Source organism: Pseudorca crassidens, chromosome 1 (assembly GCF_039906515.1).
Source record: "Pseudorca crassidens isolate mPseCra1 chromosome 1, mPseCra1.hap1, whole genome shotgun sequence".
In the NCBI taxonomy this organism is placed as follows: Eukaryota; Metazoa; Chordata; class Mammalia; order Artiodactyla; family Delphinidae; genus Pseudorca; species Pseudorca crassidens.
In genome coordinates this window covers 173,294,829-173,438,002 of record NC_090296.1, presented here as the reverse complement: position 1 = coordinate 173,438,002, position 143,174 = coordinate 173,294,829, and the positions used below count along the sequence as shown (strand labels likewise).

At 46.3% G+C, this 143,174-nt stretch overlaps 3 protein-coding genes and 2 long non-coding RNA genes across 22 annotated transcripts; 3 read left to right on the top strand and 2 right to left on the bottom strand.

Annotated features, from left to right (window-relative positions):
• Positions 1-14,454: 14,454 nt before the first annotated feature.
• IL15RA (interleukin 15 receptor subunit alpha) lies at positions 14,455-43,532 on the top strand. 9 transcript variants are annotated; one of them, XM_067700546.1, is made up of 8 exons: positions 14,460-14,971; positions 31,046-31,240; positions 32,985-33,077; positions 35,156-35,350; positions 35,926-35,958; positions 39,847-39,931; positions 41,797-42,010; positions 42,654-43,532. In XM_067700546.1, exons 1-8 carry the CDS (start codon positions 14,890-14,892, stop codon positions 42,678-42,680), a joined length of 924 nt encoding a protein of 307 aa, XP_067556647.1. In that variant the 5' UTR covers positions 14,460-14,889; the 3' UTR covers positions 42,681-43,532. The 9 variants fall into 9 exon arrangements, with proteins under 9 accessions (XP_067556632.1, XP_067556643.1, XP_067556622.1 ...); XM_067700521.1 differs by having other exon boundaries at positions 14,459-14,971; positions 41,797-42,797; XM_067700565.1 differs by lacking the exons at positions 41,797-42,010; positions 42,654-43,532 and adding an exon at positions 40,143-41,782 and having other exon boundaries at positions 14,462-14,971.
• An 11,506-nt stretch (positions 43,533-55,038) lies between these two features.
• On the bottom strand, positions 55,039-100,148 carry FBH1 (F-box DNA helicase 1). The gene is made up of 21 exons (XM_067700511.1): positions 100,004-100,148; positions 88,755-88,910; positions 86,869-87,452; positions 82,989-83,119; positions 82,747-82,882; positions 81,011-81,201; positions 80,409-80,501; positions 79,961-80,055; positions 78,025-78,193; positions 77,108-77,330; positions 76,398-76,485; positions 76,233-76,319; positions 75,411-75,547; positions 71,460-71,559; positions 71,249-71,370; positions 69,460-69,535; positions 68,676-68,873; positions 68,019-68,144; positions 66,381-66,487; positions 56,013-56,144; positions 55,039-55,529 (listed from the first exon to the last, which is right to left on the bottom strand). Coding segments are annotated over exons 1-21 (3,123 nt in total). The 5' UTR covers positions 100,005-100,148; the 3' UTR covers positions 55,039-55,358.
• A 236-nt stretch (positions 100,149-100,384) lies between these two features.
• On the top strand, positions 100,385-121,745 carry ANKRD16 (ankyrin repeat domain 16). 8 transcript variants are annotated; one of them, XM_067700423.1, is made up of 8 exons: positions 100,385-101,062; positions 102,945-103,165; positions 104,952-105,081; positions 105,453-105,578; positions 107,734-107,842; positions 108,336-108,497; positions 109,603-109,681; positions 112,054-112,448. In XM_067700423.1, exons 1-8 carry the CDS (start codon positions 100,743-100,745, stop codon positions 112,446-112,448), a joined length of 1,542 nt encoding a protein of 513 aa, XP_067556524.1. In that variant the 5' UTR covers positions 100,385-100,742. The 8 variants fall into 8 exon arrangements, 7 of the variants coding, with proteins under 7 accessions (XP_067556524.1, XP_067556534.1, XP_067556561.1 ...); XM_067700433.1 differs by lacking the exon at positions 104,952-105,081 and adding an exon at positions 104,699-104,741 and having other exon boundaries at positions 100,394-101,062; XR_010933271.1 differs by lacking the exon at positions 112,054-112,448 and adding an exon at positions 110,716-110,786 and having other exon boundaries at positions 100,399-101,062; positions 109,576-109,681.
• On the bottom strand, positions 107,043-120,386 carry LOC137203749 (uncharacterized). Of its 3 annotated transcripts, XR_010933279.1 has the most exons (6): positions 119,974-120,386; positions 116,305-116,412; positions 115,329-115,469; positions 108,308-113,984; positions 107,577-107,827; positions 107,043-107,374 (listed from the first exon to the last, which is right to left on the bottom strand). It is a non-coding gene; the product is annotated as an uncharacterized lncRNA (long non-coding RNA). The 3 variants fall into 3 exon arrangements; XR_010933278.1 differs by lacking the exon at positions 119,974-120,386 and having other exon boundaries at positions 108,308-108,591; positions 116,305-116,545; XR_010933277.1 differs by lacking the exon at positions 119,974-120,386 and having other exon boundaries at positions 116,305-116,453.
• Positions 121,746-141,086: 19,341 nt separating the features above from the next.
• LOC137204124 (uncharacterized) lies at positions 141,087-142,909 on the top strand. Its single transcript, XR_010933443.1, has 3 exons — positions 141,087-141,275; positions 141,364-141,452; positions 142,692-142,909. It is a non-coding gene; the product is annotated as an uncharacterized lncRNA (long non-coding RNA).
• Positions 142,910-143,174: the final 265 nt, after the last annotated feature.

Sequence of the window (143,174 nt, the reverse complement as noted above, 5' to 3'; positions counted from 1 at the left end):
GGGGTAGGTTCTGATACAGGCACCCCATTAAATTGGGACACCCACGAACCTAGGGGCAACCGTAGAGTGACAAGAGACGTTTATTAGCGTGATCCTGGTGATATTTTCTTAATGTATACTTGTATCAAACATCAAGTTGTACATCCTAAGTGTATATAATTTCTATATGTCAAAGATATCTCAATAAAGCTGTTTAAAAAAAAAAAAAGAGCCTAGGGAAGGCTGGCTGTTTTGAGAGTAGGCAGGAACACAAATACTGCACCGTTAGAAGTGGGAAAAGCCAGAGAGAGCTTCCAGAGGTGGTCTAAGCTCTGAGCTCCCCTCGGGGCGAACGTGGCTGAACAGAATCCAAATGTCTCCAGGTGCCCATATGGGGACCAGAGGGGACTGCGGGCAAGGACCGCACACTCTCCAGGCCTCAGCGAGGAAGGAGCCTGGGTGCAGGGAGGGAGTTGAGGCCAAGAATGTCAGCGGATCTCCTGCCAGGACCTGATGGTACCCAAGGACCTGCAGGATGTCAGCCTCAGGGCCTGGAACAGGACACCTTCACTTACCACTTGGAGACATCGGGGTAGAAATGGAAGAGAGAACGTCCCCCCTCTGTAGAAGCGGGTAATGGAATCCTGGGGTAGAATTTAAAACAAAACTATGAGTTAATAATTGACCTGAGAGCTTACGGAAGTGGACAGAGGGAAAGCATGGAGTGGGCGAGACAGGATGGAATGTACCTGGCAGGTCAGAGGTTTAGAATCAGAAATTATTGTCTCTACTCTAAAATGCTGCTGCCACCCAGGTCCTGTGAGGGCAGCTGTCTGCTCACTCTACCTGGAGGAATCAGATGGCATCTTTGCTCCCCAAAAGTACATCTGTGGGGTTTGTGGGCTTTTCCTTTCCTCTTCTCCTGTAGTTCCCTCCCTAGAGATGTCTCAGTCATTTTAAATGGACAAACCATGTGCTGGGACCCTTAGAGACAAAAATATTAGAAAATAAATAAACTGCAAGTACAGTGGGTCACACTGTGCCTCTAATGGGTACAAGTGCTCACAAATATTCAGCGCTCCACCATGCAGGAAGTTCCCTCGACCACCCTCTTAAACTCAGGCACGGCTCTGTGACTTGCTTTGGCCAATAAATAAGAGAGGAGTTGTGGACTGAAGTTTTAAGAGACAGCTGTGTTATCTGAAGACTATTCAAAAATATGTAATTTGTTGTGTTTTATTTTCTCGTTATTTCATTTTTATACCTGAAGAAAGAGATAAAGGCTATGGCCCAATCTGCTCTCAATGACCCTTAAAACCAAATCTCCCCATGAAGTCATGTAGGATCTGATGCAAGTACAAACCCAAGCATGCTTTCTTTCATAAACTCAGGAGTCCCATAGTAACTAGCATGAAACTACCTTAAAATATGGCTCTGACCTTCCAGATTACGTCCAGGCTCAAGAAATCAGAGGTTAACGGCATGTTGCTGTGGATTAAAATGAAGGAAATAAGCATGAACCCTAACTGGGCACAGAAAATGTCCTATTTATAAGCTTTGCCCATGAAAACCCAAGTCAGCTAGACATCATTAAAATGCCGAATAATAATTACTACTATTATTACTAAGAGTAATAATGAGACTAATAGTAATAATAATGAGCTGCTGAAAGAGGTCAGACCCTAGGCTAGGACCCTACCTGGAATCTCACTGTACCCCAAACAACCCCACTCTGTTCCCACCTTGCAGATGAGAAAAGGGAGGCAGAGGGAGGTTCGTGTGCAGGAAAACTCAAACTCCAGCAGCCTGACTTCAAGCCCTATAGGCTCCGCAGAGCACCATAGCACTAGGGCATCTCAATACGACACCCAGCACTTCCCCTGGAGCAGAGCCCTAGCAGAACCATCATGGAGTCCACTTCAATAATAGGAGTGTTTCCTCAGGGCCCTAATGATTATTTCAGTTCCTATTCTTGCTATTTGGATTAAGTTTTCTGCAATTAATCTGGATCCTATGTGAATGAAAAGAGAAATATATTCTTGTTAGTTCTTCCAGGTGGTCTTGGAAACAATCTTTCTGATTTCACAGACTGATTTGAGGAATTGCAACCGAACATGCATCAGGAAAGAACACGCCTGGTTGAGAGTATATTTCTTTGCCCACTGCCAGAATCTGAGCCTTGTTCCCTCTACTTTCTCAGGTGGAAAGGAAGGTTAAATCTTGTTCTCCATGGCTCATAAGGAATCCAGGATTGCTCTTGCTTGCATGCATCCCTGGACCTCTCATCAAAGATGAAGGTGAAGTTTTTCAAAACTGCAAGAAAGTTCTATATTTCATGGACACCTATCAGTCATCACATTTTCTTTATCATTTCACCCCCAGTATAAATGTGTGTATATATTTATTTATTGACAAATGCATACACTTTGGCTTTTTCTTGTTTGGGATGACTTGAAATAAAGTCGGTGTTCATCTGAGTCACCCAGTATATTTCACCAGAGATGTTGTCCTTCTTGATCCCGTGGAGACACACCTTTCTTGGAAGAGTTTATTTATGGAGAGTTAAACTTGGGAATGATGAAGGAGGTAGCATGGCAGAGGGACTATTGAATAAACAAAGCTAGAAAAAGTGTGTTTTCCATATAAAAAAGAAATGAAATTAGATCTCTATTTCATAGCACGCAAATAAGTTAACTCCAGATGGATTAAGTAAGGACTTAGTGGTCAAAAGCTGAACTTTAAACTTTTTATAAGAAAATAAAGATTAATATCTTTCTGACTTTGAGGAAGGAATTTCTTATTTTTTTTATTTTTATTTTTTGGCCACACTGCAAAGCATGCGGAATCTTAGTTCCCTGACCAAGGATTGAACCCACGCCCCCTGCACTGGAAGCATGGAGTCTTAACCATTGGACCACCAGGTAAGTCCCCAAAGAATTTCTTTAAAAGAAATTCAAAAAAAAAAAAAACAAAAAAAAAAAAACAAAAAAACCCCCAAAAAACCCTCGTAACCATAAAGAAAAATAAATTTAATTGATAAATTTTATCATATTGAAATTCAAATCTTCATCTTTTCATCTCTTGTTCATCTGTTTTGATCTTCTACAAACAGTGACAGTTTTACTTTTTCCTTTCCAATTTGGATTCCTTTTCTTTCTTTATTTTGTCTGATTGCTGTGGCTAGGGCTTCCAATAGTATGTTTAATAAAAGTGGTGAGAGTGGGCATCCTTGTCTTGTTCCTGATCTTAGAGGAATGCTTTCAGCTTTTCACAGTTGAGTATGATGTTAGCTGTGTGTTTGTCGTATATGGCCTTTATTATGTTGAGGTATGTTCCCTCTACACTCATTTTGTTGAAAGTTTTTTGCAATGTCTTCTTTTTTTAATATAAATTTATTTATTTATTTTTGGCTGTGTTGGGTCTTTGTTGCTGCACGTGGGCTTTCTCTAGTTGCGGTGAGCGGGGGCTACTCTTCGTTGTGGTGCACGGGCTTCTCATTACGGTGGCTTCTCTTGTTGTGGTGCACGGGCTTTAGGCGCGCGGGCTTCAGTAGTTGTGGCTCACGGGCTCTAGAGCGCAGGCTCAGTAGTTGTGGCACACGAGCTTAGCTGCTCTGTGGCATGTGTGATCTTCCCGGACCAGGACTCAAACCCGTGTCCCCTGCATTGGCAGGCAGATTCTTAACCACTGCGCCACCAGAGAAACCCTGCAATGTCTTCTTGATTAATTTATCCTGTTAGTATATGATGTCCCTCTTTATCCTAGGATTATTCTTTATTTAATATTCTTTATCCCTGGTAATGTTCTTTGTCCAAAGTGTACTTTGAATTAATATAGCCCCAGTTTTCTTTTGATTAGTATTAACATAGCATATCTTTTTCCATTGTTTTACCCTATTTCTTTTTATATTTAAACTGGGTTTCTTTTTTTTTTTTTTTTTGCGGTATGCGGGCCTCTCACTGTGGTGGCCTCTCCCGTTGCGGAGCACAGGCTCCGAACGCGCAGGCTCAGCAGCCATGGCTCACGGGCCCAGCCGCTCCGCGGCATGTGGGATCTTCCCGGACCGGGGCCCGAACCCATGTCCCCTGCATCGGCAGGCGGACTCTCAACCACTGCACCACCAGGGAAGCCCTAAACTGGGTTTCTTATGGTATATAGTTGGTTTTGCTTTTTAAATCCAATCTGACAATCTCTCTAATTTATTGGGTTACTTAAACCATTTATATTTAATTGTTGATATGGTTGAGTTTAAATCTATCATCTTGCTATGTGTTTTCTATTTGTCCCGTTTATTCCTTGTTACTTTTTTTTCTCATTTCCTGGGTTTTTTTGATTATTTTTTTAATGATTCCATTCCATTCCACTATTGTTTATTATCTATACCTTTTGTGTGTGTGTGGTTGCTCTAAGGAATATACATTTTCTACTTGTCATAGTCTATCTTTAAATAATAATTTAGCACTTCACTTTAAGTGTAATAATCTTTCAGCAGTACATTTCCAATTCCTCTCTCCCATCCTTTTTGCTATTGTTGAAATGCATTTTACTTCTGCATATGTTATAATTCCCATAGTACATTGTTACTGTTTTTGCTTTAGAGAGTCGATTATCCATTTAAGAGATTAAAAATAAGAAAAAACTTTTCAATATTTGCCCACATTTTTACCATTTCCAGTACTCTTCATTCCTTTGTGTAGATACAGACTTCTTTCTAGTCTCATATTCTTTCTGCCTGAATAATTTACTTTAACATTTCCTGTAGTGAAAGTCTATGGGTGATACATTCTCTTGGCATCTACTTGCCGAAAACCCACTATTTTTCTTTCATTTGTGTGAGAGATTTTCACTGAGTTCTAGGTTGACTTTTTCTTCTTTCAGTTTTTTTTTTTTTTTTTTTTTTGACCATGACATGTGTCTTGTGGGATCTTAGTTCCCCCACCAGGGATTGAACCCATGCCCCCTGCAGTGGAAGCGCGGTGTCCTAACAACTGGACTGCCAGGGAATCCCTTCTTTCAGTTTCTTAATGATGTCACCCTATCATCTTCTGGTTTGCACAGTGCCTGATGTGAAGTCTACAGAATGTAATATCTTCCTTACGGATTATTTCATTATTTCATTCTGGCTGTCTTTAAGATTTTCCACCTTATCACTGATTTTCAGCAGTCTGATAATGATGTGCTAATTGTGTTCTTATTTGTATTTATCTTTACCAGGGTGCTTTGAAATTCCTGGATCTGGAATTTGTTGTTTTTCATGCACTTTGGGAAAATCTCAGCTTTTATCTCTTCTATCTTCCTGTCTCTCATCCTTCTAGGACTCAGTAACACATATGTTAGACCATTTCATATCATCCCAAAGTTCCTGGATGCTGGTATTTTTTGTCCTCCCTTTTCACTCATGTTTCAGTGTGGATAATTTCTATTGTCCTTTCCTCAAGTTAACTGATTCTTCCCTCTGCTAATAAGCCTGTTGAAGGAATTCTTCATGTCTGATATCATGGTCTTATTCGTCTGCTAGGGCAGGCCTTATCTCCAAATGCAGCCACATTGGGGGTTAGGGCTACAACATATGAATTTGGGGGGAAGGAGGGAAGGTCACAATTTAGTCCATAAAGAAATGGTGTTCATTTCCAGCATTTTTCTTTAACTCTTTTTTAGAGTATTCATCTATCTGGTCAAATTCCCCATCATGCATGTTGTCCACTTTTTCCACTATACACTCTTAATATATTAATTATAGTTATTTTAAAGTTTCTGATAGTTTCAACATCTGCACCATCTCTGTGTCTGGCTCTGTTGACTATTTTATCTCATTTCATTTTGTTTTGGGGGGATGTCATTTGGATTAAATGTTAAATTTTGTGTGTACAAGAATAACAGAGACTGAAGTAAACAATATTTATACCCAGAAATGAGCATGCATGTTCTTCTATCAGCTCTACAGGCAGACCTCAATTTATTGCACTTCATTTTATTGCATTTTGCAGATATCGTGTTTCTTACAAATTGAAGGTTTGTGGCAATCCTGCATCGAGCAAGTCTATTGGTGTCATTTTCCAACAATTTGCTCACTTCACATCTCTGTGTCACATTTTGGTAATTCTCACAATATTTCAATCTTTTCCTTATTATTATATTTGTTATGGTGATCTGTGATCAGTGATCTTTGATGTTACTACTACAACTTGTGGAAGGCTCAGATGATAAGAGAATAATTAGAATAATCTTACACGTCTTATAACCTTATCAATGTTCTTTTAGTTATATTATAAATTTGATTATTAAGTTAATGTATAATAATAACAGACGCTTTTTTCTTTAAAAATACAACATAATTTTATGTTTTTTATAAATGAAATATAATAAAATTTATTTTAAATCACAAAAGGGTAATGAAGATGTCAAAATAGGCTTAATAGTATCTCAAAATTGATGAAAATAAAGAGTATACTAAATGTTTTTCCTTGCATCAGGAAATGAAAATACCAGGGCTAATGAAAAGAAAATCTATAAGGGAAAAAACCCAAGCCTATCTGGAACATAGTTTCTCTTTTTAGGTGTATTGTTAGGATAAGTTCAGTTGTAAGAAAAAAATCAAAAGTAGAAATGACAAACAAGGTAGATGTCTATTTCTCTTTCAGGTTCAACAAATTCAAAGGGAGACAGTCCAAGCTGCTTTGGTCCTCCTGGTGTCAGGGACCCAGGTTCTTTCCATCTTAGCTCTACTCTATGGGTGGCTTGTGGCTCCTAGTTTTGAGAGTCCTCATGGCTCAATATGACTGCTGGAGCTCCAGTCATTATGTCTGCATTTCAGCCAGCAAGAAAGAGGAAGGGTGAAGAATGACACATTCCTTCCTTTTAAGGCCATTTAAATCAAGTGACAAGATATAAAGCACATCTCTGTTTTCAGTTTTTTGTTGTTTTTTTTTTTTTTTTGGCAACTAAATCAGCAAACAAAAAAAAATGTCTATTGGTTTTGGAATAGTGTGTAAAGAGACTATCTGGAAGAGATGAACTATCTTTTAGGGATGAATAATCTTGCCTAATTGAGCCTCTCTGGTCTACCAGAATGCCAGATTTTAAATCTCTTATTGGTTAGTTATTTTGGAAACATTCTCATTTTAGAAGCCTGTTTACTTCAGGATTCTTATTTAAAATGGCTACTTTATACTAGAAGTATACTATACTTTACACTAGAAGTATCCCTAATAAAATGGCCAAAGTAAACTTTCACTGGAAAGTATACCTGCAAAACCATATCAAAGCTGTTGGCTTGCCTTGTTTCAATTTCTTAATATTACCCATGAGCTAAAAATTCCTGTTTGAAAACAGGATGTTTAAGGTCGTCATGAGACTTTTTAAATTTAGTTTTTAGAATAAATAATATGGGTCTTCCCTGGTGGTCCAGTGGTCAAGAATCCGCCTTCCAATGCAGGGGACGCAGGTTCCACCCCTGGTCGGGGAACTAAGATCCCACATGTTGCGGGGCAACTAAGCCCATGCACCATAACTACTGAGCTCGTGCACCTCAACAAGAGAGCCTGCGTGCCACAAAATACAGAGCCCACGTGCTCTGCAGCCCACGCACCACAACTAGAGAGGAGCCTGTGCGTCGCAATGACAGATTCCGCATGCCCCAAAGAAGATCTCGCGTGCTGCAACTAAGACCCGACGCAGCCAATAAATTAATTAATTAATTTTTTTAAAAGAATAGATGTTTCAAAAATATGGAAAAAAGGGTAAAACTAAACGTATACATTGAAGCATCCCCCCTTCATCCCATGTCCCATTTATTCAGTTACCATCTCCATAGGAATGCACATTTATTGCTTTCTTGTGTGCTTTCCCAGGGTGTTATCAAATATGTGTGTTAATACTAGAAAATATAAATATATTCTTATTTTCTCCCTTCTGACATAAAAGGCAGCATACTATACATAGTTTTGCATATTGTTTGGTTATTTGTCTTCTAAACAATATATCTTGGAGATCTTTCCACATTCGTAGAAAGAGAACTTTTTTACAACTGCATTATATTCACTTGTATGTACTTTCCTGTTGATGGACATTCAGGTTATTTCCAATCTTTGCAACTATTAAGATGTTTCTTACATTTTTTTATAACGTATCTGGAGAAATCATTTTGCAAAAAAAAAAAGAAAGAGAGAAAGAAATGACACTAACAATAACTCTAACCCCAAAGAAATCAGTAAGAGTTTTAGGTTCATAAATACCTTATCTTTCAACTCAGAATCTATAAGTTCTTACATTAAAAAAATTACAATGTCTATAAAATATTATAACTTGTAGGTATTTTATTCTTAATATTTTAGGTCAAGGACCCTTTTGAAACAAACACTAATGAAAGTTATGGGTCTTTTCTGCAGAAAAGAGCATGCTCAAAAAACTTTTGCAAAATGTTCCAAGAGGTCATGGGTCACCTACTGTGATTGGTCATAGATCGAAGATTTTAAAATTCGTGAACCAAACTCATTCCAATAAATTAATATTTCTAATTTCTAGCATAGTGGAGGAATCAAAATACTTTGAGTAGTTGTCTGCATAAAAAGATTACTACATATTAGATGTTGCAAAGCGTACGAATGGGCTTTCTTGGGCTTGCATGGTGTTTTCATTTTTTTCTAAAGCAATAGTCACTATTTGCAAACCAGGAGATATCACACAAGGACCTATATTTCCAATGTTTCTTCAAAAATTAAAACTCTAGTGGCACTGGACACACACTAGTCCCGTAGTCTGCAAGAGCTTTCAGCTCACTTCCTCTCACGCCCACCAACCCGCCCTCGGGTCCTTAAGGGCATTTGGGTTTGAGATTCCAGGATAAATCATGGGTTTGCATTTTTAAAACCCTAAGGTTCTGTCACTTTCTTCCTTGGATTTATCCTGAGTTATTTATGGATGAACTAAAGAACAAAGGAGAAAGCAGGAGGCTCATGAAAGCTGTTCCTCTTCTTCAAGCCCTCCTCACCAGCGATGAGATAAGGGAGGAAGAAGAGGCCGGGCTGGGGGCAGGAGAGGAGGGGCAGATTTAAGGAAGAGCTCCCAGGGTGACAGGCCGAATTGGGATCTTGGGTGAACGAGGGTCAGTAGGGGATTCTCCTGGTGTAACTGAAAGTGGAACACAAAGCTGATTCAGCTTGGGGAGGTTTGCTTTACAAGTTTATCATCTTAGTTGGCTGTTGTCTTGCTGTAGGAAGTGACAGCACAAGTGGGAATATTGGTCCCAGCTGTTGGAACTTCCACCCAGGATGGAGTTTCTATCCTCACCATCTGTTCATGGGGCCTCCCTGTCTATCTCCTTCTTTTTGTTTTGTTTTGTCTTGTTTTTGCGGTACGCAGGCCTCTCACTGTTGTGGCCTCTCCCGTTGCGGAGCACAGGCTCCGGACGCGCAGGCTCAGAGGCCATGGCTCACAGGCCCAGCCGCTCCGCGGCATGTGGGATCCTCCCAGACCAGGGCACGAACCCGTGTCCCCTGCAGCGGCAGGCGGACTCTCAACCACTGCGCCACCAGGGAAGCCCTCCCTGTCTATCTTCTTGGTGCTTTGGTGCGATGAGGAGGGAGAAAGAAAAAAAAAAAACTATTGAGAAAAACAACTTTGTCTTCTGAGTTGCTGCTGAGGTATTTTACACTATGATAACCTTACTCACACCCAGAGTCTGGACATTTAGATAAAGACTTGAATTGAGGATGCCGCCATAAGTTCCCGCTTTGCTTTTCCTCGGGCACCTTTTAAAATAACGCCTTACAGTGAAGGCTGTGAAAAGTTAGTGACCTTCGCCCGAGCACCTTGTAAATAACAGGTGCTGGCTACCCTGCTCTCCATCTCCTGCTTGCCGCCACCTGGGACGGAGGACTGATTTTCCCCAGGGTCACTGCGCCCCCTCGCTTCTGCGATCCGTAAGTAATAATCAGTCTATGACTCTACTTCCTGTGTGGGTCTATTGAAACTTCACCTTCAATCAAAACGACCCCCGTGGGTTTCGCTTCCCCAAAGCGGGAGCTGGGATGCTGAGAAAGCTGCCTGCCGACACCCTGTGAGTGACTGCTGCTGCCTCGTTCAGCAGGTCATAACCTGCATATTCTTAATCCATTACATCAGCTCGGCTTCTCCACACGTCTGGTCCCCGCCTTGGCAGCTGGCTCGGCTTAGTATCAGATATAACGTTTCTCCTAGCCCTTTCTCCACCCCTAGCTTGTACTTAATATTTTTAGCTGATAACTTTCTCTACAATCATCTGAAGTAATTTACAAAGGACAATATATTATATATTACACATTGCGTACCATATATGTAACACTTATTGAGCATTTGTTATATGTGGGGCACTGTTCAAAATGCTTTTGTTAACTCCTCTGATTTTCACAACCACCCTGTGGTGTGGGTCCTGTTATTCCCATATATGCAGAACTGGAGAGAATGTGGTTTCAAAGTCAATTAAAAAGTAAAAGTTCCAAGCCAAATCAAACAAAAACAAACACATAGATACAGAGAACAGAATAGTGGCTACCACAGGGGAAGGGATGGGGGGAGGGTAAAATGGGTAGAGGGGATCAGCTATATGGTGACAGAGGGAAACTAAATGTTTGGTGGTGAGCACGCTGTACGGTAGACAGAAGTAGAAATAGAATGTTTTACAAATAAAACTTACGTTATAAATCATGTTACCTCAATTAAAAAAAGTTCCAAAACAACTTTGAGTTAAAAAATAAACTTTAAATAGTTGTTAAACACACACTACTCTGACATGTTTAAATCTTTAAGATTCAAAATCCATTTCATCGCTTAATTTTTCAACTAAACGTGATTAAATTATGACTATGAGGCTGCAAATGAATATAACTGAGTTATCAAGAAATGGATTGGGGGCTTCCCTGGTGGCGCAGTGGTTGAGAGTCCGCCTGCCAATGCAGGGGACACGGGTTCGTGCCTCAGTCCGGGAAGAGCCCACATGCTGTAGAGCAGCTGGACCCATGAGCCATGGCCACTGAGCCTGCGCATCCGGAGCCTGTGCTCCGCAACGGGAGAGGCCACAACAGTGAGAGGCCCGCGTACCGCAAAAAAAAAAAAAAAAAGAAAGAAATGGATTGGTCTCTTGGAGATTTTTGCTACTTATCACAGGGAAGAAAGTAAGGGGTGACTTTCCCCAAGAGCAGACAAGATTTTGTATTCTACAGTGTGGGGCTCTCCCACCCGAGGGATGCAGTTTACAGATTATGTATTTGTTTGGTGTTTGTTTATTTGATTGCAGAGTAACAGGGAGGTGGACCCAAATAGGCCTTTTCTGGACAAAGACCTTGGCTAATTGAAAGAATCTGCCTAGATTGTCTGTGAGGCTGTGCAAAAAAGGGGGTCAGGTAGGTCTGCTGAGACCAGAGGCCGGAGGGTGGGTTTGGACAACGACCACCCAGAAATAACCAAGAAGACAGAGGTGACAGAGGCCTCTCTCTATTTTTCCTGGCAAAATCCATGGGAAGGGAAGACAGCCATTTGCCTTTGGAGGATGGGGCGAGAGCGATATCGGATTTGTGTTGATCTTGGCAAGTGGAAGCTTGGAGCCAGATAGGAAGATTTACAAAAATAAGAAAATGTGGTATTTTTTATACTTTGAGGATTGAGAAGCAATTCCTTCCCCTTACAGTCAACATTTGTCTTTCTGCTCTTCAGCACAACTCCTCCTGTGAGTGGACTAGTTTTCTCTGGGTCCCTCTGTCTCGTTTTACTGCCTCGGTGCCCCCAGGTTGACAGCAGCAGCTAGGTGCCCACGAGCTGATGCCTACAGACTTATATTTCCTTAGCTCCTAAGTCAGCATCTCCCAAAGCCAAGGACACTATCCTTTGGTGAGCAGCGGAATGATCGCCCCCAGTCTGGGAACCAGCTGTGTCTGGTTCCTAAAAGGCTCCCCGAGTCTTCATGCTGTCCTTCAAGAATCTGAGAATTACCATGTGACCCAACAATCCCACTCCTAGGCATACACCCGAGAGAACTGAAAACATATGTTCACACAAAAGCCTGTACATGAATGTTCATAGCAGTATTATTCCTAACAGCTAAAAGTTGGAAACACCTCAAATATCCATGAACTGGTGAATGAATAAACAAAATGTGAAATATCTATTTAATGGAATATTATCCAGTCATAGAAAGGAATAAAGTACTGCTACACCCTACAACATGGATGAACCTTGAAAAAAGTTACACTGAGTGAAAGAAACCAGACACAGAAGGACATATCGTCTGATTCTATTCCTGTGAAATATTGAGAATAGTCAAATCCATGGGGAAAGAAAGTAGATTTGAAGTTACCAGCAACTAAGAAGGGGGGAAATTGGGAGGAACTCCTAACAGGCCCTGGGTTTCTTTTGGGGGTGATGGAATTATTCTGGAATTCGATAGTGGTGATAGTTATACAATGTCATGAATAAAAACCACTGAATTATACTCTATAAAGTGGTGAATTTACTGTTATAGGAATTATATCTTGCTTTAAAAAGTTAAGATTCTAAAGGAGGAGGAGGAGGAGAATGGGTTGGGGAATAATCCATTAGCCTTGATCCATAGCCTCCCCTTCTTGGTGGCCCAGTGTGACATGTTACCCTCCCATCCTGAGGGTTCACTGTCTGCTCCCCTCCAGAGGACAGCCGATGGCTGAAGACCCAGCTCCCAGGTATCATCTCTCCTGACCCCACAGCCCTGTCCTCAACTCCAGCTCTTCCCTGAGTGGTGGCTGCTGACCAAGCTCCCCAGCCCTGTAAGGGACCCTCTTATTTGACGGCCCCAAACAAGCTCCCATCTGAGTCACCCTTGAGGTGTGGACACTGTACCGCAGGGATCCAGATCCAACTGTTCTGCATCCAGGTCAGTTCCTTTGGCCTGAGAAAACAGGTCTCGGACTTTGTTCTCAGAAATAAATATACCATATTGTTACAGGTGGAAGTGTGTCACCCCAAAAAGATATGTTGAAGTCCTAACCCCCACTAACTCAGACTGTCACCTTATTGGAAATAGGGTCTCTAAGAGGTCACCACGTGAAAATGAGGTCATTAGGATTAGGGTGGGTCCTAATCCAATACGACTGGTGTCCATATAAAAAGGAGAAATTTAGACACAGAGGGAAGATGAGGTGAAGACACAGGGAGAAGCCAGCCACGTAACTGCAGTGACGCACCTACACACGCAGGAGCACCAAGAATTGCCGGCAAACACCAGAAGCTAGAAGAAGCAAGGATCTTCCCCTGGTGCCGTCCAAGAGAGCATGGCCCTGCAGACACCTGGATCTCGGACTCCTGGCCTCCAGAAGATCAGAGGACCAATTCCTGCTGTCATTAAGCCACCTAGTTCTTGGTACTTTGTTAAGGCAGCCCTAGCAAAATAATACACATACAAAAGCACAGGGCTGTTTGGGTGTGGATGGCAGAGATTCACATGTTTCTAAAAGAAGAAACCATCAGTACTGCTCATAAAAAGGAACAAACTACTGACACACAGCAACTTGAATGGATCTCGAGGGAATTATACTGAGTGAACAAAGCTGACCTCTACAGGTTACAAACTGTATGATTCCATTTACATAACATTATTCAAATGACAAGATTATAGAGATGGAGAAAAGATCAGTGGTTGCTAAGGCTTAGGGAGAAGGTGAGAGTGGAAGGTGGCTGTGACTAAAAGAGTAGTAGTGGGAGGGATGCTTTTGATAACTGTTCCCCGTCTTGACAGTGGTGGTCACAGACACCTACATATGTGATGTGTAGTGCCCAGAACTGAATACACACGCTCCATTGAGTGCACGGAAAGCGGACTAAAACTGAGTAAGGTCTGGGGGTTGCATCAATGACATTCCCTGCCTGTGCTGTTGTACTGGAGTTATTCAGGATGTTACCACTGGAGAACAGATGGAGACCCGAGCCCAGAGACGACCCATCCTGCTTAATTTCACTCCCAGAACTGGGGATTTCTGATTGTGCGTCCCGAGCTCTCTCACTGCACACTCGCTTCTCAATAATGTCAGGCTTAACTGGAGATCCCAAGAAAGAAAAAAAGCCACCTGCAAAGCAGCAGCTAGCCGAATCGTCTAAGGCACAGAGGTGAATAACTGTCGGTCCTCCCTCCCACGCCCGCTTCAAATAGTTTAAATGTTCTTGGGGAAGAAAGATGCAGCAGGAGTAAGAAAAGTGGCGGTGCCGGGAGCCAGGCAAGGTTCGGGACAGGCGGCCTGGGCTTCGTTCCCTGTCTGGGCCTGGGCGCACCGGTCAGGTGACCGGGCCAGCCGCGCCGCGGCGATATCCCCGCTGTCACTCAGCGTCACCGGCCCGGACCAGCGGGACGCGCGGCAACTCGTTCGCCAGCTCCTGGTCCAGGACCTTCGAAGTCGGAGCAACAGGCAGAGACAAGCGAGGCGAGGTGACCGAGTGGAGCCGAAGCCAGGTGTGACGCCCACCGGCCGTGTTTACGTGAACTAGTCTGCTTCCCGAAAGCTTCTCCCACTCGTCGCGGGGACACACGACGGAATGGACTGCTGGGGTCACCAGGGGCGAGAAGGGCAAAGCCGGGGAGGACCCCGGGCCTCCTCAGGGCACAGTCCGGGTCCCCGTCCCGCGCTGCCGGTGGCGTTGCGGGGACCGGGCGGCGGCGCGGAGGTCATAGGGTCTTTTTCCAGGGGAGGGGGTGGGGATGCTGAGTCACGGGTCTGTCACCGCTTCTCACCTCTCCAGCCCTCGGGGGCTAAAGCAAAAGCGAAAGCGAATGCGGCTCGCGGGGCGGCCGGTCTCGGAGCTGCGCCCGCCGCCTGCTCCCGGGCAGTGGACATCTGAACGCGCGAGCGGCGCGGCGTCGCGTCCGCGGCGAGCCCGGGAGGAGGCCGGCGGGGGCGCGGCCGAGGTCGGGCCATGTCGAGGCGGCTCCGGGGCTGCGGAGTCGGCGCCCTCCCCGCGCTGCTGCTGCTGCTGCTCGGACCGCCGGCGACGCCGGGTAGGGAGCGCGCGGGGAGCGGGAAGCCGGGCTGGGGTCGGCCCCCAGCACAAGGGTGTGCGCCCGCGCGCCGGGGACACGTGGAGGGACGCGGGGACCGTCGGCTCAGGGCCCCGCGCCCCGGCTCGCCTGGCCTCTCAAGGCAGGGAGCGAGTGGTCGGGCTTTTCATTCTACGTTTTCCCCAATTTCCGAGGCAAAGGGAAGAAGCCGGGGTTTGCAATGCGGGCTCGGAGTTGAGAGTTTTACAGCGATTTCGAGAAACGCATCAGCCCCGCGAGGAAAGCTGTGCGCGCGTTCATCCGCCGGCAGTCCCCCCGGGGGATGGGGCGGTCCGGGGAAAACGACTGGTCTCTACCCTCCGATCAAAGCAGGTTATATGGGGGGGGGGTTGGTGGTAGGACGGGGTACGGACTGCGTGCGTCCCGGAGGAGTGAAAACGTGTCGGGCAGGTTGCACACCTGGGGGACCTGGCAACAGCTCCAAATTCTTCCGCACTAGGAAACCGAGAGAGTGCGCGGGGTGGGGGGCGCGCCCCGGAGTACGCGGTCCCAGGCAAACGGGGAAGAACGAAGTTGAGGATGGCTGGGTGTGTTCGGGAAGAACTTTAGGTCGCACAGATGTCATTTCCCGGTTAGACTCGAACGAGTGTCCTATAGGTTGTAGATTTTCGTCCCGAGAGCTAGACAAGAGGGAGGAGAAAGGAGAGATGGGTCTGGCTTTATCCACGTTGGCGCGCCTTAATCTTGTTACAGTCACGGAGCTCTTTGAGGGTCTGATGAAAGCTACGAACTCTCTCCTCTGAAAAATACATGAATGCACATACTTCCAAAACTTCCATATAATTTTGGGGTTTGGGACCCCAAAGACCAACCATGGACTCTCCAGGAGATAGTAATCCCATGATCTGTGTGTGTGTGTATGTGTGTATGTTTAAGGCAACACTCCTAATAACTTACCGCCAGTCGGGCCAGTCTACCCATTACTCCATCAGAGGCGTCCATCCACAGTTGTGGCTGGCTGGCCTGCTGTGAACCCATAGCTCTGAAGGCTTTCCTAAAGTTTAATTTTCCTGAGACTATGTTTGCATTTCCCCCAACTTCTGAGAATCTGAGTTATGTTGGTGATGGAGTCAGTTGGCTAGCCAGTGTCCCACACGACCCCTGGGGAGATGTGGGACACAGCCAGAGCACTGGGGCAACTCGACTGGACAATGTGAAAGTGAAATTCAGCTTTAGTCAGAACCCGGCAAAGATGAGCCATCTGCTTACAAATGCAGATGACACTGCAGGCAAGCTCTCTAAAGCTCATCAACCAGCATAGCTCTCTGACCCCACAAAGGCATTGCTGCCATCTTTTGGCTCCCGGTGTTTCTTAGTTTTTCTTAAACAGTTCTCTCGGGGGTATAACTGACAGATAATAAACAGTATACATTTAAAGGCACAATTTGACAAGTTCAGAGGTAAATGTATAGTCACGAAACCATCACCACGGTCAAGAGAGTAAACATGACCATCACTATCAAAAGCTTCCTTACATTTTGCGTTTATCCTGACCTCCCAGCCCTGTCCCCCAGGCAACAAAGATCTGCTTTCTGTCACTATTGATTTGTTGCATTTTCTAGAATTTTATATAAACGGAATCATGCAGTTTGTACTCTTTCTTGTTTGGCTCCTTTCACTTATAGTAATTATTCAGAGAATTCTCCAGCCTTGTAACTTGTATCAACAGCCCATTCTTCTTTATTACTAGCACTGTTCTACTGCATGGATATTGCAGGGTTTTTTAATCCATTCACTTGATAGTGGACATTTTTGGGGTTGTCTCCGGTTTTTGACTATCACATATCAAGCTGTTATGAACATTCACATATAGGTTTTTATGTGGACAGAGGTTTTTGTTTCTCTTGGGCAGAGAAAATGGCTAGGAATGGAATGGCTGGATCACGTGACATGTGTATGTTTAATTTTTAAAGAAACAGCCAAATTATTTTCCAAAGTAATTGTACTCATTTACACTCCCACCAGCGGTGGGTGAGAGTTCCACTTCCTCCACATCCTTGTCAGTACTTGGTATGGCCAGTCTTTTTTTGTTGTTTAACTTCTAAAATTTTTAATTTTTTTACAGCTTTATTGAGATATATGTAATTGGTATATAATATTGTGTAAGTTTAAGGTGTACGACATGATGATTTGATATATGTGCATATTGTGAAATGATTACTACAATAAGATTAGTTAACACATTCATCATCATCTCACAGTTACCAAAAAAAACCTGTGTGTGTGTGTGTGTGTGTGTGTGTGTGTGTGTGTGTGTGTGTGTGGCCAGTCTGTCTTTTTAATCGTTCCATTCTAATAGATGTGTAGTGGTCTCTCATAGTTTTAATTTGCATTTTCCAAATAATGAATGATGTCGAGCGTCTCTTCTTGTGCTTATTTTCCATCAATATATCTTCTTTTGGTAAAGTGTCTAGTTAAATATTCTGCCCTTTTAAAAAAAATGAGTTATTGAATTGAGTTTTGAGAGTTCTTTCTATATTCTGGATACAAGTCCTTTATCAGATATATGATTTGCAAATATTTTTTCAGAGTCTGTGGCTTGTCTTTTCATTCTCATAAGCGTCTAACGAAGAGCAGAAATTTTTTTTATATAAATTTATTTATTTAATTTTGGCTGCGTTGGGTCTTCATTGCTGTGCATGGGTTTTCTCTAGCTGTGGCTCACGAGCTCTACCCTTCCTTGCAGTGCTCGGGCTTCTCACTGCAGTGGCTTCTCATTGCAGAGCACAGGCTCTAGGCACGTGGGCTTCAGTAGTTGTGGCACGTGGGCTCAGTAGCTGTGGCTCGTGGGCTCTAGAGCACAGGCTCAGTAGTTGTGGTGCACAGGCTTCATTGCTTCGTGGCACGTGGGATCTTCCCAGACCAGGGATTGAATGTCCCATGTCCCCTGCATTGGCAGGTGGATTCTTAACCACTGCACCACCAGGGAAACCCAGAAATTTTTAATTTGGATGAAGTTCAGCTTATTAATTTTTTCTTTTATATACTGTGCTTTCAGTGTCATATCTAAGAAACCTTTGCTTAAGTTAAGGTTACAAAGGTTTTCTTCTGTGTTTACTTCTAGAAGTTTTATAGCTTAGGTTTTACATTGATGTCTGTGATTCATTTTGAATTAAGTTTTCATATAATGTGAAGTATGGCTTGAAGGTTTTATATTGGTTTGGTTTTGGGTTTTATTGCATGTGGATATCCAGTCATTCTGGCACCATTTGTTGGAAAGATATCTCTGCTGAATTGCTCTTACACACCTATTTTGAGCATCAGCTGTTTATACATGTGCTGGCTGCTGTAGACAAAACATCCGTACGTGAAAATCAATTATATTACTAGACATTAGCACTGACCAATTGGAAACTGAAATTTTTTTAAAAAGCAATATCACTGGCAATAGCATCAAAAAGTATGAAATATGTAGGGATAAATCTGACAAAAATGAGGAAGACCTGTACACTGAAAACCACAAACCGCTGCTGAGAGAAATTAAAGGAGATCTAAATAAACGGAGGTATATCATGTTCATGCATTGGACAGATCAATATTGTTAAGCTGTCAATCCTCCCCAAATCAAAATCCCAGCAGGCTTTCTTATAGAAATTGACAAACTGGTTCCAAAATCCACACGGAGATGCAAAAGACCTAGTATAGCCAAAACAACTTTGAAACACAACTGAGTTGGAGGATCAACACTTCTGATATTGAGAGTTAGAAGGTTACAGTAATCAGGACAGTGTGGTATTGGTGTAAAGATGGACAAAAAGCTAACAGAACAGAGGGTGCCTGATGTTTTTAAGTGAGCTTAGAAGTGGATACGGATGATTAGATTTGCTACTTGGCAGTATGATCCTGGTCAGGAATTATACAGGGCAGCTCATTCCTTACAACTAGCTGGGTAAATAATAGTCTCAGATCTGTTCCTGTTAGTTTTCAGCGCTAACAGACACAGCAAGTTGAAACCCATCATCTCGGCTAGGAGGTCATTTGCTTCTTAAAGATCCTCGTAACCTGAAAGGCTGCAGATGATTTGCCCAAAGCAGCTGGAAAGGGCAATGATTTGTTTGAAGATGAATATCCCTGCTCATCAGTTTGGGTTTTGTTGTGCAGGGTGCTAGTGTAGTGCTTGGGGGTGGTTGTAAAACTTACGTCTTTAAACATTTTTTAAACCATTTTTCAGAATCTGGGAAGTTTTGCTAAAACCTTTTTTTTTTCCAAGTCATTTTTACCTCATTATTGCTTTGTGCTGCTACTGATAGCAAAAAAAGTGATAAAAACTTAAACGTACAAAATATGGGATTTGTTGAAATCAACCTAAATGTCCAACAGTGGAGGATTGCATAAATAAAATAGGGTTGCTTTCAAATATATGCATCATATGATTCCGTTTTTACTAGAAGATCTAGTAGTTGTCATTGAGTAGAAAAATTATAGGTTATGTCTGTGTGTATGTGTCTGTGTGTGTGTAGTTGTCCGCCTTTTCTTATTTTTCTGTCGTAATTTGAATTGCTTTTGTAATGAAAGGAAATAAATAAAACTACAAAAGAAATAATGCAAAAAAGATCTAGAATTTTGGAATTTTTTTCTAATTCATCTTCAATTAATTATAGCCGATCTTGTTTGCCAATGTTTTTGTGGCTTTATAAATGTTGCAAATTGCTCAAAATCAGGTTCTATAAAGTCACTGCATATAACATTTGTGCATTATATACATACATTTATAATCCTTTACAACTTGTTTAAACAATTCCTTATTGTTAGAGCTATTTGTAGGCTTCTGTTACCTTCCAATGGTTGGATATTTAGGTTGTTTCAAAATGTCTGATATTCTAAAAAGCACAGAGTAGGAATAACTGGATGAAAATTAGCTATAAAGAACAAAAAAGGCAAGGGGAAAGCCCTCAAAGTCTTTTTTAAATGGCAGAAATGTTTGAGGATATTCTTTTTCAATCAAATCATCACTTCAACTAACTTGTATTCAGCTAAATCACTTCTGCCAAATTGATTTTACCAAATAGTACGTAACTAAGTAAATTCATGTATAAAATCCCCTAGTATATACTCTTGGAGTCATATCCATGTTACTCGTTACACATGATTGATGTTGCCTGAATGTTTCCACTTGGAAAGACTTACTTTTCTTCTGTGCGGAAGGGACCTAATTAAGGGCTCTGGTGGGGGGATATTATTGGAGTTGCATGGTGGAAGGGGTTACTCTTATCAAGAGTGTGAATAACAAACTGTAGTCAAGAGGGTCTGGAGGCAGGAAGCTAAGTTGGAGGCTTTTGCAATAGTTCCAGTAAGTGGTGATGAAACCCTGAAGCAAGGCAGCGTCAGTAATGGAGAGGGGAGGGGGCAGATTTCCTTTTGAGTTCTACAAGTATAGAATGTATTTCACTCTTTCCCTTTTTTGTTTGCCCTTCAACCTATAGCCACTCAAGTCTTCCAAGCCTTCAAAAGTCATAATTTAAGGACTTGAACTGTGATGAATCCACCTACTACACAAAAGGTAGATTAAGAAGCTCAGTGAATGAGCCTGAGAGAGAAGAGAACTGATGAGTTAAGGGCATGACCTGGCTGTGGTTGGTACTTACACTGAGTGCCAATAGGAAAAAAATGTGTTGGCTTGGCTGGCGTTTCAGCCAGAAAAATAATGAGGAAAAATGGATTACTGTGAACACAGACAGGCTTTTATGCTTTTGAGACATCAGAGTCACAAAGAGCTTGAGGGCAGAAAGCATATCCTATACATCTTTGTATCCTACCGCAGTCAGCATTCTGTAGGCATTTAAATAATAGAATAAGAGAAAGAAAATACTCGAACGGATTCTGACTTTCCTTGAAGACTGGGAGGCGCCTGCTACCCTTGAACTCTGGATGCAAGACTAGGCCAGGGCTACTTACTCATACTAGACTGTGTAAACTGACTTGATAAAAAAGTCTGATTCACAGGTTCTGAGAAGTGAAAGAGGTGTGGCCCTACACAACTATTTTGGTGACTTCATTTAAATGATCAATAGGACTTGTTATGTATATTTTTTGCTACTTAAGAGCTTTGAAAATGCCAGAATCTTACATTTTCTCCCACTTCCATTACTTCATCCATTCCACTCTATAGATTCATAAGCTAGTAACTAACTTGAGAAAACACCCATCACATACTGGGCTTAGTTAGAGCTGTAAGAGCACCAGAGAAATATATTCCCCCCCTTCAGGAGCTTACAATATTGTAAACAAGGTGAGACTTGCTTACACTGATTATCGAAGGAACAATGTTATGAGAGAATATATAGAGAAATTATAATTGAAGTATCAAAAGATGTGATTAAGGCCTCTGAAATGAAAGGTTATTGATGCAATCAAATGTGTTATCCCCAATGCACTTGTGAGAGAGTCTAGCTTTGTAAAGTTAGTTACTGGCCAGTATGTGGCTGATTGGGTTGGCTGCAGTATACTAATACCCTGTGGATTCATGTATCAATTATTCATGGATTTATCTTTCTTTGAGGACTGTTCACAACAGAAAGTAGACTCCCTTTTTTAGCAAAATGATAGAGTAGGTATTCTGAAAAACTCTCCTGCTGAAAAAAATACCCAGAAATGATAAATAATACAGAGCAAACATCTATTAAAATCCATAGCCAATAAAATAGGTAAACAACTGTTTAAAGCAAAAATAATAATAATGTGTTGTGGTACTTATAAAATACGTAGAAGCAAAATGTATTACAAAATAGCACAAAGGCTGGGCAGAGAGAAATGAAAGTATATTGTTTAAGGCTCTTATACTATATATGTGAAGTAGTATAATTTCACCTGAGAGTAAGCTGTGATAAGGTAAAGACACATGCTATAAACCCGAAAGCAACCACTAAAATAATATAACCAAGAATCATGAAATTTCTATGGGACCATCTCCATAGAAAATCCTATGGAATCTACAAAAATGCTACTAGAATGTGTTTAGCAAAGTTGCAGAGTACACAATTAATTTACAAATATCAGTATACAAAATGCTAGCAACAATTAGAAATTAAAATAAGAATAATGCCATTTGTGTTGAAATAAAAATATGAAATACTTAGGAATACATCTGACAAAGTATGTACAAGATTAGTACTCTGAAAACTATAAAACACTTCTGATAAACTACTGAAGATATAAATAAATCAAGAAAGATATTGTGTTTATGGATACTGAGAAGACTCAATATTATTAAGATGTCAGTTCTTCACCAGCTTGATCTATAAATTTAATGCAATTCCAATCAAACTTTCAGCAGGCTTTTTTTTTCCAGTTAGAAATTGATATACTGAGAAATTGATATACTGACTCTATAACCCAGTGAAGAACCAAACTCACCTTTGAAAATAATTAACAAAGTTAGAGGATTTACACTACCTGACTTTAAGACTTATTATAAAGCTATAGTAATCAAGACAGCATGGTATTGGTGTCAAGATTAACAAATAGACAAATATATCAATGGAACAGAATATCAAGTCCATAAATAACCCCACATATACTTGGTCCTGTGTCAAGATCCTACACTAAATACCACTGGAGGTCCACTGCTGTGGCTGCTGGATGAGAGGAAGGAAGTTTTTTAATGCACAAAACCTGTCAAAGATACAAGGGAGAGGTTGGCTGCCATGAAAGGAAAAAGCAATGTAACTGAAAACTCCAACCCTGAGAGCCAAGCACACAGGGCCAGCCTAAGAGTGAGGCTGGATTAAGACCACAGAGAACTTCCCCTGATGCCACCACATCCAGGCAAGCAAGCACCAAGTAAAAAACACAGCAGTCAACTGCTCAAGGTGGGGTGGGCAAGAGTGTGGAGAGACAACCCCTGTGGTTTAGATAAATGGAAAAGGACAAAAGATGAGGGTGGAGCGGGAGCACTGAGAAGAATCTTCTGCCACTCTAGCCCCCACCCTAAGCACAAGATAAGACTAGAGGAGGGGCTTCCCCTCCTCTAGTGGTTGAGAGTCCGCCTGCCGATGCAGGGGACGTGGGTTCGTGCCCCGGTCCGGGAGGATCCCCCCCCACCCCAGTCCAGGAGGATCCCACCTGCCGCGGAACACCTGGGCCCGTGGGCCATGGCCGCTGGGCCTGCGCGTCCGGAGCCTGTGCTCCGCAGCGGGAGAGGCCGCAGCGGTGAGAGGCCCGTGTACCGCAAAAAAAAAAAAAAAGATAAGACTAGAGGAATTTGAAGCCAATGGTGTTCTGAAGGTAACCATAGCAACAACAAAATCCAAATCCAATTCAACAGCTGACTAGATTGACTCAATCCTCCCCACATCATCAGTTTAGCAGAAGTGTTCACATTTTCAGGCATAAATACTATTTATCTCAGTTCTACACACATAGTTCAGTGTTCAATCAAAAATTATGAGACATACCAAAAAGCAACAACAGCACAGTCCCACTATGAAGAGACAGAGCAGTAAACAAGACTCAGAGTTGACCCAGAAATTGGAACTATCAGACTGGAAGTTAAAGTAACTATCATTAATATGTTAAAGGCTCAAGTGAAAAAGATGGACAGGATTCACGAGTAAATGGGGAATTTCAGCCGAGAGATGGAAATCATAAGAAAGTATCAAATGGAAATGTTAGAAAATTTTTAAAAAACAAAATGAAGCAAGCCTTTGACAGGCTTATCAGAACACTTCACACAGCCAAGAAAAGAATCAGTAAACTTGCAGATAGGTCAGTACAAATTACTCTAACAGAAACATAAAGAGAAAAAATGAAAGAAAAAAAAAAACCCATAGAAGAGTATCCAAGAGCTGTGGTACAATAGAAAGTAGTCTAATATATGTGTAATCAGAATTCCAGAAACAGAAGAGAATGGAGCAGAAGAAATATTTGAAGAGATAATAGTTGAGAATTTCCACAAATTTATAAAAGATATTCAGTCACATATCCAGGAAACTCAGAGAACACCAAGAAGGATAAATGGCCCCCCGCGGAAAAAAAAAAACCAAAAACCTCATGCTAAACACATCATATTCAAACTGCTGAAAAGTAAAGAGATGATAAAAAGAATAAAGATACATTATACACAAGGAACAAAGATAAGAATCACAGTAGACCTCATCAGAAACTATGCGAGCCATAAGAAAATGGAGTGACATCTTTACAGTGCCAAAACAAAACAAAACTGTCAAGCCAGAATTCTAATAATCAGGAAAAGTATCTTTCAAAAATGAAACCAAGGGCTTCCCTGGTGGCGCAGTGGTTGAGAGTCCGCCTGCCGATGCAGGGGACACAGGTTCGTGCCCCGGTCCGGGAAGATCCCACATGCCGCGAAGCAGCTGGGCCCGTGAGCCATGGCTGCTGAGCCTGCGCGTCCGGAGCCTGTGCTCCGCAATGGGAGAGGCCACAACAGTGAGAGGCCCGCTACCGCAAAAAAATTAAATAAATAAATAAATAAAATAAAAGGTGTGGAGAGAGGAGAAAAGAGGGGAGGTCGGCACCATGAAAACCACAATTAGGGAAATAATTAAAATTTTCCTGACCAAAAGGTAATCTTGGTCTGAGTTGTCAAGGGCTCATAGAGTTTCCTTCAACAGGAAATCTCAAAGAAAGGGCCCAAGTGCCACTCATCAGGTGGTTTTTCTTTGGATACTTATTTTTTAACTTATTTATTCCAATACAACCTCAAACTTACCATGAAGTTGAAAAGATAGTACAAAGACCTTCGGAATATCCTTTACCCAGATTCGCCAGCTGTTTACATTTTTCCCCATTTACTTTACCATTCCCCCATCTCTCTAAATAAATCTACATTTATTATACACGTGCACGTTCTTCTGAAGCATTTAAAACTAAGTTGGCGACACTATGCTTCTTTATGCTTATATATTTCAGTATGTTTCCTAAGAACACATTCTCTTACATACTTTCCTAAAAAACAGCACTCTCACATAATCATAGTACAACTATCAAAATTAGGAAATTTAATTTTGACATAATATTATCTAATACTTAGTCAATATTCAAATTTTGTCAATTGTCCCATTAATGTCCTTTTTAGCTGTTTTCTTCCTAATTCTGGATCTAATCCAGGACCATGTATCACATTTAGTTGTCACATTTCTTTAGCCTCTTTCAGTCTGGAACATTCCCTTTGCCTTTCATTTTTTTTTCTTTTTTGGCTGCGTTGGGTCTTTGTTGCTGCGTGCGGGCTTTCTCTAGTTCCCGCGAGCGGGGGCTACTCTTCATTGCGGTGCACAGGCTTCTCACTGCAGTGGCTTCTCTTGTTGCAGAGCACGGGCTCTAGGCACGAGGGCCTCAGTAGTTGTGGCACTCGAGCTTAGCTGCTTCGCGGCATGTGGGATCTTCCCGTACCAGGGCTCGAACCCATGTCCCCTGCATTGGCAGGAGGATTCTTAACCACCATGCCACCAGGGAAGTCCCTCTTGATCTTTCTTGATCGTGAATACAGGCCAACTACTTTTCAGAATGTCCCTCAGTTTAGGTTCATCTGGTGTTTCCTCGTGGTTAAATTCCAGTTATGGATTTGGGGGAGAGAGACCACAGATGTGATGCTTGTGTTCTTGTCAATGAATCGGATCAGAAGGGATATGACAGCTATTTGTCCAAGTGTTGGTGATGTTACTTCTGATCACTTGGTTCAGGTGGTGTTTGTCAGCTTTCTCCAATATAGTTACCATTTTCCCCATTGTAACTAGTAACTAATTGTGGGAAGATTCTTTAGGACTCTATGTACCAGTCAGGATTGTGGTCCTAAGAATCTAAGAAGAGCAGAACCACCTTGTGCAGCTGTGGGAGCTGGTTACCATCTAGGTGAGCTGTTCCTTCTGTGTCTGGAGCCGGAGCCTCCAGGCCACGGTCTGAGTGGGAAGATGGTCATAAAGTGGGGGAAGCAAGAGCCACCTGGGAGCCGTGAGGCCAAGCTGGATCCCATGTTGGCCTTTCATCTTCCCTCCGAGACTCCAGCTTCCACGAGGAGCGTGTCCAGCAGAAGCTGGCACTCCTCATCATGGCAGAAGATACACACCTAAGGCCCAAAGGTGGAAGAAGCTGCAGCAAAGAGTCACGGGGCTGGAGGAGCTGTTTGGCCACCCAAGGGAGCCTGCAGATAAGCGACAGTGTGTGAGCAGCAGCGGCCCCTGTCTCCCAAGTGCAAAGGAACATGGATGCTCCTTCCCTCCTTCCAGATTGAACATAAAATCTTTGTTGTGTCACAGGCTAACTGGACACCGTGCAGGGAGGGGAATTTAGGGCGTGTGTGTCCAGCTCAGCTAAACTGACGCAGGGCAAATCTGCCACACTATGTATATACTATGTCCCTCATTTTTGCATCCATTGTCCCTTTTTCTTATTCCATCATCCTGTCTATATTTATTAGTTAGCATTATACTGAAGGCTTTCTCTTCTCCCCTATTTAGTTATTAGTCCTTTATTTATTTATATTAGCACAGACTTGAGTCTTGTTTTATTTTATTCCTTAATCTGTTATTATATTTGTTTTGACACTCAGATTGTCCCAGATTGGCCAGCAATAGCCAGTTCAACCTGGCCACTAAATCCTTTTGACATGTTGCCATCATTCTCTAAGCCCTTCCCTACTTTCTGGTACCAGATATTCCACACTCACCTTGTGCTTTCCCTCTCCCGGCCCCAGGTCAGCCTTTTCTCCAAGAAGCTGAGGTTCCTTTTAGTGGAGACAAAGATCTTGGTACTAAATGTGTTTTCTGCTTATATGTCATTGCTTCCAGGCACTGTCAGAGGACACAGGTAGCGTGTACGCACACACGTGTACACACAGAATCACGTATACACAGACGTGTACACACACACTATGATTGCATTCTGACACCTACAACCCCAATTCTATCCCAGCACCGCAGGGTGCATTCCAGTCGTCCCCTCCCCATTTCCATAGTTGTAACTTCTTCCTCCAACAGTGAGGACCCTGGGTTGAGTATGTCTTACTCACTGATGACTGGTTCCAGTAGAGAATCAGGAAGAAAAGGAGGGATGACAGTGACTTCAGACCTTTGCCCTCAGGTTTAACAGCAGAAATGGGCTTGGGAGGAAAATCTACGGATGCTACAAGAAGTCACTACTCATTCACTCAGGATCTGGCCCAGCGTGCTTTGCCTTGTAAAACAGAGGTCCTCAACTGTGTGCACAGCACATTTCCTGATCAGTGTGTAAAATTCACTGTTGCTCAAGTGAATATACCAGCAATGACAACGTTTGGCAGAAGGGGTGTCGAGCTGGGAGGGGTACTACCTGCTGTGAATCTAAGGTGAAGTCAAACCACCACAAAGAAGACTGCCTATTTACTGAAGGCTGTAAGAACTCTGAATTATTATATACACCATAAACTTAGGTGCTTTTATACGCAATAAACTATCCCACCCACATAGCAGCCAGCCCTGAAGGATGACCAAGTGAGTTACACATTAGCATGGATACCCTTACGCTGTGGCAGTGGCTCTTTATAACTTGCTGGCACGGTCGCCATTGTCTCAATGTTTTAAATCCCCTTGAGTGGGAAGGGCGCAAATGTTTGATTTCAGAGAATGCCACAGACACTCAAAGTTGAAAGCCACTGCCCTAAATGGAGGGGAGTATTTTAAGACTTAGAAGATGTAGAACAATTTGCTGACAAAAATCCCAAATCTGAAAACAACACAGAAAACAGGGAAGACTGAAAAAAGGTGGCCGAGGAAAGATCAATAGATTCAGAACATCATTTGAGGGACTTCCCTGGTGGCGCAGTGGATAAGACTCCACGCTCCCAATGCAGGGGGCCTGGGTTCGATCCCTGGTCAGGGAACTAGATCCCACGTGTATGCCGCAACTAAGAGTTCGCATGCTTCAACTAAGGAGACCACGTGCTGCAACTAAGAAGCTGGTGAGCCACAACTAAAGGAGCCCTGGAGCTGCAACTAAGGAGCCCTCCTGACGCACCTAAGACCTGGTGCAACCAAATAAATAAATAAGTATATTTTTTTAAAAGAACATCATTTGAAATTAGAATCAGTGGATTAAGCTGAACTTGAGGACTACACAGCGAATAAAAACATTTGGGAAGGGATTCAGGCGAAAGAGGTACAACCCAAAGACCAGATGGGAGAGAGAGGAAGATGAAGGAAGTAAACCTAAACAGCCAGATTTCTTCTCTTCACTATGAACTTTGTTCATACAAATTAGTAGGAAATTTTTCTTTTAGAAAACTGGTACATTGAAATAACGATTATCTTATGATCTCATTGAAAAGAAAATGAAAATGTTTGAGTCCACTATAGAAGCCCCGCAAGCGAAAAGAGAACGTTGTCACCATCAGGATGGAGTGATAAAGGACGGCAGGCTGTATGTTATAGTTTTAAAAATCTAATATTAGATGTCAATGGGGCTTTAAAAGAAGAGTCAGGGGTTGGATTAAGAACAAAAAGCAAACAATCCATTTTCCCTCTTGAGACTAGGGAGACCAAAGTAAAGCCTGGAGTGACTAACCCACCGAGCTCAGGTGGGCTCTGGCATGAGGATGCTGACACCTCAGTGACAGAGCCTGAAGCAGGAGGGGAGGGTCTGACAGCCGCCCCAGCAGTGGGCTGGCCTGTCTGCAGGCTGCTGGGCACTTGACCGTGGATTGTTCCAACCACACTCTGAATCTGGCTCCTTCTTTTTTTGTTGTTTAAGTTTTTTTTTTAATGTGGACCATTTTTAAAGTCTTTATTGAATTTGTTACAACATTGCTTCTGTTTTATGTTTTGGTTTTTTGGCTGCGAGGCAAGTGGGATCTTAGCTCCCCGACCAGGGATCGAACCCGCACCCCCTGCATTGGAAGGCGAAGTCTTAACCGCTGAACCGCCAGGGAAGTCCCTGGAGACGGCTCCTTGTGATTTTGATATCTAAAGAGGCCCACCTGGCCAGCAAGATGTGGCATAAGGGGTCCAGGTGGTGGTGACGCTGAGAGTCAGGTGAATAAGTGTCCTGGTGATTCTGGCAGTCATTCTCTGACATCCAAACCTAGGCCAGCAGCTGGGGAGTGTGGAAACCCAGGGGATGCCCTCTGGAGGAGAAGATGGACAAGACCTGGGCAGAGGGGCAGTCCCTAGTCCAGAAAGCTAGGGTCCTGGACAGAGGCAGCCCAGTCCACAGGGAGCAGGTGAGAAGGATGGTGAAAGCTGCTATTTGGGGGGCCCGTGGCTAGTCAAAGCTGACCCCAGATCCTGCCCGACCAGAGGAAGGTTCGGATTTCTAGGAAGCAGGCACAGGTTCTGGTGGGGTAAATCAAACAAGACTGGCTTATTCGAAGGCTGTAGAAGGAACTCAGCACCACCAGGACACACGGGTGAAGACAGAGACATTTTCCAAGGCAGATGAAGATTCATGTTCTGGAATCCAGCGTCCTCAGCACGTCATGCAAAACTGTAGAAGATGGTCACATTTTCCAGACTCTGTCCCCCTCCGGGCGTAGCACAGGCTCTAATCTGGATAGGACACTGTCCAATCCCAATAGGTGACTGAGCCCACCTCATCCATTTGGGAGTTGGGCTGTTCCTAGTACTCTCAGGTGGCTAAATCAGCAGATTTTCAGACTAGCACTGTCTGATCCTAGCCTGTTCCCAAACTCAGATATGAGAACAAAGGACTTCACTAGGTGTCATGCTAACAGCACTAGACGAACTATGGAGCTGATTGCTGATCTACTGAGCATCTGTCTACAGAGAGGTGCCTCGGGAATGAAATGAAGGTCCAGGACGGGGCAAACCCCAGGACACTGGTTTTAGCCATCAAGTTTCATACAAAGAAAATCGTAGGGTCTAAATCTTGCTCAAATCTTTCAACTTCCAACTAATTAGAAGGGGGCAATTATTAAGAAAACTTTAATTGTTCTAGTTCTGGCTCTTACCTTCTTTTGGTAACATTCTCTGATAAAACGTATCTTATTTTTCACTCCACATGCACTTGGTCACATCCACAGTCTGCTGGGAGTGACTTGTGTCTTGTCTCCCAAAAGCCTGTCCAGAATCCTCCCAAATGGCCTCACAAGTCTTCTCGGCTTCAATTTTACCCTAAGCTGCCCTAACTTGCCCAGAGGAAGGAGAAAATTCCTAATTCTAGGATCTCCTCCCTTTTTCACATTCATTTAGCAGCAAAAGCACTGAATACCCACCCTTGGCATGGTTTAGCCCTCTCTTGCCCTGTGGTCAGCCAAGGTTTCTGACTTCTTGTGGCAGGGTATTTTAAAATCCCCTCCCCCACTTTTTTATTGTGAAGTATTTCATATATTTAAAACAGTATATAATATATACACATGACTAATATTCTTCCAGTCCTCATCGGTGTAGCCTTTCATCTATGGCCAGTGGTTACTCTGCGGGGTCGTGGTTAATGCCAACAGCTATTCTGATTGTGGGGCTGAGGGAGGGCTTTCCTGAGGAAGCGATGTTGAACTAAGCTAAGAAGGGTGGCAGGAGATGGCCAGCCAAGAGTGGGCGGGGGAGGTGCATGGTGAGAGGCATGGGGGGACCAGAGGCCAGTGTGGCCAGAGGGAAGGGCAGCTGGAGAGGCAGACAGTGCCGGGTCCAGCAAAGCCTTGATTTTAGTTTTTATTCTAAGAGCAGTGGGCAACTGAGAAAGAGTGAAGTCATCAAACTTGAAGTCATCTGAAGATGATGCCGGCTGCCTTGTGGAAATGGATTAAAGGCTTGTAGGGATAGCAATCCAGAGGCTAAGAGATACTGAGGCTGGAGACTGATGGGAGTGGAGGGCAAGAGAGAGGGGTCTCTATTTATGACCCCTGGTATCTAGCTATGCTGAATGGCTGGTACTTGAGGCAAGATTCTGGACAGCTTCTAGACAGTGGGGGCCCTTCCTCAACATCTTCCACATGCTTGGAATCTGAGGTGTATCCCCAGGGGCCCCTACGATAATCCAGACCCCGACTATAAAGTTATTGACTACCACCCGTGTTCCCTCGGAGCAAGCTGAAATCTCTTCATCTCTCCCCTCTCATCTGCACTTCTGCAGGCATCACATGCCCAACTCCTACATCTGTGAAACATGCAGACATCTGGGTCAAGAGTTACAACCTCAACTCCAGGGAGCGGTATGTTTGTAACTCTGGCTTCAAGCGTAAAGCCGGGACCTCCAGCCTGACCGAGTGCGTGTTTAACAAGACTGTGAACATCGCCCACTGGACCACTCCCAATCTCAAGTGCATCAGTAAGTGCACTGTCCCTCCGCCCCTTTTGCCAAGGCCACGCAGAGAGCAGACTGCACTGTGGGCAGCAGAATGAGGTGGCCTTGACATCTGGGTTGAGGACTGAGACTAAATAAACAAATGGGCTTCTAAACACACCTCCGGGAGATGGAAATACATGGGCTTTGGGGTCACACAGTTCTGGGTTCAAGTCCTGGCTCTGCCACTTAACCATCTGTGAGACCTGGAGTGAGGGCCTCAATGTCTTGGATCTCTTTGTTCCTAATCTAGAAAATGGACCTGATGTCAACATTGTGGCTTGTAGGAGGATTAAGAGAAATCTGGTAAATATTAACTATTATTACCTCAGTGCTTTAAGATGATAGAAGCAAGAATTTGGCTACAGACAAAAGTGTGTGCTCACAGCATGCTTGTTTCCCAGAGAGCATTCCCGATTCCTCCCTAGGAGACAGCCTGCAAGGAAATCACTCCCCGTTCTCCTCCCCGGAGAGCAGCACGGAAACCCACAGAGCAGAGACCCCCTTGGCCCAGTTATCATGTCTGGGGTCCCGCCAGAGCTCAAGACTGGGTGTGAGGAAAGATCTCCAGAATCCCTTTTTTTTTAACCATCCACAGCTGGATAACCACACCAGAAGTCAAACAATCTTGGAGTGGAAGCCAGTAGTGCTATTTTCAGGAATACTAAGCCCCATACTCTAGAAAAGGAAAGGTTAATCTGTGATCTTCCAAGAGAATGATGATTTAACAAACATTTATTGCACACGTGGTGCATGTCCAGCCGTGATACTTTCTCACGTAGTATTTGTGAAAATTCGCCACTCCTCTCTGGGCAAAGCAGACAAGCGGGGCTGTTCTACAGCAAACTCACAGACTCCCTCTGGCTTTTTGAATCTGTATTGAATCTGTAGCGCTGAGATCGCCCTGTATCCCTTCCCCTCCCGCTGCGTGGCCACCATGCAGGCATCAGAGGCCGGGCAAGGAGGGAGCCTTCTGCTTGTTGCAGAGGAATAGCTGGGCTGGGAACATGGCGCCCACGGCATCCTGGGGCCATTGGAGGGATAAGCTGGGTGACGACGGGTCTGAGCAGTAACTTCTGGGAGAACACAGGTGTCTTCCTCGGTCTAGTCCGGGGACCCACTGGAACCATAGTCCAGGGGCAAAAATGAGGGCTTTCCACTGTAGGGAGAGTGACTGTTTCTGCAAAGTTCCAATTCCTCTGGGTGAATGAATCGAGGATGGCGAACTGAACAGGGCGGGTTGCAGGCGGGAGAGGAAAGAAGGGGGCGAGGCCTGGAATCGTAGACTTTTAGAACCCGAAGACTGGAGGAACCTTTAGGTCTCATCCCCAAAGCCCCCACCTTTTACCACTAACAGCTGCCTCCATTATTTTCCCCAACCTCTTGTGCCAAACACAATCCATCGCGTAATCATTTATTTTCCCACGCAAAAGCCAGCGTTATAAAGCTGAGTTGACATCGCTGCTATCATCCCAGCCAAAAATAAAACACACGTGATACTTAACTCATGCAGTCTTTCTGAAAGGCTAGAAAAAAATAGTGTGCAGTCTGTTTGCAATGGGAACTGCAGACTGATGCTTGTTTATCTCTTGTGCTTCTGGCCTAGCCTAGGGAGCCAGACGTGTCCACTTTAAATTTATATATTTATTTTTTATTTACATCCAGTTCTGAAGCCACACCAGGTTCCACCCTCAGGATCATAAATGCCATGTGGTTATCCTCTCTCTAGGAGACCCCTCCCTGACTCACCAAAGGCCACCCTCCACAGCAGCACCGACAGGGGTGACCCCAGAGCCAGACAGCCCCAACCCTTCTGGAAAAGGTAGGAATGTCACAGACTCTCTCCGGACTCTCATCCCCTGATGCCATCCGGTCCACAGAGAACCCTCAGATTCGTGGACCACTGCCAGGGTTCCACTGCAAACACCTCTTATTCACGTCAAGAATGAGGATTGACATTAGTTTCATTTTCCCTTTTAAACCAAAGTAGCTTGATAGCCAGGCTTCACAGGTACATAATTAATAAGAGTTTAAAATCCACTCTTAATAGGCCAGATCACACTTTGTGGGAGAAACGTAGCCTCAAGAATGGGGGAGGGTCTGAGGTTCTGAATGCCTTGCATGTCAGCCTTGCCAGGTCTCATGGGCGCTGGCAGAAAACCTGACCCTCCTGGGTCAGAGATGGAGGACTTTCCTACCCGGCACCACAGGCAACAGGACTGTCAGCAGGTTTCATCAAGTCCCTCGTCCCCACATGCCTTAAGCAGGCCTAAACAGATGACCGTACAGGCAGCCTACGTCACTGGAGGGGAAGCCTGAGCAGGAACCTGAGTGTTTCACTGCTGGCATGAACATGTCTGCCTTGTGTTCCAGGGGGAGGCACTGTCTCCACCTTCCAAGGCCATCTAAGCATCCTTGAAAAGACGGTGTCAAGAAAGGGCCGTCAGTGCCCTGCTAGCAAGGTGTGCAGAACCGGGAGAGACCCACGCAGAGCCGTCTCCCAATAACCTGTGATTGCTTTAGTACAGACACTTGCACGAAGCTGCCAGGGTTCTGCATTTCCACCGAGTCTTAGGTAAACTCTACCCCAATTTCCTCAGCACCGTCCTGATGTTAAGAAAATCCGAGCTCTTGGAGGCTGAACATCCTGGGACAACGTGCGCTGTATCCTCTAATGCCCTCTCTTGACTCCTGGTTTTCTGTCGCCCATTACCCACTGTGAGGCTTTTCCTGGTCCCCGTCTCCTCCCTTCCCTCCAGGCACAGCTATCCCACTGTGGTTGACCGTGCTGCTCGGGCTTCCTCCCTGGAGAGCCGGTTCTTAACCGTGGATGCTCGTTGAAATCTCCTTGGAACTCTGGGTGGTCTGGGGAGCATCTGGGAATTAGGGTTCTAGAAGCTCTCCTGGGGACCCTTACTTAGGTGCCCAAGGCTGAGAACCACTGCTGAAGGGAGGATGGAGAGGCGGGAGCAAGGTTTCCTCCCAGTTACTCAGCTGATGACAAATGGAAGGAAGGGGCTGGAGTACCCAGAATCCCTTTGGTCCAAGTCACACCTGGTTCGGGTGGCCTCTCAGAGCCTTGCCTTCATGCCCCAAACACTTGGCAGACGCTGCATAGTGAAACCTCAGACATGAGATTGATCTCCCAGGCAGGCACCATGGCCACGGGTGCCCACCCATGCTCTGCCCACGTGGCTGGGAGAGCGTGGGGAAGTGGCCCGACTGTATGGCCCGACAGCCCGGGATGCGGGGCTCACAGCCACCCTTGCACACCCTCTGCTCCAGGGCTGGGCTCCTAAGCACCGTACTGTCACAGTGGAAGACCCATTTTTCACAGAAAGAGAACAGCGGAGCTGTGCCACCACACTTTACACTTTGGGGCAGCCGTTGGCTAGCGAGGGATGGGGAGGTAAAGGACCTAAACATAAGTCAGGTGGCCCACCCTCCCCGAAATGGGGGCCAAGCCAGGACACATCCCTCAGGGCAAATCTCAGGTTCCCCTGATTTCAAATGTTTTGTGCAAACATGTAAAAAGTAAACTAAAATCAGCATCCCAATGTCTTTTGGCCAGTACAGTTCCACTGTTTATCTGAGCTGGGTCTCCTAGTAAACACTTCTCTAGTGCCTGGTTCTACCCAGATCTTTGGGATGGTTAGTTTATGTGCCCCATGATGAATAACCATAAATCCTCTAGCGTCCTCAAAAGCCCCTTGGCCATTCCAGATGGATGAAAATGTTACCCACTCAAGGGGTTTTCCCCCAGAGCCGTGGAGGAGTTTGCTGGGGGCGGGCTGGCTGGGGCAGGCTCACGAGAGCCGGTGTTAGTATACTCTCTTCCAAAGCCAAGAAAAGACACTGTTCTCAATATTTTCGTTGTCCATGTCTTGCACTTCCCTGCAGAGCCAGCTTTTACTTCCAGGTCAGACACCACAGTGGCCACAAGGCTGGCTACTGGACCATGCTCCAGGCTGATGCCATCCAAAGCTCCTTCTGCGGGGACCACAGGGGTAGTCAATAATGAGCCCTCCCAAGTCCCAGCTCAGACAACAGCCAAGGCTCCGGAACACACCCCCTCGGCCTTGCAGGACCCGCCCGGTTAGTGCTGGCTTTGCGTGCTGGAGGAGAGGGCAGCTCCCACAGGCTGCTTCTGAGTTGCAGATCCTGAGCGAGCCGATCGCATCACACCATCCAATCCAAAGTCAGGATGACTGAGCAACCCTCTGCCTCCTGCTCTCTGCCACAGCCTTGGTTCTCTGTGCTCCACCCTGGCTCAGCTCAGTGGGGAGAGAAAGCCTGTCTCCTACATGTGACAAGCCTCCCCGTATTAATTCACATGGCAGAGCCTTTGCCAAGAATCAGAACAAGATCTTCCTCCTCCCGACATGGGAGGCCAGAGGAAGCTTTCCTTGATCTGGGATCACAGTGTGTGGGATGGGAGAGCGCTCGGTAATCGGCATCTTCTCTAAGAGCGTATCTGATTCTTAAGCATGGCCCAGCATCAATCAAATCAATGACCCTGGTTCTGTGCTAAAGTGAGGCTGGTTGTGCTAGCCGTGACTCTCTCAAGGCTTTAAGATGGGAGCCAAATTGTCCAGGATTTGTCTTGCTTAGTGAGAAATTAGTGCCTTTAGGACCATGGCAATAACTGAGCTGCAATCTCTTCTCTGCAGGTGCATATCAATACAATCCCAGAGCTGTGACTGGTAAGTATTTTCCTTTGTCCTGGTAGTGTTTATGCTCAGGGCATCTCAGTGCCAGGGTGCTGGGCGGACCTGGCTTATGCCTGCTGTCCCAGCATGGTCACCAACAGCTCCCTCTTTCACTCTCAGAAGTGCCTCTGTTTAGTAAGTTACATGATCCCCGTTTATGGAATTCTAACTTGACTATTTATCTTAATGTTGGTAGTTTCTCACTGTCAGGCTACTGGCGTAGAAGCCAGAGTTGGTGCATCACATTACACTGCCATATTCACTTAGTGCACGAGGAGTAAAGGGTTTATCTTTCAGACTGTATTATACCTCTCATCTCTCACAGCTGAAATACATTTGCTGCAGTTTATATGCTCAGCCTTTAACAGGAGCTACCCCTATAGTATGTCATTCATCTATTCAAACAATATAAATTGAGTTCCTATCCTGTGCCAGATATGGTCCTAAGCTTCAACGAAATGCAGATTTCTCATTAAAAAGCAAATGGCACTTTACATGTCCTTCAGCTTACGGAAGGTTAACGGTTTAATTTGATCAATTAAGTATTTATTGATTACCCACTCTGAACCCAGCAGAGTGCTCAGTACTGGAAGAAACAGAAACCACTGCCCAGGAATAAGGAATTGACATTCTCACTTCAAAACTACCTTCAGCAGATGCGGGCACACGGCACATCAAATACACTACCCCGCGGCTTAACTAGTTTGCACGGACTGCCAAGAAATGACGATTCCCTGGATGTTCACAGAGGACACATTTAAAATTGAAGTATAGTTGACTTACAATATTACATTAGTTTCAGGTGTACAGCATAGTGATTCAGTAATTTTGCAGATTATACTCCATTTACGTTATTATAAGATAATGGTTATAATTCCCTGTGCTGTGCAGTATATCCTTATTGTTTATCTATTTTACGTATAATGTTTTGTATCTGTTAATCCCTTACCCCTAATCTGCCCCTCCCCCTTCCCTCTCTCTTTTGGTAACCACAAGTTTGTTTTCTCTGTGAGGCTGTTCCTGTTTTACAAATACATTCATTTGTATTATTTTTTTAGATTCCACATATGTGATATCATACAGTATTTTCTCTTTCTCTGTCTGACTTATTTCACTAAGCATAATATTCTCTAGGCCCATCCACACTGCTGCAAATGGTAGAATTTCATTTTTTTTTTTATGGCTGAGCAATATTCCATTGTATATATATATACCACCTCTTTATCCATTCATTTGTGGATGGACACTTGGGTTGCTTCCATGTCTTGGCTTGGAAAATAGTGCTGCTATGAACATTGGGCTGCACGTATATTTTCAAATTAGTATTTTCATTTTTTCCAGACATATAGGCAGGAGTGGGATTGCTGGATCATATGGTAGTTCTGTTTTTAGTTTTTTGAGGAACCGCCAGACTGTTCTCCATAGTGGCTGCACCAATTTGCGTTCCCACCAATAGTGTAGGAGGGTTCCCTTTTCCCTGCACCCTCTCCAGCACTTGCTATTTGTAGACTTGTTGATGATGGCCATTCTGACCGGCGTGAGGTGACACTTCATTGTGGGTACAGAGGACCCTTTCATCACCCACACTGAACAGTGGCCACTGGCCACCTTGGCCGCCTTCCCCAGTGTAGACCCAACATCACTGTAGGTTGAAGTCAAGGCGGGGGCTCCTGGCCCTTCCGGGCTCCTGTGCAATCATCCACCTTTTCTCCCCTCTTTCCTCTGTCTCACCAAATCTCTTTTCCTTTTTCTCCAATCCATGTGCCCCCTAGGAAACACAAAAGGGTGGAGAACGTAGCAGTTGATATATTAATCTATTGTTTTGGTGATTCTGGTTTCTTTACTAAATTTGCCTGGAAATAACTGAGGAAGAGGCCAAGTTCAAATGGCTGAATTCAAATTGCTGTGTTATATCATTGGCTCAGGGGCGCTCTTCTCATTTGAGTTGGAGTCTGCAGTTTTTATTCTCAATAAGAAACACGAAGCAGCATTGTGAAAGTGGAACTACAGTTAACATCAGCTTGCCTTTTCCAATAAACCTCTCCATGAACAGTAAATGCATGCCAACCTGATTAGTCAACATGAAGGAATAGTTTAACGGAGTCACATAAAAAAATTTTGTCTTTTAGTCATAATGATGATTAATGTTAAGTCTAAAAACTCAAAACAACTTCCACTAATTTCCCATGTTTTCCATTACTTTTTTTGGAACAACTTTTCTATGCTTATTTTTATTTACTTAGGTGCAACTAGTTATGTTTCTGTAACTTTAGTGTCTCTTCTGATTACAATATCATTGCAAAAATATCAGGAAAAAAACTTTTTAAAAAAGAAAATAAGGTTATCTACAATCCTAAAGTATTACCTAATACTTTGGTATATAGTCTTCAAGACTTTTCTGTGCGTATGGATACACACATGGCTTACTGGAAATTTTTTTTTGTTTTTATGTCAACCATCTTTTTTTACTTAAGACATTGTAGCCATCTTTCCACATTAACAAATGTAGATTTCATAGTTTTAAAAAGCTGAATAATATTCCATTGTGTGGGTATGCCACATTTTAATTTTCTACTGATAAGAGATTTAGATTAACATTTTAAAAATTATTTTAAACAATACTTTAGTGAATACTGTATATGTATTTCCTATTTCCTTAGAATAAATTTCTAGTAGTGGACTTAGAGAGTCAAAGGAAACGGTCTTCTCCAAAGCTTCTGTTACACGTGCTAACTGCCCTTGAGAAAAACTTCACCCACTTCCTCTTCTATCCTGCAGAGAATCTGGGTATTTCCCCTCATATTTAGCTGTTTTTCAGGAAAGTTCTATTTTTAAGGCCACGTCATGGGTGATTCATCCTTGTACGCACGGCTGTGTGCTGTCCGTATAGGTGCAGGTCTGAAAAGCTCAACAATTCAGGAGATGAATGTGCCTCCTGGTCCACAGTGAGATTCCTGGGTCCCCAGACGTTCGGGGCTGTCATCTTACACACAGGGCACATAGGCGATTTTTTTGCAGGGAGATTTCACAGTAGTAAGGCAAACTGGCCAAATCTGCTTGGCGCTTATGATTGATACAAATGTTTTAAAGACAGTTCTGTTCAGCTTGCCCTCAGGCTCAGCCCTCTCGCTTCCATGTGAAGATCCCACCCTCCCTAACAATCTCAAGTCATCGTGCCTGGGGTCCTCCACCCTCAAGTCCCCCTCCCAATGCTGGTCCTTTCAACTCCAACGAAACATGTGTTTCCCTTTTCCTAAGCTGTTACCTTATTCTCTTCTAATCTGTAACACCTGCCTCATGACACCCTTCTTAACACCACCATAAAAAGTTGCAAATAAAAAAACATAGTAAAGATGAAATTGGAAGAAAAATGGCACTGCCTTCTATTGTTTCTAAATCAGGATTCTGTGAAGGTGGAGAAAAGGGGGACATTGTGGCGGGGACAACTGAGGAGGATCCCTGACCTATTTACCCACCTTCAGGTTTAGCAGCAGCTTCCTCTCCTCCTGGGGTGCTGGTGCCCTCGCCCTGATGCTCACGCCCAGCTTCTGATTGCTGAGGCCCTTACTTTCTCCTCCGGCCTCACTCCTGTCCCTGCCCAGTCACCCATGCCACACTGATCGGGAAGGACGAGGATAAAGATAATGCGAATGGGGACGGTTTGAACTGGCAGTGTTGGTGGGAAAGGAGTGTCCTTTGTGCCCAGACGTAGAATAGGCTGAACAGCTGGACCTCAGGGAACTGTTAGTAACGGTGAGCTGGCTAGGAAGGCATCTGGATCTCGCTGCAGGAATGTAAACTGTAAAGAATTTTCAGTCTCAGAAACAAATCTGCTGCCGGGCCTTCGAGCTCAATGCCAACTCAATTCTGCTCTCTTTCTAGCGGCCATCTCCACGTCAGTCGCCGTGCTCTGTGGAGTGTGCGTGGTATGTCTTCTGGTACGTTACGTACGTTACATACGGTCAAGGTGAGTAGACAGAAGACTCACACCGCACAAGATGCTTCCTCCCCCAAGAAAAGGGCTGCATCTGGATGACCCCGGGCCTGCCCTGTCCAAGGAAGACCCCTTTTCCTGGCTGTAGACACAGGCACTTCCGTGCACCCTGTCTGTGTTTGCCAAAAGGAGTGTCGGGGCTGAGCGGTCACTGAGTCGGGCCTGTGCCCTTCACTTTCCAAAGCAGCCTGCAGGCCACTGGTCAGAACCAGGCAGCCAGAAGCCAACAGATGACACAGGGCCAATTCACCGAAAGCCGATTCAGAAGGAAAGAAGGTTCCAAATAACCAATCTGATGGATCTGCAATTCTGATGATATAGTCACGAATGTATTCTTCTTGAATGTACTCGTTAAATACAGATATGCTTCCCCATAAATAGGCTCATTCACGTTGGCCTTGGAATTTCTAATACTTGAAATTCTATATTTCAGCAGTAGTGGCAAGACTGTTTCTGCCACTTGCTGAAATTTCAGTCATTATTATTTTTCTAATCTTTACGCATTTTTACTATTCCTTCGTAAAAGCCTCAAGTGGCATATTAGCCTTGATTTTGTACTTCCATCAGTTAGTAGCCAGTATTTTAGAATTCCATAGTGATATGGCTGTTCCAGACATATCAGGTGTGTTGAAACTAAACTTTTGGTCACTAGTTATGAAATATTTTTTTCTAAATATTATCTCAATACAAAAGACTGTATCACCCTTCGAGCCTAACTTTGATAAAATTAACATTCCATGAAATGCTACTGTAAAGCCAAAATGAAAAACAGCCATCAAAAACTTCACACAAATCTTCAAAAGCTGTTAATACCACCCCAAGCAAAAGAAATGCCACAAACCTCACAGTTTAGAAATCAAAGTAAGGTTGATATTTTACCCAAAAATTCATCAAAAAATCCCCCCAAGTGCTAAAATATTAGCAAAACAGAAAATGACTTTTAAAAGGATTTTAAGAATACCATTACAACTAAATAATTTCCACATAAAATGTTGTATTTGGAATTACATTCTTAGGAGATTATAATGAATATATATGTTTTTAAATTTCCTTCCATTATTTATTTTAGTCTTTGGGTGCACCCCACAGCAATGTGGGATCTTAGCTCCCCGACCAGGGATCAAACCCACGCCTCCTGCGTTGGAAGGCAGAATCTTAACCACTGGACCACTGGGGAAGTCCCAATAATGAATATATTCATTGACTATATTAGAAAAGAATATATACACGATCTTTTTTAAGAATACATTAAAATATATTTTTAAAAGGGATTTGTAAATTTGATATATATGGCCAATAAATATGCTCATAAAAGGAAAACATCAATATTCACTCAATATATTATGGAAAATCATAAATATATCTATAAGAAGAATTGGTAAACCTGGTAAGTGTGACTACTTGGGCATCTGGTGAGTCGATTCTTGCCATAAACTGATAATTTGCAAATAAGTTATTAGGTAGATTTGTCATTCAACAAATTGGCTTTTAGAAAATTGTTTTTGGTAAATTGGCCTAGAGTCCTAATTTACAGTTTAGCCCTCACTCCAAGGAACTCGAAGTGCTTACTCTAAAATGTCCTAAAAGTTGCTTATCCTCAGGAAGTAGACTGTATAATCCACAGACCCACATACTCAGGGCCTAAAACACATGTCCAACGACAGACAGGGAACTGTGGAATTAAGATGCTCTGCATCCCCTACTCTTGGCTTCTCAAGGACTGATTAATATTTGGTTTTTTGTTTTTTTTTAAATTAACTAATCTTTTTCTTTATTTTTTATTTTTTTGCTGTACGCGGGCCTCTCACTGTTGTGGCCTCTCCCGTTGCGGAGCACAGGCTCCGGATGCGCAGGCTCTGCAGGCCATGGCTCACGGGCCCAGCCGCTCCGCGGCATGTGGGATCTTCCCGGACCAGGGCACGAACCCGTGTCCCCTGCATCGGCAGGCGGACTCTCAACCACTGCGCCAACAGGGAAGCCCTAACTAATCTATTTCTTTATATTTGGCTGCGTTGGGTCTTCATTACTGTGCACGGGCTTTCTCTAGTTGAGGTGAGCAGGGGCTACTCTTTGTTGCAGAGCACGGGCTTCTCATTACGGTGGCTTCTCTTGTTGCGAAGCACGGGCTCTAGGCATGTGGGTTTCAGTAGTTGCGGTACGCGGGCTTCAGTAGTTGTGACTCATGGGCTCCAGAGTGCAGGCTCAGTATTTGTGGCGCACAGCTTAGTTGCTCCGCGGCATGTGGGAGCTTCCTGGACCAGTGCTCGAACCCGTGTCCCCTAGATTGGCAGGCAGATTCTTAACCACTGCGCCACCAGGGAAGTCCAACATTTGTTTATTTATTTAACACTTAACTAAGTAAATGTCAGGAGCTGTTTTAAAAGCTTTGTAACCATTACACCATTTTTATTAAGACTGTCACACCTGGCTTAGCCGGGCTCCTGGTGACTCACTCCTTCCACAGTGCCCGGCATTTGAACCACCACCTTTAGCAGAGGGAGGATTGGCAAGGTATGGGAGGCCACTCCAAGAGCATTGGTAAACCTTGGTGGACAAAGGGCTTAAAATACCAAAATAAGATTTAAATACCACCTGTGAGTGGAGGCAATCTAGGTGCTCTCCATCTGAACACCTAGAATGAACTATCTTTTGACCTAATCTCTCCTCTTTTCAAAATGAATTACCTGCTTTACAGGCAAGCTTACCAGATACCCAGTGTTGAAATGGAAAGCATGGAGGTCGTGCCAAGGACTGGGGGAACCGACGCCAGAGGGGAGGGCACAGAAAACGAACCACACGACCTAGGAGGCTCCAGGGGACACCGAGGACAGCAAAGGCCACAGTGAAGGCCTAGCTCTGCTCCAGCCAAAGAGGACCTAGAGAAGCCTTGGGGCGGCGGCCTCGGGGAAAAGCCCGCCAGGGTGAGAAGACATCCTGGTACCATTTTACCGACTGGCCAGCTCAGGCACTGCCCGTATGAGTGGGTTCTCTGGGTTCAGGACGGACACTTGCTCCCTGCCCTGGGGCATAGAGCCCAGTCCCCAAAGTCCCAGCGGTCGACACTTTCCCAGGAGAGAATGAAGGTCTCAGGTCTTCGTATCAGGGCTTTTATTTCATCATGACATTTATTCAGGACAGCTTATCCACTGGACTCTCTCTCCCATTCCTCACCCGGACCTGCAGTTTACAAAGAAAAGAAATACGCTCGAAGCTCCAAGTGAATTACGAGGCTCCTCCTGGCTTGGGAGATGTTTACGAGGATGACACCAGCATTTCAGCTCCTAAAACCTCTCTCTCAGCTAGGTGCTCTGCACACATTGAAAGGGAACAGAGAGATTGTGCCCAGTGAATCCTCTTGATTTAAACGTTCAGAAAGAAAACTGAACTTGGTGACATTTTCTATAGATGTGCATTTATATTTATATCCTTGTCTTTTATAGCTACATATTATAAGATTTGTATTTTGAAATTGTGTCTTGTATAAACAAAATAAAATGTCTATTTTCAATACAAAAAAAAATGCACTGAAAGAATCACGAGAAATGTACCACAAATAAAAAAAGGAGATCAGGAATGCAGAGTCCCAAATGGTTGAGTTCAGCTTTTCTTTCGCAAAGGAGAAAAAAAAGCCTTGTCTGAATCCGAGTCAGATCACAGTTTTGGAGAATTTTTAATAGCATTTCCACGTCAGAAGCAACGGGTGTCAGGTTGTGGCCCAGGCATGCCTGGTGCACACACTGTCTCTTTCTCTACAGTGTTCTTTTCTTTCATGCTTTGATGCTTATAACTTTTGTTTATAAAATCATGGGCCTGGTCCCACCTCCTCTTTTTACAGATGGGAAAACTGAGGCCTAGAGAAGTGACTTGCCCAAGGCCATGCGGCTCAATTAATGCCAGAGTCTGAACAGAGTCTGAACAAGGCAGGTGCAGGGGTAGGTCTATAAACCAGGTGTCAGCTGCCCCATCACACGGCACAAGCATACAGGAGGTGGGGCATAGGCACAGCAACAAATTCACAAGCTGCCGCGGCTCTCAAAGTACCATTTCTTATAAACGTCTTCATGTCATGAATTTAGATGGCTTCAGCAAAAGTAGGGCTTCCCTGGTGGCGCAGTGGTTGAGAGTCCGCCTGCCGATGCAGGGGACACGGATTCGTGCCCCAGTCCGGGAAGATCCCACATGCCGTGGAGCAGCTGGGCCCGTGAGCCATGGCCGCTGAGCCTGCGCGTCTGGAGCCTGTGCTCCGCAACAGGAGAGGCCACAACAGTGAGAGGCCCGCGTACCGCAAAAAAAAAAAAAAAAGTAAAGGAAGGGGGACTTCCCTGGTAGCACAGTGGTTTAGAATCTGCCTCCCAATGCAGGGGACACGGGCTCGAGCCCTGGTCTGGGAAGATCCCACACGCCGCGGTGCAACTAAGCCTGACTATTGAGCCTGCGCTCTAGAGCTCGCAAGCCACAACTACTGAAGCCTGCGCACCTAGAGCCCGTTCTCCGCAAGAGAAGCCACCGCAATGAGAAGCCTGCGCACCGTGACGAAGAGTAGCCCCCGCTCGCCACAACTAGAGAAAGCCCGCGCACAGCAACGAAGACCCAACGCAGCCAAAAATAAATAAATAATTTTTTTTTTTTAAAAAGTGAAGGAAGGAAGGGGAGGAATTTTAAATGGCTGCTTTGGGGATTTCAGAGCCACCCCATTTTCACTATCTGCAAATATCTGTTTCAACAAGTAGGAAAACTCATTGCTAACACATGAGCTGGGCCATTCTATTCACTATTGGCCTTAAGTACTTGATTATCCTGAACCTGCCTGATTACCTAAACTTTTTGCTTCTCTCTTCAGCTGCTTGCCCCTAAGTTTCTAGAGTTTACCATTAACTGGATCCAGTTTGTTCTTACAAGAATCTTTAAGTGTATGACCCTTGTTATTTTAAAACTAATTAGACAGGGAAAAAAAAAGAGCAGATGTTCAGTGGAGCCAGGAATCTGAAAGGTTTCTATGGGATGGAAGAGGGCTGAGTCACAGGGATAGTTCAAGGATTTATGGTTCAAAATCACCATCATCTTTGGAAGAGTGAGTGACATGATGACCTCTAGGGGGCAGCGGGGTGCTGTTTTGAAGATGCAGAATCACCCGGTTCAGGTCCAGCACGGAAGTCTGCGATCTACCAGGCACCAACCAAGTTCAAGCTGGGTAAATTATATGACAAAAATTAGATCTAGACATAGAAGCAGGGCTGGGTGGAGCTGAGGTCTAAAAGGACCAAGAGGGGTTGGGTGGGGATAGATCAATCAATCAATCAGGACCTTTTTTCTTTCTTCCTTTTTAAGTCTAAAGGGGTAAAATGAATTCTCTTACCAGGTGGTGTAGTCCTTCTAGGGAAATGTTTAAGTAACCTGTACGATGCCAGAACATACCATGGCCTCAGAATTTATCCATCAAGCAGTGATGAACATTTTGAAAAGAACTGTGCTTTCATCTTTGAATTCTCAGAGACTGATGCAGTGCCCTGAAGGTCATTAACAGATGCTAGATCAATACACTAAAAGATTCCTAATCACAGTAAGGCCAAATTTTCTGAGACAGGGTAGCAGGTTCTCAGGCAAAGCTACAAAGGAAGTGATCTGGGAGGCACTCAGCCACTTGTCTTTTTGCACCCATCTCCCTAGCCTTCTTTGACAGCTCCAAGCACTGCTTCAAGTTCTACATCTGGCCCCTATTTTTACACACAAATAGTGACTGACGCCCAGAGGGCTTGGCCTGGGAGGACACAAGGTGACCTGGAAGTGAGGAATAGACGTGGAAACCGTAACAACGTATGCTGGAAGGGCAGATAAACGGTATGCGGGGGTCTCAGATGCACCTCTTATGTGGCATCAGGACCCCCTTCCTACTCCCTCCCACCTGCCCCCACCTGTAGGCTGCCCGCGAGAGTTCTCCAAAAACTACCACTTCCCCTCTCCTACCCGGAAGCCCCAATCCAGCCAACCTGGGAGGGTCCTGCAGAAAGACCTGGTGTGCGGTTACCTCCTCCAGTTACCTGTCACCGCATCACAGGCCACCCCAACAGCAGCTCTGCACCACCACTGTTACTGTCTCTGGGGGCTGACTGGGCTCAGCCAGGCAGTTCTGCTCTGTGTCATCAACTCGGCTGCATTCAGTTAGTGGCTGGGCTGAGGTGAAGGTCTAAGAAGGCCTCACTCACTGCCTGGGGCCCCAGTGCTCCCCTGTGTAAACTCTCCACGTGGCTAGCCTGGGCTTCCTCACAGCATGGTGGCCTCGGGACAGCCAGACCGCTTACAGGTGGCTGAAAGAAGAGCCACCAGGCACCTCAAAGGTAGGAGCTGGCACACTTGATGGGCACACCTGTTGCATTTTATTGGTCAAAGCAAGTCGCCAGGCCACCCAGCCCCAAGGGGAGGGGGATGACAAAAAAGGAGGAGAGGAATCAAGGGAAACCATCTTTGGAGATTATACCAGAGTACTTCCCAGGGGCACCAGAGAAGTGGCATTTATCTTTCAATTCTTGGCACTCCATAAATCCAGGAAATGTTGGACAAATGAGTGAAGAGAATGATCGGGGGTCAGTATCTGCCAGGCACTGAGAAGAGTCGATCTTTTTATTTTTACTTTTTAGTGGACAAGGTACACAGGACCCAAAGGGATTTGCAAGTTCTACAGCTGTTAGGTCTTTAGCCCAGATGATGTCACCAGCTGGCTACAAACCTACATAATTCACATTTTCCCCTCCTCTCTCATTTCCTGTGCTCCACTACATTTGTCATGAAGAAAACTGATTGCCCATCATCTTTTTTTATCTTAACTTGATTTTCCTTGATCAATAAATAAGACTTTGACTTTCATCTTTTTAAACCCTCTCTAGACATTAGGAAGTAGGAGAACAGGGACCAAAAAGGCACATTTAAGGGTTTCTCCGTGCTCCTAATTGCCCAATCCACCTTCTTCAATTCTGGCCTCAGAATTTTGAGAACGTAGCCGAGAATCTTGAGTTTGCTTGTTTTCCCATAAGACTCTTGAGTTTGCTTGTTTTCCTGTAAGACTGTGCTCCTTGAAGGCAAGAGCAGCCTGATTCAGATCAGAGCATCCCCAACACCTCACACTGTGGGAACCTATGAGGAATTCAACGTGTGACTGTTTTCACAGAATTTATAAATATATGGCGCTACACTTAGGAGGGAATTGTGGTTCACACTGTTCTCCCCTAAGGGCCTGTCTAAAAATCCACCCATGCTACTTTTGTGGTCTTGAGCTATCTGGGATGTAACACTCCCTCTTCTCCAATTTGGGGACCCGCCACCGTGTGGGGCAACTTCCCTCCCACAACGCAGAAAGGCCAATATCCCCTCCACCAACTCCCACCAGGTGTGGGCCCCAGAGCCACATGAGGCCCATCAGATGCCCTCACCTGGTGAGAAGCGTTGACTATGGGATGAAGGAACACAACAGAACTAATGGAGCAGCGCCCAGCAAGGCTTCAGGGGCATCCAACGTTGTCAGGCTGCCTGTTTCCTAGCTCTCCAGACTGCTGTGGTTCCTACCTGTTTCCCTAGCCTAATCCTCCAACATCCTGTGATTCTACGAGCCCCCAACACTCTTCCAATACATCTTCTCTTTCCTTGTTACAGGTTCAGTTTTCATTACTTGTCACTGAGAAGGTCGCACCAGTATGGAATTTGGTACTAGTAACAGGTATTGCAAATTACAGAGAAGTAGGGAAAGAAGGAATAGTTTTGAATGGTTATCTGCCTTAAAGAGGGCAGAAAACAGCGTAAGCTCGGCTAGCAGCCTGAGATGGGACTCCAGTGGCCCAGGGCAGGCAGTGAACTAGTTCCCCAGGAGTGGCCTAGAACGGCAGGCCCGCTGAAGGCCCAGCTCCGGGAGGCTGCACCACAGCTGGCCTAAAATATTGTGGGTGGAAAAATCCAAGGCCATAGCCGGGTGGCTACTATTCATGGCACTGAATAATTTAGATAAGAGAACACGAGTTCAAATCCCTAAAATCTCTATTCAAGTTTCAAGCCACAGTCTAAAACCTAGAGATTCTGTAACCACTGAATCGCATGCCTTCGAGATGCAAGGTCAAGAGGAAACCCAACTTAAGAGCTCAAGTCTTCACAGTGTTGAATCATGTTAGCTGAATTTACAGCCACGGCAGGTTTAAGAGACCTGAGGGCTGGAAGACAGAGCACTGATTGGATGAGGACGAGGCCCCAGGATTGGAATTAAGAAATGGGGTGGGGGGTGGAGGGGAGATAAATTGGGAGATGGGGATTGACATATACACAATACTATATATAAAATAGATAACTAATGAGGACCTACTGTATAGCACAGGGAACTCTATTCAATACTCTGTAATGACCCATATGGGAAAAGAACCTAAAAATGAGTGGATATATGTATATGTATAAAGATTTACTATGCTGTACACCTGAAACTAACACAACATTGTAGATCAACTATACCCCAATAAAAAAAAAGATATAGGGGCAATTTGGAGGCTCACAAGCCTCCCAGCTCTACCCCCAGGGACCCTCCCTCATCCTCAGCAGCAGCCCGTTTTACCTGGCAACGCTGCTCCTCACTTGCTTCAAGGCAGCATCGCTACTTCCTTGGTTGAGGAGTCACCTTGCAAGAGAAGCCTGTGGCCCTGTTCTACCCCCGGTGGGCACAGGAAGAGAGCTTCACTGATTATGCCAGCCAGACCCTCAGGATCACGTAGCAGCCTGTTCGCCTAAATCACAGCCCTCACAAGGGCCATCCAGGGCCTTGCTCCAGGCTGCCTCCTCCACCTTTCCCCCCACCGCTTCCCTGTGTCCCCACAGGCCAAGCACGACGTCCACAGTCAACCTATCTGCCAGTCCTTGGCCATCCTCTCTACATCCAATCTACCTTTCAAGAGCCAGCTCGATATCTACCTGCTCCAGGGAGCCTTCATTAGCTACTCAAATGTGTGAAATCGTCCGCCTCTGAGCCCCTGTAACCTTTATTACGTGTCCTATAAATGCGGAGTTTGCTGAATAGTACCTCAAACAGAGGCAGGAGCACAGGACTCGGACCACCTGGGTGCCAAGCTCGCACTCTACCCTTCGCTGGCCCCGTCACCTTGCGAGAGTCACTTAAGCTATAAGGACCGACATTCCATCTTTAAAGTGGGGATAACAACACCTGCATTGTCCTTTTCACAAAGGTGAGGATCAATGTGGTGTTTGAAAGTGCTTTCTGAATTGCTTCTTTCTCTCTCTCTCTCTCTCTCTCTCTAGACACTAGAGATGCTAAGTGAAGACCTGGTTCTTACCCTGTAGGTGCTTACAGCCTGATCAAAAAAAAGGGGAGACATAGCAAAACAAAGCGAAGCAAAAACTTCATACCACACATTAGCAGATATAAACGCCACATGGGGTGTGAACACAGTAATATTACCACGTTAAGCTCGGGAGGGGAAGAAATCACTAAAAGGCCTGGACACTTGAGGAGTATTTTAGATGTAATGGGACTTGAGTTGAAGTATGGTTGTGATTTAAATAAATAGAAATAGGCAGGGAGGGTTCTAAATAGGGGGAACGATACAGGCAAAGACAGAGGGAAGCAAGTGACAAGTTCAGAAGAGGAGGAAGCAGTTGGAATGACAGACCACTTGTGGGGCTCACATGACAGACGAGGTGGAAGGCAGACTGTGGAGCTCCGTGCTTCTCTTACAACCCCTGGGGTGGCCTGTGACACGAACTCGTTCTGGGAGGACTGCTTGATGACTATTATAAACAAACAGAAACGAAAGCAGCCTTAAAGAGCGATGGTCTTGCAGGGATTGAGTGCAATCAGCAGAATCTTAGGGTCTTGCAAGTCCCAGGTGCTACCCAAGGGCCCCCTTCTGATGGACACCATCACCATGAACTTGGATGGTTATCTGTCCAGGGCTGTTTCCTCATTTCTCTGGGCAGAGAGCCAAAAGCACTAATTACAAAACAAGCGTGTAATCTTCAGAACCCCCTTTGAGATGAATGTGATCCAGAGGCGCCTGAGCTTCTCTAATTCCAAGTTGTCCAGGGCCGCCTGGGCTGCATGTGGCTGCGGTGTCTCTGGTCTGTTCCCAAAAGCCTTAGAGCCTTAGCCTGGGGGCTTCCCAGGGGGAGAGCTTAAGAAAGAATTCTAGTTGCCACCCCAAGTCCTAATTACAGTAGCTACACTTTAACTGGCAGTAAAATTTGGTTTGAAGAATGCCACGGCTGAGAACATCAGAAAGCCTTTGATGCTTTGTTTTTGACAAATGTGGGCTTTTTGAAGAGTTCTAGTTCTGTTGACATGGTGGTGCTGGAAATACCACGGGTTTGGAGATCACACTTGTTTTAACCTGAGCACTATTCTATGTGCTACTGATCAATCACTCTAAAGGCTGCTTCATCATCCGCTCCTCCAGGTTTGTCGGGAGAACTACATAAAATAATGTACAGTCCCGAGTATGTCTACCATGCTAAGAAATGCTGCAGTCGTTTCCTGGACGACATCGATGTGTACACTGGACAATCAGGCCCTGGCAGTTGCCTGCCCCTCTCCTTCCTTTTCAAACGAGTTCCCACTTTTGGGGTATTAATTCTCTTCCACACCATCATGTATATCAAAGGAAGCAGACCTCATTCCAGACTCCAGGAAAGCAAATCCTGATTATTTTAAGCTACCCTCCTGCTAGCAGCTGGGTTAGGAATGGGCAAGTGACCTTGTTCTGACCACTGAGACGTGAGGGGAAGCTCCTGGGGAAGGATTCCTTGCTCCCAAGAGACACAAAGGACAGGCTTTCTTCTCACTGCTGCATCTGGACACACTGCCCGACAAGATACAGGCAGCTTGCCATGGGGAAACCAGCCTGGCGGCAAAGCTGACACTAGAGATGGCAGGGAGGCCAGAAACAGCCCGCCCTCCTCTGCGAAACCGTCACATTTCCTGTTCAACGCCCTTTAGAGCTTCTGTCTGGGGGACTCATGGCCCCAAGTGTCCTGATACAGAATTTGGTAACACAAAGTGGGGACGGTGTAAGTTACCCTGAGATGTGAAACGGGCTGAGCAGAGGGGGAGGACAGGACAGTGAGGTCCCTCCACCTCAGGCCAGGAAGCCAGTGGCCCTTCCTCATGCAGCTCCAAACCACTCATTAGAATGTTACCTTTTCTGTCACAGGCTCCAGATCAAGAAAACATAATACCAGGAAAATGATTACATAAAAAAGAATCCAGGACCATTGAATTGGACATTTAAAAAAGGAAAAAAACAATCCAGGATGTTGAGTCCTGTCAGCTACTTCTTGAGGCCCTGGGTAGGTTCTTTAAAGGATGACCTTGGGTGAAGGTAGAGCAGATAATAGGCTTTGCACTAACACCATCACCTCTGGCTCTGTACCTTCATTCCCCTCGGTCTGGACAGTGCTGGATGCTGAAGCTCACTCCTGCTTAAACCCCTTCCTCTCCTGAATTCAGCAGCAGCTCTATCTTTCAGAACTAGCTGTCACTTCCTTCACAGAATCCTCTTCCTTTTTCCTCCCAAGCCTCGTCGTCCTCTGCTTTTCTCTCTGGACCCTATGCTGGGGTGAGCTCGGAGACCCCTACACTGATCTACCTCACCCACCACTTACACATGACAGCTCTAAACCCTCTGCTCCCAGCCCAAACAGGTCTGCTGATGTACACACCTGTTTTCCCAATAGCCTCCAGGACAAGTCTACCTGGGTTTCTCATAAGCACCCAAACTCAACATGTCAAAACCAAACCCATCACTGTTTTTATACAAACCTACCACATCCTGTGTTTTCTGTCCCAATGATGGGTACCCTCACCCATCCTGAAAACAAGCCAGAAGACCAGGGGTCCCATCGGGATTCCTATCACCGACTCGCCACTCCCACTGAAGCACTAAGTCCTACTGATTCTACCTTTTAATCCTGAGAGCAGAAGTTCTCAGAATTCAGAGTGTATCAGAATCACTGTAGGGCTGGTTAAATGCCAGCTGCTGGGCTGTCTCATGGGTTCTGATCCAGTAGATGTGGGTGAAGAACAGAATGTGCAGTTCTATCAAGTTCCCAAGGGATGCTGACGCTGCTCATCTGGGGCCACACTCTGAGGACCACTCACCTAGGTCCATCCCTTCCTCACCAGACCCATTTTGCCTGTCTTGGTCCAGCCCAGTGGTTGTCATTTCTTGCAGAGATCACAACTCTGAGCCTCTTAATTGATCTGACCTTCTTAAAACATCCTCCAATCTACAACTGGAATGTTCTTCCTGAAAACAAAATCTGATGTCTTAAAATCTCACATTGACTCATAATCTTTGAGGATACCACCCAAACTCCTTCGTGTCCCGGGCCCTTTGTTACCTGGCCCTTGCTAGCCGGCTCCTACTATTTACATTCTCCAGCCACACACATCTCATTTCCCCAAGCCTTTCCTACAGTGGCATACCTTTAGTGAATGCAATTTCAGGTGCTGATGTTCTGTGACATTTTAAAATTTCTCTATGCCAATATTTCAGGTTGGTCAACTACTATCACCTAGTTTTTTAAAAATCTAAAATCTGAAATATGTTTTGAGAATAATTATGTGAAAGGAAAAACTAATGCATAGTCTACAATGCACTATGATATTTTAACACTTCTATTCCAAGAATAACTTTTATTTTATTTCAAATACCTTCTAAACAAATGGATTATGACATAACATAATTTGTTTTTATATGAGTAACTCTGCATCAGAACTTCTATATACATGATAAAGTCAAAGACAGAGACAAATCAGAAATCCTAACTTTGAAACAAAAAAACTAGAACTTGCTATCAGTAGACTGCACATTCTTAAACAACTGAAAAAAGAACTCCTCTAAGTTATCAAATAAGAGGGATTATTTAAAAATTAATGAACCAAAGAAAAATATTTGGAACTAGCTTATAATTATTTTTTCTCCCAATTTACATGGTGTAAAAACAAAACAAACTTCTACAGAAAATTGTGCACAAAAATACATCAACAACTAAATGAAATCATGGAAGCCCCATATTTTAAAGACTATACCTTATAAAAGATCTAAAAGATTTTCATTTTCATGTAGTATTTAGTTTACATTTTTGAATAATGCTTTTACTCTTTCCATCTAATCACTTTTATTCAAGTGATAATGGGTATTTAACACTTATAGATAAGGGTATGGGATTAAGAGATGCAAACTACTATGTATAAAATAGATAAGCAACAAAGATATATTGTACAGCACAGGGAAATATAACCATTTTTAAAAACTTTAAATGGAGTATATCTATAAAAATATTAAATCACTATGTTGTACACCTGAAACTAATATAATATTGTAAATCAACTACACTTCAATAAAAAATTTTTAATAAAAATAAATAGAATATAATTAACTTTATAAGTATATTTAACAAAATCGTAAGTTTTATATAGGAATTTCTATCTTAAACTGATTACTGATAAGAAACTAAAATAAATAACATTTCTATTTTTACTGTGTATTTAAAAATTGTTTTTCTATTTGAAACACACCAACCATTTGATTTTACTGATTTTTTAGAAATTCTTAACACTTAAAAAATAAAGTACCAGCATCAATTCCTAGATCCTATTATTTTTTAAATAAGTACCAAAATACTAGTGCTGACATTTTGCCCTGGTAGTGCCGTGACCACCAACACCTTCATGTTTTTCCTTCTTTCTAGAATATTCTTTTCTTCTTTAATAGCTAACGACTCACCCCGTTATTAAAAACAGCTCCAGCACCACCCGCTTTGGTGGTCCTCCGACCTCACCTCTGAGAGAGACACCCCTCCCGCCCCAGAGCAGCAGTGCGGCCCCCTCTCCGGACGCCCTCTGCCCCACACCCGAGCGGCCCGCCTCCAAACACCCCACACGCATCACACCTCTTACTGTCACCTCTCCGAGTCAGGACCACGGCTGACTGCAGACGCCCGCGACCAGGGCCCTGCCCCACATCAGGTGCTCTGAGAAGGTCTAGAGAATTCATGACTTCTCCCCAATAAATAAGTTGCTTCCTCTCTGGTTGGTAAAAGCAGATTTCCAGAAAACGTGTTCATGGCCCCTCTTGCCACCCACCCCCACAAACCCCTCTTCTGAACGACTCTGAGCACTGTGACCTCCAAATCCAAACCATTTCCTTTCATGTGCTGTTTTGCTCTGAGTTAACCAAAAGCACCAAATGAGGCGATGCGAGGCCAGGCATGCCGGCGGAGCAGATGAAAGCACCCCGTCCCACCTCTGTCTTCAGGGCCCATTCTGTGAATTCTCTGCTATATGCAGACGTGTCCCTCACCCTTTCCAAGCACCCCAGCCCGATCCAACAGCACCCTTGCTTTACTCACCGGCCTGCTCGCTAAACTCCACTAGAGGCCTGACGTGGGAGAGGTTAGGGGCGGCCGCAACAATGAGGCTAGGAGTCTGCTCTCCACTCCGCTGACTGGGCTCAGACACTAGCTGGTGAACTCTCTGGGCAATGCCCTCACCTGCCATCTGCATCCCTGAAGTGCTGCATGGCAAAAATGTAAAAAACCAGATCCATGTACGGCTAAGCAACGTGGGTTTTCCCACTGGTCTCTATAAAGAACAGCTTTATTACACATCCACCCAGCATCCCCAGGCAGTGAACTAGGTACCAGCTGCCCATCTCCACCTGCTCCTGTCTCCCCCACAACGTGGCTGGCCTACTCCGCCTCCCTCTCAGGTATTTCTGGTCTTCCGTTCTACCTGTGGGAACACAAGGTGTCTAGCTAGTGTCACTTTCTACTTGTCTTGTTATATGTCACGCTGCCTCCCTGTTCAGGCTGTGAGCCCCGTGATGACAAAGGCGCACCCTGTGTCTTATACATGTGTGATTCCCCACAGCATGAAAAATCTCATTTTTGATGCATTAGTTGTCACCCTGGACAATAAGCCTCCTACTCTGCTTGGTGTGCACTGTGAACAGTTACAGAGTTTTGAAAAGAGTAAGAGGAGAAAAGGAGAAAGTCCAGAAACAACAGGGCTGAAGGCAGGGGCCGTCACACAGTGGAACGCCAGTGCTACAATGCCTGTTTAATCGAAACCTTGTAATAAAAGTTTAAATACATAATTTTTCTGTTTTTTTTCTTTTTTTTTTTTTTTTATCAAAAGACCATCCCCTGCATCCCCGGCCTGCTGGGGTGGAGGAGGGGCAGTGGGGTCTGGCTACCTCCAGGGGTGGAGACACGGCAAGTCCAGCTCCAGTCGGCTTCATCTTCCTCAGAAGATGCTCTGTGAGTGAGTCCGGTCTCGGGGAGGGAGCCCCCCATGCCGCCGTCCACGGAGGCAGGAGTCTGCCCAGCATCCCGGCCGGAGGAGAGAGCTCCCTGCACCTCAGAAGACAAGGAAGAGCAGGGCCTCATGCCGGGGAAGCACGATGTTCTCCACGGTGCGGTCCATGGCGCGCACCTGCTCGGGGGAGGCAGTCAGGAAGGCCAGCGGCCCAATGCGCTGCTCTGCACATGAGTGGCACAGGTACCCACCCTTGTTTTCCTTCCTGTTGCTCTGCAGGGCGGGATGAGAAAAAGGGAGCAGGGGGAACAATTGAAGGGCAAGCGTTTCCCACCAAGAAGCGTGAACCAACCACCACCAGCACTGCCATCATGACTGATGCTTTCAGACCCGCCTGTGTGGCCCTGAGGCCGTACCTCCCCCAGCACAAGTGCCCAGGGTGGACTCTGCTCTATCAAATCCCCCAGAACGTATCAAGGCAAGGGATGAAGAGCCAAGAAAAACCTAACTGGGCCCCCAGGTAAATTGTCCTCACCTGAGTGTCCACACAAGCCCACCTCCCAGACTGTGGTCACCCAGCCTGGCCCCACTGGGTCCAGCGTCTGTGACACTGAGGCCCACCAGACACCTCTGGGCCTTCCTCATGGAAGGATTGGACGAGCTTCCCCTTCACCTCCCTCACCCACAACCCAGATGGGCACAAAGACGACTGAACTAAATCCTACGGAAAGCAGAGGTCGTGGCCGAGACACGTACATAGGTGATGGGCAGCTTCCGCATGGTGAGCACGGTGTCCACGGGGATGGCGTTGCTGCACTGCCCCACGCAGCAGCGGACCACGCCTGTCTTCAAAACATTACTTGTCAGCTCTGCTTGCAAGAAATACTCCTGGGAAGGAAAGAGTGAGGACAAGAGTCACAGCAATGCCTCTGCCACTTCCTACTTGGACACCCCAACAGCTGAGGGCTGTCAACACTCTGTAGACCTTGCACAAGTCCCGGAATGAGAAGAGCACTGACCCCTGCATCTTCCCTCCGTTTCTCTACCTTCCTCCTGCCTGTAACACCGTCTCCAAGAGAACACTCACAGCTGGACCCAGTCTAGCTGGATTCTTGCTAAAATGGTCAGTTTAAAAAGGAAAGGTTTAATGGACAAATGTGAAACTGTTGGCTATAATGATATTTCAGGACTATTTCTGGATTTTATCTTAGGCTGACCTGTGCCTGAATCATTAAGGATGACTTGTATATTCTCTTTACAGCCCAGATGAGCTTAAAAGACCTGCCCACATCAGTCCTGCCCACTACCATCTTGCAAGTCTTTGGCTGTCCTAGGGGGCAAACACTCAACCTCTCTAAACCCCAGTTTCTCCATCTGTAAAATGCACAGAAGCCAGCACCCACTTCACCCGGCTGTTGTGAGGAAGACACACAACACCGAGAGCTAAGTGCTCAGCGACTGCACACAATGGGCACCCAGATCAAATGCCAGACGGGAAATGCCATGAGAACAGGGACCAGGGTCTGGTCTGCTGCTGCCCCACAGGAGGCTAACAAGGTTCTGGCACACCAGTAAGACTGCAAATACTTGCTGACAAAATAATTATGATTTCATGTTTTTTTGGATTACAACTGGCTATTTATCCAATTTTTGCAAAATCCGTGTCCAAAGTTCTGATTTATATGGTTTTTCTCTCTTTCAGGATCTGGCTACCTGCTTTAGGAAAGAACAGAAAATAAATAAACACTAGTATTCCCAATCTAACGCTGGGAAATCCTTTCTAAAATAAAATTAGAGATTTTCTTGGAGTCCCCTTTGCCCATCTGTCATCACAGTCCCTCCCTAGGGGAAAGCAGCATCATGAATCTGGCATGAATCCTTTCCAATCCATTCTAAACTGGCTTTACACTTAACATATATTTCTAAGAACATAAGGTGTCATCTTATAGGTATTTATTTACGTAAGTGTTATACTATTAGTTTGCTTCTCATCTAGTACATTTCTTTTTGTTTTTTTTGGTTTGTTTTTGTTTTTGCGGTATGTGGGCCTCTCACTGTTGTGGCCTCTCCCGTTGCGGAGCACAGGCTCTGGACGCGCAGGCTCAGCGGCCATGGCTCACAGGCCCAGCCGCTCCGCGGCATGTGGGATCTTCCCGGACCGGGGCACGAACCCGTGTCCCCTGCATCGGCAGGCGGACTCTCAACCACTGCACCACCAGGGAAGCCCTAGTACATTTCTTTTAAGTGCTGTACAGGATTCAATCATCTCACTCTCCCACATTTTATTAAGACAGTCCCTTTGTGTGGAGACTGATGTTACCAAATTATTTCCAATAACGCAGCAATGAACATCCTTGTACATGATTTCCCACCCACACATGCATGAGGTCCTCCAGGGCTTTCTACCTTTTCTGACCCCGATCCACACCAAGAAATCCACTCAGCACTACAATTCTACATACACACACATGAATGTATGAAAGACTGAAATCAGTTTCACAAAATAGTATGTAACCTCACATGCTGTGGACTGATTCCTCCTTTAGACTTTACTCCACTTCCCTTTTTTTTTTTTAAAGATCATCATAACCCACTAACTAGGTTCCTAAGTCGTTAATAAATTGCAATCTACAGTTGGAAAAACACTGCTGCAAAGCAGTGGTTTTCAAACATTTTGGTCTCGGGACTCCTTTACACTAATAAACATTAAAGGCTCCAAAGAGGTATTGCTTCCATGAGTTAGAGCTACTAATGTTTACCTGATTAGAAATTTAAACTTTTGTTTTTTGGTTGTGCCGGGTCTTAGTTGCAGCTCATGGGCTCCTTAGTTGATGCATGCGAACTCTTAGTTGCGGCATGCATGTAGGATCTAGCTCCCTGACCAGGGATCGAACCCAGGCCCCCTGTATTGGGAGCCTGGAGTCTTAACCACTGCACCACCAGGGAAGTCCCAAACGTTTTAAAATGTTTATTAATTCATTTAAAACATAACATAATAAACCTATCATATGTTAACCTGTATATTTTTATGAAAAACAACTGTATTAAAAAAAACCTTAACAAGGGACTTCCCCAGCAGTCCAGTGGTTAACACTCTGCCTTTCAATGCAGGGGGCGCGGGTTCAATCCCTGGTTGGGGAACTAAGATCCCACACGCCGTGCAGTGTGGCCAAAAAAGAAAAAAAACAAAGGGTACCATGAAAACAAACCAGCTCAATAAAAGTAAATAAACAGACTGGACAGCTAATATGTCAATTAGGCGTTGTGTTCTACTGCCTGTAACACTTAAATAATGGCTCAAATAATTGCAGGGTTTTTATTTAAAAAAAAAAAACAACTTTAACGAGAAGAAGAGTAGCATTGCTATACATTTTTGCAAATCTCTTTCATGTCCGGCTTAAAAGGCGGCAACTGGGCTCCCATCTCTGCCTCTGGGTTCAATCTGTGGTGACGACATGCCATGTGGCCTCTGGAAAACTCCACTGTACACTTGTGAGAGCACTGAGGGAAAAGGGCAAGTAACTACCCAGTATTATGAGAAGAGCACGGAGTACACGTACAGTGTGTATTGTGAAAGGTTCCCAGAAGGTTCCTCTGACCACACTTTGAGAACCAGTGCCCACCCCCGACCATCCTGGCCAGAATCTGAAAGGACAGACTTCTTCATTCTCACCCATCAGACAATTTTAGGTTGCATTTCCCTGACCATCAAGGAGGCTGCATAAATATAAATTTTTTAACAGATTCCCTGGCCCCTGGGGCTTCCTTTGCCCATTTACCCACTAGGTTGCCTGTGTCTCAGGAATGTGCAGTTCTTTATGACTGTGTGGGTCCTCTTCCACAATCACATAAGCTCAAGGAGGGCAGAGTTATGCTTGGCTCATGCCCACGACCTCAGCACTGTGCCCAGTACAGTGCTGAGTACAGCTGCGCTTAGTAAGCACATGCAGGACGGATGGGGGAAGTGTCCCCTCCACTCCGTGACGGGCCTTTTAACTTCATGCAAAGCAGCGGCCGGCACGGTGAAGGGCAGAGGCCCTGCAGACTCACCTCAGTTCACAGCCCAGTCTACCCACTTTGGGGTAGTGCACCTTTGGGCAGGTGATTCTACTCGGTGCCTCAGTTTTCTTATCAGTAAAACTGGCAAAACGACAACTGCATCACGAAAGATGGTTTTTTTTAAGGGTTAACTATATGTTAGCTGTTACTTTATCACACTGAAGCTTTACATCTCGATGCAATCAGATTTACCTGTTTTATGATTTACTATTATATGTCCTGCTTATTATTAATCTCCTCCTAAATGCCAGGCCTCCCTCGGCCCCTGCCCCTGGAGGTCAACGTCTCAAAGACAAGTAGCCATCTCTGAGGACCCTGACGCTTCTCCCAATCGACTGTAATGCAGTTATCTCATCAGCTCATCATAACCCTTCTCTAACCGTCTCCTCTGAGGTGCGGTGATCGCCGTTTTGCCAGTATTACAGACTAGGAAACAGAGGTACAGAGCAATGAGTAACTTGCCAAGGTCTCAGAGCGCCCACGTGGAGGACCCAGTCTGACCCGGATCTGTAGAATTGGCCCCGCAAAGCCTCTCAACAGGAGGGGATGCTGCTGTCCCTCATCCCACAAATGCGCACTGAGTGCTGACTCTGTGCAGGCCCTGTTCTAAGGAGAGACCCGTGAGGGCTGGGTTCAGAATCCAAGATGCTGAGGCTGAGAAGCGTCTTTGAGCAACCAGCATAACTCCACGTCATTTAATAATTCAATAATGTAATGATCCCCTCGCTTCCTCAAAACTTAAAGAAACAAAAGGTGTTTACCTAGATTTTCTAAGGGAGTCAGAGAAAAAGGAGTCTGCCTGCCCTACTTTTGGTTACAGGGGAGACCAGGATGGCTCATCACCTTACAGGTGATAAGGTAGCAGGAAACAAGGGCTCCCTTTTGTTCTAAATCCTCACCAGGCACGACTTGCTTTCACCTTCTCCAGTGACTACCCTCCTCTCCCCCTCCAGAACCTCCAAGATCCCCCATGAGTTGAGGGTAGACTTAGCCACTTCTGAAACAGGATGCCCCCAAATTGGTTCATATTGCAGCTGCGATAAAGAAAAAGCAGAAGTCCTCACGCAAGGTCCTTCAGACTTAGAAACATCTAGTCACGCAAATGGGCAATATTTCCGGGGCTTCCTCAGAGCCCCCCACCCTGTGGGCCAAGAGATGTTTCCCAGCCCAGCCTCAGTAAGGGGGAAGTATTTTTCTAGAGTCTGTGTTCTTTTTTCCATGGAGAAAATTCATTTTCCCCATAAAATATATGCAGTGACCAACTGATAAGCTTCCAGTTAGTTTTAAAAAGCCTATTAGACTCTAATACATAACTTGTGGGACTCTAAGGTATAAAATCCATGTGATGAATTTAGCAATACCTAGAAAAATGACATATCCATTTACCCTTGACCCAGAAATTTAGATTATAGAAATGTATCCCCAAGAAGCACTGGCAAAAACAGAACATGACTTGTGCATAAGATTATGCATTGTGGCATTAGTTTTAAAACCAAAAGATTGGAAAGAACCCAATACCCATCAGTGAGGAGCTACATAAATCATGATAAATGGACACAGTGAATACTACTCAGCTGTAAAAAGGAGAAAGAGCTTTAGAAACTGATAAACAGCCAGCATCAAAAAATCTAGAAACAATAAATGCTGGAGAGGGTGTGGAGAAAAGGGAACCCTCCTGAACTGTTGGTGGGAATGTAAATTGATACAGCCACTATGGAGAACAGTATGCAGCTCCTTTAAAAAACTAAAAACAGGGCTTCCCTGGTGGCACAGTGGTTGAGAGTCCGCCTGCTGATGCAGGGGACACAGGTTCATGCCCCGGTCTGGGAGGGTCCCACATGCCGCGGAGCGGCTGGGCCCATGGGCCATTGCCGCTGAGCCTGCGCGTCCGGAGCCTGTGCTCCGCAACGGGAGAGGCCACAGCAGTGAGAGGCCCGCGTAGCGCAAAAAAAAAAAAAAAAAAAAAAACTAAAAACAGAACTACCATATGACCCAGCAATCCTAGTACTGGGTATATAGCCCTGAGAAAACCATAATTCAAAAAGATAACATGTACCACAATGTTCATTGCAGCACTATTTACAAGAGCCAGGACATGGAAACAACCTAAATGTCCATCGACAGACGAATGGATAAAGAAGATGTGGCATGTATATACAATGGAATATTACTCAGCCGTAAAAAGGAACGAAAATGGGTTATTTGTAGTGAGGTGGATGGACCAAGAGTCTGTCATACAGAGTGAAGTAAGTCAGAAAGAGAAAAACAAATACCGTATTCTAACACATATATATGGAATCTAGAAAAATGGTACTGATTAACCTAGTGGTAGGGCAGGAATAAAGATGCAGACGTTGAGAACAGATTGAGGACCCAGGGGGGGAAGGGGAAGCTGGGATGCAGTCAGCAAGTAGCACTGACATACATACACTACCAAATGTAAAATGGCTGGCTGGTGCGAAGCTGCTGCACAGCTCATGGAGATCAGCTCGGTGCTTTGTGATGACCTAGAGGGGCGGGATAAGGAGGGTGGGAGGGAGACGCAAGAGGGAGGGGATATGGGGATATGTGTGTGCATATAGCTGATTCACTTTGTTATACAGCAGAAACTAACACAACATTGTGAAGCAATTATACCCCAGTAAAGATTTATTAAAAAATGTATTAAAAAAAAGGAACTGATAAAGAGTGATTTCCATGTCTATTTCTCGGTGACAAAGTGAGGTACAGAATATTACAGAATGCTACTTTCTGTGAAAAAGGAGAACAGAAGAATATATATACACATATCTGCCAATATTTGCAAAAAGAAATACTGAAGGATAAATCAAAAACTAATTTTTAAAAACTAGCTATCGGGACTTCCCTGGTTGGCACAGTGGTTAAGAATCCACCTGCCAATGCAGGGGACACGGCTTCAATCCCTGGTCTGGGAAGATCCCACATGCCACAGGGCAACTAAGCCCGTGTGCCACAACTACTGAGCCTGTGCCCTAGGGCCCGCATGCCGCAACTACTGAAGCCCACGTGCTCTAGGGCCCACATGCCACAACTACTGAGTCCGCGTGCTGCAACCACTGAAGCCTGCGCGCCTAGAGCCCTTGCTCCACAACAAGAGAAGCCACTGCGATGAGAAGCCTGCGCACCACAATGAATAGCAGCCCCCGCTCGCCGCAACTAGAGAAAGCCCGTGCACAGCAACGAAGACCCAACGCAGCCAAAAATTTAAAAATAAATAAAAACTAGCTATCAACAATGGAGGGAGAGAAAGTCTGCAGGAGACAGGGAGGGAATGAGACTTCTCGGGGATACATGTGTTACAAAGTTTTCACTTTGAAAACGTAAATTTTATACATTCAAAAAAGATAATCAAACAGGAAAGCAATTCTTTCAGGAAGTGTAGACAAAGAAACATATCTGCCTACAATTAAACTGGTGATCATACCACACAAAGAGAGACTCATCTCAGGCACCTTCAGAACATGCTCTTCTGACTGCACATCCTCAGTGGAATGTGGGGAAACAGAGCTGGTAGGAAATCTTAAATTCCATACAGTATTCTGCCAACAGTAATACTGGTATTACATTAAAACTTTTATACACAGAATAGCGTAAATAAGTAAGTAATAAATACTGTTCGGAACCAAGATTTTCAGTGTAAGAGAAAATATTCAAGCATTTAAAAGAAGTAAAAATCCTTAAAGGTTAAATCTGATTGGGCTGGAAAACCACAAGTGATGAGGTTTATAAACGTAATTGGCCACCGGCTCCAACAGTGCGGACACAGAGCAGCCTCACGAAAGGGGAGCAGAAGGACAGCAGGTGAAGAAAAGGTTTTCACTGTCTGTGGTGCACACTCGGCAAAAAACTCTGAGGAAAAGTGAGAAAGTGCTTGTGGTCACAGCTGGGGCGGTGGCTACTCCCGGGGGTGGGGGTGGGGTGGGGGTGCTGGCTGTGAGGCCACCAGGAAGGCAGTGGGGACAGCTGGCAGACCCACTCTCCTGACCTGGGTGGACGCCCACCTCACCCCTAGTTGCACCCGCCCGTGTGTTTTATACATTTGTGTCACGTTTAACAACAAGAAGTTTAAATTAAAAATTGCGATTGGAATTATCAGTATGATAATAATCAGAACTGTTGATTTTTCTTTTCAAAAATACGGATTTCCTAGCCCTGTCTACTAAAAAGGTAAACAGTCTGAGCATCACTAAGAGGGAGAGAATCTGAAATCACTGCCTCCTGATGGGATGCAACACAAAGCAAAGCCCCCTGCCCACCCCACCCCCCATGGAGGATTCTGGCCAGAACAGTTAGACCCAAATCCAGTCATGCCCCTGCAGTGACTTCCAGTGATGGGGAGCCCAGGGCGGGGGACAGCAGAACAAACCCAGAACGGGAGACGTTCTGGGGGACAACCAACTCGGTTTCCACAAAAAGACAGGAGCATCAGAAAGGACGCAGGGGGTCCTGGGCTGCTCTAAATTAAGAAGCTTAAAAGACCTTATAACCAAACATGCGTTTGGGTCCTAATTTGAACAAATCAACTGTAAAAGACATTTCTGAGATAATCATAAAAGTATGAGTGCAGAATGGGTAGTAGAGCCCATAAGGAATCACCATAAATTTTATAAGATATAAAATGGGACCGTGGTTACGAGAGAAAGGTCCAGGGCGTTTTAGAGATGTGGACTCCAAATATACACATGGGTGATTTGTACACGGAAATTCGATATACCATTTTCTCAACTTTAAAACGTCTCAAAATTTTCCTTATGTAGCCCATGTTGTGAAGTATCACTGCTCTACAAGACCTCCATTAAAAGTCACAGATGAGGGCTTCCCTGGTGGCACAGTGGTTGAGAGTCCGCCTGCCGATGCAAGGGACACGGCTTCGTGGCCCGGTCCGGGAAGATCCCACATGCCGCGGAGCAGCTGGGCCTGTGAGGCATGGCCGCTGAGCCTGTGCGTCCAGAGCCTGTGCTCCACAGTGGGAGGGGCCGCGACAGTGGAAGGCCCACATACCGCAAAAAAACCCCAAAAAGTCACGGATGTGACAATCTGCTTTTGTTACAGATCTAACCACTACCATAACACAGGTTCTACAAGAAAACCATACTACAGGTTCTAATAAAAATTACTTATGATCAAAGTTTATGCAAAAACTCACACAGTAGGTACAGATCATTTGTACATAAAAATTACTCTCCTACTTCACTCCCTAGGGTACTGGTTTTAGAGGTTAAAAAAAGCCATGCTTATCTCTACACTAGGAGTCAGCAAACTGCAACCAGGGGCCAAATCCAGACCAGCATCTGCTGCTGTCAATAAAGTTTTATTGGGACGTGGCCCACCGTTTGTTAACAGATGGCCCACAGCTCTCTTTGCTGTGGTGGCAGAGTTGAGAAGACGCAGCAGAAACTGCAGGCCTGCAAAGCCTCAGATATTTACCGTCTGGCCCTTGACAGAAAGAGATGGCAGCACTCTGCTCTAAGTCATCTCTGGAAACCCCACTGGGTGACCCAGGTGCCACCAAGGGTGCAGCCAAAGAAAAAGGCTTACAGTTCTAAGCGCTGACACATTAGCTGTTACACACAGCGAGGCCCAGGCGAAGCAAAGCTGCTGGGGAAGCATGCAGCTGACTTCAAATTCCAGAAACATTCTTATGGCCAAACAGGCCTGTCTTAGAGAGGCATGGAAGACAAGTGCCAGAGAGGGTTCAGAGAAAAGTGCAATAAAAATGCAAGGTCATCAGTCTCACACAGGAAGCTTTTGCTGCCACGACAGGTCATACAGCATATTCATCTGCAATTTCTCCCTTTTAAGCGCTGACACACTCCTCCTCAAGAATGTGAAGAGAAATGCTATTTGCTAACTTGTTCACCATCTATCTCTTGTCCTAGAACTCAGGCTCTGTGAGGGGAGGAATTTCTCCAGCCCACTATCACACCCCAGGGCCTAGACACGCACTTGGAACACATCAGACACTCAACAGATATTCGATTATGAGCATCAGGGTTCTGTGTTACCACCACTTACCAACTCTGAGACTGTGGACACCACTTACTAGAAAGGACCACTGCCCCCCATCTCCCCCAGCCCAGGCCCCAAGCCGTGAGCAGCAAAGCTGAGATTCCGCGGCTCCCAGTGTTCTCACCTCTGAGAGAACACGCACTACAGCACTTGGACTAAATCCTCCTACTGTACAAAACCTCACACGTTTGGGAGACGGCTAAGGAAAAAAGAGTATTTATAGGGACTTCCCTGGCGATCTGGTGGTTAAGACTTCCAATGCAGGGTTCAATCCCTCGTGAGGGAACTAAGATCCTGCAAGCCATGCAGCACAGCCAAAAGGAAAAAAAAAAAAAAGAATATTTACAGTCTCTTTTACATGTAAGTTTTATGTTTCAGGCTTAAGAATCTTTGCTTCAGGGAAAGACAGACGAAGTAGTAACCATTAGCTCAAATTTCTGTTCTAGTTTCAACCCAACAGCGTTGAAAAAACTGAACAGCTTATCCTCTAGACCCTGAAAGGCAGAAAAGACATGGAAATGAGGGGGTGGGGGAGGGGGCTGGTCTGTGAGGGGTAAAGAGGGAGGGCTGACACTTTCCTGCTTCTCACCAGTGACAAGGACAGGTGCCTGAACACGCGCTCTCCCTGGCAGGACACATTCTGTCCAAGTCTGGAGTCCACCAGTCCAAAAGGGACCAGGGAGCAGAAGGAGGGTGTGCAGACCCAGAGGACATTCCTGCTGTTCTTCCCGAAGAGTGCTGAGCGCTAACCGAGCAGGGAGAACTCACCAAAGACGTGAGCGCAGTTAGTGTTTTAAAAAGAACTTTTAAAACTGACTCAGGAAAGAACGTAGAAAAGAACCCAGGTTTTTGTTTCTGTGGTTAGGAAGGACCCTCCCCCACTGGCAATCGGCCTCCAAGCACCCAAGAAAGAGAAGCCCCTCTCTTCTGATGCAGACCCCCAACCAAAAGCCTCGAAGGCCCCAGGATGGCTGATCCCTTATTCAATCCGGTAAAATCCGGACGTTGTTAAATTAACTCGTGCTGTCCTCTTACCCCAGCCAAAGTCAAGATGTTCTCCAGTGACCTGGTCATGATGAGACGCTTCCTGGCGCGAGTTACTGCTACATACAGTAAATTCCACTCGTCCTCAGAAAACGACTCTGAAGAAAGCAAAGGGGAAAAAAATATCAACACAGAAGCCTGCTTACAGAAATTTATATTCTTATCTAAACGTTTACTATTCGGGTCTTCCCTGGTGGCGCAGTGGTTAAGAATCTGCCTGCCAATGCAGGGGACACGGGTTTGATCCCTGGTCCGGAAAGATCCCACATGCCGTGGAGCAACTAGGCCCATGCGCCACACCTACTGAACCTGAGCTCAAGAGCCTGAAAGCCATAACTACTGAAGCCCATGCACCACAACTACTGAGCCTGTGCTCGAGAGCCCACAAGCCACAATTACTGAACCCATGCACAACTACTGAAGTCCATGCATCCTAGAGCCCGCGCCACAACTACTGAGCCCACATGCCTCAACTACTGAAGCCCACGTGCTCTAGGACTCACATGCCGCAACTACTGAGCCCACGTGCTGCAACTACTGAAGCCCACACGCCCTAGAGCCTGTGCCGCAATTACTGAGCCCACGTGCTGCAACTACTGAAGCCTGTGCGCCTAGAGCCCGTGCTCCGCAACAAGAGAAGCCACTGCAATGAGAAGCCCATGCACCACAACAAAGAGCAGCCCCTGCTCACCGCAACTAGAGAAAGCCCATGTGCAAAGCGCGCGTGCAGCAACGAAGACCCAACACAGCCAAAAAAAAAAGTTTACTACTCCCCATCGCCCCAAAAAACCCTCAGGATTTGCTGGCTTTATAAGCAAAATTTTCCTACAAACACCAACTCCGAAAAGAAACAAAACTCTAACAGACTAGGGGCACAGAACACCCACATTTTGACTCCATGACTAACAGAGAGCTTTTGTTTGTCTGTTTGTGGGAAAACTTCAAATGGTTTTATTATAAGACTTAAAACCAAAACAACAACACTGGGCTTCCCTGGTGGCGCAAGTGGTTGAGAGTCCGCCTGCCAATGCAGGGGACACGGGTTCACGCCCTGGTCTGGGAAGATCGCACATGCTGCGGAGCGGCTGGGCCCGTGAGCCATGGCCGCTGAGCCTGTGCGTCCGGAGCCTGTGCTCCGCAACGGGAGAGGCCACAACAGTGAGAGGCCCACGTACCACAAAAAAAAAAAAAAAAAAAAAGCACTGATGCTTAGATGCTTAGAGTTTAACAGGTAGCCTTGAGTATAAACTGATACAAAAGCAGACAAATGATAGAGTGCTTACACTAATCCCTTGTATGATTTTCGGGCCTCTTTAATAAAAAGGAGAATTAATTAAAGAAAAACACCTTGGCGAGCAGGTAAACTGTTTTAAAGCTTCTGTCTGATGGGGAAAAACCCACAGCTGAAGAGCCGGTGCAGGTTAAACAGGATGCAATAAACACAGCTGCCCTCCGAGCAGCCCTGAGGGAGGTGGACCCTGGAGGCTCAGTTTTTCTAAACACACAGTCTAAAAACAACAAATTTAGGAGCAGGAGGATTTTCTTGTTCTAGAAGGATCCTTCCAAGGAGCCACACCGTGCAAGAAAAAGCAAGGCAGCCCTGCAGTGAGGCGTCAGCGGTCTCCTTACCGACTCTGAAGTGGGGCAGCTGAGCGAGGTTGTGCCTAGCACAAGGCACTTTCACGAAATCATCTAGGACATGCACAGTGTCAAACTCCAGGCCTTTGGCCTTGTGCACAGTGCCCAAGATGTACTCTGGAACAGAAACACAGCGGACGGGCAGATGAGGGGGTGACTGGGAAAGAAAGGAAAGAGGTGAAAAGCTTACACTTTCCACCACTCTCAAAATGCTAATTACGTTTTCTTGCCTGGGTGCGGCTCTGCAGAAAAAGGGGGAAAGAGGAAACCTCAGTCAGAATAAAAAAGGGAGAGACAAAAAAAAAGACGAGGGGAAAGTAGAAATTCGTTGCAGGTGTTGCGAACACGGCCGAGTTCCAGTCCAGAGCTCATGGCGGCTGCCCACCGCCTGCTTCCTACGCACGAGGGGACAGAGGCCCAGAAGAGGCTGGGGGTTTGCCAAGGGTCAGCCGGTAGCAGAGATGGGACTCGGGAGCCCCTTCTACGGGCTGGAAGTAGAACAGAAATAAAGGGGCCACAGGAGAACAGCAGCCTTGTTCCACTGACACAGCCGCCCCTAGTCACCCATGATGTCCACGCTGGCAAGAGGCACCGGAAGCGGGCTGCCCCCGCCCCCAGGGGGAAGTGAAGAGCCCCCGTGTCCCTCACCTGCAAAGTCCAAGTCCTCTATGTGGCATCTCTCTATCCTTTCCACCAGCTCTGGAATCCGGATGTTGTACTTCTCCACGACCGCAATCTTGGCTTCCAGCTCCTTGTCCTCGGCCGCAGTCACATACCGCTTGAAGCCACTGAAGCCCTCTCTGTGCACCCACCTTCTGATGAACCTGTCTTTAATGACGAGGTTTCCTAGAGGGAACAGGCGTAGGGGTCAAGGTGACACAGGCTGCACCGACGTGCACTCCTCACTGACCACATGATAAACGAATGGTCTCAGAGCTGGAGACCCAGGTCCAGGCTCGACGGCATCACTAGCCTGCCGTGGGTGCCTGGGCAAGTCAGCGCAGTGACCTGTGCCATAGCCCCTCCAGCTCCAAACTTAGGGTCAAGAGCCCTGCTGACATCCTTGTCTGCTTCTCAGGGATTCGAAATTGTGCAGTAATGAAAAAACGAAAGCGCTACAGAAAATTAGAAAGGATCACATGGGGCCCATGCAGAAGTCTCAGTGTGTGAGGTCACCCGGGCAGACAGAAAGATGGTGGGGAAGACGGCCTAGGGGCCAGCGTGACAGAGAAACTTAGACTCCTGAGAAAAGGGTCTGGAAAGAGCCATCGGTGCCTCTGAAAACAGGAGGTCTCTGGCATCCCACCGCTGATGAGAAGAAGCCACACTGGCTCCTCCAGAGCAAACGGGAACTGACTCAGAACCTGCCCGCCCTCCTCTACCCCGCCACTGTGTGCCTGCGTCCACCCCACGCAGCAAGGAGGACACTCACGTCTCTTCCGTTCTTCCTCCGGCTGAAGAAGCGTCCAAATATCAATGATTCTGTCCAATCCAAATGATTTAATCCCCTGAAAAAGTTTTTCGGTGGGAATTTTTTGGTGTTTTGTTGTTTTTAATTTTGTTTTATTTTTGTTACTGTTGTTAACAGGACAAAGTAAAGCAAATGTAGAGGTGGGATTTTGAAATGAGACGGTTTTTTTGGAAACAGATCTCAAATTGCACCCAAAGCATAAAGACATCGAGTGGGAACCTTCATTACGCACAAAAGCAGAGGTTACAATGCAGCCTGCAAACTCGGGATGACCCAGTGCTAAGCTCTGGCTGCTCCCTCAGACTTCTCCTACGTTTAAAAAAAAGGCAAGAACTAGCTGCATGTTGCTTTCATGTCAAAGAAGGCAATTTAAATCATCTACCTTCCACGAATATAAAACAGCTGCAGCAAAGAAGACAGATGAGACCTGAATACTGAGTGTGGAGCACAAACACTCGCCGCTGTTCCTTCTGAGGAAAGAACTAGACTGTCTACAGGTATTGGATCTGTTAAAAGGTCAGCTCCTGGAGGAGAGGGCCTGACCCTCCCAGTTCAGCCCACCTCTACTGGGAAGCGTGTACTGAGCGCTGACTGGGGCCCAGGACAAAGGCTCCACACTCCAAGGGTTTAGATCATTTGGGGAAGGGACACATAAAACATTAACATCAAACTGAGACCAAAATAAGACAGTACAGATTATAACGTAACCAGAAGTGATCAAGCGGGATGACACATGTGGGACTGAGACAGGGGAGAGGACAAGCTCACATCCTGCCTGGCGTGGAAGATGCTCCAACAGTACCATTTCCTTACAATAACAAAGATGGCTAAACTATGCTACATCCACTGAGAAAGTATTGTAAAGTCACTCAAATAGCAACATGGGAGAAAATATGCTCGTGGGTGGAGTAAAAAACACATACTCTTTTTTGTACACTCTAAATGCAATTGTGTAAAAATACACAACTATAAGGCCAAAGACATAAATAATTAGCGAAAATGAGAATTTTTACATAAAACACTGAGATTAAGGGTGATTTTTTTCCTTTTAATTTCCAAAACTTCTGTAACTTGGTTACATAATCTTTATAAATTAAAAAAAGGAGCATCAGAAATTTTTTATTTTGATTCACTTACTGTATGTACTGAGGGTCTACACATAGTAGGCCCTAGAAAATATTTTTTTCATACATGAACGGGTGAATGTCTCTTAGACATAAAACTCTTGCTTCCAAGAGTTAAAAACGCCGTACACATGTCACTCAACCCTCCTAGCTTCCCTGTGAAACAGGCAGTGTCGCTGTCCCAGAGACAGAGGGGCTGAGTCGCCTGCCACAAGCCACACACAGTTAGTGAAGAAGCAGAGCTAGAACCAGTGTCCACTCTGCATCTGGAGCCCCGGGCACCTCCCAGCTGTGCCCTCACCTCGCTTGTCTTACACGACTGATCATCACACCTCAGGACACTCACAGGCAGCTGGCAGCCCCGCATGCACACAGGTTAGAAGGGCATTCTTTTTTTTTTTTTTTAATATCAGAGGAAAAGGTCCACAGTCCTTGCTGGGCCAGACTTTACAGGACTCGCTGGACCAGAATGGCCAGGGGGAAGGACTTCACAGCGCAGGCTCGGGAACAGTCACAAACCCAAATGCCTGTGTGCAGAGTAAGCCTGGACATGTGGGCCGTTTTCAATGGCTCTGTGTGTCGGCAATGTTTCCGGGCGAGAGCAGAGAACAGAAACGCACTCCTACCCCTATCAGGTGGATCCGGGCAGGCACTTCTCCTTCCGTCACCCGGACGGCCTCATCAAACACGTTGGCGTTGGTCCGGGACAGCAGGGCCACCTGCCCCTTCGTGTCACCTCGAATGCCACCTTTTGGGAGAGAGCACAAACTCTAGGGCAAATCCAGATAAAGAGGGAAGCTAATCTGTGTAACAAATACGTGTAACTGAAAGCCTTACTCTGATGGTTGCCTCCAACCAAAGTCTTTTTTCTTACTCGTTTGCAGACATCCAAGATTGTAGCTCCCACATAGGCAATTTCCACACCAAACCTAAAACTCTGTGGGAGAACAACACAATGAAAGGAGTTAACACCCCCTGAAGAACGTGAGCGCATTGCTACCACCGCCAAGGCCTGGCCTCGCCAAACCCCACTGAGCATCTCTGACTTGCCCGACCTGGAATGGGTACTTGGAAATTCCCTACTGTAAACTGACTTACACAGAACAGGAGCTTGGCAAGCAAAGAATCACCATTCTAAGTTTTCAGAATAGCATTTTCTATCTTGAAACCTGAGAGTTACCTGCTTTTCTTTATCTCTTGCCCCCAAATCCAAACCTTGACAATCTTCCACCATGTTTTCTACAGTCGTTTTCTTACCACTGCTCCCAGCGCAGCTCAGAGACCCCTACCTCATGCCTCCCCAACTTGGCCTCTTTCCCTCTGCCACTTGAATCTTTCCCTCATGTGTTCATCAAGCCCCGTGCCTCGCCACAAAAAGGACGAGCACTCTACGAAGAAAAGGTGACGTGTGGACTTTCAGGACTCCTGCAGCCTGGACAGCCTTAAGCCCCTTCGTTCCCCGAGACCAGCAGCAAACTTTTCTTTTAAGCAAATCTACCATTCTTTCCAAACTGCCTCTAACAAAGAAGCGTATATTATACAGAAAATTAAGGGAGGAAGGGGGTCTCTCCCTGCCCCCTGAGGCTCCCTCAACATCGATTCAAACCCTACATAACCGGCCACGGGACTAATCACCATTTCCTGAGCGTTTCCTGCCCTCCCCCTGCCGTGCTGCATGGCAGTAACTTCAAAACGCAGCCCAACACACTAATCCCTTGACCACTGTAGCTGGAAAGACACCATTCTTGCCCAAACTCGTGGTATTTATTGCCTTTTTCCATTCACTTATAACTTAAGGTAATGAAGTATTATGTACTTTGGTGAATATCAATAACACAGCCTAAGGAAAGCAAGACTTTCAACAAACAGTACTTTGTTGCTATAGAACTATTCTAAGTGAGCCATAACTCAAATTATAAAGATCCACGAGTCCATGCTGACACAAATAAATAAACGAATAAATAAATGGAAGAGAAGACACAAAATCTCCTTTGCAGAAGAATTCCGAATAATCTATGTAGACACTCCAACTCTTGTTCCCGAGTGAGCACTGAGGGCAATGACTTCCTTCCAAGGCACACAGTGTGGAGGGGTGGCGGGGGGAGTCACTTCACGGTGAAGGGAACTGCCAAGCACCACTTCAGCCAGGGGACCAAGACAACATCATCAGTTATAAATCATGTTGATGGGGGACTTCCCTGGTGGCGCAGTGGGTAAGACTACACACTCCCAAGGCAGGGGGCCCAGGTTCGATCCCTGGTTGGGGAACTAGATCCCATATGCATGCCCCAACTGAGAGTTCACATGCCACAACTAAGGAGCCCGCCTGCCGTAACTAAGACCCAGTGCAACCAAATAAATAAATATTTTTCAAATAAATAAATAAATAAATAAACCATGTTGACAGTACGGGCCCCCAATACCTTGTAATGAAAATGGCAATTTTTCTTCCAAGGCCTTCCTCCCAAAACATCAGTGCAACCACCAGACAAACACCAACAGAGGGGTATCCGACAGAACACCTAACCAGTCCTCTTCAAGGTCCAAAAAAAAGACAAGCGTGAGAAACCACAGAGCACAGCCAATAGGAGCCTAAGAAGACTTGACAACTGAATGCAGATAGGGTCACCTGAATAAGATCCTGGAATAGAAAAAGGACATTTGGTAAAAAACCAAGGAAATCTGAATAAACGATGGACTTTAGTTTATAATAATGTATCCACGGTAGTTCATTAACTGTAGCAAATGTACCACACGAATATAAGACGTGAATAATAAAGGAAACTGAATGTAGGATGTGTAAGAACTTTCCATACTATCTTCTCAACTCTTCTATATATCTGAAACTAAAAAACGTCTATTAAAAAAAATTCCTCTGGGTTGACGCCACCCTAAGTCACTACAGCAAACAAGGGAAACTCCAGGAAATAAGGTCACTGAGTGGGCTACAGGGCCTCCTAGAAAAGAACAGAACACAGTTCAGATGACGCTGGCACTTTCGCTGGCAGTCTCACATCCTCTTACTAGAAGTGAGGTTCTTAAAAGCAGTGGTTTTCACACCTTTTAGTCTCAGGACTCCTCATACTTTAAAAAATTAGTGAGCACCCAAAGATGCTTATCATTTACGTGAGTTGTACCTACCTACAATTACCACATTAGCAACTTTAGTGCATTTCAATATAACAATAACCCCATTACATGATAACATACAGAACATATTTTTAAAACGGTATTTTTCAGGACTTCCCTGGTGGCACAGTGGTTAAGAATCCACCCGTTAATGCAGGGGACACGGGTTCGAGCCCTGGTCCGGGAAGATCCACATGCCATGGAGCAACTAAGCCCATGCGCCACAACTACTGAGCCTGCACTCTAGAGCCTGAGAGCCACAACTACTGAGCCCACGGCGGTGCCCTAGAGCCCACACGCCACAACTACTGAGCCCTCATGCTGCAACTACTGAAGCCCGCATGCCTAGAGCCCGTGCTCCACAACAAGAGAAGCCACCGCAATGAGAAGCCTGCACACCGCAACAAAGAGTAGCCCCCACTCACCGCAACCAGAGAAAGCCCACGCGCAGCAACAAGACCCGACGCAGCCAAAAAATAAAAAAAAAAATTTTTAAATGGTATTTTCCAAAACATAAGTTAGAGAGAAGAGTGGCACTGTTTTTACATTTTTGCAAATGTTTTTAGTGCCCAGCTTAAGACAGCCGAATCTCAGAGCTCTGTCTGCATCCAGCCTGGTGTGACAGCCTCACAAAGATGAGTGCTGAAAAGGGGAGGAACATGTAACAGCTTTTCCAGATAATCAAGGCCCCAGGAGTTGCCATGCTCATGCTGGAAACAAGGTTTCCAAAATCTGGATTTCACTTGAAAGCAAGTTTATCTTCGGCAATACACATGTCAGCTGTTTTCCTTGAAGTCACAGCTCATAGCATGCGTTTTTGAGAAAATGCCAAATCCCCAAGTCTGAATAACCAGAATTGGTCTGTCAGCTGCTCGTTCAAGCACAAACGAAAGAAGCAGCGGTGGAGCTCACAACACAATCACAAAAGTGCTCCTGGTCAGACAGCAGCACACTGCAGGGGCAGAAGGACTTCATCCTACTTCCCATTTCATCACACAGACTTGTGAGAGAGACGGACTCAAGGGTCTACAGTAATGAAATTAATCATTTTTCCTGTGCCATCAAGGATGTTCTTAGTAGGGACTTCCCTGGTGGTCCAGTGGGTAAGACTCTGCGCCCCCAATGCAGGGGGCCCAGGTTCGATCCCTGGTCAGGGAACTAGATCCCATATGCATGCCACAACTAAGAGTTTGCATGCTGCAACCAGAAGATCCTGTGTGCTACAATGAAGATAATAAATAAATATAAATATTAAAAAAAATAGTACTCTTAAAAACGAAATATGTTCTTAGTGAACTGCCTACTTTCTTTTTTGACTCAGTGCCTTGCAGTGAAGAATAAGGCAACTGCTAGGACCGGCTGGTGCCAAAGCCGAGATTCTCAGCCACAGTCTCACCACTGACTTTGCATCATCAGTGCAAATGTCAACATAGTGCAAGAGGCAGATAACTATTATGAAAACAGTTTTGACTTTGCAGACCCCCTGAGAACCACGGAGAGCCACTGCTTAGAGGCACGGATTTGCTACACACAGTGAGCCTCATGAAAAGCCTTACACGGGGCCTGGCACGTAGTCAACACCGGAGAACCAGGGTGGGGAGCCACAAGGCTTGCATGTATATACGCGTCTGGGGACTGGGAAGAAAAGACAGCGCTTACCTGTGTGAGATAGAAGACGTGCGTGTGAGGGACTGTGAACAGAGCGTTGACTGCACCTCGGAAGGTATAGATCTGCTGGTGTGGGTCCCCCACGAAGATTTTCCCACATGGCTGAGACAGAACTATGTTCATGATCGCTGCGACCAAGAAGATGGAAAGTAAGGGCTCTGAAGCGACACCAACCCACGGAGCAAAAAGAAACCAAACTTAAGACAGAAAAGGATGAAAACGCTTGCACACTGGACAACAGTTATCTTTCCCTCCAGCATAGGTACACTCAGTCCAAAGAAATGATTTTATAACAAACAAAAGAAACAGCTTCTAACCCTACGAATGCAGATTATTTTTACTCCTGAACAAATTATTGAGTATAAGAAACCACATAGGCAAATATAAAATGAGGCAAGTTATCTTCTCTGATATTATAATTTAAGGCCCCAAAATGACCAAGTCACACTATTTTCTATCAGCCACTGGAAAAATACACAACACAAATTGTTCACTCTAAATTGACTACCTTTTCCCCCTCCACATGAGTCTCAACCCAATCATGTGGTGACCTAGGCTCAGCCAATATTTTAAGAATAACGCAAGCAAAACATTTAGAGAAAATTAAGTCTCCTTTGGGTGAGGGGTGGGGGTGGAGAGACAAGTGCTGAAATCCACAGTCAGACAGCAAAGGGTTTCTGAATGACTAAGCGTCACGCGCTCCTCCTCATGACAGACAAGAATCATCGACTTATGCACACACGTGTCCTCTTACACATTCACAACACTGTTGCTATGTGTTTGGGACTACTGGTGTCCTGAATGGTTTATCACCTGGGGTACAGTCCTGGGCCTCGTCCACAAAGATGGCGTCAAAAGAGGCCAGCAGAGGCTTGCTGAGCTGCCAGAGTTTCAAGTAGCCTACAAGAAGGGGCAGAAGAGTCAGAAATCGGAATGAGGCGGGTCCACGGCGGGGCTCAGGACTGGGCGCGTGCGTACCGTCGTGCGTCATATGGTAAGCCTCCTCCTTGCACTCGCCCAGCTTCCGCATGTTGTCCCAAAGTCGGCTCGCTTCGAGGACACCGTTCTAGAAAGCAAGTGACACGGTGATGTGAAGGTCATGACCCTGAAATCAGGAGTTCATGTCCATGTGCAGGGGTCAAAGCAAAGGCCCCAGCTCACGGTGAACGGCAGCCACCCCCTGGCCTCCCCCGGCTCCACGAGGGCCTCATGTCAACGTCAGGCGCCCAGATGGGGAAAAGCCAGGGGCTGGACCACACCCAGAGGTAGAGCATCGCTCAGGGAGCACAGCATCTGATGAACCAAGAAAGGCTGGATGATTCCTCTAGATTTATGACCGACAGTTAATTCATAAAAAGTGTGGTCAATGACTGAAAAGACTTGATAAAAATTAGAAAAGAGAATCACATCTTTAGACCCTGGACCAGCAGACCCCACGACGAGCTCTTATACACCCTGGGCAGGAGCCCCATCTGTGAAATGGAGGACCAGGCTGAGGTCTAAGCAAGATGAGTGCTCTTCACAGAAAACCCTGTACACTTCGCAGCCAGCACAACTGGCCTAGGGTCTCCCCTCCACCTCTACCTCCTGACAGCAGCTCTAAAGACATCAAAGACCAGTACAAGCTGGCACCGTGTTGAGCCCTTGTTCCTCCCGAGCCCTAACTCCAAAGGGACTGAGACACTCACCAGCTTCTCGCTCTGCTCGACCATGACTCTCTGTCCCTGGCTGTTCTTACACCAGATGGGCACGTGGTCAATCGTCAGCTCGTCGTCAGCCGAGGCAAAGAAGTTTTCCAGAGTCTTACATACTAGCTTGGCCCTTATGAAGCCACCCTTCCCTTCAGCGAGGACAGAGTTGACCATGAAGGGGGTTAACTTGAAGAGATTCAACTTCTTCTTCAATTGGTACCTGCAATGCACGTCCCAAAGGCACCGGGTTGGCTTTTGTGGCAACTCGCGATTTAGTGTCTCCCCCAGGTCTGCCCCCTTCTCTCCAATGACACCACCAGGTCACTGGAAGTGGCACATACAGGTGACAAAAAAAAGCCTGAGGAGCTGAGTGAGGTCCTCGTAGGATTGGAAAGGGCTCCGTTACGCTTTCCAGAATTCACATCTAATAACCCAGGAGACGAAGTGGCTCACAGCAGATACCACTGTTCCAAGGTGTGGACCAGACTCCAGGAGGCCCCAGGGGGGGACCCTCGAAGCTCCCTGAAGCTTTCTCGTCCAAGGGGACATGGCTCAGAGGCCCTGGGTGCCTGGAACAAGTGCCCCTCAGCCCCGTCTTCTCCCCTCCAGCTTCTGAGGAAAGCCTGAATGGGTCAACCAGACTGGTGATGCCCTGAACTTTAGGCAAGTCACTCTGACCTTCTGTGCCTCAGTTCGAGACATGAAAATGCCTCCCTCAGTGAGACAGTGTTAAGCTTCCCTCAGTAGCAATATATCTCTATGGGGTGAAGTAAAAATTACTCAATCTATAGCCATATTCCCTGCCTGTAAGTGAAGACAAAGCACTAAGTTTTCTCCGAGTCACTGTGGTGTACTGACTGCAACGTGAGAGCAGTAACTGGACGTAATGGCAACAGTGGCACCATGATGCTCACTTGCGCCCGATGTGCCCGTAGGCCATGGAGTGGAAGGTCTTGCAGATGACATTGCTGGGGAAGACGAGCTCGGCCTGCTTGGCGATGCTCTTGTTGAAGGTCACGTACAGAAACCTGCTCTCAGACCACTTCTCAGCGTACTTGACCAGGGTGGAGGTCTTCCCAGTACCTGAGGAAGCCAAGAGCAAGGGAGGTGACCCTCTGACCAGGAATAACGGTTCCCACAGACGCTATAATCGGGTCCCACCCATGCCTATCTCCCCGCTTGTCTGGGACCAGACAGTGGCAAGTTCTCCAGTACTGATGAAAACTAAAAACAGTGCTGTGAAGGGAGCAGCAGACTCAAGACAGAGCCACCTGGGTTGGGGTAGCAGACCCTGCAGCTCTAAAGGGGCCACTTCAGTCTGTTCCTCAGCCTGTGTGGGTAACACTGACCTCATAGGGTGTGCAGGATAATTACCCAGGTACCCAGCAGAGGAACTCATAAACAGTAGCTATGCTGGCCTAGGCACCATTCATGCTTCGACAGCAAGAGCATGAAAATGAGATTCAAGGATCCTTCCAACCTGTTCTGAACTATCCTATCTACCCCTCCTCCCCGCCTTTCATTCAGTTATTCAGTTAGTCAACTGTCACCCACTGAACAAGTATTTCCTGAGCACCTACTGCACATTCAGCCCTACACTAGGCATGTCACAAACACAAAGCAAGGTTCCTGCATTACAATCTAGTTGGGAGTAAAACACCAACACAGTTGGAACAATTGGAACAAAAAAAAAAGAGAATAATGATAACACAGTAGAGTGAAAAAGAATATGGATCTGGAAACAAAAAAGAAAATCTCGCCTATGAAAGAAGATAAATAGCACCTCCTTTCCTACCTACCAGGGCTGTTTGAAGATCAACAGATCAATGACATAGTGTGGAGGTGTTTACAGAAGGTGTGTGTTGGCTATTCTTCCTATGTAATCAGGCACCAAACAGTTAATACAGATTAGTCACAGTGAGAGTTCAGAATCACGGAGATCTCAAAGGGCTGAGGAAGCCTCCACCAAGAAGACACAGAAGTGACGGGGGTCAACGTCAGATGGCAGAGAGATAGAGGAAGTAGGGGACGGGGAGGGTAGGCGAAAAGGCCCGTTTCTGGAGAGAAATAGATCCAGCTTTGAATTCCACCTCCACCACGTATTTGCTCATTTAATCTGGACCACATCATTTTAATTTCCCTGAGCTTTAAAACCTCATACATAAAATGAACCAGAAATTCCCTGGCCATCCACACTTCCACCGCAGAGGGCATGGGTTCAATCCCTGGGGAATTAGGATCCTCCATGCCACGCAGTGCAGCCAAAAAATAAATAAATAAACCAACCTCACAGAATGTTAGGATTAGCACAGGGCAGACATTTGATAAAGTGGCTGTTGCTTTTAGTACGATATTTAGGCAGAAAAGAAGCGGGAAGGCATTCCAGGTACAGAAAATAGTATGAGCAAAGGTTCAAAGAGCAACCAAGTACTTTAAGAGCCAGGAAGCACAATTAGCTGACTGAGTAATGTATGTTAGAACCAAAAGGTAGGAGGCCCTTCCAGACTTCACCCTATAGAAACCAAGGAGCTCCTGACACTGTCTGAACAAGGGATTCACATGACCTACTGCCCCATAAGCAATCAGTGTCTGAGCAGATATGATGATACATAATAGGCTGGATCAATCCCAGTGGCATCTACCCCACAAACAAACTCCTATGGACCATTTGTTCAGCAGGAAGCCCAGTGTGGATGCCCCCCTGGAGTGGTAAGAAAAAGCACTTATTCCTTGGCAACTGCTTTTTAGATGATTTAATTGCAGCAGTTCAATAATAGATTAAGGTAAAGATATTCTGGCAGGTGGTGGGTAAGGTGGTAAGAGGCATTCCAGGAATGGCAGCCCCCTTACCTGCAAATGCCATAATTTTTACCACCTGGAGAGGTTCCATCTTATGGCTTAGGATCAGCTGTTGTTCATGTGTCAGCTGGATGGTTGTTTTCTTGCTATAATCATTACAGAAGAGAAATCAGGAAAAGAATAAGGAATTGAAAAGATCAGGTGATAGACTGTCAAAAATGCAACAGGAAACCAAATGGGACGAATAAAATTTAACCAGAAAAAAGGGGAGGGCCGCCCCCCCTTAGGGTGATTAAATTGTTCTAAAACTAGGTTATGATGTTAGTTGCACACTCAGTAAATCTACTAAAAATTATTGAATTATACAATTAAAATGGGTGAATTTTATTTAATGTAAATTATAACTCAATAAAGTGGTTAAAACAAAACACCTTTTCCTCTTCAAGTACGAGAGTCAGGAATCAAAGATGTCCACACACACACCCCCTTACAGACATACCCTGGCCAGACCGATGGTTCCTCTTTGACTTCTGTGGCCTGAGCACAGGAATTCTCCTGAAGATACAGGCAATAGAAAATGTTGTAGTGAATCCTAACAGGAAAAAAGCAGATTAGAGATTTTCAAATTCAGTCATGACCTGTATCTTATTTTTCCTCAGATGTTTTTTAGACTCCTAATCATTGCTAAAAATAAAATATGTACCACCATTTTATGAAAAAAAGGGAAGAAAAGGGTTTAAATATACCTAGAGCTGAGCTATATTTACCTGCACTGTTGGAGGTAAATATTTGGAGAGCACGGTTCTGGGAGAGATGCCTGGCTGCGATGGGCAGAGGCAAAGGAGACAGACCAGGATGTGCTCTTTGGGGAACAAAATGTAGCCACGTATGAACACAGAAGGCTCCGTCCACTCCAGGCTCAACAGCCCTGTAGGTAAACACTATCTTGGGGATGGTGTACGACCCCACGGCACCTCACGTTCACAGAGCCCGCCTGCCTGCATCACTGCACTCAAACCTCACGGAGAACCTGGCGGAGCAGTGGGTGGTGGGGCTCGCCCAGCAGTAACGCGGGGAAGGGGCAGGGCGGGGGCCAGTTACCGGTTGCTGATGTTGATCCCTTTCTCCCTCATGGCGTAGAGCAACACGGCAATGCAGTACAGAGTCTCGGTGATGTCTGGCATGGTCACTGTGGAGCTGGGCCGCCGGAGGCAGAAGAGCAGCTGCTGGATGTCATTGACGCTGCTGGACAGGAGGATGATGGCCGCCACCAAGGCCCACACGTTGACACCCTGAGGAGGGAGGTGGACAGGACAGGAGACGAGACCCAAAACACAACCGGTAAGAATCACATGGGACAGCCGGTGAAGAAAGCCAGGTTTGGGGTTCGTGTACCTTCCTCAGACCATCTAAACGGAGCGCAAACTTCCTGAATGACATTTGGGAAACACCAGGCATGTCTCCTTTTACCCTGGATTCCTTCTTTCTCATCATTTTTGGGTTTGAGTTCTTAAGTTTTCTTTGATTAAATAACATTTATAAAGTACTTAACGCAAGACGCTGCACAGACGTGATCCTCCCGCCTCCTCACCAGCCCACCCCACCCGCACCAGGTCAGTGTGAGCTCTGAGGTCCAGACACGCAACTCAAACAAGCTCACTATTAAATGGGTGCCCATCTGGGAGGCACAAAAACTGGGGGATACAAAAGAAGACAGCAGTCTTTAGGGGGAAATCAAGACTGACAATTCAATGGCATTAAGATGTTAATTTAGTATTTATGTTATTATTATTTAATACTTATTAAATATTAAGTTAACTAAATATTAAATTATTGAAAATTTATTATTATGGACACAGTATGCTCCATTTATTAATGTCTAAGAAAATGTTCACTAACATGGAAATATCAATAACAGACATATAGGGACTTCCCTGGTGGCTCAGTGGTCAAGACTCCACGCTCCCAATGCAGAGGGCCTGGGTTCGATCCCTGATCAAGGAACTAGATCCCACATGCAGGCCTCAACTAAGAGTTCGCAAGCCACAACTAAGGAGCCAGCAAGCCGCAACTAAGGAGCCCGCCTGCTGCAACTAAGACCCAGCACAACCAAATAAAAATAATAATAATAGACATATAAGTATATAACTATCATTCTTAACTTTACTGCAAGCCTCCCTGTTAAAAATGCATCCACAAAAGCAAAGTTCCACACACCTTTCACTACAACCATACTGGGAAACAAATCTCACTCCATCGACAATCACTTCACTAAAGATGGACAGAGAAATGCACATGGCTGGATTTCCAACCCTCGACTGGCTGCAGAATGAGGCTGAGGTTGCATGTGGCTTCCAAAACAAAATTTAAGAAGAATCGCTATCCAGATGAGAAGCCACAAGACACAGGAAACTGGAGACTATTTCCAGCTTCTCATTAACTCACTGTGCGTCAGTACAAAATCCTTCTTTTCTCTGGTTCTTTCAAATAACCCAAGGTGTCAACAATACAATGGGCTGCCTTGTAAAGAAGCCCTTACTAATCAAAGTGTGTAGAGGCTAGATGACCATCCTCTGTTGGAACCGCTCAACAGAATGGGAAATTGGATGAAATACTTTTTAAAATTCCTTCCAAATTAAAGAATCTATAACAATGTAGCCTTTTATTTCTCTATGGGACAAATGACAAGATTAAGGCTTCAAAGCAAAGGCTGAAGGAAGATTTTGAAAATAAATCTAAAATAACCTTCAACCAAATTTGATCACCAATACACTTTCTTCCAAAGAGAAAAGGTGTCACCTCCCCAACCCTCCCCTCCCTGCAGCCTCTTCACGTACGGCAGGGGCAGCGTAGAGATCGGGGAGGTGTTGGCGCACGCAGGCCTCTGCCTCGGGGAGGAGGAGGTGATCCCTCAGACTCCACAACGCCCGTCCAGGGTCCACACTCGGGGAGCACTTAGTGGTGGCTGTGTAGCTGTAAGACATTCACAGCAGCGTCCATGGGAAAGGTGATCCAGTAAGTGCTGATTTCTGGGAAAGGACTTTGGAAACTGACTTCCTCCCAGGAAACGGGGACTCACCGGATGAGGTTCAGCACACACAGGTCTGACTCCTTCTCTATGCCATAGCTCGAGAGGATGCCATCCACTTTGCTGACAGCTTGCTCTTCATTCATCAGGTATCGGTGATACAGCTTTTTCCAAGGAATGAACTAGAAAGTTTAAAAAATCCAAAACAACATGCAGGCAATGGCTATTAGAGAACTGATCAGGCCACAAACATATAGATAATTGCTTGAAAAACAATTGCAGTCTACAATTCAAAAGCTGGGCAAATAGGGTAGAAACATTATACAAATTTTAGTTGGAAACTAGGAGAAGGGGGGGCTCTTGGTTTGGGTTCCAACATAACTTTTTACAGAATCTGGGAAAAGCCAGTGCTTCAATTTCCCTATCTGAAATAGTGTCCTGTCCCTGTTGGGACACTAATGGCTCAGAGCTTCAGCGAGGATTAAATAACATGAGAGTTGTGGCTATACTAAGATTAGACAAAATAGATTTTAAGTCAAAAGTTATTAGAAGAGGGACTTCCTTGGTGGTCCAGTGATGAAGAATCTGTCTTCCAAGGCAGGGGACACAGGTTCGATCCCTGGCCGGGGAACTAAGATCCCACATGCCGCAGGGCAACTAAGCCCACGTGCCACAACTACTGAGCTCACGCACCTCAACTAGAGCCTGCATGCTGCAAACTACAGAGCCCACGTGCCCTGGAGCCCACGCCACAACTAGAGAAGAGAAAACCTGCACAGCACAACTAGAGAGAAGCCCGCGTGCCACAACAAAGACCCCGCACGCCACAGCGAGCGCTGCAATGAAGATCCTGCGTGCCTCGATGAAGACCCGATGCAGCCAAATAAATAACTTAAAAAAAATTATTAGAAGAGACAAAGAATATTACTTGATGATAAAAGGGTCAATTCACCAAGAAAATATAACAATTATAAATATGCATGTACCAAATATCAGAGCTCCTAAATCTAGGAAGGAAACACTGACAGAATTGAAGAGAAAAACAGCAACATAATAACAGGAGACTTCTATACTCCACTTTCAAGAATGAATAGAACAAACAACACTGGACCAAAAAGGCATATACTGAACACTCCATCCAGCAACAGTAGAATATACAATCTTCTCAAGTATACATAGAACATTCTCCAGGAAAGATCACGTACAAGAACACAAAACAAGTGTCTTAACATATTTTAAAAGACTGAAATTATAGAAAGTATGTTTTTCAATCACTATAGAAACTAGAAATCAGTAGCAGAAAGAAAACTGGAAAACCCACAAATATGTGGAAATTAAACAACACACTTAAAACAACCAATGGGTCAAAAAGGAAATCACAAAGAAATTAGAAAATACCTTGAGACAAATGAAAACAAAAACACAGCATATCAAAACGTATGGAATGAAGTGCAAGCAGGGCTAAAAGTTAAGTTGATAGTTATAAAAACTTACATTAAAGAAGAAGAAAGATCTGGATTTCCTTGGTGGTGCAGTGGTTAAGAATCCGCCTGCCAATGCAGAGGACACAGGTTTGAGCCCTGGTCCAGGAAGATCCCACAGGCCGCAGAGCAACTAAGCCCATGTGTCACAACTACTTAGCCTGTGCTCTAGAGCCTACGAGCCACAACTACTGAGCCCACGTGCCTACAGCCCATGCTCCGCAACAAAAGAAGCCACCACAATGAGAAGCCCGCACACCACAATGAAGAGTAGTCCCCACTCACCGCAACTAGAGAAAGCCCACATGCAACAATGAAGACCCAACAAGCCAAAAATAAAATAATGTTTTAAAAATATTTTTAAAAAAATGAAGAAAGATCACAAATCAACAACCTAACTTTACACCTAAAGGAACTATAAAAAGAACAAACTAAACCCAAAGCTAGCAGGAAGGAGGAAATAATAAAGACTAAAGAGCAGAGATAAATGAAATAGAGAATAGAAAAATAGGAAAAAAACCAATAAGGGCTTCCCTGGTGGCGCAGTGATTGAGAGTCCGCCTGCCGATGCAGGGGACAAGGGTTCGTGCCCTGGTCCGGGAAGATCCCACATGCCGCAGAGCAGCTAGGCCCGTGAGCCATGGCTGCTGAGCCTGCGCGTCCGGAGCCTGTGCTCCGCAATGGGAGAGGCCACAACAGTGAGAGGCCCACGTACCGCAAAAAAAAAAAAAAAAAAACAATAAAACTAAGAGTTGTTTTTTTTTTTAACAAGATCAACAAAATTGACAACCCTTAGATATATTTTGGAAAAAAGAGAAGATTCAAATAACTGAACTCAGAAATGAGGGGAACATTACAACTGATGTCACAGAAATAACAAGACTTATAAGAATACTATGACCAACTGCAGATCCACCAACTGGATATAGTAGAAGAAATGGATAAATTCCTAGGAACACACAACCTACAAAGACTGAATGATGAAGAAATAGAAAATCTGAACAGACCAATAATTAGTAAAGAGACTGAATCGGTAATCAAAAGCCTCCCAAAAAGTTAAGAGTCCAGGACCAGACTGCTTCACTGAAAAATTCTACTGAACATTTAAAGAACTAACATCAATCCCCCTCAAACTCTTCAAAAAAACTGAAGAGGAGGGAGCACTTGCAGACTTATTCTGAGGCCAGCATAACCTTATACCAAAGCCAGACAAAGACACTACAAGAAATAAAAAGAAAATGAGAGCTGTGACAAGGTCACTGAAAATAACCAAGTCATTGCTGGTGATGATAAAAACATCAAGAGGTAAGGATAAGCTGGGATATCTTCCCAAAATCCTCTTGAGCAGAATGGAGTGAAACCTCATCTATCCCCAGTTCACATCAGAGAGATAATTAAATGGGTAGAAATACTGAACCAAAACAGAGTTCACAAATAAAAACAGAAAGATATTTCTTAGAAAGTAGGAGACAAGACCCCAGGCAAAGAATGGAGCAAGAGCGATATGAAATTTCCTCCAAAATCTTTTGGGCTTGGAAGAGAAATGTACTAAGTTTTGATATATCCACCTTTCCCTCCATCTCCAAGGTTTTAAACTTCAATGCATTTGAAGAATAAATTAAACTCTCTACCTCTGGTTTCTTCCCAATGTCTGGTCTAAGGGACATACAAGCTAAGGAGAACATTCTCCCAGCCCTCAGGCTTACTGGAGACCTGAACCTGGGAAGTATAATGACACAACAAAGGGAAGGGCAGGGCACAGGATAACGGTATCAGGAAATCCTTTCTGAGATCACGGGCTGCCCCTGTGTCATCTTCAAAAGGTACTCTTGTGACTAAACGCAACACTCATTTACTAATCACCTACTGTATGTAGAACATCGTGAGACAGTGCCGAATGCAAAAAGAAACAGGACAACCAGCCCTCTAGCAATATGCTAATAATTTACAGGGAGGAAGAAGGCTCTCTAAGACCATAACAGAACATGATAAGCTTGAACAGAGGTATAAATCACTATAATAGCACAAGGAAGAGAGTGAGTGATTTCAATGGGATGGAATGGGAAAGCGTTAGTCTAAGAGTGCAGCCTTGAAGAGGAAAGACATCAACAGAGCTAAGAGGGGCCCTTTTGGTTGGCTGGGGGAAGTGGGGTGCAGATTAGACCAACATAAGGGAAGTACTGTGCAGTCCACAGTTGGGAAGCAGAACATCATTGGTTGTGGACAGAATACAGGAATGGACTGGAATGAAGTCAGCAATGAGCCTGGAATAATAAGGTGGGACACACACAGAAGGTCCCAGTTGCCTCCAGGAGATTGGGATTTGATCCTGGAGGCAAATGGACACCAACATCTCTGAAGAAATGCCATTGTCAGGAGTATGCATTAAGTGAAGCGAATCCATGGACTTTTTAGAGAAAACACGAGAGAACGAAAAGCGCTTTCCGTACCAGTGGATCACTGATTATCTCCCTCCAAAAGTGGCACACCAAGCTCAGATTCCAGTAGAGGTCTTCCATGGGGAGGAAAGCAAAGATGTGCCTCAGGACCTCACTGGGCAGGCTGCAGATGTGGCTCTGGGGTTCCTGGCAGGGCGAGGTCCCAAGAAGCCCATAGTAAGAGTCAGGAACAGGATCAGGACCAATGTCCTCCACCTCCTGGCTGGATTCTCCAGGCTGCGCAGAGAACCACGACACACCGTCCTCTGCTTCCTGCCTGCCTTCCCTGGGCCGTCTGCACGACAGGGACAGATGATGCCGTGGGGTCTTCCTAGAAACCCCATCCCACTGACTGGTCCCTGTGGCTTGATTCCTCTCGTCCTCGAAGGACCGAGACCGCTTCCCTGACGAGCGTGGCCGTACTGCTCCATCACCTCCCTGAGGCAGGGCGCAGTGGCCTTCTGCAGCAAAAATCATCTCGTCCTCCGAGTCCTTAGAGCTGTCCTGGCCCACAGAATTGCTTTTGGCCATGTCATTGGTGCGCCGCTGCTGGCCAGCGAGGAAGAATTCAGGGTTGTATCCCAGGCATCCTCGACCTGGAGAGAGAACCCAAACAAGGTGAACGAGAAGTGAATAATGACTGATGACCCTTTGTTGACCCAAATAAGACAAACTAATTTTCAATTATCTATTTTAATAGAGGAAAGAGACAAGGATGTATTTTATTGGTCAACTGATTATATAAATAGATTAATCCAAAAAATATTTATATCGGGCTCTATCATACAGTCAGATACACATTTGGAAAGGGACAGAGACCAGTCTTTGGATGGTGTGAGGACCACAGTACACCTTGCAATAGGCCAGGGTTAAATTCTGATGTTTTCTAATTGTGGAGTTAATTACACCAATATTTATGAAGAGCTACCACCTGCTCAGTGCTAGGACTTCACGCTGAAACACACATGCTGACAAGTCTTTATCAGTAAAGAACTCACAACACAGAGGAGAAGTTGCCTTATACACACAAAACAGACAAAATATCAAACACTATATAACCACCGAGTTTAAAACTGCCTCATACAATTGGTTACAGTGGTTCCAAAAAGTGGGAAACAGAGACTACAATCACATCACAAGAATTGAAGATGACTAGTGAGATCCGAGTTGGATTCTGAAATGAGATATATCACAGGGAAATAAGACAATCTGGATTATACAAACAGGTATTAATGAAAGTGGGAATTCACTTGGCACTAAATGGGTCATAAGGAAAACAATCTGCCAGAAGTAGAGCCTGCATGTAATAACGTCAGGGGATTGAGCCTGAGTCCCTCATAGTAACAGGGAACATACCACACTGGAGGTTCTTGAGAGTGGCAGTGACGTGACAGAAAATGGTACTCAGGAACATTATTTGATATTCGAGCTGATATGGAAAAAATAAAGTCTGAAGGCAAGGAGAGGGTTATTGCAGCAGCCCAGGTACGAGGTGACTGAGCACACAATCTACCGTAAAAGCACTGAGTGAGGGGACGTTTGGGAGAAAAAGAGTGAGACGGTGGATCTAGTGATGGATTGGACAAAGAGGACTGCTGAAGAGTCAGGAAATCACGACGGTTCCAGAATGGTATCGTGGTGATGCTGGGACGTGTTCCCTACCACGTTAAAGTTAAGCCAGCTAGTGGAATTCATTCAGCCGTGCTTTTCTGGGGCTTTTACCAACCACTATGATAGGATGGAATTTTCACAGAAAACTCACAAATAGTGAAAAAGTGTCAAACTACTGCAACAGAACCACAAGATCACAGTAGCAGTATTTACAAATACCGGGAGATACTCAAAGGCCACACACACTACAGATTCTGAAACGCAAGATATTTGGGGGAAAGACATACCTCTAGTCCCTCTTTTGGTTCTGGGTCTAGGATAGAGACCGTGGTTTGGGTCTCTGTTTGTCCATCTTTGACCGAAGGGCTGGGTCACGGCCAAGTGACTGCGAGCCAGATGTTGGCAGTCGACGGCTGTAAGATGCTTCCGCTTAAACGGTCTCACTGTTTTGTATCAACAGGCAGAAGAAATGGGACACTTGTTAGTTATCACCAATTCTACAAGCTAGCAAGTTAACCTTAATTTTCAGGAATACAGTGGCTGTGGGCCACCCCAGCCAGCCCTTTCCCTCTTCCCCATATTCCCATCAACTTTCAGTCATTTTATAGTTTCTTTGCATCTCTTCCTTAGGGTTTGAGAATCCTAAAATAGCCTTCTTTTCTACCTATCACACTTTGTAGAAGCCCTGATCATGAAATGCTCATTCAAAAAGAAGTTGCCACTAATGGATAAATGGAGATCTGGCAACTTTTCCTTGACTTTAGCCAGGCCATTTATACTATCATAATAACCATAAATATTTTAAGAGTTGGCTATAGCTTTTCAAAATATACTCATGCATTGTCCCCTGTATACACCAGCTTTTCCAAGTCTGAGAAGCAGAAGGCACTAAGCGGACAGTCACAGGAGATTTCCCACCCCTGCTGTATGTCTCTCCCCATGCACCCCACCCCACCCCATGCACCCCTCTCGGCCCCGAGAGCATCTCAGCATCGGGCACTGATGTAATAGGACAGGAGCAAGGCCCCCAAGTAGAAGAGAATGGAGCCCACTTTTCAGCATCTTCAGAGGAGGAAATTTCATATTCTCCCTCAGCAAAACACTACAGCAGTGACTGTGCCTAGAATTCTGTCTCGAGAGTATTGAAATACTTTTGTTTATATTAGTCATTTTTCTGCCAGGTATTTTTTCATTCCTATTTCTGCATTTTATCGCATGTAAGATCTAACTACCTCCTTATGGCATTAAATAGAACAGTTACACTACTGTAAAACAGAATAGTTACACTTAAAAAAAAAGAGAGGACAAGAACAGATACAAGAGAATTAAAGTGACCCTTTAAGGACTTCCCTGGTGGCGCAGTGGTTAAGAATCACCTGCCAGGGCTTCCCTGGTGGCGCAGCGGTTGAGAGTCTGGCTGCTGATGCAGGGGACACGGGTTCGTGCCCCGGTCTGGGAAGATCCCACATGCCGCAGAGCGGCTGGGCCCGTGAGCCATGGCTGCTGAGCCTGCACGTCCGGAGCCTGTGCTCCACAATGGGAGAGGCCACAACAGTGAGAGGCCCGTATACCGCAAAAACAAACAAACAAAACAAAAAGGAATCACCTGCCAATGCAGGGGAGATGGTTTTGATCACTGGTCCAGGAAGATCCCACATGCCGCGGAACACCTAAGCCCACGCGCCACAACTACTGACCCTGCACTCCAGAGCCCGCGAGGCACAACTACTGAAGCCCAGTGCCTAGAGCCTGTGCTCTGCAGCAACAGAAGCCACTGAAATGAGAAGCCCGTGCACCGCAACGAAGAGTAGCCCCTGCTCGCCACAACTAGAAAAAGCCTGTGCACAGCAACAAAGACCCAATGCAGCCAAAAATAAGTAACATAAATAAAAATAAAATAAAATAAAATAAAAACGTGACCCTTTACAGGAGATGGTCAACAGAGAAATCAGTTCCTGCCAGTACCGTATTTTCAGATGCTAAAAATACTCCAGTAAACTGTAGTACCAAATGCCAGAATCTCACTCAACATTTCCTGTAAGCCTGAAAACGTCTGAAACCAAGACACCACTGAGTATATCTGATACAGTTTATAAACTTAATAACTCCCCTCAGCCCTTAGCTTCTTCAGAAATGATCCTTCCAAATTTCAGTTTATTCTTTCAAGGTTTAATGGAAGTTTAAAAAAACTTCATGGATATTTCAAGACTTTTTAAAAATTACTTCTACACACAGAAATAGTTCTACAGGCCCCTCTGAAAGGACGCTAGAGACCTTTTCACTACCTGAATTCAGAGTTAAAATGCAGTGGTATAACTCTTAAGTCATGAAGAAGTACTTAAAAATATGCTCAGCCGGGCTTCCCTCGTGGCGCAGTGGTTGAGAATCCGCCTGCCGATGCAGGGAACATGGGTTCGAGCCCTGGTCCAGGAAGATCCCACATGCCGTGAAGCAGCTAAGCCCGTGTGCCACAACTACTAAGGCTGTGCTCTAGAGCCCATGAGCCACAACTACTGAAGCCCACGCGCCCGGAGCCCATGCTCCACAACAAGAGAAGCCACCGCAATGAGAAGCCCGCGCACCGCAACAAAGAGTGGCCCCCCGCTCGCCGCAACTAAAAGCCGACAAGCAGCAACGAAGACCCAACGCAGCCAAAAATAAATAAATAAATTTATTTAAAAAAATGCTCAGCCGGATAAAAGCAGTGTCACATAGTGAGGGGACAGTGGACTTAAAAGGAAAAAAACTGGGTGTGAGCCCTAAGTTGGCCACATAGTGGCCGGAGGACCCCTGGTCACTTAGCTTCTCTAAGACTCAGGGGCGTTACAATGATTAAATGAGAAAACACACTCCAAAAGACTTGTTAAACTATAAAACCCTACACAAATATACACATCTGCTTATTGTGTCAAACAAAGCTTAGATGTGACTGATTTGCATAAAACATTGAAATAACTTTCAAATTATAAAGACGTCACCTAATGGCAAGACATGAAGTATATCAGCAGTCCAATTACAGCCTACTCTGTATTACTGAAAATACCTTTTAAAAAGCCAAGGGACTTCCCTGGTGGCGCAGTGGTTGGGAGTCCGCCTGCCGGTGCGGGGGACACGGGTTCGAACCCTGGTCCGGGAAGATCCCACATGCCACGAAGCAACTAAGCCCGTGCGCCACAACTACTGAGCCCACGCACCTCTGCAGCGGGAGAGGCCACCGCAATGAGAAGCCTGTGCAATGCAACGAAGAGTAGCCCCCACTCGCCGCAACTAGGGAAAGCCGGCGCGCAGCGGCAAAGACCCAATGCAGCAAAAAATAAATTAATTAATTAAAAAAAAAAGCCAAGTCATATATCTTAATTACTTATTATGAACAAAAAAGTTCCCTCCACTATAATGGTTTTATAATTATTTTGTTGTTGAACATATTCCTCATACTTACAGAGGCAGAAAAAATGAATGTGCAGTTTTTCTATGTTAAAACAATAAATTTGAAAATTTTCCACATAAAAAAAGCTTGAAATCTGATTATTCTTTTTAAAAATAAGACACGAAAGTTTACCTCTTCTGCTCAAAATTCTTCATCTTACAAAGCCAACAACCTAATTGCTATTTTGTCTGAATGGGGACCTCTGGGCTGACTGGCAGAAGACATAAGGAAGCTACAATGGGCCTTGCAGAACAGAGTTGGCCCTTGGGATCCGTGAGTTCCGCACCTGCGAGTTCCACCAACCGCAGATGAAAAACACCAACACCTGTGGTTGGCTGAATCCGCGGATGTGGGATCCACAGGTCCCTGTCCACAGGGTGGACTCTGAGGGGCCTGAGCCCTCTCAGATTTTGGTGCCATAGGGAGTCCTGGAACGAATTCCCTGCAGAAACCCTGGAATGACTATATTGACGAATACTGGCCCCTAATTCAGGTGCTCCAAACACACTTGGGTCAACTACAGAAGCAGTTGAAGAATTCCAGCCAATAAACCCACTAACCCTGTAGATTCCAGATATGAGACTGATCTCTGCTTTCTCTTCAAACATTCCCAACTGTTTCAAAGCTGGCAAATACAGTGTCCAGAATTAAAACTGGAAACAGTCTAGAAAAATTATCAACAGACAGTATCTTATTTAAAGAAGGTTCCATAGATAAAATCACAAACGAATAAGATTAACAATATCAAACCCTCAAATTCATATGACCCAGGACCTTGGCACTGGTACAGACCTGCAGGAAGCGTTCTGCTTCCAGAGTCCTGGTACAGCCCAGAGTGGTCCTGCATGAAGCCATCACAGAGCAAAGGCTAGCAGCTGGGGACACAGGTGCCCACACTGGGCCATCTGGCCTCTGGGTACCAGCACAGCCACCTACACTGTCCATCTGGAATGGTCCTCACAGCCCTGACTGCTCATCTGGGAGGCAGAGCTAGCTAGCACTTTTACGTTCTTACTTTTCTGACTTCAGTGAGAGGTCAGAAACTATTCTTTCTGCCTCTCAGGTCTCTGCGAGATGAAGCGCTGTGACTCACTGCACGGGGAGCTGGGGCCCCCGCACCTGTCTCCGGAGTTAACAAGGCACTTAAGTCAAAGGCCGTGTGATGCACTCGGATCCGGAGCCGGGAGACCTCCTCCCTAACAGCCTTGGTCCCCTTCTTATCACAACGAGGACCCTGACAAGCTAACATGCAGAGTTAACACCACAGTCATGTGGTTTGAACCAGACAAGACAGATGAAAGTACCTAGCGACACCCATGCAGAGGCTCACAAAGCCCAGCAGCTCAGAATTACACGTGGACAACACTGTGCTGAGTCTCCTAAAAGATGCCTACATTTTAACAGCACCAATGTTCTTGTGAAGTTATTTAAAATTACTACAGTAAAATTCTAACCACCTTCTGTTCTTGTTAATATACTTCTAAACCAGCAGCTCAAATATAACTTTATCAAAATAAAGATGCTCAAATGCTACTTCTTGCTTCCCTGAGTCCCCAAACCTCGTGTTGCTCCTCCGTCCTCTGAGCAGTAGGTGCCCTTTGCATCGCTCTCCAAGGGCACTATTAGAAGCTGCTCGCGTTTCTTCAAGAAGCAAACTTAAAGTGGTCGGTGAGGAACGTGCACCGTTAAAGGGATGGAGGGAGATGACAACCAAACTACGTGAGGCCCCAGATGTCCAGCGGAATCATCTCCAGGCCACAGTGGGTATCTGTACCCTTGGAGACTCTACCACAGTAACTAACAGAAATGTGTCACATCCCTCAGATGTGATGAAAGAAAAACACTGGGAAAGTATGAAAACCATTTGTCAAACAGAATTTTGCTCATTCCCACGCTGCTTTTTCTGTGATGGTCCTCTCACAGAGAGACGCCTCACCGGACCGCAGGTGCAGGTCCCGGCCTTGCATCTCACTCTGAAGTGGCGATCACCTGGAGTGCGGCCCTCTGCCAATCACCGATCTCTTCACCTTGATGATGACCTGTCCCACCCACCCCCACCCCCAGTCAGGCACACTGCTGGAGATTAGACTCTCCTCAGCCCCCCCTGGAACGATCATCACTAAACCTGTATGAGACCACCAGCCCTGAAAAGGCAGGGAACATGTCTCATCAGCTTCTTCCTCAAAGCACTTAGCACGACATTGTGCAAGTAACAGTTATTTCCTCCAACGCTTATTGAATGAGAAGTACGTGCTATGACTCAATTCTGTTGTAATCCGCCTAGCTTCATTTTGTCATCTTCTTGATTGCAAGACAATTTAAAAAACAAGTCACACAAAGCAGAATGGACTGCTCCTGGTTTCGTGGTGAAGACTGTCAGTCCCCTTCCTCCTTGGCACATGGCTGGTCCACGCTTCCCCATCGTGCTGGTAGCTGGAGGCCCCACAGAATGTGCGTAGAAGGATGTGCGCCTCTTCCAGGCCTGGCCCATAAAAGCCTCTCCTGCTCCTTCCTCCGTCCGCTGCTCCCATCCAGAGAAGGGAAGGGTGACCCCAGAGAATCTTAGAGGCCAAACATTCGAAAAGGAAGACCCTCCAGCAGGCTGGGTCCTCGGATAACTGCTTTAAAGAGCACCACTCCTCCCGCACAATGCTCACACGCTCACACTCACACACACACACACACAAAACTGCAACCACCTGAGGCTGTTATGGGATTGAGAAATGAGCTTGGATTGTGAGGTCATTACACGTTTGGATCTGTTTGTTACTGCAGTCACACCTACCCTAACCATTCTAGGATCATTTGAAATTGACACAAGTCACTTCCCTTATTCCCCTACATTTGTTAATCATAATTTATACCAAAAGGCTTGCAGGACTTCCCTGGTGGTACAGTGGTTAAGAATCTGCCTGCCAGTGCAGGGGACACGGGTTTGGTCCCTGGTCCAGGAAGATCCCAAATGCCACAGAGCAACTAAGTCTGTATGCCACAACTACTGAGCCTGCGCTCTAGGGCCCGCAAGCCACAACTACTGAGCCCACGTGCCACAGCTACTGAAGCCTGCGTGCCTAGAGCCTGTGCTCCGCAATGAAAAGAAGCCACCGCAAAGAGAAGCCCACACACCACAAAGAGTAGTCTCCGCTCGCCACAACTAGAGAAAAGCCTGTGCGCAGCAACAAAGACCCAACACAGCCAAAAATAAATTTAATTAATTAATTAAAACAAACAAACAGGGCTTCCCTGGTGGCGCAGTGGTTGGGGGTCCGCCTGCCGATGCAGGGGACGTAGGTTCGTGCCCCGGTCCGGGAGGATCCCACGTGCTGTGGAGTGGCTGGGCCCATGGGCCACGGCCGCTGAGCCTGTGCGTCCGGAGCCTGTGCTCCGCAATGGCGTAGGCCACAGTGGTGAGAGGCCCGCATACCGCAAAAAAACAAAAAAACTAAAACAAAAGAAAAAACAAAAGGCCTCCAAAATGTACAGGTTACAGACCTAAATGGACAAGCTGAAAATAATAAGTGCCTACAATTCCTGGAAGGAAAGATTATTAAAAAACCATTTAAAAAAAAAATTAAGATAACTCACCAGCACAGGTGCTTGACTGGAGAAACAGCTCATAACAAGAACCCAGCTGGGTGGTTTTGCTAATCTAGAGAGACCCAACCTCGTCCTGTTAGCTCCCCACAAGCCTCCTGCCCTTCTCCGAGGGACTCCGTGCAGATCAAGCGGACACCCTCGTTTCTGGTGAGACAGCAAAGGTGCCCACTGCTGGCCCATTGTTACCAGGAGCAGGTACTTCACAGGCCAAACTGCGCCCTGAGAGAACTAAGAGCCCAATCTGAGCAACATGAACGGTGTTGGTCCCCAATTCCAGTGCGACAGAAAGTATTCATTCAACCCAGGCAGCACTCTGTAGTAATAAAACCACCCTGTATGTCTCTGAGAGACCTGCAACAATTATCTGTACAACTATATTTAATATAAGTCATTTATATACAAATTATTACTATTACTATAGTATGGTATTTTAAATTTATTTAATTAATTAATTAATTTATTTGGCTGCGTTGGGTCTTCGTTGCTGCTCGCGGGCTTTCTCTAGTTGCGGCGAGCGGGGTCTACTCTTTGTTGCGGTGCGCGGGCTTCTCATCGCAGTGGTTTCTCTTGTTGTGGATCATGAGTTCTAGGCCTGCGGGCTTCAGCAGTTGTGGCTCGTGGGCTCTAGAGCACAAGCTCAGTAGCTGTGGCGCACAGGCTTAGCTGCTCTGCGGCATATGGGATTTTCCCAGAGCAGGGCTCAAACCTGTGTCCCCTGAATTGGGAGGCGAATCCTTAACCACTGCACCACCAGGAAAGTCCCTATAGTATGTTTTATTAACGTCTTCTTAATCATTGTTTAAGCGTGTATTAACATGTCTTCTGCCCCTAGGCTGAAAGCTTTATAGTCTGGTGGGAGGAGCAAGGCACTCGGCCCCAGCACCCAACACTCACTGCTCCATAAATATTAATGAAATGAATGCATTAAAAGAACAAATGCACAACTACGGCACTTCCCTCTGAAGAAGATGAGGTTGAGGTTGTCTTCTTTGGCTTTGAAATCCTACACTATGTTATAGGTCCAACGTGCTTCACAGTTTTTGGAAGTTCTTTCACGTACTCTCATCTGATCCTTGCACAATCCTGCAATTGTGCCAGGATGACACTGGGGCTCAGGTGATGGAACTTAGGTCTTCTGACTCCTCAAGCCAGAGTTCTTTCTACGGAAGGTAATATTCTCTCTTCCACATCCAGAAATATTCAAAGCAGCGTCTAAAAACCTCAGCTTTAATTTCTCTGTCCCTTTTTAGAAATCACTGTGGAACACCATAACCAAAGATAGCAAGTATTTAGAAAATAGCAAGCATAAGGAAAATATCACAAAATACTGTACACTCAAAATGAAAAAACTTCCAAATATTTTGTCCCCATTAGCTCTACAAGAAGCAAAGGCAGAAAGGAAACACAACATCCAAGTCCTCACTCTCAGCGCAGAGCTGGGTCCCTGCCAGCACTACATCCCGCTTCCCTACAAACCCAAAGGTCCAGGCCCGCAGGCCCAACCTCACTTAGGTCCCCTCACACCCACAAACACCTGCTCCTCCCCTGGAAGAGCACTCACTTATTACAGCAAACAAGGATGGCAAGAGCTTTTCTACGTGTTTCTCGCAAGGAAAAGAAAGAACAGGGGAAGAACAGAAATACAAGAAAATAACCATTACTTACAGACTAGAATTTATAGATTTGAAAGGCTTTTTTCTACTGTCAATTCAACCCACAACCACTTTTAAGTATCTATGATTTCCCAGATTCATTATAAACACCATGAGGGCTTCCTCTCTTGGCATCTCTGGGGTCAAATGCTATTTGAGACACTGAGGATTCAAAAACAAATGATGTTACTTGTCCATAAGGCAGCTCTCAAAACACACACAAATTACTATACATAAGGCACTATAAGTGCTACACAAATGCACTTATGAAATGAAGAAAAGTGACCAGTTAGGAAGGATGAAAAAGGCTTTATGAAGAGTTCAGTCTTGCAAGATGAGTAGGATCGGGGAAGGCAAAAGAAACAGTGTGTGCAGAAACACAGAGAAATAGCACACCAGTGGTGTGCCGGTAAGCCGGGTTTCATTAGAACAAGAGGCTCATGGATTGTGGAAAAGGATGGAAAAGAATTTGGAAACACAGAGGATAAATGTCCTTAAATATAATGCCAAGGAATTTGGACTTTATCATGTAGGCAACTCGGCGAATCATCTCGCTTTTCTAAGCAGGGTCAATGACCAACCAAATCTACACATTAGAATGGTAACTCTGGAGGCAGGCAGAGGATGAGTAAACATGCAGACTGTCAAGAAAACAAGGCAGAAAGTCACTTTACCAACCAAGGCAAGAGGTGGTCAAGGCCTAAGGGCAACAGCAGCAAAAATAGGGAGAAGGGGAAAGTGAAGCCTAACAAGTTTTTTTGGACTGGTGAGACTGGAAGAGAAAAAACAAAACAGGTAACTGACGTTTCTAGCCAGAGCTCAATGATCACATCATTAACCACGTTAAAGAGTAAAGGAGAAATCGTGTTTTCGTTTTAATCACTTCTTCCGGGAATGAACGGAAAATGAAAGCTTTCAGTTTTGAAAATGGCAGTTTGTTCTGTTTTAAAATTATCTGTAGCATGCCAGGTTAAGCTCCGAGAGGTACTCTGAGATATGAGACTTGTCCTCAAACGTCTGTGAGTGACAACTGGAGACATAAGATTCAAGACGCTTTGGTGAGATGCTCTAAGAGCAGATGATTCCACTGACAGATGGGCAAAGACAGAATTCACATTCAATCTTCAAAGAAAATCAGCCTAGGAAGGATAGAGGGGAATGACAAGCAGAGAAAGATGATGACAACAAATCTGAAATGAGAGTTCTAAGTCCAATACCAAGTTTGGTGTTCACACACTCACAGGTCACAAAACATGTCAAATGATCATGACACCGGAACCACGAAACACAACAAAAGATAAAGGAAAGAGGACAGCCAAGCAGCAAATCACAATGCCAATGAAAGCCACATGCGAAATGAGTCACCACAGGGCACACCACAAATTCCAAACACCTGCACAAAAAGGAATGAGCAGACCAACTGGGAAACCTTAAGACCCCAGTATAGCTCCATCCATTAGCTTACTGTCAAGATCTGTCCCCTCTACACCAAACTTTTACTCCAGAGAACCACAGGGGCTGTGGACAGGTTAACATACATTGTCATCTAGTTATCTCAAGGGGGACGCAGACCAAAATAAGCTCCTAAAGAAGGCAGGAGGTGCAGAACTGCATGTGGGATACAAGTTAAATAACCAATCATCTGCATTTAAAATACTGTTCTATACTGCAAACGTTTTGTTTTTAAAAGCAAGGAAGCTGGAGGCATAAGGCAAGAGAAGGTGGAGTCACTGGCAATGAGGATGTGGAGGGGGATTAACAACAAGTGTGAAACTACCAGATACCTCAACTTCCATTTGCACCAACACCAACAGCTGCGCTAAGACCAATGCTTGGCATGTCCTAAGACTTGATGCACTTCAAAGCACTTTTACACCTTCCTTTCTTTTGGAAGTGGCAAAATACAAGGGGACAATAACTTTGGCAAAGCTGATACTGGACTTGGTTCTATCTCTGATGATTATCCATATTACACTCAGTTAACCAAATTCAATCCGCTCACAAGTAAAATGAGCTTGTTTTGAGGTCTTTTTTCATTTTATCTCCCTTAATTTATTTGAGCAGAGTGCCAAGCACTAGCAGACCCTCACCAGGGGCTACCACCCTTCCTTCCAGAGGTCTTTATTAGCTGTACTCCCGTGGGAAAATCGCTAACTTCTTTAGGTCTCAATTTCCCCACCTGTCATGATGCCTTCCTTACAGGGTTGTTTGCGGATGAGATAATTAATGTAAAGTGGTTTGTAAACCAGAGTACAATACAAGATGTAAAGCAGAATTGTCTCCAGGCCTGGCAAATAGCAGCTGCTCCCATTTTATCTCTAAAGGAACCGAAAACACCAGGAAGGTTAAATGACGAGCATCCAGGAAGATCGGGTAAAGAACTCAACACCTACCCTCACGTCTCCCGTCACCCCACACAGCTTGCTCAGACCTCAAGTACCCTCCACCCGCTCAAGGCCCTCCCACATCACCTTAATTTTCTTAATACTCAGGTTAGGGGGAGGGCGACTGCAAACGAAAGAGGCAAAAGGATACCACAAAATGACTCGCCCAAGGTCAAAACAGCAGAGCAGAAGGAAAGGAAACGCTGGCTGCCCCCAGCGGAGGCCACGTCTCCGCGACTCCCACACCGCCGAGCAGCGCCGCGCCCCCGCGTCCCAGGGCGCCTCGGCCTCCAGCGCGCGCGCCCCGCCGCGCCCCGCCGCGCCCCTCACCGCCGGCCCGCGCCCCTCTGCGTCCGCGCCCGGCCCCCAGTCCCCCGCGGACCCCCTGAGGCGGGACCCGCTGAGGAACCCAAAGGTTCAGCGTCCACACGACTGGGCCCACCCGCGCCCCCTTCCACGCCGTCGGCCTCACGCACTATGGCGCTCCACACCGGGGGTCCCGCCGCCGCCGCCACCGCCGCCGCCGCCGCCTCCGGGCCAGAGCCGCCCGGACACCCAGTCCCAGCATCCCCCGGGCAGCGCGAGCCCGAGAAGGCCGCGGACTTCCTCCACCAGCTCCGCCCCCGCCGCAGCCCAGGGAAGAGCCCGCCGCCGGCGCTGACGGAATGCGCCCCTGGCCAATTGAAACGCGCGTGCGGAGGGGGCGTGCTTACGGACTTCTCTGGCGGCCAATCGAAACGCGCACCCGGAGAAGGGGTGGCTACCGCTAGCGGGCCCCGCCCCGTCCGTGCTTCCGCTAGGGCGGAAGAGGCGAACAGAAACTTTCCCAGAGTTCCTCCGAGCTCGGGGACCCACTGAGGGGCTGCGGCAGTCGGGGTGGGGCGGGGCCGATGCTGTGGGCGGGGCAGGCTGCGGTGGGCGGGGCTGTGGGCGGGGACGCGCGGGCCCCACCCCGTCCCCTCGGGTCCGCTCTGCTTGTTACCGGGAACGGCAGCGGCGGTCCTGCGGTTCACCTAATGTTTCGCCGGAAAGTGAAACCAGCGCGGGCTGCAGCCTCCGAGCGTGCGTTCGCGGCGGCCAGCGGGGCGCGTGGTCAGCCGGAGACCTGAGCGCCCGCCCGGGGCCGAGCCGGCAGGGCGAGGCCGGGGGCGTCCGGGGGAAGGGTCGGGGAGGGCCCTTGGGGGCGGGGGCGGACCAGGAGCGGAGCCAGGGGCCATGGCGGCGCCCGCGGACCCAAGGCGGCTGTGCCGGCTGGTGCAGGAAGGCCGGCTGTGTGCCCTGCGGGAGGAGCTGCGGGCTGCGGGGCGCGCCGGCTGCGCGGGGCCGGCCAGGGACACCCTTCTGCATTGCGCCGCGCGCCACGGCCGCCGGGAAATCCTGGCCTATCTGGTCGAGGCCTGGGAGCTGGACATCGAGGCTGCCAACAGAGACTACAAGCGGCCTCTGCACGAGGCTGCCTCCATGGGCCACCGGGACTGCGTGCGGTATCTGCTGGGCCGAGGGGCCGCGGTCGACTGCCTGAAGAAGGCCGACTGGTAGGTGGCGGAACTTGCGGAGAGACCCTCACCATTCCCCGCAGAATCGTAGATTCCCGCTCCTTGGTCGGCCTCCACGCCATAGCCCCTCAGCCTTCCCCTATTGAGCAGAACATGGTTGCTACCCTTATGGGGTTACTGCTCCGATCTTCTGTTCCAGACTGCCTCCCATGATAGAGCAGAGAACAGTAAAGTACATGATCAGATAGAATATAAGCAAACTACAAATTGTCTATATGTCCTACGTATAGCATGAGCCCCAGGGCGGGATGTTCTTCTAGGAACATGTAGCTAAATGATTACTTCACCAGTGACATTGTTTTAACTTTATACTTTGAAATTCGTAGTTATAGGTTCTCAGAAATTTGCAAAGACATGGGAGAAGTCCCATGCACCTTTCCCCCATCTTCCCCCAAAGTTAACATGTTAACAGCCACAGTAAGGTAACAAGAAGAAGGAACCGCAATTGCTACAATCAGTATACTTACTCGGATTTCACCAGTTATACGTACACATGTGTGTGGGGGGGGGTACTCTGTGTGATTTTATCACGTGTAGCCTTGCATGACCACCTCCACAGTCAACGATGCTCACCTGTAACCATCACACAAAGTAATTGCATTGTGTTAGATCCACATCGTTTTTAGTACTATGTCTGTCCACCTCCTTAGAGGTTATGAACATCTGAAGATTCATAACATAATGAAGTTCCTGAATGAATCCACAAGGGATTCCTGATCTGATATAAATAAGGAACACATCAGACAGCCAGATAGCTAAACAAAGTGCATCTTGCCCACTGGCATGGGGGGGCGGGGGGCGTAGACCTGGTGACTTTTTGAGGTTTGCACTTTGGCTGTGACTAAGCACAAAACTGATTTTCTTATGCTTATCCAGTTCTGTGGGTAAGGAAACAGTCTTCCCAAACAACCGTTAAAAGGGCACGTTTCATTTGATTGTGTGCTTGGGAAGTGCAGTTACAGTGAGACATTTTTGCCTGTTCTCACCTTGCTGGCTTTCTCAAGTCCCTTCCCTGGATTCATTCCCTCTGTGAAGCACTCTTGAAGATTCCAGCCTTCATTTATCTGGGTGTCTCCCTCTTGATTTCTCATTCACTATCATTACTACATTACCAAAAATAAAAAATCAAAATAGTGTTGGTAATTAAGTAATGTCAAAGCAGTCTCAGAGGACAGATCCTGGCTGAGACCCATGTAGTTACGTTGAGCTTCAGCTGGGCCAGCCCCTGGGACAGGAGGTAAACAAGACCTGCCCCTGCTTCCGAGAGTCATAGCAGATGAGAAGGCAGAAGCACAAAATCACTGATGTGGGAGAAGAGGAGTTGATAGTGATGTAGTTCACTGTCCCATGGTTGTGGACACACATCAGTTCAGAACCTTATTGTAATCACGCCGTTTCATTTGCTCCACCAATGTAGGCTCCTTACGGCAAGGCACTTTGTCATCTGCTCTGTTTTAACTCCGTTTCAGAACAGTTTAATTATCGGTTACTGATTGAGGTGAATGGGATAAGTCCAGCAGAGTACTTCTTAGCAAATATTAAGCACAAACTGTGATTTTGACTAGTTCTGTTCCAATTCAGTGCCATACTAAAAACTAGTTCAGAAACAACTTTGCCTCCTCAGTATTCCCCACCTGTAGGGGCACCCACGTCACAGTCATTTTCCCCTTGTTAATTCTCCCAGGGCCCTCACGACAGGCAGGGAAGTTGCCAGCCAAAGCTGTTTTCCTGCTTCCCAGACTCTCGAGTCCTCTAGGTCTTCCGTCTCTGCCAAGGGTGTGCGTTTTTCTGAAGCCCTGGTCGAGCGCTTCTAATGCCTCAGCTGCCCTTCCGTCTGACAGCTTGTCCCGATTGATCTTAGGACTCCTCTGATGATGGCTTGCACAAGGAGGAATCTTGAGGTGGTCCAGGACCTCGTGGAGCATGGCGCCAATCCACTGCTGAAGAACAAAGATGGCTGGAACAGTTTCCACATTGCCAGCCGAGAAGGCGACCCTCTGATCCTCCAGTACCTGCTCGCTGTTTGCCCAGCTGCCTGGAAGACAGAGAGCAAGATTGGGAGAACCCCGCTGCACACGGCAGGTATGACCTGGAGCTGTGCGGGATGCAACCCACCAGGGAGCGAGGGGTTGGGGAAATGGCAAGGAATACGAGCAGCTTTGGGGTATTTTGGCAAACACTTAGTTTCTAAAACCAGTGTCACCGGGCCCTTAACATGCTCTTCTTTCTTGTTTTAGGTGACTTTTCACATACATTTGTCTTCTCCTCCCCAGTTAGATGGTAGGCTGGTTCTGTTCCTTACTAAGTCTTTGACCTTGGGCAAGGAACTTAGTCTCTTGAGCAGGTTTCCTCAGCCACAAAATAATGATAATGATGATGCCCATATCACAAGGTCGTAGGGATTAAGGCACATGCAAGGCCCTCTGTGCAGTGCTCCACACGCAGTGAGCACGGGACAGCTACAGCTGCTATTTTCACAACCATTTTGACATTATTATTATTAAAAGCAAAAGGAAAGGGGACTATTTCCTTTTATCTTCAGTAATACCTACTATGGTACTGTCCATTTAAATAAATATAGGTGCTTATAATTAAATACCAGGGCTCAATGGATGTGACTTATCTAGTGACAATGTTGAATATAAATCTGGACTACCATTTTCATTGTTTGGAGTAATTATCCTTAACTCTGAACTGTTTATTTGTAGATTATCTTAGTTGAAAGCAAAAGCACCACGGTATAAGACAAAAGGGGCACTAAGCAGACCAAGAGTCCAGGTCAAGACATTTAGAACATAATCTTTAGCCCTCTGGATAGCACATTGAATTAGAATACAGGGCTTTTAGGTTTCTCTGAAATCAATGCCTGTGACATGATGTAATTGAGGAGATAGGCACACAGTTATTCTGGCCACAGTTAGGGACTAAAGAATCCTTTATAAAACTTTGCACATGAGTGGAAAAACTTCTCTGCTCATGAATTGTTTGACGAACTACCCTGCTCTTGTGGAGAAACAGTCAGTGCCCAGTCATTCACACAAAATAGTGGAGAGTAGGTAGTCAAAATCTTTTTTTTTTTTTTTTTTTTTTTTTTTTGGCCACGCCGTGTGGCTTGTGGGATCTCAGTTCTCTGACCAGGGATTGAACCCGGGTTAGAGCAGAGAAAGCTCGCAATCCTAACCACTAGGCCACCAGGGAACTCCCTCGAAATCTTTATTATAGAGGATAGTTATTTCTAGCAGGAGAATTAAATTCCTGGTTATTTTGTCATGGATTACTCTTAAAATGTTTTACATTTCTTGGGAAAAAACTGACTGGTCCTAGGGATTTGTAGCACGAAAGTGAGGAGGCAGGTTTAAGATTGAATGTTTGCCATCAGAGTCTCATAAAGACAAGATAATCAAGTGTGAGCCTTGTACCTGTTAAGTGAAAACATCACCCTTTACCACTCATCGAGCTAAATTTGTCTTTTTCTGGGGCGGTGGCAGTGTACCTAACTTAATACTCTTTCCTGGAAGTTACAGCTAGAGGGATGGGGCACAGAGAGGTGCCAGGAGGGAAGAAGCATTTTGGTTTTGTGCTAAAAAGCTCTCATTCTCAACTCTCTCCACCCAGCAATGCATGGCTGTTCAGAGGCAGTAGAGGTGCTTCTTCAGAGGTAAGAACAGAACAGCAGATTAAGGAAAATATTTGCTAATTGACAGTTAATATCAGTGCTGCATAATATCAGAGCTCAGACAAAATGTTCATAAAGAATCTAAGGTACCAAAACAGACATGAACAAAGGACTTAAGCAGATAAAGAAGGTGAAACAAAAATAGCTGACAAACCTGGGGAAACATTGGCCTTTTATCTGTTCATTCAACAGACATTCATATGCTCACTCAGCACTCACTGTACCAGGCACAGGGGCTACCACAGCAACAAGATAATGCGGTTTCCCCCCCAACCCATGGAACTCACAGACGGGCAGGGAAGATAGACGCTGCCCATGTCGTGTGAGTCTGATGAGCATTACAGGGAATTGCGAGGTCCCCACAACAGCATGGGACGTGGCCTAGGGGTGAGGGATCTTGGCCCCAGTGACACTGATGCTATGACCTGGAAGAGGCTGAAAATGGGGGCAGGGTGGAGGGGGCATTCCAGGCAGAGGTGACAGTACCGTGAATGCTCAGGGCCGGGGACAAACACAGTGCACGGAAGAGACCAAAAGAAGATAGGCACTTGCTGTGTCCCAAGAGTGACGGGGAGGCTGCAGAGGAAGGGCGATTCAGGGCCAGTGGGACACTGGGCACCACCTGAGGATTCCAGATCTTGTGCTAAGCATATAAGATACCACTGAATAATAAGAGATTTTCATTTTTCAAAGATCCCCTGGTTGCAAAACAGAATGGATTGGAGGGGGAGCAAGCGTGGGTGCTGTGAACGCAGTCCGGCGGCTGTTGCAGTTGAACAGGAGAGATGGTGGTGGCTGGACCACGATGCTGACTATAGGGTGAAGAGAAAGGTCTGGAGACACTTGAGAGGTGGAATCACCAGATCTCGGTGAATAAAGGGACAAACGGAATGAGGGAGAAGGACGAGTCCAGGATAATGGCCAGGTGTCTTGTTTAAGCAGCTGGTGCTGTGCTGGTGCCACCTGCCGAGGTAGATGACACCTGGGGAGGAGGGGCAGGCTTGGGGAGAAGCTGGCAGTGTCACTTTTGGGCATGTTGAGTCACATGTACCTGTGAGACACCCAGGCAGAGACATCCAGCGGGCAGTTAGACACAGATTTTAGCCCAGAAGAGAGGTGTGGGCTGAGATACAGGAGGGGGCCTCGTCAACATGGAAGTGACGATTGAATCCATAGGATGGAAGTGGTTACCTAGGAGACGATGAGTGAAGAGGAGGAGGCCTCATGTAGTGCCCCGAAAGCATCACTGTGTAGGGCTTGCCTCCTACGCGTTGGGACTGTATACCTGCAGTCATAAATACTCCTTCCTTCATTCAACAGATGTTTTCTAAGCACTTCCTGTGTGTGTTAAGCACTGGGTGATAAGCAGTTAACACCGTTCTTTCCCTAACAGCCTTCAGGCTAGTGTGGAAGCCAAGTATAGACACACAATCACAGAAATGTCATAAAATTTCAAATGGTGATGATACTACAAAGGGAAAGTCCACAATGCTTTGCGGGAGCAGGGGTCGTCCTGTAGATCTGGGGGAGAAGATGGGCCTCTGAGGTCCTCCTGAAGCTGAGATTTGAAGGATGCCTTGGAGTGGCCAGGTGAAGAATGGCACTAGGATGTTCCAAGCAGAGGGGACCAGCAAGTGCAAAGGCAGCAAAGAGCCTGGCACCCTGGGGAGCAGAAGGAGGTGGGACAGGCAGGACCGTTGAAGGTAGGAACAGAAGAAGATGGGACAGGTGAGAGGTAGGGCCGAGAGGAAGGGGAGACAGGTGTGACCACGAGGAAGGTAGGAACGGAAGAAGGGAGGACTGGGGAGAAGGGAAGACGGGTAGGAATGAAAGGAGGTAGGACCATGAAGCAATAGGAACAGAAGAAGGAGGACAAATAGGCTGTGGGACCGAGAAGAAAGTGGGACTGGACAGAAGAGGGGTCGCCTTAAGCACAAGGAGGAGGGGCCAGAGGATCCCGGAGAAGTGAGTGGATGCCACATAATCCTGACCGTGGGAGGTCATGTTGAGGTTTTAGGCTTTGTCCTTTGTGGTTGGGAAGTAGTTAAAGCTTTTAACCAGGAGAGGCTGTACCCAAATTACATGGTGAAAAGATTACTCTGTTAGTGGTGAGAACAGAATGGCTGGGCCAGAACCAAAGAGAGAAAAATGGGTAGGAGGCTGTTGCGTGTTGACTTGGTCTTTTGTTTTCTTTTTCCCGGCTGCACTGGGTCTCGGTTGCTGCACATGGGCTTTTCTCTAGTTGCAGCAAGCAGGGGCTATTCTTAGTTGTGGGGTGAGGGCTTTTTTTTTTTTTAACATCTTTATTGGAGTATAATTGCTTTACAATGGTGTGTTAGTTTCTGCTTTATAACACAGTGAATCAGCTATACATATACATATATCCCTCTTGCGTGGGCTTCTCATTGCGGTGGCTTCTCTTGTTGTGGAGCATGGGCTCTAGGCGCATGGGCTTCAGTAGTTGTGGCACACGGGCTTCAGTAGTTGTGGCACACAGGCTTAGTTGCTCCGTGGCAGGTGGGATCTTCCCAGACCAGGGCTCGCACCCGTGTCCCCTGCCTTGGCAGGTGGATTCCTAGCCACTGCGCCACCAGGGAGGTCCCTGTTGACTTGGTCTTAAGGGGTGAAGACAAAGATGGAGACAAGGATACAGTTTTGTTTAATATTTTGGATGTAGAATTGAGAGGTTTTGGTAATAGATTGGCTATGAGGGATGAGGGGTGACTTCAAGGTTCTGCATGAGAAGCTGGAGAGATCATGGTCCCTAAAATGTGACAGGAAGCTTAGAGGAGGAGAAGGTTTGCTGGGGAAACCAACCTGCTCTCGAAGAGCTCGGTACAGATACTGAGGTAGGGAAGGAGGGCAAGCACTCCAGATTCTCACGGATCATCTATAAGGCAGCTGGTCAGGAGTCAGCACCGTTGGGTTTGAAGCAGTGACTGTTCCCAGCTGTTACTTTGTGTTTGGGCTCTAGGTGCCAGTATGAACCGGACTGCAGAGACAAGTGTGGCCTCACACCCTTCATGGACGCCATCCAGTGTGGACACATCGACGTAGCCAGGCTGCTCCTCGAAAAACACAAGGTATAGAAATGGTTTGGTTTTATCCCTTTAGTTCTTCCTACAAGTTTTAGATCATGGGATAAACAGGAAGCATTGTTGTTCAGATCATGGGTTCAAATCTCAGCTCTGCCACATCCCCCCCTCTGAGGTCCCCTTTACCTCTTTAAGCAGCAGTGTTTCCATTTGTAAAACAGGGTTACTATAAGGATTACATAACATAATGTACATAAAGCAGTTAGCAAAATAAGTATTCAATAAATAGTAGTTGTTTCGTAATAATAATAACAACGGACTCTCCCCAGTGACTCTATTTGTTTGGCACTTTAGCCTACAGCGTTGAATCTTAACCATTTTTTTTGGTTAGAGCATCCTTTGGGAATCTGACAAAAGCTTTGTATGTATCATGTGCCCAGGAAAATGTACGTAGACCACAGAGTTTTGCCAAAATGTCAGAAGTCCATGGTCCCAGGTATCTCTGCTCCTTACTTTTGTTCATGTCTCTCCCAACCTCTAGGCTTGTGTTTCTGCTGAGGACTCCCTGGGGGCCCAGGCCATCCACCGGGCAGCAGTCACTGGGCAGAATGAGGCCGTCCAATTCTTGGTCTCTGAGCTTGGCATCAACGTAGATGTGAGAGCAGCCTCCACCCACCTCACAGCACTTCACTACGCAGCTAAGGTTTGTTTCTTTCCAGAACAGTGTTCCTGCTTCCTGAGGCTTGCCTAATTCTGTTGATGAGTAACCCTGTAGTCGTGGTTCTTTTGCTCGATCTCTATGGAAAAAAGAAATTGCCCATGACATACTCTTAAAATGGTCATGATTCTAAAGCCCTGTGGCCCTTTAAATAGAAACCTGCCTTTATTTGTTTCTGGGTAAAAACTGAGAAGAGCCCTTTACTCCATGTAATGTCTGGGCTCTGTGTTCCCTCCTGCCCTTTTTTGTTTTCAGGAATAATGTTATTTGAAGCCGTAAAAATCCATCGTATGAACTTCCTAGTTCCTTATCCTTTTACTGGATTTCAGAAGATTTCTTTAAGGAAAGGGAATTGCATTTACTGGGCTCTCTGATGTATGAAGTATTGAAGACACACAAAAGTTTTCGCTAGAAAACTAGCCACTATCTTTAATATTATTGGCCGCCTGCCTTTACTTGTTTTCCTAGCAACAGGAATAAACATTTTTCTGGTGAACTGCACTCCCCTGCCTGTGTTCCCCCTTTGAGAACGTGGGTATACAGTTGAGGGTGGGCTAAGAGCATGGTCTATGGCCACGGGGATAAAAGCGAGTGGGAAGATTGAACCTGCAGCCTTGGTTTCAGTCTCAGCAGGTACTGACAGGCTAACTGGCTGGACAAAGGTATATTGATTGCTTCACGAAGGACAATGCCAGCTATGAGAAGAATCCCATCCAGGGGAGGTTACGCTCTTTTCCAGTTTATTTCTCCCCTAAAGATTTAGCAAAGAGTGTGTTTGCTTGGGACATTTAGAATTGTGCTTTCTGAGTAAATCACAAGATTTAAACTCCTTACACTGAGGGAAACCCAACCATAGTGGTCAGTGATTTGGCTACAAAATTGATCATCTGTATTCTAATAACTAAACGTCACCTACATCTTTAATGATTTATGCTGAAGTTCGAGAGTAATGTGATGAGCCTTCCTTTGGATATGAAAATTCAGTTTCAGCAGTCGAGTATTTTAGAAGAAGCACCTAATGTGCATTAGAGTTTGTGTTTAAGACTTGCTTTTGTTGTTACAGTGGTAACACCTTTATTTCAACTCTCAGGAAGGACACGTAAGCACAATTCAGACACTCTTGTCCTTGGGTGCCGACATCAACGCCAAGGACGAAAGAAATCGATCAGGTACGACCTCATTTTACACGTGCTTTGAAAATTATTAGTAAACTGAATGTAAACAATGTAAACAATGGACTTCTATGTTAAAATCATCACTTTTAATATTATTCCTCTAGTAGCTCAGCAACTTTTCCTTAAAAAAGCACCTCCTCCATTTGCAAAGCTATAGAACTACTGCTGTTACCATGGTAACAATGATGACTACTACTCCTTACTGCTGCTGGTATTACTGTTGTTGTTTTGATTATTTTAAACCACACAACATATGTGACATCAAAGCACTTTCTATCTTAATCCATGATCACACCAGCTCCCCAGGTGTTACATAGATTCTTCATAGGTCTTCTCTCCACGGAATGTATTTTAAAACCTTAATCACTATAATTTTTTAGATTTTGGGCTCAGAAAGATATATTCAGAGCTAATTCCTTAGACCTGGACTTTAGAATAAACCTTCTCAGTAGCACTCTATGCACCAGTGTCCATCTTGCAAGGGTTCAGTAGGACCTTGTGATGCCTCACAACTCACTCCAGGGCTGCAGAGGAAGATCACTAAGTCCCAGGACACAAACTTTCTCCTAACGACAGGGGAGCAGGACCCAGGATCATGGCTCACAGCACATCAGAAACCCTCAGCGCCAATTTCTAACCAGAATGGGAAGATGTGTCAGCAGTTTTTCTTTCTGTTACGTCATTCTCACTCATGGTGATATTTTCACTTACACAGAGAATTCACAAAACTTTGAAAATGTCTTCTGTACTATTTAAAGTCTCCTATTTCTCATTAACTTACTTTGTTGTTTTAGACAAGTCTCTCAAATTCTCTCTGATTGGTTTTGTTACTTTTAAAACCATTTGTGACCAAGTCAGGTTAAAAGGAAAAATGTTTTGATCCAGAATAGGCAAAGTCATAGGGAAGAATATGGAACTATGAAATCTGTGCAGTTGAAAGAGTCAGTGTTTTTATCAGGGGCATCCTGCTCCCCAGTCAGTACTGCTGTAGGTGATGCACTGAGCTGGGTGCCTCTGTCCCCACCCAGCCCTGCACCTGGCCTGCGCGGGGCAGCACGCGGCCTGCGTCAAGTTCCTCCTGTGCTCTGGGCTCGAGGACTCTCTGGACATGACGGGCGCCCTGGCTCAGCAGCTCACACGGAGTCCGGACGTCCTTCAGTGCTTCAACCACAGCGCAACAGCGGAGGGCGTTTCCAGAGGAAAACAGTGAACCCACAGTAATCCACGTCCTGCTGCTTGAATCTGTTTGCAGATGCAATGAAATGGGCCAGTAGCCAGTGTTTTCTGCCCTCCCTCTCCTGCACTCCCCGCTTTGGTGGCGGATTCCCCAGGAATGAGGCGTCTGTCTTCCTGGCTGTATGACTGCACACCGCACGATCGGAATCTTTCCATAATGTCTGATTCACTTTTTCTGCCCTTCCAGTGGAGTCAGATGATGTTGATGAAGTCGGTGTCTGGAATCCTTAGAGAAGCATGAAAATACAGTGTACATACTGTTATGTATGTGTGTGAAATGTTTTATAATCAAGAGTGTGTGGTGAGGCCATGATAACAATATTTAGAATATAGCAAGTTCCTATTGCCTTGAGAGGTAAAACATAATTGGCCTGTATACTTTCTTCTTTCATGGGCTTTTCATTGGCATTGCAGTGGTTTAACTTTTGGCTTGAAAGCCTGGAAGGAAATGCTGGGATCTGTTTACATAGACATTTACAAGGAATGGAAACGTTTCTATAGTCTAAGCACTGCTCCTTGAGCTATAATGTTTTAATCTTGAGGTTATTATTTTTTTAATGACAAGTTCTGAATTGGCTCCCTTTGGATAATAAAGGCATCTCAAAACGCATTGAAGATATTTACAAAGCCTTTCCACGACCTCATTTGAAAAATGGGGTTTGTCCCACAGGTCACATTTCCTGTCCCACCTTCCACCTGCCCACGGAAGCTTGTGGCTGTCCAGAAGTGAAACACTCGACATTGTAACTTTGAAAAATTTTGTAGCAACTTAAACAGATTGAAGAAAGGATGAGTCCTCAGGCATTTGGATTCTTTTCCTGTATCTTTTCCTTTTCTTTATATGCAAATAATAATTATTAGTCCAAGTCAATCTGTTAAAAAAGCGTTTGCATCAATCACAAGCAAGACTCAGTCCCCTCGTTCAGTGTCATCTAGTAAGAACTCATCGCACGCCCTCACCCCCGTTCTCAGCATCGTGCCAGGCTGGGCAAATAGCAGGAATGTCCAGTTCTCTGTTATTCCCAGGTGGTGCTGGCTGATTTTTATCCCTAACAACCAGATAAATGTGCTGGTAGAAACACGACTGGGACCTCTGAATCACACACTGTCTCCATCTGCACCTTCTCCAGCTGCAGTTAACCGTTTCCTGTTGCTCCAGAGATGTCTTCGTGTCCCTGCCTTTGGGTCTGAGGATGGCCTGTTACGTGCATCCCTACTTGCAGGTGGGACAGAAAGACCGGTCTGGGGCTGCCCTTCTCCCCTCAACACACACGTGAAGCAGCTTTTTCTTTGCAGTGACTGCACACAGGTGTGTTCCCACCCGAGCTGTGCCTCTGCCTTACACACTCGCCGTGATGATGGTCTGTCGGGTTATGCTTGGTTCTCCAGTACACGGGTCTCCATTGAAAACGCCCCTGTAGCGTGGACAGGGCTGCTGGATGCTGCTGCCAAAGCTACTCGAGAGCCAGAGAGGGCAGTGATGATAGTAACATTCATTGTGGCAAAGATAGTGGTGATGATATAATTACAACCTATTACCGCAGTAGTAATATATTGAGAATGCTAATGACAATGGTGGTCATTACTAATGATCATTAGTATTAGTATGGTGGTCAATACATTAGTAATGGTGGTCAATACTAATGATCATTAGTATTATTCTCTCACTTCCTAATTATAGGTACTTTTCTCACTTCCTTTGGGTGTTAAAAGTGGGGCCCGTCCCTGGCCACCAGATCTAGAATTTTGTTCCCTCCTTCAACATTTTATATCTTCTTCACTTAGTTCATGTTTTCTCCATAGCATTTACCACTGTGGAATATACCAGCTGTCTTGAGTTATTTATTTTCTCTGTTGTCTGTCTCACCCACGAGAATGTAAGCTCCTTGGCCAGGGTTTTTGTGTCTCTTGCTCACTGACTATATCTACAGGGCCCAGAACAATGCCTGGCACATGGTAAGGTTGTAGATCATGAGATAGCCAACGAGTGAACAATAACTTCTGTTTCTTGAGCACTTGCTGTGTCCTGGATGCTGTGCTGAGTGCCTTTCCTGGCCAGTCTCGTTCCATCCCTGGCTCTTAAGAGGGGCAGCCCCTCCTAATTATCCTCCATCTCAAGCATCCTTTCTCATCCCGACCTCCTTAGAGAAGAGCCTGTGCTTGGTTCCCAGTTCATGGGCACTGCCGGCCCCTGCCGCCTGGCTTCCTCACTGCTGCTTTTAGGTCACCGGGACCCAATTGCCAAATCAAGTAACGTGCCTTTAGCCCTCATGTTACTGATCCTTTCAGTTCAATTATCAATCACTCCCACCTTCCGGAAGCTCGTTTCTTGTCACCTCCGACAACACGCTTCTGGGTTTTCCTTTCTGACCTTCCTTTTCCGTCTCTGTCGTGAGCGCCTCTGTCAGGGCCTATCCCATACATGCTTCTGTCCCCGCTCAGCACTGTCCCTGTGCCGAGTGTGCCTCCACCCGTCTCATCCATCTCATCTCACTGCCCCCTGACCGTTGAGTCCCTCCAGCCCTGACCCTCTGCTGCCGGCTGTACGTTTTTGCATGGATGTCCCAAGGCTGCCCCACACTCAACTCGCTCAAAACCTAGCCTCCCCCTAAAATAAAAAATTAAAAAAAAAAAAACATTGTAAATCAACTATACCCTAATATAAAGTAAAAAATTGTAAAAAAAAAAAAAAAAAAAAAAAACCAAAAAACCCTAGCCTCCCCCAAACTGTGTACATTCATTCTGCGCCTGCTGTCGGAGCTGTGACACCGCCCTTGATCCCGCCTCCCCGGGTCCCTTCCTTCTACAGGAGGCCCGGCCAGTCTGGTCAGCTCCATCCTTATGGTGACTCCCTGGTTCAGGCTTCACATCCAGACCGCTGCTGCCACAGCCCAAGTTCTCCTCCTGCGCCCCCTCAGATGCATTCCCCGCACAGCCGTCGGGGCTCTGATGTGACCAAGGGCGCTGACCGCCGATGCTGGCTGCCACCTTCACCAGGGTTCCCAGCGCCTCATCCATGACCCACGTCCAGAGACCGTGGCCGGTCCTTCCGAGAGCACAGCTGATCCACGTGAGAGGTCAGAGCAGAAGCCGGAAGGGATACAAAGAATTGCTGTCATTTGAAAATAGCTGGGACCCAACACACATTACCAAAAAAAGTTATACAAGAAAGTATTTACAAGACAAAAGTAGAAAAGGGATTGCAACATGGAAAAGAAAGCACAAAACTCACACTCAGAAAATGAGAGCTCTGCTGTTGGGGGGCGGGGGGAGCAACACTTTATCCAGCCTGCTGTTCCTAGATCCGCTAGCAGGTGGCGGCACAGAGCAATGTCCCTTTTATTCGCCCAGGCTTTTTTTTTTTAATAGAGCCCATTGTAAAATATAAAAAAGTAAAGGAGAAAACAAAACCGATCATTCCGCTGCCCTGAAATGACCACCCTTACTTCTTCCTAGTCTTTGTAAATGTACATAGTTGAGATGATGCTGTATGTGCGGTTTACCCCAACTTTACATCTCAAGCACATCCTAATACTCTTCAGAATTCTGTGACCTTTTACTTTAATGGCTGTCTAATGCCCCATCGTATGACTGTCCACACTTATTCCTTTATGTTGTCATTTTGGGGTTATTTTATCTCGTTAAGATGAGATGTAGATGGGATAACCAGTGAAGCTTTGTCAAATTCGACTGAAAGCAGGTTTAGGGAGCGGGTCCTTCGGGAGGTGGGGGAGGGGGACCGGAAGTCCGTGGAGGCCAAGCTCCAGGCGCACAGGAGAGCGGAGGGAGGGTAAGGAGACAGCTTCAGGTGGACCCACGCAAACACCTCAACTGACATCGGTATTTAGAGGGAGTGGGGTTGGTGGAACACGTGTGTTACATTTTCTACCATCGCGAATAACAATGTGAACTTACATTTGACGGTCTGTAGACTTGTTAAAATTGCTTTCATAAGCCGGCAAGGGTGTGGAGGGTTCAAGACCCAATTTGAAAGAGGGATGTGATGTTTCTCGAGAAAAACGAGGTAGAAGTGGGGCCTGGCCTTTGACCTGAGCCGTGACAGTAGGATTTGCTTGGCCTGCATGAGGAAGGCCTATGGGAAAGCATTTGTAACATCCCCCAGAAAGGTGATTGACTTTGTAACATGGACAGGCCAAGGGCTTCCTGAGAAGAGCGCTGGGGAATATCTACACTCATCAGCCACCCAGGCGCTGCCACGGGGCCTTTTCTGGCCTGAGAACGTCAACCTCAGGGTGGACACAGGCATTTCAGCCAGCCTCGTGGTGTGAGCTAAACCTCTTTTTCCTTCTTCCCCGTCTCTGGAAGACTCAGAGCATACTTAAGGGTGGGTGGCATCCCGGAGGCACATGAAACAAGATGAAAAACACCGCAGAGCGGTGATTACCTCTTGTTCAGGGTTCACTGCTCCAGGCGTTCCTCGCCCGGTTACCAGGATGGCCTGAGGACCAGTGGTACTGCTGGCAGGATCAGGGCGCCTCTCCAGGCTCTGCAGTTAGCAGAATCCAACTCACATCCAGAAGTGTGGCTGGAAGGGAGCCCAGGAAACGTGGTTTATAATCTTCCTGGTACTGCAGCGTAGGAAATCCCATAAAGAGGAGGTGGCGTTCGAGTCCACACACCCACCATACTCCGTGTTGCTGGAATACCTTAGCAAATCTACCACCTGGGACCAGCACAGCCCCAGGGGCTAGTCACCAATGCCTATAAAATAATCCCCCCAAAGGAGAATCATTTCAGTGTTCTTGGGACTTCAAAAGTAGCCAAAGAATTCAAGTGACAGCTTATGGCAGAAAGTCTTTTTCAGTTATTGAAATTAGGGCATAACTAAGAACATTCAGAAGACCACACACACAGTTTAGGTGGTCTTGGTATAACTGGTAGGGGTGGGACAGCAGTGACTGCAAAATGAAAGTAGTTAGCATGTACATGCTCTGTTAGGGGAGACTAAGGGGAAACAGGTGTTCAGCCTAGAACATTCCAGTGGATTTCCTATGAAGTCAGTGTGTCCTGAGTTTAACTTTGAAACAAATTTAAAAATTGAAATTAATTAATTAATTAAAATCTACCACCTGGGAAAGTGCCTGATTCCCACACACATCACCAGAGCTGTGCTACCACGTTCTTAATTTCTACTAACTTGATATACCATCTCACTGTTGTAATCCTGCATTTCTTTAATTATGGATCAGATTGAAGATCTTTAGATTGATTTACTGGCCATTTACATTTTTTCAGTTTTTATCAGCATTCATTTAGCTATGACCTAGTCAACAACAAACTACCACAAAATTCAGTGGCTTAGAAAACAACTGTTGATTTCTCCAGAGGCTTCGGGTCCTCTGGTGGTTTGCTGATCCTACCTGAGCCGGGCGGGTGGCGTCCTGTCGCTTGAGCCAGCCGTGCAGGATGGAGTCGGCTCTGCTTTGTGTGGGTCCCTTCCTCAGTCAGGCTGGCCCGGGCTTGCTCTCCTGACAGCGGCAGAGATTGGACAGAGGAAAAAGAGACTCCAGTGCCCTTCTGTCTCTGCCCTGTGTGTGCAGACACTCCCATCCCATCAGCCAAAGCAAGTCCTCCTGCCAAGCAGAGCATGCGCCAGAGGGCACCACCCAGAGCCTGGATACTGGGAGGCCATTGACTGAGACCACTGGTGAAATCAACGTCTTGCATTATATTTGGCTGTTGTTTTGTTTGTCTTGATTTGTGAGAGCCTTTTTTATATTGAGTGAATTAGCTCTACACAAAATTCACGTGGTAACTAAAATTTTTGGTGTGCATTTATAAGTGAAGAAAAAACAGACTACAGCATTGCAGAGATAATCTCCTATATATCTCCTTTTTTAGAAAACCTCTTTTGAATAGATATGGTCGTACATAGAGGCTAACTAAAATTCTTGGAGTGGAAAGACACCGCCTGGATGCAGTGGGGTATGTCTGTTTGGATTAGTCTCTGATAACTTCAGAGCACCTCTCAGATTCTAGAGCATTCACCCGTGCCAGACTACAGCATGCGTGGACTTTATTTTTCCCCGTTTTGCTGAAAATCCACAATCAACTAAGATTCAGATGAACATAAAAGACCTAGGAACGAAGTCCAGCTTGCAGGTTACCCTGTCCCTTGGTCCACAGCTCTGGTCTCGCTCTCTCCCCATTCTTCCAGTTGACGCGGGCTTAGCTAGCTCAATTTAATCATTTAACATTAGACTGAAACAAAAATCGCTTAGTAAGAAAGGTCCGCAAGTAAAGAAAAACACATACTCCAAAAGCAAAGAAGAATGGGCCTCCATGAGTGTGGATCCCATATTTTCTCAAAAACACCTTCCTGACCTTATATGCATGTATGTGGGGAGGGAAGATCAATAAAACATTTACACACATAACTTTTCCTTCTCGGAGCTTCCATCCACTCTATTCACACCTCCTTTGTTGCCTACATTAGTTACAATATAAATTCTCCCATAGCAAATACCCAAAATAACAGAGGCATAAACACAAGTGTATTTCTCTCCCAGGTAAAAGCCTGGGCAAAGCCAACCTAGGGTGGGTTAGGACAGTTGGGGACAGACAGACTCCCGATGTCAGTGGTCCAGGCCCTAAGACTGCTCACCAGCCTGTAAAGGGAGTTGCACCCCCGTTTTAGGAAGGCAGGTGTAGGGACTTCCCTGGTGGTGCAGTGGTTAAGAATCCGCCTGCCAATGCAGGGGACACGGGTTCGAGCCCTGGTCCGGGAAGATCCCACAGGCCGCGGAGCAACTAAGCCCGTGTGCCACAACTACTGAGGCTGCGCTCTAGAGCCCACGAGCCACAATGACTCAAGCCCGCACGCCTAGAGCCCGTGCTCCGCAACAAGAGAAGCCACCACAATGAGAAGCCCGCGCACTGCAACGAAGAGTGGCCCCTGCTCACTGCAACTAGAGAAAGCCCACGTGCAGCAATGAAGACCCAACACAGCCAAAAATAAATAAATAAAAATAAATAAATGTTTTAAGAAACCTTTAAAATTTTTTTAAATTTTTTTAAAAAATTAAAAACGAAGGCAGGTGTATCATTTCCATTCCCATCCCGCTGGCCACAGCTTAGCCATGATAGCTGGCAGAGAATCAAAGTTGGGGGCCAGATGGGGTCTCTGCCACATGCCATTTTCAGAGCTGCCTTGATGAGGGCTGTTTGTGTGCCTTCCGTGTTCATTGTGAGGATTCAGTGGGGTCGTGCTTGAGGTGACCAGCACATGGTAAGCACATGCATGTCACCTGTGGGCATCTTCCCCGGTAACAGCAGCAGGATAAAGAGTCAGGGCTGATGCCCTATGGAGGCATCATTTGTATTTTGTGTCCTGAATTTTCTTTCTCTTTCCTTCCTTGGGGACATCTCCCCACTTGACCCTCAGGTGCCTCCCTTTTCTTTTTTTAATCATTCTTTTTTTAATTAATTAATTTACTTATTTATTTATTTGGTTGTGCCAGGTCTTAGTTGCAGCAAGCGGGCTCCTCAGTTGCGGCTCGCCAGCTCCTTAGTTGCAGCTCATGGGCTCCTTAGTTGTGGCTTGCGGGCTCCTTAGTTGTGGCTTGCAGGCTCCTTAGTTGTGGCTTGCAGGCTCCTTAGTTGCGGCATGCGAACTCTTAGTTGCAGCATGCGTGTGGGATCTAGTTCCCTGACCAGGGAGCGTACCCGGGCCCCCTGCATTGGGAGCGTGGAGTCTTAACCACTGAGCCACCAGGGAAGTCCCCCTCCATTTTCTTTACTGAAAAGAAAATTTCATCTCAAAATCTTTATCCATGCTAAGATGTTAATAAATGAATGAAAAACTCAAATTTTACCAGTCCCTGAGTAATCTGCATTTTACCAGGGATCAAATTATTAAACTGAACGAATGAAGCTCTCGAGCTGAAATGCATGCACCATTCAAAATGTAAAGAGGGATTTTAAAAATGTGTTCTGGGCTTCCCTGGTGGCGCAGTGGTTGAGAGTCCGCCTGCCGATGTGGGGGGCGCGGGTTCGTGCCCCGGTCTGGGAGGATCCCACATGCCGCGAAGCGGCTGGGCCCGTGGGCCGTGGCCGCTGGACCTGCACGTCCGGAGCCTGTGCTCCGAAACGGGAGAGGCCGCTGCAGTGAGAGGCCCGCGTACCACAGGGAAAAAAAAAAAAATGTGTTCCATCTGGGCCTTTCCTCCTATCTTCCTACTTGAGACGTTTTCCATCCCTTTCATGACTACGTCTTGTTAACATTGTCTCCTTTCAGCATCTCAGGTGGGTCAGCTTTTCTCCAGGTCCCCTGCTACCCACCCAAGTTCCAACCAGGATCCTCTTGTTCCAGTGACTATGGCTGCGCAACATTTTACCCCAGAGTCTAACGGTTCAAAGCAACGTTTCCCGTGCTCATGGAGGCTGTGGGTCAGGGATTCAGACCAGGCATGGCGGGTGGCTCGTCTGGTGTCCATGTGGCCGGTTGGCGGCCACAGGTCTTCACAGGGGCTTCCACTGGAGGCCTCTCCCTATGGGCTGGTGTGAGCTTCTTCACGGAGTGAGACTGGGGTCCCAGGGGTGAGCATGCGGGGTGGGGGGAGGGCAGGGCAGGCAGAACCCACACTGCCTTTCCCCACCTGCCTGGGAAAGTCACGCAGCATCACCTCCCCACCTGCCATCCGTCAAGGCCGGCTGGGAAAATCTCACCCAGGAGCCAAGGGAGACAGCCTCCACTTCTTGGGGGGAGTCGACAAGTTCCAGAACAGGTGGGACAGCAAGTGAGCCCCTTTCCACGTTGCCTCCCCCATTTCTCTCTCACCTGAATTCCTATAATGGCCTCTGACTGGTCTCACTTCTTCCACCTTGGTGCTTCGCTTTGTGTAATTCTCACAAGCAGCCCAAAAAGCTTATAACAGATTATATTGTGCCCCCACTACCCACCGCTAACTCACCAGCTTCACTTGGGGTGGAGCTCAGTCCCATGCCACCCACCGCGTAGAAGACCTCTGGGTCCCACTTCCATGTCAAAGGCCTGCCTTCAGTTCCCCAAACTGACCAGATTTTCTTACCCCTCAGTGTCTTCTGGAAATTTCTCTTGACTTGTCGTGTGGGTTCCTCCTGTTCATCCTGGCCCCTGAGCACCACCCCCCAGAGAAGCCGTGCAGGACCCCAGCCTCAGAGCAGCCCTTCTGCAGCACTTTGTCCCATCCCTTCACGCAGCTGTTCATAACTGCCCGGATAATGCCGTGCTTTCCTACGAAACAAAAACCCACGAGATCAGCATCCACATCTGCTTTGCGGTTGGCATAGTGTGGAATGAATGAATTCCACAGTGAGGAGCTGTGGGAAAAGGACCAGCGTCTGCCCTCACGAGTCTGATGTCTGAGAGAGGAGCAAGGCTTGTTCTGTGACTATGTGACAGGCACAGTGTGCTGGGGGCCAGGAGAGGAGACAGCTTCGCAGAAGACGTGTTATCTGGGATGGGCCTCGAAGGATGGAAAGAATTTTGATTCGTGGGCTTTCTGAGCGGAGTCCACAACAACGATATGATATCGTGAGTTTGGGGCTGCCAGAGAAGATGCAGTTACATCTGAATTTCAGGTAAACCACGGGTACTGTTTAGTATAAATATGTCCCAGATATTTCGCAGGATATAATTACACTCACAAAGTATTCGCGGTTTATCTGAAATTCAGGTTTAAGGGGGTGTCCCGGGTTTTCACTTGCCAGGTCTGGTGACCCTAAGTGAAACTCCAGTTCACAGAGCATCCTTGCCTCTGCTGGGCAGTTTCTGCTGAACAGTGGCCCCTTTGTTTCCCGTCTCACAAACCAGGGACAGAGACAGCGTGAAAAGTCATGTGACTCCTCTGTGGGCATCTCAGCCCCTCGAGATGCCATGTTCAGGTGCCCCCGAGCTCACCCATGCCGAGTCAGAGCAGGTGTGTAGGATGAATGCCAGGAACCAGGCTTGGGTGGCAGAGGACTCTCCCTGCCTTTCACTGTCTGGGAGACTGCACCAAGTGACTCAAGGTTCTCATCTGCACAAAGGCCACAACACCCACCCGGCAAAATCGCCAGAGTACAACGCCTGGCACACTGAAGGGGCTGAGCGAAGAGTTGGCACCGTGGCATTGTTATTTTGTTTGTAACCTGTCTTTAAAAGCATCTCCATGGCTTACTGTGTGGTGTCCGTTTCCCCGATAGCAACAGGGAACAGTATTGTCAAAATTTTTCAGATCTTAGAGTTTTAAGTCTAAGAACCCATCCAGGGACTTCCCTGGCAGTCCAGTGGTTAAGACTGCGCCTTCCAGTGCAGGGGGTGTGGGTTTGATCCCTGGTCGGGGAGCTAAGATCCCACATGCCTCGCAGCCAAAAAACCGAAACATAAAAAAAACAGGAGCAATATTGTAACAAATTCAATATGGACATTAAAAACGGTCCACATCAAAAAAAAAAGCACCCATCCAATCCAGTGGAGGCTCAGCAAAGTTCAATAACTTGTCTGCCCTACAGCCAAGTGTCTGAAAACCCAGCTGGCACCCTGCCCTCTTAGTCACGGGTGTGACGCTCCCCGAACGTCCAGTCACCCAGGCATTTCTCCATGAAGGCATCAGGCTGCATCGCTACCTCTTTCCAATAGTTGGGAGATTTTCTCTCTTTTAAATATCAGTGAGAGGGAACCTCCCTGGTGGTGCAGTTGTTAAGAATCTGCCTGCCAACGCAGGGGACACGGGTTCAATCCCTAGTCCGGGAAGATCCCACATGCCATGGAGCAACAAAGCCCACGTGCCACAGCTACTGAAGACTGCGTACTTAGAGCCCATGCTCTGCAAAAAGAAAAGCCACCACAATGAGAAGCCCGTGCACCGCAACGAAGAGTAGCCCCCGCTCACTGCAACTAGAGAAAGCCCGCACGCAGCAACGAAGACCCAATGCAGCCCAAAAAATTAATAAATATTAGTGAGAATTGTGCCGAGGCAGGAATTTCAGTTTCCCACTCCATCTGCCGGAACATAATCCAGAAGTTGTCTTTTCTCACTGGCCTCAGCACCGAACTTGTGAGCCTGACTTCTCGGTGGGGTGAATTTCCTGCCGCCTACACACACACACGTCTTACTCATTTTTTTCAGCGTGTAGGATACCCCCCCATGATAATAACCAAACACTTTTACTATGCAGGTGTCCGAAATAGTAAGTGGATCGAAAGTGGGTTGCTAATGACAGCAGGCAAACAGCCCGACCACATTTCCCCTGCTTTGCCTTTTGGTTTTCACTTCAGTTTTGTTTTGCCAAGTCAAAGGAGCTCACAGGAGAGGCCAGGCTGCCAGGCCGACAGCAGGGCCTGAGATCGTGTACCTGGGCCTCTTCTATAGTCAGCATCTGCATTGCTTGGGTTAACTGATCTTCACCATATTTTTCCAAATGTCGGGGAAGAATGGGACCAGGGAGAGAGGAGCAACTGATTGTGACATGAGTTTCTCAGACGTCCCAGCTTTGTGACTCATTGCAACAGCTCGGCTGGTTTACCGTGGGGACGTTGCCCACCTGCCAGTGTCCAATAATGGAACAGGGGTCCATTGGACCCCTGGGATCAACAATAATCTTCCCTTTTCTCTTAATCCAAAGATGGGGTGGTACACTCTGTAGGCAAGTAACATCCTTCAAAACGATTAACCCACGAGGAAGTGGGGGGAAGGGCCAGGGACAGGGAAGGACCAAAAAAAAACAACCACCCACAAATCATCTCGAACCAGTTCTTCTTTACAAGTGGTTTTCAAGCAACTAACAAGATCCTATTCTCTAGATATTTTCACGGGGCAAATCACAAAACAAATCGTCCCCCTGGCAGATTGGCGAGTAAATACATCCAAGGCTATGTTATAAACGAAATACCCAGTTCTACAGGAAGGCTTGAAAAATACCTCTGAGTAAAATAAGAGGAAGTTATGAGGAGGTTGTGATTTAGAGTGCGTTCAGAGCAAAGATTTGAGAGGGTGCTCCCTGAGAAGCCATCATCACCTTCTGTTCACTCTGTTTCCCATGAGGGAAGAAGAGGTTTCCTGAAGGAAGTAGCATCTTTGGGTCGACCCACGTGGGAGATGAGGTGTCAGGAGCCACTGACCCAACTCCCAGGCTCAGAATTGTGAGATTCCTGGACCAACCAAAGACTCACAGTTGACTCTTCTTTAAAAAAAAAAGAGAGAGAGAGAGAGAGATCTCACGTGATGATTGTTGATAAGACCAATTCCTCTAGTTTATCCCCTCTGAGGTGGTCACCATCCTTCCTGACAGCCAAGTCCAGCTAGACAGCACACACAGCTTCCCCTCAGATAAACAGGAAAGAGAGAGGAGAGGGAGAAGGCAGGTTGTGGAAGGAAATTATTATTTACGCAGATGAAAATAGCTGGGTGATTCCACATTTTCACTGCGGGAGGAAGGAGTTGCCATTTGATAGAACAGCTGCTCTTCCCATCAGAGAGCCTGGTAACTTGTGAAAAGCTAAATACAGTGCTGGTTTAGAATTGGGTCTGTGCCGGCCTCAGTGTGAGCACGAGTTTTAAGAATTAGATTTTTTTAAATGCAATTACCAAAGACAGAAAAGGTGTAGCTAAAATGGGTGATTTATTCAACAAGGACCTGCTGTATAGCACAGGGAACTCTAAATATTCTGTAATTACCTATATGGGAAAAGAATCTGAAAAAGAATGGATATATGTATATGTATAACTGAATCACTTAGCTGTACACCTGAAACTAACACAACATTGTAAATCAACTATACTCCAATATAAAATAAAAACTAAATTTTAAAAAAGACTAAAAATATAAAATGGGTGATTTAAACTTTTTTATTGCTAACTATACAAAATGAATACATGATCAAGTGCAGGAAAACATAAAAGGGCAGAAAAGGCTTACGATTTTAAATGTTTATTAAAATAAAAGTGTAAGCATGCAAATAACACAAACAATATAGAACTATGAACACAGAAAGTGAAAGTTCCCTGTTATCCTTTCCAGAACCAACCAGAGGTAACAGCTTAGTGAGCAGTTTTCCAGATTTTTATCTATATGTATGTAATCAAATACATACATTTGCAGGGGAGGGTACTACAAAAACTATGATCATAATTTAATACTTTCTTTGGGGGGTTCACTTTCTTTTTCTCTCATAACTATATCTTGGACATCCTTCCATGCTAGGACTTTATAGGCACACCTTACACTTCTCAACTGCTACATAGGGTTCTATTGAGTGGGTATAATTGCAGGTGCACATTGTAACCCAAATTTTATCTAATAGCATTATAGTCAAACCAAAAGGCAATTTTTTTTTTTTTTTGAGGTACGCGGGCCTCCCACCGCTGTGGCCTCTCCCGCTGCGGAGCACAGGCTCCTGACGCGCAGGCTCAGCGGCCATGGCTCACGGGCCCAGCCGCTCCGCGGCATGTGGGATCTTCCCAGACCGGGGCACGAACTCGTGTCCCCTGCATCGGCAGGCGGACTCTCAACCACTGCGCCACCAGAGAAGCCCCACCAAAAGGCAATTTTAGGGGATTCAATGTAATCATACTCTCATTACACAAATACAGTGTTTCTACTTTTTCATACTTTTTTCCTGCCCTCGTCCATCTGCACACACGTTCTCATCACTCGTTCATTTAACCGCAAGCCTCTCACGGAACCCCTGCTCTGAGGGCTGCTAGGTGCTGCCAGGTCCTAGGGACCAGGCATGGCTGGTTTTGGGAGGGAACTGACAAAACAAGCAAACGTATCAAGCCCTCCAGTTGCTCTGTAATTTAAAGTTAAATGTAAACAGGCCTTTTGTACAAATGTTACATACCTTCCTGAAAAAGCAAAAGACTCTCATTTCTGAGTCCACCTGCCGATGCAGGGGACACGGGTTCGTGCTCCGGTCCAGGAAGATCCCACATGCCGCGGAGCGGCTGGGCCCGTGAGCCATGGCCGCTGAGCCTGCGCGTCCGGAGCCTGTGCTCCGCAACGGGAGAGGCCACAACAGTGAGAGGCCCGCGTACGGCAAAAAACCAAAAACAAACAAAAGTACTCTCATTTCTGTCAGATGCTTTTATCAAAGGCAGAATTCCCTTTCCCTGTCCTGGGTCTGTTTAGTCACAGTGCGTGGGAATCCCGGGGATGGGGTGGGAGGGCAGTGCTAGGGTTTGGTGTCTGTTTGTTCGTGACAGCGGTTAGCAAGCTGGTAACTTTACCTCACTGTTCTCACAGTTCCTCTGGGGCCTGACAGGAAGTGGACTGTTTTTTCCTGCGGATCCTCCGGGCCACTGCTACGCTACAAGAAGTGTCAAGTGTAGAAGCTGCAGACACATCACCTATTCAAACATAAAGATAGACTCGGGGACTTGGATTATTATGAGAACAGAGATGCTAAACTCTTAGTAGGTAATAAGTATTTTATTCTTTTGTGAGAAAATATGTCATATTAAGAAATTAAGTTGTTTATTTAGCACACTCAACAATGGATATTTAATACTATTAGTATTTATTAAAATGCTTATGAGGCATTTAAAAATATTGTATATCAGACTTGCTAAAAATTGAAATTCAATATCAGACTTGCTAAAAATTGAAATTCAAAAAATTCAAGTAACTAAGTTTATTATGAGTAAAGAGGAATTGTGGAAAGGGGCACAGTGCCTTCTGGAAACTTTTAAAAACAGCTTTATATAATTCACACGGCATACAACTTACCCAGTTAAAATGTGGTTTTTAGTGTATTTACAGATACTTACAGCTCTCACCGATTTTAGAACATCTTGAGTCAATTTTAGAACACCCTCATTGCTCAAAAAGAAACCCCATGCCTTTTAGCCATCATGCCCCTCCTCCCCACTCCCACCGCCAGCCCCTGCAACTGCTAATTTACATTCTACCTCTATGGATTTGCCATTTCTGGACATTTCATATCAACGGAATCATACGTCAAGTGGTCTTTTGTGACTGCTTCTTTCATTGGCTCAATGTTCCCAAGGTTCGTCCAGGTTGGAGCATGTATCAGCATTTCATTCCTTTTTATGACCAAATAATATTCCATTGTTTAGATAAACCACACGTTGTTTATCCGTTCATCAGCTGATGGACGTTTGGGTTGTTTTTACCTTTTGGCCATTACGATTAATGCTGCTATGAACATGCTTTCTTAAGTTTGTGTGGACATGTGTCTTTGTTTCTCTTGGATGTATACCTAAGAGTGCTGGGTCCTATGACAGCTCTGTGTGTAAGTAGGTCCAGTGTATAAGTTCACTTGTTTGAGGAGCTGTCAGACTGTGTGACAAAGTGGCTTCTCCGTTTCGAACTCCCCCCAGCAGTGTGTGAGGGTTCCGGTTTCGCCACATTCTCGGTAGCACCTGTTATTGTCTGTCTTTTCAACTCTGGCCATCCTGTCAGATGTGAAGTGGTTTTGATTTGCATTTCCCTGTTGACTAATGACATTAAACATTTTCACATGCTTGTTGGCCATGTGTCCATCTTAGTTGGAGAAATATCTGTTCAAGTCCTTTGCCCGTGTTTTAATTGGCTTGTCTTTTCAGTTGAAGAGTAATTGAGGTGTACAATGTAGTGATTGGATGTTTTTATACATAAAATGATCATCAGTTGGCCTGTCTTTTTATAATGAAATGTAAATAAACCTTCTGGAAACTTTTCTTTCTTCCTCTCTTTCTCCTTTTTCCCACTAAAAGAGCACTGGACAAGATGATTACTTAAATGCAGTCCCTGAGCACAGGATGTCAAGGTCTAGTGGAGGGGATAACACAAAAGGGGTGGGGGTCTGGGGGCTTCCTAGGAGACAGAGCACTTGAAGTGAGTTGAGAAGAGCAACCCAGCTTGCCTGTGGCCTTAGGTGAGTCTTACTCTTGATTCTGTTTCCAGCATATATTTAAATTAAGAGGATGGTGAAGAAAGCGCCTCAGTGCACCTGTACTCACTCAGAGTCACCTGTTTGTCAATTTAAAGAGCAAATACTGCTATTGAGCCTTTGTGAAATAAACCTGTTAAATAACACGTAGAATAGGCTGTCACATAATTTGGGGATTATAGAAAGACCTCCTCCTCATATAAAATATATGTCCAAATACCTCCCGTCTCTCTGCAAATACACTGCTGCTACCACAGAAATCTCATTTTTACTCTGTTGAGACATTATGTCATTTGGGAGGGATAATTTCTCCAATCACTGGTTTACTAGTAGAGGTCAGTTTATTAACATTAAATTTAGAGCTTGAATCCTATCCTGCCACTAACCAGCTGTTTACCTTGGCCAAATCCCAATCTCGCTGAGTCTGTTTCCTTATCAGTACAGTGGACTTAGCAATACAGTACCTGCTTTCTGTGCTAATGACAAGGGTTAAATGAACTGGCTAATGATAAGTACTAGCTAGTTCCTGTCCAAAGCAGAACCACAAAGCAGTGGTTTGAATTTGTGTCAGAGACCTTGAAAGAACGGAACAATGGAACAGACGCGTGGAAGGGGATTCTGGAGAAGAGAAGGAGGAGTCTGATGGGTGTCAGAAAGGGGGCCTTAAATGGGGAGGAAATGCCCAAAATAAGGGGAAATGGAGGGGGCATGCCAATGCCTTACCTTTTCCCAAGCCGACTGCAGAGTGAAACCTTCAGGGAACATGCATGAACTCCAGAGCCACACCTGCCAACAGGTTCTGTCTGATTCCATCGTCTGATTCCAGGAAGCGGTCCCTAGCCTCCCAAGTCCCCACCCTCCACAGCACAGAGCCCAGACCTGAGTGGACTCCATTGCCCGGGGCCCCTCAGACATGAAATGAGGTGCTCTGTGCAATGGAAAGAAACCTTCCTGCCTTGCAGGGTGGCAATTCACCCCCAGAGGAAAATGTACTTTGTAGCTGCTTCATCCACACAAGGGCCGCTTTGTCCTCCCCAGGATGCTGTGCAGCTGCAGCAACGGGGCAGGGGACGCATGGTCCTTGGAGAACAGCCCTTCCCTCCGTCTCTGAACAAGCAAGCTCTAAACAAGCTCCAGCAAGCACAGCCGGGCTCGGGACCCTGCAGTGAAGGCCCATCTCCCTGGTGAGAAGCACCAGCCTCCTTGTAAATCAGAAGAAAACGGAACCGTGGGTCCCTGCACACAGCTGCGCTTGCCTCCGTTACTCAAAGCGTCTCCCCAGAGGAAGTCTGTGCCCAGAACGGCTCTCCTGACCCCACCATGCACTTAATCACCCCTCCTTCTCCAACCTGACTTCTCATATGCTTTGTATAACTTACGGACAACTTCATGGGCACTTTTGTTTTTCATTGAGTGAAATTCACATCACATAAAACTAAACATTTTAAAGTGAGTGCTTCAATGGCATTTAGTACAATCACAATATTGTGTAACCACCACCTCTATCTAGTTCCAAAACATGTTCATCACCCCAGAATAAGCCCCAGTAAACAGGGGCTTACTCCTCGATCCACCCCCCATCCCCGCCCCCTGAAACCACCAGTCTGTTCCTTGTTTCTGTGGATTTGCTTGTGCTGGATATCTCATACAAATGGAATCATACAACACCTTTGTGTAGCACTGTTTTCACTTAGCACAAAGTTTCACCGCATGTGTCAGTGCTTCATTCCTTTTTATGGATGAAGCTTCCGTGGCGTGTACAGACCACAACTTGTTTTACATTCATCCACTGATGGACATCTGGGTTTCCTTTTGGCTCTTGTGAATTGTACTGGTGTGAACACTGGCGTGCAAATATATGTTTGAGTGCCTGCTTACAGTTATATTGGGTGTATACCTAGGAGCAGAGTTGCTGGGTCAGAGGGTAATTCTGTTTAACTTTTTGAAGAACCGCCAAGCTGTTTTCCACGGTGGCTGCACCATTTTACATTCCTACCAGCAGTGTATGAGGGCCCCTGTTTCTCCACACATACTTTGTCTTACTTTTCAACGCAGCAGCCACCCTAATGGGTGTGGACTGGTACCTCATGATTTAGATTTGCATCTCCCTCATGACTAGTGACACTGAGCATCTTTTCATGGGCTTGTTGGCCATGCATGTACCACCTTTGGAGGAATGTCTATTCGAGTTCTTTGCTCATTTTTTTTTTTTTTTTAACTGAGTCTTCTGCCTTTTCGTTGTCCAGTGGAAAGCATTGTTTACACATCCTGGAGGCATTCGTGTCCCTTTATCGTTGCTCTTTTAACACATTCCAATTTCTTACCGGTTTCCCTCCTCTGCCAGGTGGAGAGCACCTGGACGGCAGGGCCTGTGTCTTCAGAAAAAGTCCTCTAGTCCCTGGGCCTGGAACAGCGCTAATTACTGTGTGCTAACAGGTGGTAGAATGAATAAATACCGGTTGGTAGGTGGTCCTATGATAAAACGTGGTTCATCCTTAGCGTTCATTCTGTTCTCCTCTTCAGAGTCTTGGCACTTCGGGCTGTGCTGCTTAGTGCAGGGTGGAAGGGCGACTCGACACAGAGAATAGTGGTTAAAAGCCATGGTGGGCCTGGTTTTGCCTGAGCAGCATCCCTTCCCTCTCTTTCGGCAACAGAAGCCCTTCTTCCTGTGGGGAGCTGATTCCATGCAGTTCAGGTGGGGCTGCTGCCTACCCAAGGGCAGTCTCAGGCCAGGCCTGGGCAATTGGAAGACCTCACCCCCGCCCCCCAGTTGCCTAATGGGTTTAGTGATGGGCATGTGACCAAAGCTATGTCCCCACAGTCCTCTCCAGGCCATCACAGCAGAAGCTCTTTACTGAGGTGACTGGCCTGGACATGATCTGGGTGGCCATGAAGTCTGCCACTCGGGAGGGCCTATATCTGAAGAGAAGGATGGACCCCCAGTGACATAGCCTCTGGATTAGCCACGCTTAAAGCCTACACTTACACTTCTAAATTAGGGGACCCAAATATCCTCTTCTTTGTCGAAGATAGTTTGACTTGGATTTCTATAATTTGCCACAGAAAGCCAAAAGAGCCCAGATTTGGGTGTCAGAGAGACCTTTGTTCAAAACCCAGCCCTGCCATTTACTGGGGGTGTGACGTTGGGCAAAACCTTTAACCTCTCAAGGCTCCGGTTTCTTCATCTGTAAAATGGGGATGACAGTGAAACCCCGTTGTGAGGCTGTGGAGGGTGCAGAACCCATGTAGGGGACCTGAATGTGGGCGCCCAGCTTCTCTTGCCGTCTGCCTGACACCTGCCCTTCTGTGTAACTCACATCCCATTTCCCCCTACTTGTTCAGTGTCTGTCCTTCATACCAGACTTGACTCCAGGAGGGCAGGGCCTGCGATGTTTACCACTGTCGTGTCCTCATTACAGTACCAGGCACCTCCAGTCACTCAGTATTGGTTGGACGATTGACTTTTCCACTAATTGACTGAGTTTCTTCAGCAAATCGCTTATTCCCACTGAAGTCAAAGGCTCTAGTGGCCCCATCTACCCATGGCGGGGGGCATGCATCTCACTAAATACCTGGTAGAATCCTAGAGGATCTAAAATCCAGGTGGTCTGTGTGATGGTTAACATTATGTGTCCACCTGACAGGGCGGAGGGTGCCCAGGTCGCTGGTAACATTTCCAGGTGTGGCTGCAAGGGTGTTTCTGGAAAAGATGAGCATTTGTGTCAGTGAACTGAGGAAAGAAGATCACCCTCCCCAACACAGATGCCCGAACAGATCTAAAAGTTGGAGAAGGGGATCTGCTGTCTCTGCTGGACGCAGGGTTGGACACTGGTCTTCTCCTGCCCTTGGACTGGGACTTACACATTGGTGCCCTGGTCCTCAGGCCTCTGGACTCCACCTGGAACTTACACCGTCAGCCCTCTCGTTCACAGGCTGAGTAAAGAAGATCACACTCATCAATGCGGGGGGCATAATTCAATCCAGAGGAGGGTTAAATTTGCCCTCTGCTTCAGGTGACCTGGGATGTCCATCTCCTCCCGGCCTCACACATCATTGCTCCTGGCTCTCAGACCTTCAAACTCGGACTGAAATACACCCCCGGCTTTCCTGGGCCTCCAGCTTGCAGACAGCAGATTAGGGGACTTCTCGGCCTCCATAAGGCATGAGCTAGTCCCTGTAATAAGTCTCCTCTTGTGTATATCTCTACATATATCCTGTTGCTTCTGTTCTCTGGAGAGCCCTGACTAACACAGTCTGTTTCCTCCCCGCATCTTGTTCCGTGGCAACTTGCAAGCTCCCTGTCCTGGAATACACGTGTTTCTCCCAAATCCCTTCTGAAAAAAAAGGATTCATCTCCTATTAGGTTTGTATAATTCCTAAGTTATCTCCCTTTCCTGAGAAGCTCTTGTGGTCACCCACACTCGCTCCCCAAAGTGGCCCCTGCTTTCACAGAGAATCCTTTGCCCTTCTTTGGCCGCATGTCCATCCATGCTTCACCCACAGGCCAAGCACAGGGGCCAGTGCTCGGGGCAGGTGTGAGGGAGGCCTCAGGTGTGGAGACCTCAGATCGGAGCCCAGCCCACCCTGAAGGCCACAAGACCCCTGATTCTCTCACTTATTTGGTCCTCACCAGGGCCTGCCCCCAGAATACAGTCAGGTCCCCCCAGCTTCCAGATTGCTTGGAAAATGCACTCCCAGCAGAAGCCTGAAATTCTTTCCTTGAAAGTTAGTCCCTTTGGTAGAATGCATCGATCCCTATCAGGATGTAAATGCTCAGGAGAGGTTTCAGCTGGGCCACTCACTTGCTAAATGAAAGAAGGATGAGATGGACAGCAGGGCAGTGGATAGGGGCAGGGCCTGTTTGGACCCTCTTCCTTTCAGCTGATGTCGTCAGCACAAAAACCAGAGACAAGACACACAAGAAGTGTGCCCTGGCTCCACAGGCTCCAGCTGTACTGTCCCAGCCCCAGGACCTCAGAGTCCCTGTCTCTGAGGCCCTGCTTCCTGACCTCTGCACTTTCCTGGTGAGGTGCAGCCCCTGTGCACCTGCATTCACATCGCTTCCCAGCTGAGGACCGAATGGACCCACAGCACCTCAGGGTCTTGATTCCAAAGCGGCCAGAGGGGGATGTGCCTGGTTTAGGTCAGGGGCCCATCCTGGTACAATCAGTTCTCGGAGGGAACAGCGGCAGTGGGGGGGAGGGGGCCATGCAGGATCCTGAGGGTCTCTCTATCTGCAGAGCTCATGCAGTTCTGACCGGGCCTTTGTGGCTTGCGGGGGTGGGGGAGGGGTGTGAAAGAGAGATTTTGTTAGGTTTGGGGTTTTTATTTAATTTGCTTTGATTCTCTTAATGTTACATTTTCCTTACTAAACTCAAGGGCTGTTGTACTTATAGGTTAGCACTGTTTTGAATGTCTGGAATGAGTTGGAAAGTACATCTAAGTGGGGATTAACGACACCCTTGCTAAGCAGTCCATGCCATTCCTCTTCGTTTAAACTACAAGGAACTAGTGTCGGTTCATCCACCACGTTTGTTATGCCCAGTCGAAGGCCTGTGAGGAGTCCCGTTCAGAAAGCATGATGCCCACCTCAGGAGACTTAAACCCTGTGAAGAAACAAACGTTAACAGGAGCGTGCAGCGAGGGGGTATCCCGGACCTCCAAGGTCACGGCCCAGCATGCTGCCCCCAGCTTCCCCTGGGCCAGACAGCGGGGGCTCCCCGGCAGAGACTAAGTGATGGGGACAGGGTGCTCATGGTGTCCGGGGGTCATGGTTTGTCCACTCAGTAGCACTCTCCTGCCTCTTATGTTGCCTGGCTGTGGCCCCCCTCTGAACAGGTAAACTAACACAGCCGGCGTTGCTTCTTCCTGAGTCTGGAGCCGCCTGCCCCAGTCAAGGCCAATCAGCGCCTTTTCCCAGCATCTGCCCTGGGGACAATGTATGGTCAGGCCACTCAAGATGGCTGTTCTCTTGCTCTTCGTGCATCTCTGCTGGACTAGCCCCTGCTTCACCTACACCCCACTTATCTGACTGATCTGCCTACATACTTGCCATGTCCCAGGTGATGATTGTTCTTGTCAAAGGGGTGGTGAGGGGCGTGCCCTCTGCTAGTATCCCTGGTAACCAAGGAGCCAACCTGATGTAATTCCCCCTATAACTGGCAATTCACACCACCTGCTACTAGCAAAACCTGCTGCCATGTCCTGCCCACTGTGCTGGGGTGTCCCTCTAGGACCCTGCTTCTGACACGTAAGCTCCCCCATCCATTAAACCATTGATGTCTCGTTCGCTGACTCTGGGCTCTCTCTTTGGTCTTAAAGCGGGGCAAGTGCAGGGCTTGCAGGCCTGTGGGGTGCAGCCCAACAGGAAGAGACAGGAGAAGTCTGGCTTCTCTCTGGTGTGAGTGGCCAGCGTGAGGCCAGCGTGGAGCAGGTCTCTGGTCGAACCCCCGATCCAGCCCCTGGTACATGGGTCCCAGGCTGCTGCACTGCTACTCCACGAATGGTTTGGTTACAGAAGCCAGTAGCTTCCCTGCCCAGGCTGGGATGGAGATGGGGTTTGGCGGGCGCGTGGCCCATTAGGGAGTGTCTTGGTGTCAACACCTGTGGTTGGAGGACAGGATTGGGTGGACAGAGGAGCCTCACTGCTACACAGGCAACAGGACAGCCTGGACTGGCCCCCGGGGGCTCTGGACAGCGAGTCTTCCTTCCAAATCTAGGGCGAGACCATGTGCCCCTCAAGGACGCATCCCTGGACGTGGACCTGGCTTTCTGCAAGATGTCTCTCCTGTGCTGATGCAGCCCCTTGAGGAGCTGACAGCCCAGGGGTTGCCACGGCACTCCTGGCATTTGAGGTGGAGAGTTATTCATGAAGGGGGATCTAGGTGATGCCACATAACATCCACATGGCTCCCCTTTTCCTAAGCTGTTTTGAATCGTGTTTGTCACCAAAGAGTCCTGACCTTTTGAAGGGAACATCGTTCCTTCTGGTTGGGAACATTGTTCCTTCTGGTTGGAAACAGTCATGAAGTTTCATGCCAGCACTCGTGGAAAAGCATTAGGTGGCCACGAGGAAAGAAACACTTTGAAAGGAAAGGAGAGAAAAAACCAAGTGGTGGAAAAGGGCAGATACTGGCTCCGCGGCCTGAGCTGATGTATTCACAGCCGGAGCCCGCACGAGGGCATTCTTGATGCGTTTGACATAAAAGGAGGCTAGAAAGGCCTGTGTTATAAGTGGTACCTGTAACCTCTTGATCTAAGGGACCAGAAACTGTAACAAATAATGTTGTTTTTTTTTGAGGTACATGGGCCTACTCACTGTTGTGGCCTCTCCCGTTGCGGAACACAGGCTCCGGATGCGCAGGCTCAGCGGCCATGGCTCACGGGCCCAGCCGCTCCGCAGCACGTGGGATCTTCCCGGACCGGGGCACGAACCCATGTCCCCTGCATCGGCAGGCGGACTCTCAACCACTGCACCACCAGGGAAGCCCACAAATAGTGTTTTTTTTTTTTCCCTTAATGTCTTCCCCTTCCCATCTCCCCGCATCTCCACACTATTAATTCGAGAAGCAGTCCCTGACGCTGTCGGCAGCCTCCCTCCCTGTCCTGCTCAGCTGGGTCTCCTGGTCAGAGTCCCTGCACCTGTCCTCCAGGCCCCCATCCCCTGCATCTTCTCCGTGGCCCCGATGTCTCCTTGCTCATCACTGCAATGTCATCCTCCCACTCAGCTCTCCTTGGCAGACTTCTCGATTTTGTCACCTCGGTGAAATAAGCTACCACGCACGTATAAACATGGGTTTATGCTTGTATATGTACAGAATGTTTCTGGAAGGACACATAAGAAATAGTGGGGAGTGGAGATCTGGGATGGAAGGAACACATGCTACTTTCCACTGTATACTCAAGTTTAATTTGACTATTTTTAAACTATGTGTGCTATCTTGAAATCAAAAATTAATAAAAATATATACCACTGGCTTTTTAAGGTGTTGGCAGTGTTAGTGTTCTGACACCGTAGAAACATTAAGTTCTAAGGTTGTGAGAACTTGCCCAAGAATTTCTCCTGCCCACCAGCTGAGCTGCAGGTCAAGGCCAGTTTCACGTATGGCAAGAAGTGTGGGATGGTCTTTGTGCAACACAGGATCCCCAGGTGTCTCCCACAGGAGTGACAATATTTGCATATTGTGACCCCAATATGCAAATAAAGCTGTTTGATGAGCATGCTAATCTTCAGAGCTGTCTTCCAGGAGGCACTTGGATGAGCAGCAGGAAGGGTGACCACGCAGCGAGTCATGTTCTCCATCCACATCCCAGGCCCTTTTACTCTGCACGTTGAAGTGAGCAAAGCCCCCAGAGAGAGACAGAGCCCCTAGAAACCCACCACCTGATAGTGCTAAGAAGACAGAGACAGAGACATAGACAGAAACAGAGAGACACAAAGACAGAGAGACACAGAGAGAAAGAGACAGAGAGACAGAGACAGGAGGGGGGACAGGGACCTACTGCACGTTCCAGGGGGTGGAAACAAACACTTCATTACATCACACCAACAGCACACACAGGAAGAGTTGACCTCATGTCAGTGGCTTGGAAAGTGTCAAAGGTGCCATGGGAAGAAAGACCCAAGAAAGGGGGAGAAATAAGGCAAAAAAAGAGAGGGAGAGGGAGAGGGGGAGAGAGAGAGAGAGAGAAACAGGGAAGAGGGAGAAGAAGAGAAAGTGTGGGCAAGAGATGCAGAGCTGACAGAGGGTGTGTTTTCACAACCTGAGGTGACCAGGGGCTGCTGACCAGCTTCTGAACCCCCAGCCCTCACTCCTGCTTACAAGAGAGTGTTACTTAAAACAGTGAAAGAAATGCTGTTGATAGATGCACTAGGCATCAAGGATACATTAAGCCCATGCATATTTTTTTAAATTTGCATTTTGGGAGTTCTCCTTCTGTGCTGACCAGTAGGGTAATCAGTGTAGCACAGCCAGTGGGGCAGGGCCTGCTGGCTCAGGCCCCCTGGAAAGCAGAGAGGAAGCACACGGTCAGCTCTGAGTGTGAATCGAACCTCATAGGTCAGAGAGCTGAAAGGTGAAGAGATTCCCTGGGTCCAAAGTAAAATCTTCACAGCATAAAGCAAGGCTTTCATAAAACACACAATGATAGTGTATGGGGAGGGGCCAGGGGGAAATAAATTAGGAGTTTGGGATTAGCAGATACACACCACTATCTATAAAATAGATAAACAAGGACCTACTGTTATAGCACAGGGAACTATATTCAATGTCTTGTAATAACTTATAATGGAAAAGAATCTAAAAAAGAAGATATATACATGGGTGCGTGTATAACTGAATCACTTAGCTGTACACCTGAAGCTAACACACTGTAAGTTAACTATACCTCAAAAAAAAAAAAAAAGTGTTAGCACATATACACAATGCTGATGGGATTCTACCAGCAGGGAAATGTAACTTAATTAACTGACAGATGGTGGTTAGAGGTACAAGCTACCGAGACTTTCTTAGGCATGGGTTTCTTCATCCATAAAATGGGGAGATTGAGTGCGGCCTCCAAAATCCTTTTCCGTCTATTCTAGAATCCTGCGGCTCTACACTGAAGAGAAGTGTGGGGAGGCAAACCGGGACCTGCAGCATCAGAGACCTGGAAACCTTGTGACAGAACAAAAGCAAGATAAACATGACGATAAGCTCACCTGAATGTGAATGAAATGGCAAGAATAAAATATCTACAGCTCAGTTCCACAGATTGATACATCAGCACAGACCCCCCGACCCTGTTTGGAAGTTGTTTTTATTGCCATGGAAGAGGAAAGGTCCAGATGTTTGTAGATGTTCATCCGAGTAGCCAGTAAACCGCTGCGGCCGTAAACACCAGAGGAACCAGCGAGCCTGCTGCAGGCCCACCACTGCCGGGATGCAGGGCCGCTGGTCACCTGGAACCAGCGGTGCTGGGGGGGAGGGGAGAGGGGCCCACGCCACGTCTCCCACCCGCCATGTCATCACCAGGGAGATAGTCACTCTCCCTGCATCGCAGTTTTCTCACCTGACAAGCGCCATTTGGATTCCTTTTATTTTCTCAAGTGAAAATGCTATATTTTATTTTCTTAAAATGAGAATCTATCCCAAAGCATTTTAAAACTCTCTATTTATTATGATTATTATTTTGTTCCTACACCTTTTTTTTTTTTTTTTTTTTTGCGTTACGCGGGCCTCTCACCGTTATGGCCTCTCCCGTTGCGAAACACAGGCTCCGGACGCGCAGGCTCAGCGGCCACGGCTCACGAACCCAGCCGCTCCGCGGCATGTGGGATCTTCCCGGACCGGGGCACGAACCCGTGTCCCCTGCATCGGCAGGCGGACTCTCAACCACTGCGCCACCAGGGAAGCCCCTACACTTTATTTTTTAGAGTGGTTTCAGGTTCACAGCAAAACTGAGTGGAAGGTGCAGAGATTTCCCGTGTACCTCCTGCTTCCCCCACTATGAGTACCGGGCCCGGCGAATCCCATTTGTTCAGCTGTGAAGTGTTTTTTCTCTGTGTGTCTAGTGCGTCAGAATCAGGACCTTGCTGACTCAACCGCCTGCCTTTGTTGGGGCAGGGGGAGAAGGAGGGATCCAGGAACCCACTGCTCCTTGTCTGCACCTCCAGCCAGTTCTGTTTTCACCCCTGTGCATGGCCTGGCCTTTGAGGTTCCCCCTAACTTCTGTTTTTCTGGGGTCTTCTAGCTTGAATGCGTTTGCTTCTTAATGCCTTACCTCTGTGCAGGCTCTGAAGTTTTGGCTTCCTCTGGTCTGTTAAGTCAGTTAGATTTGACCATCTGCTTTCGATCTTTCAAAAATTCCATCAGCTTCTCTCAAGGGCTGATCTCCTTTTCTATTCTCTTTGAACTCACGGGTTTATATCCTTTTTTATTCCCTTATTGCCATTTTAGCAGACTTTGAGGAAGGAGTCAGATTAAAGGCATGTGTTCAGTCTGTGAAACATCATCTCATGTTCCTTCTTTTATTTTATTATTGTGCCCCCCCTGCCTCCACTCCCCTGTAACAGAGAAGAACAAACCTGACTCCATATTGGATCTGTTCCTGTAGCTCTAACTTTTGGGCTCTGTTGCCTGTGCTTAGTCATGCTGGCTCTGCACCTTTTGTAAAAGAATGTTGCCTGTAGCCTGAAATTTATGGGGTAGCCCATTCTCAAGGCTTTGACCTTTAAAGGTATAACACTTTTCCTTTCATGTAGAGATAAAAGGTTGCAGAACAGAGAATAACAGTTGTCTTGGTGGAGGTTTATAGGAACATTGTGACCAGACCTACATGGACAGCTGCAAGAACAAAGGGTTCTGGCACCAAGAGGTTTGCAGCAACCAGTCACCTCCCCTCCCCTTTTAGCATTAAAGAAGTCCGAACGCATTCTAACCCGGGTAAGATGGTCTTTGGGACATGAGTCCACCATCTTCTCTGTCAGCTGGCTTTCCGAATAAAGTTGCTATTCCTTCCCCCAAAACCTCGTCCCTCGATTTTTGGGCTTGTTGTGTGGTGAGAAGTACGAGCTTGGACGCGATGACATCCCATACGTGCACCTGCTCTCTAATGAGTGCCATTGCAATTCAACTTAACATAAGTATTTAAACATAAGTATATTTTGAACAATGTATAAGATGCATGTGATTTACAGTTTTACAATAATGGCATTGTGCTGGGAATCCCATTTTGTTTTCAGCCTCCCTCACTTGGCTACATTGTAGATTAATCCTTCTGATTGCTGCAGGAAGGTTACCTCCAACTCTTTGCTGCTACATGTTGGTATCCGATGAACATTTTAACACATCTTCTTACACACCAGAAAACTGATTTTTGATACGTACCCAGGAGTAGGGAGATGGGATATAGGGTGTACGCATGTTAAGTTTATTAAATACTGCTGATTTCTCTCCTAAATGGCTATGGCAGTGAGAACTCCTTAGAGCCCTTACATCCTCATTGTGGCTCTCCCGAAAGAGGGTATAAAAGGCAGCACTTCAACTTATATGACCTTGGAACTCTCTCCAGGAAAAGCATCTTGAGTGCACTGGGAGATGCTGATGTAGATTACAAGGGACTGGAGGAGCAGCACACTGTTTGGGGAGGTGGGAAGAGATTAGTAGCTGTAAACCTAGCTCATTTTGTTTTTGTTGTTTTTTTTTTTTTGGCTGCGTTGGGTCTTCGTTGCTGCATGCGGGCTTTCTCTAGTTGCGGAAAGCGGAATATCTGTCCATCCCTCCCACAGGGGTGGACTCCTGGCAGCCATATTTCTGCCACGTGACCCTATGCCCTGGCTATAGTTAATTGGGTCGAATTGGACACAGACTCGAGCTGGGCCAATCCGATTCTCTCTTCTGGAAATTTGATGCTGAATTATGAAACACTAAATAGTCTGGTTTAGAGGTTCTCACCCGCATTAATTTTTGAACCCCCCGGGGGGACACTGACAATATCTGGAGACATTTTGATTGTCACAGCTGGGATGGGGGTTGGGGGATGCTGGCATCCAGTGGGTAGAGGCCAGGGATGCTGCTAAACACACTGCAACGCACAGGATTGTCCCCATCACAAATTACCTGCCTAAGTGTCAGCAGTGTGTGGCTGAGAAACCTTGCTCCAGGTGAGCCCCTGAACAGGCATCGGGTAACTCAGGTGAGTGGGGCTGCCCCCCGCCGTCTCCCTTCTTCATCCAAGGGAAGCAGAGTGGACCCACAGGGAGAGGACAGCGGAGAAGCCAGACAGAGGGCAGCTGAGCTCAGAGACAGCCTTCCAGTTCCTGATTCCCATTCCTTCCAGACCCCTGACTACATTTTTGCCTCTTTATCCTTCTAACATATTCTCCTTTTATTCTTAAGGTAGATCGACATGGTTTTTGTTATTTGAAACCAAAGTAACTTAAGTTAATACAAGAAACATTCAAGTGAATGTTTTTTTTTAAAATACATTTATTTATTTTTGGCTGCGTTGGGTCTTCGTTGCTGCGTGTGGGCTTTCTCTAGTTGCGGTGAGCAGAGGCTACTCTTCGTTGCGGTGCGCAGGCTTCTCATCACGGTGGTTTCTCTTGTTGTGGAGCACGGGCTCTAGGTCCATGGGCTTCAGTAGTTGTGGCACATGGGCTTCAGTAGTTGTGGCTCGCAGGCTCTAGAGCGCAGGCTCAGTAGTTGTGGCACACGGGCTTAGTTGCTCCGCGGCATGTGGGATCTTCCCAGACCAGGGCTTCAACCCATGTCCCCTGAATTGGCAGGCAGATTCTTAACCACTGCGCCATCAGGGAAGTCCCCAAGTGAATGGTTTTAAAGTGACTTAAGCAACATTAAGGCTTGGGCAGCTTAGAGAACTGTCTAGTCTTTCAGGATGGAACAAATATGTGAAATGAAATAGTTAATTGTCATTACTTCTTCATCCCACGAGGTCTCTACACTTAGGTGCTAGAGTGAGCTGAATCTTCCTGAAGGGCAAAGGGGTCTAGAACATGCCTGCCCTGTGCCTGTGATTCTTCTGGGAATCAAGACACCCGGCTTACCTGTCCTGCCACCACACCTGAGCCCCACCCAGTTCCACCAACTACCAGTCCACATACAAAGCATCTCTGCAGAGCGGCTAATAATTACACTTGCTAATGATTTCTATTTTGCATATTATTTTGTATTTCCATGTACATTATCAGTCTTGGTACTGATTTTACTTCTCTATATACAAGAATTCAATAAAAGTGATGGAGGCTAAGACACTGAAGTGGTCTTTGATACTCAGTTTCTTCCTGGCAGTTACATTTTTCTTTACATTTTAGGAATATTGTGAGTTCATTCCGTTATCCATACATACAGTTTCTTAAACATTTAGGAGTCGTTGACCCCTTGGGGAATCTGATGGTGGATCCTCTCTCTGGAAAAATTCACATAAGCACTATATTTTGCATACAAATCTGAGGGCTCACAGACCATTGAGAGGCCATCACAATTATCCCCCAGATTCTGAGCCTTGCATTAAATATTTATTTACTGCCTACTATGATTTAGGTGCTAAGGAACAAAAGGATGAAAAGGGAGCGTTCTACCCTTGAGAGGAATACAACTTAGTAAGACTACAGAGCAGTAAACACTCAGGTGACAAGTGTCAAGAGAGGGTTGGTAGAACCCTGTAGCCCAGAATAGAGGAGTTTAATCCCGACTGGGCATTAAGAAAGGATTCCTGGAACAGGCGACATCTGCACTGAGAATTCTAACAAGCAGGAGAAAGCAAGGTCAAGTAGAAGGAGAAGGAAAGAACATTTCAGATAGAGGGAAAAGTATGTTCAGAAGGGAAAGAGGGGAATTCCCTAGCCGTCCAGCCGTTAAGACTCCACGCTTCCACTGCAGGGGACGCGGGTGAGATCCCTGGTTGGGGAATTAAGACCCTGCATGCCACATGGCATGGTGCCGCCAAACAAACAAAAAACAGAAGGGAAAGAGCCTGGTGAGTTCACGGAACGCAAAAGCATTTAGCTCTCTGATCAGCTGTCTGGTGGCTCCCGGCTCCATGCCTGCTTTTCTCTATGTTGCAGGAGGCTGAGTCAGCAGAGTACACCAACCAGATCCCTCTGCCAACTCGCTTCTGCTGCTTCTGGGGAGGTGCTGCCCAGGGGAAGCGCTGGTAGGAGACTGGAGGCAGGAGGGAGGGAGGAGCCATGTTCCCTGCCCTTGTAGCATCTGGGGGAGGGGGCAGCAGTAGCATCAGTGAGTGGGGGGCACTCCTGGGTTCCTGGGGCAGTGGTGGCAAAGTGGCCCTGTAGCAGCAGTACCAGCAGTGGGTCAGCCTGAGCAGCCCAGCAATCATGAGCGTTGGGTAACACACTCCCCTTCTGCTCCAGCCTAGTACCCAGGCACTACCTCACTTCTGGGTCACCTTTTTTGCCCCTCCAGCCCTTACAAATTTTGAAACCAATTCCATATATTTTACTGCCTTTGTTTAAAATACCTAGAGTGGCTCTGATTTTGTGACTGGAAACTAACGAATACAGCAATGGATCAGAAAATACAGTGGAGGAGGGCTGGGGTGAGGATTTGGTTGACTAGGTAATTGAGGCAGATCATTCAGGCTCCTCTTAGGAAATGACCAGGTGTTTGAACTTTATGCTAAGAGCAATGGAGACCCATGAAAGACTTTAAAGTCATGGTCAACTCAGTCACTTTCTATGAAGATCATTTGGGCTATAATATAGAGACCACTAAATGGAAGGAAGCTTTTGCAATGATCTAGGAGAGAATTTGATGGTGGCCGGTACTAGGGTAGTGGCCGTGAGGATGAAGAGAAGGGACTGGAAGGCTTTTTATGAGGTGGAATGGCCAGAACATAATGGGGCATTGTGGCCAGTTAAAGGCGGCTGCAGATTCATTGGCACTGTTTCCACTGATAGCTGGGTTCTATAGCTCCTCCTTTTGAACTTGGGTGTGCTCTGTAACTGCTTTGACAAAAGAATATGGCACAAGGGACACTGTGGCAGGTTCTGGGCCTTAAGAGGCCTGCAGCTTCTATTTCTGATTTCTTGCTTCTTGGAATCTCTACTATTGGAACACAACTGCCATACTTTGAGAAGTATAGCCAAATGGAGAAGTCACACATATATAGCTGCTCTGGTTGACAGCCCCAGCTAAGCTCCCAGCCGACAGTGGCAACAACTGTCAGCCATGTGGGTGCCATGTTGGACGTCCAGATCACTAGAGCCTTCAGATGACCCCAGCCCCAGCCCCAGGCCCAAGCAATTCCCATGCGTCTGAGCCCATTCAACCCACAGAACCATAAGAGGTAATAGTACACTGTTGTTTTAAGCCACTACGTTTGTTGGTTTGTTTGTTTTAAAGCCACTAAGTTTTAGGGTGGTTTGTTACACAGCAAAAGAAAACAGGAATATATGTGGAAGGAGAGAAAGAAGACAGAATCAGGATGATACCTAGAATTCCGGTTTGGGCCCAGGGTGGAGCCAGTCACTGCTGAGATGGAGACCACAGACAGATGAAGAGTTTGGGGGTCGGGATGGGGGAGTAAATGATCTATCATAAACTAGAAAATATATATTTTTGGAAATTCATTAAAATTTTTCCTAGATCCTATCATGTTTTATCTTCAGCATTAGCCATCCTGATTTTAAACAGATTTATGTTTTGCCAATTCCTACCTTTAAGACACTCTAAAATATGAACTTTAGTATCTTCTGCTATAAGAAAAGCTGTGCTTTTCAAAAGTACCAAGAGGAGCTGGTACCTATTTCATCACATTTAGTCCTTGTAGATCTAGGGATCAACTTCCAGGTCTCTTATTCGTTCGTCAGATATTTACTCATCACTTGCCAGGGACTCAGCAGGACTCAGGGAGTTT

Excerpts from the sequence above, each read along its gene's own strand:
- FBH1 (XM_067700511.1), bottom strand. Across the intron at positions 80,056-80,408 it reads GAACCATCGGTCTGGCCAGG|CAAGAAAACAACCATCCAGC; the intron begins GTATGTCTGTAA and ends TAATGATTATAG. Across the intron at positions 68,874-69,459 it reads GGAGGAAGAACGGAAGAGAC|GAAACCTCGTCATTAAAGAC; the intron begins GTGAGTGTCCTC and ends TGTTCCCTCTAG.
- ANKRD16 (XM_067700423.1), top strand. The coding sequence starts at position 100,743 with ATGGCGGCGCCCGCGGACCCAAGGCGGCTGTGCCGGCTGGTGCAGGAA. Across the intron at positions 101,063-102,944 it reads TGCCTGAAGAAGGCCGACTG|GACTCCTCTGATGATGGCTT; the intron begins GTAGGTGGCGGA and ends GATTGATCTTAG. Across the intron at positions 108,498-109,602 it reads CACTTCACTACGCAGCTAAG|GAAGGACACGTAAGCACAAT; the intron begins GTTTGTTTCTTT and ends TTCAACTCTCAG.
- IL15RA (XM_067700521.1), top strand. The coding sequence starts at position 14,890 with ATGTCGAGGCGGCTCCGGGGCTGCGGAGTCGGCGCCCTCCCCGCGCTG. Across the intron at positions 31,241-32,984 it reads TCCCAATCTCAAGTGCATCA|GAGACCCCTCCCTGACTCAC; the intron begins GTAAGTGCACTG and ends TCCTCTCTCTAG. Across the intron at positions 35,351-35,925 it reads GGCCTTGCAGGACCCGCCCG|GTGCATATCAATACAATCCC; the intron begins GTTAGTGCTGGC and ends TCTTCTCTGCAG.